At 44.2% G+C, this 144,179-nt stretch overlaps 3 protein-coding genes across 3 annotated transcripts in view; all 3 read left to right on the top strand.

Annotated features, from left to right (window-relative positions):
* Nucleotides 1-366, top strand: part of JMJD7 (jumonji domain containing 7) — a 9,571-nt gene extending 9,205 nt beyond the window's left edge. The window contains exon 8 of the mRNA XM_077264077.1: nucleotides 1-366. This exon is cut by the window's left edge and continues 258 nt beyond it. The gene's annotated coding sequence lies outside the window, so the exon portion shown is untranslated.
* A 26,022-nt stretch (nucleotides 367-26,388) lies between these two features.
* LOC143775658 (acyl-coenzyme A thioesterase 1-like) lies at nucleotides 26,389-44,407 on the top strand. Its single transcript, XM_077264051.1, has 3 exons — nucleotides 26,389-27,050; nucleotides 33,078-33,280; nucleotides 43,595-44,407. The coding sequence occupies exons 1-3, from the start codon at nucleotides 26,519-26,521 to the stop codon at nucleotides 44,192-44,194; spliced, it is 1,335 nt and encodes a 444-aa protein (XP_077120166.1). The 5' UTR covers nucleotides 26,389-26,518; the 3' UTR covers nucleotides 44,195-44,407.
* Nucleotides 44,408-70,983: 26,576 nt separating this feature from the next.
* LOC143775664 (cytosolic phospholipase A2 delta-like) lies at nucleotides 70,984-129,219 on the top strand. Its single transcript, XM_077264063.1, has 21 exons — nucleotides 70,984-71,254; nucleotides 79,508-79,577; nucleotides 80,040-80,176; nucleotides 80,903-81,034; nucleotides 81,264-81,304; nucleotides 81,415-81,457; nucleotides 82,000-82,063; nucleotides 85,180-85,328; nucleotides 87,602-87,688; nucleotides 94,710-94,763; nucleotides 102,036-102,073; nucleotides 103,863-103,998; nucleotides 104,684-104,820; nucleotides 104,900-105,122; nucleotides 105,404-105,521; nucleotides 106,784-106,921; nucleotides 109,181-109,288; nucleotides 115,850-116,056; nucleotides 124,780-124,946; nucleotides 127,197-127,383; nucleotides 128,374-129,219. The coding sequence occupies exons 1-21, from the start codon at nucleotides 71,222-71,224 to the stop codon at nucleotides 128,586-128,588; spliced, it is 2,484 nt and encodes an 827-aa protein (XP_077120178.1). The 5' UTR covers nucleotides 70,984-71,221; the 3' UTR covers nucleotides 128,589-129,219.
* The last annotated feature ends 14,960 nt before the right edge of the window (nucleotides 129,220-144,179 follow it).

Genomic DNA, 144,179 nt, shown 5'->3' with positions numbered 1-144,179 from the left:
TCTAATAAGGGAGCAGAACATCACACTTCAAGTGATGCCTAGCGATCTTTCACAAAGGGACTAATCCATGTGCACCACCTTTCATAATTTGCGTGTCCTGATTGCGGAGATTGTCTCTCCCTATTTGTGTATAAGGAGCGCTGAACAGGCAGAAACCAAAATTAGTCGCCCTGCAGACACGTCAGAAATTCGGAGCTTTTTAAAATTTGGGACCCGTTGTGTATTTCATGCTGCTAGCTTCCCCTTAACACACCCCATTGGGGGACATTGGAAAAGAAATGCCTTGGGGGTCTATTCACACATTGCAGTGAAATCACTTCTTTTTTTTTTTTTTTTTTTTTTTTAAAGACCGTGGCTAAAAAAAAAAAAAAACACACAATTTTACGGATTTAACCTAAAATTTATCACTTTTTCAAAAGCGAATCTACCTCTTAAAGACCAATTCATACACAGCAGCAGATATGTTGCAGAAATGTCAGCCACGGTCCCATACTTCTGACAGTTTCAGAAATCTGTGCGCATACTGCAGAAGAAACTCAATTGCGGGCAGTGCGGCCACCCTGTTGTGAATACAGCAAGCCTCTGCCGTCTGTTCTGCACCAGCTGCAGGAAAACTACATTTCCCAGCGTCCCCCGATAGACCTGGCAGTCAGGGCATGCTGGGAGTTGTAGTTTTCCAGCTGCTGGAGCGCAGTGACGTCCATGGAGCCTGTACAGCGCTGGATAACACCGCACCGTGCCCGGAGGAGCCTGAAGACAGCGGCCACCACTGGGGTAACAGCTCCGCCGCCGCCGCTGTCAGGAGCCCGAGCGCAGAGCGGTGACGTCACTCATTGAGAAGCCTGCAGGAAAAACTACGTAAAGTGCGCAGAGTGCTGCTGTGAATACCAACTGACAATAGGGAATGCCGCGATGACAGGCGGTGCCGGCACATCTTACCGGCCTACGAAGTTTTCCAGCACGGAACTCTTGCCGGCGCTCTGCCCTCCAACCACTGCTATCTGGGGCTGGGGTTCAGACGCTCCCCCACCTTCCAGCATTGTCATTTGCGGCTGCTTCATTCCAAACGCTGGCAAGGAAACCTGTATATTCCGGCAACGCTGGAAGGCGGGGGACCGGGGGAGAGTCTGAACAGCGCAGTGTGCATGCCCAGGAACCCCAGCCCCGCACTGTGCATAATGAATAACACAGTGCGGGGCGGGGATTCAGCAACAGGGTGGCCGCACTGCCCGCACAGGCGCAGTCAGGCACCCTGGATCTGCGCTATGACCGACAATGAAGACTGCGCCTGCCCCAGGCAGGCACGCACAGCGCAGGCGCCGGATTTAAGAAGAAACAGCGCTCAGGGGGCGGCGACCACATCCCCAGAAGAGAAGAGTGACGGCCGTTGGGAGATTCACAGAGGAGGCTTCGGACCGCCTCCAGGTCTAAGGACAGGTTATTTTGTACAAATTTTAAAACGCTTTATTTAGGGAATAACTGAATCAAAAACTAAAAGAGCCACCTTGTTAGACTGCAGCATTACTGCTGCACAAGGTGGCTCTTTTAGTTTATAACGGCTGGAGGGGGTGACAGTGGCCCTTTAATGTATTTGGCACCCTCTTATTTAATAAACTGCAAGGTTCAAAATGTAAAACTCACGGCTGTGTCACAGGGCGGCCTGGGACCTCGGATTAGTCATCTGAGATGCATATAATGGGGGCCGCAGTAAGGCGGTCAGGGTCTGATTCATGCCGCCTGCCAGTCATGCAGCATGAATCCATGGTCAGGTTCACTTTATAACCCCGATTTTATAAAGGTGTTTTCCTCCATAATATATATCTTCAAAAATGTCAGGTTTATGCACAACTTGGAAGTTGCCTGAAAAATTTGGCGACTTGGAACTTAGTGTTTTAATGCCAGTCCCCGTCATATTCACCAAAATGGGCGAGACAGGGCATGGCGAAACCCGCCAGGCAAATTCTTCAACCAGTCTAGAATGTGGCATACCCAACCGAAGACATGTATTACGGTCCCTGATAGTTATGAGCGAGTGTACTCGTTGCTTGGGTTTTCCAGAGCACGCTCAGGTGGTCTCTGAGTATTTATGACTGCTCGGAGATTACGTTTTCTTCGCTTCAGCAGCATGATTTACAGCTATTAGCCAGCTTGATTACATGTGGGGATTCCCTAGCAACCAGGCAACCCCCACATGTACTCAGCCTGGCTAAAAGCGGTAAATCAGCAGCCGCGATGAAAACTAAATTTCCGAGCACTAAGAAATACTCGGAGGTCACCCAAGCGTGCTCGGGAAAACCTGAGCAACGAGTACATTCGCTCATCACTAGTCCCTGATTAAAGTAACATTTCTAGTGAAGGTGCGCGGCATTCTAAGATGTGCCCAACTCATTCATTGCTGTGCTCCTCTTATAAATATGGAGCAGCTTTTTGTTATTTATTCTGAGAGCAGCATACTGTAGGGTCAGAGAGTCTGAATCCAGGGATGTGTCACTTATTAGACTGCGGGCAGTTACAATATAAACAGTGTTTTATCAGCAGGAGATTATCACTACAAGACTAGGTCCCACATGCCAGGCAGTTCAGCTAATCTGTCTAACCCCACCCCCACCACTGATTGGCAGCTGTTGACAGTGTACACAGGAAGCTGCCAATCAGGGGTGTGGTTATACACAGCTCTGCGTTCCAAGCTCGCCTACATCTACAGCAGAGAAAACAGAGATTCTATCAAAACTACAGCAAGCAGCCTAGTAAGTGACACATCATTGGAATCAGGCTCTCTGCCCCTGCATCATGCTTCTTTGATTACAGATGGCAAACACCTGCTGACAGAGTCCGTTAAATGAAGTAGGTGCAGCTTACTGCAGTGGGACCCTGTAAATTAAAAGCGGCATCTACAATGGCAGTCTAAATGACTCAGAGCCTATATGCAGACAGCTGTAAGGACCGGCAGGCAGTAATCATGTGCTCTGTAGCACTTTACACTGGTAGCCCTGCATTCTACAAGCCCTGGCGGCATAAAAACCACTGCGCTGCACAGAACGATGCAATATAGTAATAGCTACTTCTCTGATGGGTTGTGGTCATGTGTTGAGCACAGCTACATGGCCACTATTCTGCTGTATATCTTTTATATATCTAAATTTGAAACTCCACTTTTGTAAGCAATTTTCTGTTTACAGAAAAATGGGACAATGGTGTAGCTTTCAGTTAAAGGGGGCACGTGAGAGGTGTTCTTAAATCTTCCTATTGCCAAATCTTATTTTTTTGCCACAAAGAACAAAATCGCGTCAAACCGGCCATCATCTGGAAGCTATTTTGCAGTAAAAAAAAAAAATTATCTTGATTAGACCACCTTGACCTTCCAGATGTTTGTTCTCCATGTACATGTTTTGGCTGGGTTTTTACAGATAGAACAGCACCCATTAGACTCTATGGGGTTGTTCATTTATTCATGTTATTAACGGAGCTGGACAATGGAGTCACCCATATATGTATCCTCGTGCTGTCTGTTTTTAGCTTTGCAATTTCTGTATCTCCCCCCCCCCCGACCAGATACTGATGAAAATCTGATCCAGAACATTAACCCCTTTCCCCCAAGGGTGGTTTGCACGTTAATGACCAGGCCAATTTTTACAATTCTGCCCACTGTCCCTTTATGAGGTAATAACTCTAGAACACTTCTATGGATCCCGGTGATTCTGACACTGTGACATATTGTACTTTATGATAGTGGTAAAATTTCTTTGATATTACTTGCGTTTATTTGTGAAAAAAAACAAAAAACGGAAATTTGGCAAAAATGTTCAAAATTTCGTAGTTTTCCAACTTTGAATTTTCATGCCCTTAAATCACAGAGATATGCACACAAAATACTTAATAAGTAACATTTCCCTCATGTCTACTTTACATCTGCACAGTTTTGGAAACAATTTTTTTTTTGTTAGGAAGTTATGCTTCACAGGAATTTTGGGAATGTTTAAAAAAAATGAACATTCAACTTTTTTTCACAAAAAAATTTACTTCAGATCCAATTTTTTTTAATTTCCCAATGTTAACAGGAGAAATTGGACATCAAAAGTTGTTGTGCAATTTGTCCTGAATACGCCGATACTCCATATGTGGGGGTAAACCACTGTTTGGGCGCACGGCAGAGCTTGGAAGGGAAGGAGCGCCGTTTTACTTTTTCAACGCAAAATTGGCCGGAATTGAGATTGGGCGCCATGGCACGTTTGGAGAGCCCCTGATGTGCCTAAACAGGGAAACCCCCCACAAGTGACCCCATTTTGGAAACTAGACCTCCCCTCAAGGAACTTACCTGGATGTGTGGTGAGAACTTTGAACCTCCAGATGTTTCACTAAAGTTTATAGCGCCCGGGCGTGAAAATAAAAAAAGCATATTTTTTCCACAAACATAATCTTTTTGTCCCCAATTTTTTATTTTCCCAATGGTAACAGGAGACATTGGACCTCAAAAGTTGTTGTCCAATTTGTCCTGAGTACGCTGATATCCCATATGTGGGAGAAAACTACTGTATGGTCACACGTCGGGGCTCGGAATGCAGATTTTGATGGACTGGTCTGCGGGCGTCATGTCGCGTTTGGAGAGCCTCTGATGTGCCTAAACGGTGGAAACCCCCCCCCACAAGTGACCCCATTTTGGAAAATAGACCCCCCAACGAACTTATCTAGATGTGTGGTGAGCTCTTTGAACCCCCAAGTGCTTCACAGAAGTTTATAATGTAGAGCCGTAAAAATAAAAAATCATATTTTTTCCACAAAAATTATCTTTTCGCCCCCCCCAATTTTTTATTTTCCCAAGGGTAACAGGAGAAATTGGACCCCAAGAGTTATTGTGCAATTTGTCCTGAGCACACTGATACCCAGTATGTGGGGGTAAACCACTGTTTGGGTGTATGGCAGAGCTCAGAAGGGAAGGAGCGCCAGATTTTATTGTTATGGTTTGCAGGTGCCATGACTCACTGGGAGAGCCCATGAGGCACCAAAACAGCACCCCCCATAAGTGACCCCATTTTACGAATTACACCTCTCAATGAATTCATCTAGGGGTGTCGTGATCATATTGACACCATGGGTGTGTCACAGAATTTTATACCATTTATACCATTGGGCAGCCAAGCGGAGAGACTCGGGAGGAATAGAGCGCTATTTGCCTATTCAAGTGAATGGTTCTGTGCACGTCAGTGTGTTTCCACGGACCGTGTGGCCGTGGGCAAAACACGCTGACATGTCCATTTTTTAATGTCAGCACGGGCCACAAAACATCCAGAAACATGGATATCATCCATGTGACACGCTTCGGCGCTGAGGAAGAAGCGTTACAGTAAAGCGTTACAGTAAGCGCTGTCCCCAGCACCGGTTGGTGAACACGGCTCTCATCATTCTCCCCTGCTCTGCCTGCGATCGGCACAATCAGGGGAGAATGATGAGAGCTGTGTTCACCACCCGGCGCCGGGGACAGCACTTACTGTAACACTTCTTCCCTGGCGCCCGTCCATGTAGGACTGATGCGGCACACGCATGCCACACTTGTGCCACAAGTATTACACACACGGACACTGACATCTCCGGTACCGGAAATATCAGGACGTGTGAAAGAGGCGATGTAGCGGGTTTTTATGATTGGCAGCTGTCACACACTAAAAGACGCTTTTTATGGCAAAAAATAGTTTCTGCATCACATTTTGAGAGCCACAATTTTTCCATATTTTGGTCCACAGAGTCATGTGAGGGCTTGTTTTCTGCCGGACAAGTTGGCGTTTTTATTGGTACCATGTTCGGGTGTACGTAACATTTTTTGATCGCTTTTTATTCTGATTTTTGGAAGGCAGAATGAACAAAAACCAGCTATTCATTAATTTCTTTGGGGGGGGGGGGGTTTATACCATTCTGTGTGTGGTGAAATTGATAAGGCAGTTTTATTCTTCGGGTCAGTACGATTACAGTGATACCTCATTTATATCTTTTTTTATGTTTTGGCGCTTTTATACAATAAAAACTATTTTATATAAATATTTTTGCATCGCTTTATTCTGAGAGCTATAACTTTATTTTTCTGATGATGGAGCTGTATGGCAGCTTGTTTTTTGCAGGACAAGATGACGTTTTCAGCGGTACCATGGTTATTTATATCAGTCATTTTGATCACGTGTTATTCCACTTATTGTTCGGAGGTATGATGATAAAAGCGTTGTTTTTTGCCTTTTTTATGGTGTTCACTAAATAGTGGGGCAGTTTTACAGGGCGGGTCATTACAGATGAGGGGATACCAAATGTGTACTTTTATTTTTATTGTTTAGATTTTTTTTCATTCAAATATGTATTTAGTGATAGAATAAATATTGGGGTTTTTTACTTTTTTTTTTTTTTTTTTAAATATTCATTTTTTTTTTATTCATTCTGACTGTTAGGCTGCCGTCACACTAGCAATATTTGGTCAGTATTTTACATCAGTATGTGTAAGCCAAAACCAGGAGTGGGTGATAAATACAGAAGTGGTGCATATGTTTCTGTTATACTTTTCCTCTATTTGTTCCCACTCCTGGTTTTGGCTTACAAATACTGATGTAAAATACTGACCAAATACTGCTAGTGTGACGGCAGCCTTACACTTTTTCCCACTATGGGGACAATCATTTTGTTCAGGCTGATCGGTTCTATAGCATGCAGATGAAGCAGATCTGCATGCTTTAGAAGCGGTCAGCGCTCCAGTTTCTGTGCACTAACCTTAGAGACTTCCTAACACGCACCGCGCATGACAGGAAGTTTCTCCGCTCATGACGACATCGAGTCTCCATGGCAGCGATCGGGACCCTGTGTCACGCCGTGGGGTCTCCGATCCAAAGGCAGACTGGCTGTCAACCCCTGTGCTGGCTCTGGAATGCTGCGATCGTGTTCGATCGCAGCATTTCGGGGGTTAAAGTGCCGGGAGGGGTCTGTGACCGCTCCTGGCACTTAATGCCGGGTGTCAGCTATGAGAATCAGCTGACACCCAGCCGCAATTGGCCGCACACGACCCGTGTGCGTGGCTGATCGCTATGATGTACTATCCCGTCCATGGTCACACGGGCCCAGGGCACATGGACGGGATAGTACTTCAAATGTCAGAAAGGGGATAGTGGAAATCTGCGTGGTTTTTTTGTTGTTTTTTTTTTTACATACTACAGGCCTAACGGTGATCCAAACAGAGCAGCTGCTGAAGAAAAAGGACGGTCAGCACAGAATGACTGCTCAAACCAAGCACAGGCTGTCGTAAAATCTAAAGGGGTTGTTGTCTAAGACTATTTTTTTGTACTATGGGTCTAAAAACTATCAGGGAGATAATTGTTACTTGCCTGCTCTATCCAGCGCCGCCGATTCAACTGCTCCATGTCATCAGAGCAGCTCATCTTCTGGGCTGTTTTGTCAACGGTGGGCCCCCTCTTTTCTGCTCACCAGTCCCCAGCGGCAAGATTCTGCCAGCTTAGTAAGGGTATGGGGCCTGAAATTCCTAGTGGCAGCCCTGGTGCCAGCAGAGAATGGGGCTGGGCACAACAGGCACGGAGTTAGTGACTATCTGTTAGTGCTGAGGCCCATAGTACAACAATACCATCCTCGATTAACCCTTTATAAGTGCACCTTCTCACCTACTTGTTTTCCAGCTTAAAGGGAATCTTGTCACCCCATTTTAGGCCTATAAGCTTCGGCCACCGCCATCAGGGGCTTATCTCCAGCATTCTGTAATGCTGTAGACAAGCCCCGAGGTAACCTGAAAGGTAAGAAAAACAAGTTAGATTATACTCACCCAGGGGCGGTCCGATGGGTGTCGTGGTCCGGCGCCTTCCATCTTCATGCCATGATGTCGTCTTCCATGCTTCCTGTCGCGGCGCAGGCGTACTGATTTGCCCTGTTGAGAGTAGAGCAACGTACTGCAGTGCCAGGCACCGGGAAAGGTGCAAAAGGCCCAGCGCTTGCACTGCAGTACTTTACGCTGCCCTCAACAGGGCAAATCAGTACGCCTGCACAGGAGCTGCGACAGGAAGCAAAGAGGATGACATCGTATGAAGATAGGAGGCGCCGGACCCGGACCGCCCAAGGGTGAGTATAATATAACTTGCTTTTCTTATCTTTCAGGATACATTGGGGCCTTATCTACAGCATTACAGAATGCTGGAAATAAGCCCCTGATGCTGGTGGCCACAGTTTATATATGAAAAATGAGGTGACAGATTCCCTTTAAACATTAATTTTCAGAAACCTGCAGAAATTTCAGAAAAACAACAACCTGCAGGTGGCACCACAACCTCAAGACATTTTTTTAACCTCTACTTATCAAACCAATTTATTGTATTACCAATCTACATACACAAATACCTGTGTTCATCATCTCATTAACTACATTAACATTTGACTAGCTTGATTTTCCTGAAATTGACTGCGCCCCCAATAACCAATGCGCATCAATTTCGCATGGGCGTGTGTGTGTGTATACTTGGTTGCACAGCCTTTAGCCTAAATAACTGCGACCAACCACTTCCGGCAACCATCAATGAGTTTCTTACAATGCTCTGCTGGAATTTTAGACCATTCTTCTTTGGCAAACTGCTCCAGGTCCCTGATATTTGAAGGGTGCCTTCTCCAAACTGCCATTTTTTAGATCTCTCCACAGGTGTTCTATGGCATTCAGGTCTGGACTCATTGCTGGCCACCTTAGAAGTCTCCAGTGCTTTCTCTCAAACCATTTTCTAGTGCTTTTTGAAGTGTGTTTTGGGTCATTGTCCTGCTGGAAGACCCATGACCTCTGAGGGAGACCCAGCTTTCTCACACTGGGCCCTACATTATGCTTGCAAAATTTGTTGGTATTCTTCAGACTTTATAATGCCATGTACATGGTCAAGCAGTCCAGTGCCAGAGGCAGCAAAGCAACCCCAAAACATCAGGTAACTTCCTCCATGTTTGACTGTAGGGATCGTGTTCTTTTCTTTGAATGCCTCTTTTTTTCTCCTGTAAACTCTGTTGATGCCTTTGCCCAAAAAGCTCTACTTTTGTCTCATCTGACCAGAGAACATTCTTCCAAAACGTTTTAGGCTTTTTCAGGTAAGTTTTGGCAAACTCCAGCCTGGCTTTTTTATGCCTCGGGGTAAGAAGTGGGGTCTTCCTGGGTCTCCTACCATACAGTCCCTTTTTATTCAGACGTCGACAGATAGTACGGGTTGACACTGTTGTACCCTCGGACTGCATGGCAGCTTGAACTTGTTTGGATGTTAGTCGAGGTTCTTTATCCAACATCCGCACAATCTTGTGTTGAAATCTCTTGTCAATTTTTATTTTCCGTCCACATCTAGGGAGGTTAGCCACAGTGCCATGGGCTTTAAACTTCTTGATGACACTGCGCACGGTAGACACATGAACATTCAGGTCTTTGGAGATGGACTTGTAGCCTTGAGATTGCTCATGCTTCCACACAATTTGGTTTCTCAAGTCCTCAGACAGTTCTTTGGTCTTCTTTCTTTTCTCCATGCTCAATGTGGTCCACACAAGGACATAGGTTGAGTCAACTTTAACCCCTTAACGACCGCCGATACGCCTTTTAACGGCGGCCGCTAAGGGGAATTAAACCACAGCACTGTTAATTAACGGCGCTGTGGAAAAAGTGAATAGCGCCCCCCAGAGTCGGATTTTCTCTGGGGTCTCGGTTGCCGGGGGTAGCCGAGACCCCAGAGAACATGATTCGGGGGGTTTTTACCGACCCCCGAGTTGCGATCGCCGGTAATTAACCGTTTACCGGCGGTCGCAACAAAAAAAAAAAAAAAAAACGCGATTTGCCATTTAATTTCTCTGTCCTCCGATGTGATCGCACATCGGAGGACAGAGAAATGTGGTCCCCGATAGCCCCCCAATACTCACCTACCTCCCCCGATGCTCCTCGTGGCTCCCGATGGGCGCCGCCATCTTTTTCTGGGGAAATAATGGCGGGCGCATGCGCAGTGTGCCCGGCACCCGGATGTTCTTTGGGGTCTCGGCTGCCGGGGGTAGCCGAAACCCCAAAGAACATGATCAGGGTCGGTTTTTACCGACCCCTGTTTTGCGATCGCCGGTAATTAACTGTTTACCGGCGATCGCAAAAAAAAAAAAAAAAGCGATGTCATTCTCTGTCCTCTGATGTGATCGCACATCAGAGGACAGAGAAATAGGGGGATTCGGGGACCCTGTTATACTTACCGGTGTCCCTGGGTCCTCCTTCTTCTGCTGGCCGCCGGCTTCTTGCTCCGGTAAGAAAATGGCGGGCGCATTCGCAGTGCGCCCGCCATGATCTGCCGGCCGGCAGAAGAAAATTCTTCCTCTTTTTTTTATTTTGGTCACTGTGAGATCCTATCACAGTGATCAAAATAAAAAAAATAGTAAATAAACCCCCCTTTATCACCCCCTTAGTAAGAAAAAAATAAAAAAAATGTATGAATTTCTATTTTCCAAATAGGGTTAGGGGTAGGGTTAGGATATGTGCACACATAGAATGGTTCTCTGCGGATTTTTCCGCAGCGGATTTGATAAATCCGCAGGACCAAAACGCGTTTTTCCTGCGGATTTATCGCGGATGTACCGCGGTTTTTGTGCGGATTCCACTGCGGTTTTACACCTGCGGTTTTCTATTATGGAGCAGGTGTAAAACCGCTGCGGAATCAGCAGAAAGAATTGACATGCTGCGGAATGTAAACCGCTGCGTTTCCGTGTGTTTTTTTCCGCAGCATGGGCACAGCGTTTTATGTTTCCCATAGGTTTACATTATACTGTAAACTCATGGGAAACTGCTGCGGACCCACAGCTGCGGAAACGCTGCGGATCCGCAGCAAAATCTGCAACATGTGCACATAGCCTTAGGGATAGGGCTTGGGTTAGGGTTAGAGCTAGGATTAGGGTTAGGGCTAGGGTTGGGGCTAAAGTTAGGGTTAGGGTTGGGGCTAGGGTTGGGGCTAAAGTTAGGGTTAGAGTTGGGATTAGGATTTGGATTAGGGTTGGCATTAGGGTTACATTTGGGATTAGGGTTAGGTTTGGGATTAGGGTTAAGGCTAGGGTTTGAGATTAAGGATAGGGGTGTATTGGGATTAGGGTTAGGTTTTGAGGTTAGGGTTGAGATTGGATTAGAGGGGTGTAGGGTTTAGGGTTTTTATTAGGGTTATGGTTAGCTTTGGGATTAGGGTTAGGGGTGTTTTGGGGGTTAGGGTTGTGATTAGGATTATGGATCGGGTTGGGATTAGGGTTAGGGGTGTGTTGGGGTTAGGGTTGGAGTTAGAATTGGGGGGTTTCCACTGTTTAAGTACATCAGGGGGTCTCTAAACGCCACAGCCAATTTTGTGCTCAAAAAGTAAAATGGTGCTCCCTACCTTCTGAGCTCTGCCGTGCGCCCAAACAGTGGTTTACCCACACATATGGGGCATCAGCGTACTCGGGATAAATTGGACAACAACTTTTGGGGTCCAATTTCTCCTGATACCCTTGTGAAAATAAAAACTTGGGGGCTAAAAAATCTTTTTTGTGGAAAAAAAATATATTTTTTATTTTCACGACTCTGCATTATAAACTTCTGTGAAGCACTTGGGCATTCAAAGTTCTCACCACACATCTAGATAAGTTCCTTGGGGGGTCTAGTTTCCAAAATGGGGTCACTTCTGGGGGGTCTCTACTGTTTAGGTATATCTGGGGCTCTGCAAATGCAACATAACGCCCGCAGACCATTCTATCAAAGTCTGCATTCCAAAACGGCACTCCTTCCCTTCCGAGCTCAGCCATGCACCTAAACAGTGGTCCCCCCCACACATGGGGTATCAGTGTACTCAGGACAAATTGGACAACAACTTTTGGGGTCCAATTTCTCTTGTTACCTTTGTGAAAATAAAAATTGGGGGGCTAAAAAAATCTTTTTTGTGAAAAAAATATTTTTTTTTGTTTTCACAACTCTGCATTATAAACTTCTGTGAAGCACTTGGGCATTCAAAGTTCTCACAACACATCTAGATAAGTTCCTTGGGGGGTCTAGTTTCCAAAATGAGGTCACTTGTGGGGGGTTTCTACTGTTTAGGTACATCGGGGGCTCTGCAAACGCAACATAATGCCTGCAGACCATTCTATCAAAGTCTGCATTCCAAAACGGCGCTCCTTCCCTTCCAAGCTCTGCCATGCACCCAAACAGTGGTTTATCCCCCACATATGGGGTATGAGCCTACTCAGCATAAATTGCACAATAAATTTTGGGGTCCAATTTCTCCTGTTACCCTTGTGAAAGTAAAAATTTGGTGGTGAAAAGATCATTTTTGTGGAAAAAATATGATTTTTTTTATTTTCATGGCTCTACATTATAAACTTCTGTGAAGCAGTTGGGGGTTCCTAGTGCTCACCACACATCTAGATAAGCTCTTTGGGGGGTCTAGTTTCCAAAATGGAGTCACTTGTGGGGGGTTTCTACTGTTTAGGTACATCAGGATCTCTGCAAATGCAACATGACACCTGCAGACCATCCCATCAAAGTCTGCATTCCAAGCGGCGCTCCTTCCCTTCCGAGCCCTGATGGGTGCCCAAACAGTGCCCTCCCCCCACATATGGGGTATCAGCGTACTCAGGACAAACTGGTCAATAGATTTTGTGGTCCAATGTCTCCTGTTACCCTTGATAAAATAAAAAATTGCAGGCTAAAAAATCATTTTTGAGTGAAAAAAAAGGATTTTTTATTTTCACGGCTCTACGTTATAAACTTCCGTGAAGCACCTGGGGGGGGGGTGGCACTCCTTCTCTTCCAAGCTCTGCAGTGTGCCCAAACAGTGGTTTACCCCCACATATGGGGTATCGACGTACTCAGGAGAGGTTGCACAACAACACTTGTTGTCTAATTTCTCCTGTTACCCTTGTGAAAAAAAAAATTGGGGGGCAAAAAGATCATTTTTGTAGAAAAAATGCAACTTTTTTATTTTCACGGCTCTACGTTATAAACTTCCGGGAAGCACCTGGGGGTTTAAAGTGCTCACCACACATCTAGTTAAGTTCCTTATGGGGTCTAGTTTCCAAAATGGTGTCACTTGTGGGGGGTTTCCACTGTTTAGGCACATCAGGGGCTCTCCAAACGCGACATGGCGTCCGATCTCAATTCCAGCCAATTCTACATTGAAAAAGTAAAACGGCACTCCTTCTCTTCCAAGCTCTGCGGTGCGCCCAAACAGTGGTTTACCCCCACATATGGGGTATCGACGTACTCAGGAGAAATTGCACAACAACTTTTGTGGTCTAATTTCTCCTGTTACCCTTGTGAAAATAAGAATTTGTGGGCGAAAATATCATTTTTGTGTAAACAAATGCGATTTTTTATTTTCACGGCTCTACGTTATAAACTTCTGTGAAGCACTTGGGGGCTCAAAGTTCTCACCACACATCTAGTTAAGTTCCTTATGGGGTCTAGTTTCCAAAATGGTGTCACTTGTGGGGGGTTTCCACTGTTTAGGCACATCAGGGGCTCTCCAAACGCGACATGGCGTCCGATCTCAATTCCAGCCAATTCTGCATTGAAAAAGTCAAACGGCGCTCCTTCTCTTCCAAGCTCTGCGGTGCGCCCAAACAGTGGTTTACCCCCACATATGGGGTATCAGCGTATTTAGGAGAAATTGCACAACAAAATGTATGGTTAAATTTCTGTTTTTACACTTGTGAAAATAAAAAAATATGGTTCTGAATTAGTGTTTGCAAAAAAAGTTAAATGTTCATTTTTTCCTTCCACATTGTTTGAGTTCCTGTGAAGCACGTAAAGGGTTAATAAACTTCTTGAATGTGGTTTTAAGTACCTTGAGGGGTGCAGTTTTTAGAATGGTGTCACACTTGGTTATTTTCTATCATATAGACCCCTCAAAATGACTTCAAATGAGATGTGGTCCCTAAAAAAAAAAAATGGTGTTGTAAAAATGAGAAATTGCTGGTCAAATTTTAACCCTTATAACTCCCTAACAAAAAAAAATGTTGTTTCCAAAATTGTGCTGATGTAAAGTAGACATGTCGGAAATGTTATTTATTAACTATTTTGTGTGACATATCTCTCTGATTTAAGGGCATAAAAATACAAAATTTGAAAATTGCTAAATTTTAAAAATTTTCACCATATTTCCATTTTTTTCATAAATAATCGCAAGTAATATCGAAGAAATGTTACCACTAACATGAAGTACAACGTCACGAAAAAACAATCTCAGAATCAGCAGGATCCGTTAAAGCGTTCCAGATAACCTCATAAAGTGACACTGGTCAGAATTGTAAAAATTGGCTCGATCATTAAGTACCAAATTGGCTCTGTCACTAAGGGGTTAATCCATGTCAACTGGCTGCAAGTGTGATTTAGTTATTACCAACACCTGTTAGGTGCTACAGGTAAGTTACAGGTGCTGTTAATTACACAAATTAGAGAAGCATCACATGATTTTTCGAACAGTGCCAATACTTTTGTCCACCCCCTTTTTATGTTTGGTGTGGAATTATATCCAATTTGGCTTTAGGACAATTTTTTTGTGTTTTTTCATTTAAGACAAATTAAATGAAGATAATAACAAAGAATTTGTGTTTGCAATCATTTTCAGGAAGAAACTGAGTATTATCTGACAGAATTGCAGGGGTGTCAATATTTTTGGCCACAAATATAAATATAAATATATATATATATATATATATATATATATATATATATATATATATATATATATATATATATATATATATAGACCAAATGATGTTTGGACACACCTTCTCATTTAAAGATTTTTCTGTATTTTCATGACTATGAAAATTGTACATTCACACTGAAGGCATCAAAACTATGAATTAACACATGTGGAATTATGTACTACACAAAAGTGTGAAACAACTGAAATTATGTCTTACATTCTAGGTTCTTCAAAGTAGCCACCTTTTGCTTTGATGACTGCATTGCACACTCTTGGCATTCTCTTGATGAGCTTCAAGAGGTAGTCACCGGGAATGGTTTTCACTTCACAGGTGTGCCCTGTCAGGTTTAATAAGTGGGATTTCTTGCCTTATAAATGGGGTTGGGACCATCAGTTGTGTTGTGCAGAAGTCTGGTGGATACACAGCTGATAGTCCTACTGAACAGACTGTTAGCTGCTTTTTTCTTGCCATAATATAAATTCTAAGTAAAGAAAAACGAGTGGCCATCATTACTTTAAGAAATGAAGGTCAGTCAGTCCAAAAAATTGGGCAAACTTTGAAAGTGTCCCCAAGTGCAGTGGCAAAAAACAACAAGCGCTACAAAGAAACTGGCTCGCATGAGGACCGCCCCAGGAAAGGAAGACCAAGAGTCACCTCTGCTTCTGAGGATAAGTTTATCCGAGTCACTAGTCTCAGAAATCTCAGGTTAACAGCAGCTCAGATTAGAGACCAGGTCACTGCCACACAGAGTTCTAGCAGCAGACACATCTCTACAACAACTGTTAAGAGGAGACTTTGTGCAGCAGGCCTTCATGGTAAAATAGCTGCTAGGAAACCACTGCTAAGGACAGGCAACAAGCAGAAGAGACTTGTTTGGGCTAAAGAACACAAGGAATGGACATTAGACCAGTGGAAATCTGTGCTTTGGTCTGATGAGTCCAAATTTGAGATCTTTGGTTCCAACCACCATGTCTTTGTGCGATGCAGAAAAGGTGAACGGATGGACTCTACATGCCTGTTTCCCACCGTGAAGCATGGAGGAGGAGGTGTGATTGTGTGGGGGTGCTTTGCTGGTGACAGTGTTTGGGATTTAGTCAAAATTGAAGGCATACTGACCCAGCATGGCTACCACAGCATCTTGCAGCGGCATGCTATTCCATCCGGCTTGCGTTTAGTTGGACCATCATTTATTTTTAAACAGGACAATGACCCTAAACACACCTCCAGGCTGTGTAAGGGCTATCTGACCAATAAGGAGAGTGATGGGGTGCTACGCCAGATGACCTGGCCTCCCCAGTAACCAGACCTGAACCCAATCGAGATGGTTTGGGGCCGGTGCCAGTAGTGGGCCGCTGCACTGTTCCCCCCCGCCCCCCGCCAGTGCCGCCGCATTTAACTATACCGGCATCTATGACACCGGTATAGTTCAATGCAATGATAGAGGAGAGAGCGTCTGCTGACGCCCCCTCTCCCATCATTCCCCGCTCTGCCTCTGACAGTACACTGCGGGTGCGCGATGACGTCATATCATCGCGCACCTGCAGTGTCCTGGGCAGACTGCAGCCGCCGGGAGCAGCGCGGGCAAAAGGAAAGGTGAGGAGTTTTTTTTTTTTTTCTTTTTAACTGGACTGTGGGGCCATTATCGGGGGGGGGATGAGATGTGCGGGCTCTGCTGTATATATCCCAGTGCGGGCTCTGCTGTATATATCCCTGTGCGGGCTGTGCTCTATATACCCCTGTGCGGGCTCTGCTGTATATATCTCTGTGCGGGCTGTGCTCTATATACCCCTGTGCGGGCTGTGCTGTATATACCCCTGTGCGGGCTCTGCTGTATATATCCCTGTGCCGGCTGTGCTGTATATATCCCTGTGCCGGCTGTGCTGTATATATCTCTGCGGGCTGTGCTCTATATACCCCTGTGCGGGCTGTGCTCTATATACCCCTGTGCGGGCTCTGCTGTATATATCCCTGTGCGGGCTGTGCTCTATATACCCCTGTGCGGGCTGTGCTGTATATACCCCTGTGCCGGCTCTGCTGTATATATCCCTGTGCGGGCTCTGCTGTATATATCCCTGTGCTGGATATACCACTGTGCGGGCTGTGCTGGATATACCACTGTGCGGGCTGTGCTGGATATACCACTGTGCGGGCTGTGCTGGATATACCACTGTGCGGGCTGTGCTGGATATACCACTGTGCGGGCTGTGCTGGATATACCACTGTGCGGGCTGTGCTGGATATACCACTGTGCGGGCTGTGCTGGATATACCACTGTGCGGGCTGTGCTGGATATACCACTGTGCTGGATATACCACTGTGCGGGCTGTGTTCGATATACCGCTGTGCTTGATATACCACTGTGCGGGCTCTGCTGGATATACCACTGTGCGGGCTCTGCTGGATATACCACTGTGCGGGCTGTGCTGTATATATCCCTGTGTGGGCTGTGCTGTATATATCCCTGTGCGGGCTGTGCTGGATATACCCCTGTGCGGGCTGTGCTCTATATACCCCTGTGCGCAGGGGCGGACTGGGCCAGGTGGCAGGAGTGCATATGCCCCCCGGGCCGGTGCCTGAGCAGCTGCACAGGGCCGCTGGAGGACCGGCAGCGATTTTAATACATAGCGCGCCGCATCCCTCCAGCCGGCCCTTTAAATCTAAGCCAGGTCCTGTGTGCGCGCGTTGCCAGCGCTGATAAGTGCCGCGGCGGCCCACGCTAGTGCGCGAGCACGGCCGCGGTCCTAGTTCCTGCGCGTGCTCGTCTGCTGCCCGTGTCAGCGCGGGCAAGCAGGAGACCACGCGCGCACATTTGAAAAGGCCGGCGCGCATAGGACGCCTCCACCTGACCTGACTGTGTCTGACGCTGGCCGGCCTGTACCAGCGTCAGAGAAGACTGCTCACCAATGCCTGGGATCCTCTTCACTGCCGACGCTGGAGAGGACCCAACACATCACAGCCCTTCATCCTCCCGACCTCCCCCCCCCCCCAATCTCAGGGACCTGGGTGAGTCCCAAGATGATTTTTTAATGTATATACAGCAGTTGCACCTATATAATGTGTATAGACTGCTATATATACGTTATATAGGTGATACTGCTGTATATAATCACTATACCACTAAAATGTATGTATAGCAGCCTATATCTTATATAGGTGACACTGCTACTGATGCATATATACCTTATATAGGTGACACTGCAGTGTGTGTGTATACATACTGTATATACAGTATACTGTAGTGTACACACACATGTATGTATACACATATATGTACATGTATACACAGCAGTACCACCTATATAATGTATATACACATCAGTAGCAGTGTTACCTATATAAGATGTAGACTGCTATACATACATTATATAGGTAGTATAGTGATTATATACATCAGTATCACCTATATAATGTATATTTAGTAGTCTATACACATTATATAGGCAATACCGCTACTGATGTGTATATAGGTGATACTGCTGTGTATATATGTCGTTATATAGGCTATACTGGTGTGTGTATACACACACACACGTACATATATACACAACAGTATCACCTATATATAACATATATACACATCAGTAGCAGTATTGCCTATATAATGTATATAGACTGCTGTATACATGATATATAGGTGATACTATCATTATATACAGCAGTAGCAGTATCGCCTATATATCGTGTATCCAACATTTGCAGTATCACCTGTATAATGTATATACTACTGCATATACGTTGTATAGGTGATACTGCTGTGTATAGCAGCACTATCTATCTGTGTCTAATATATATATATATATATATATATATATATATATATATAATTTTATTTTATCAGTTTCATCTATATAATGTGTGTACACCAGTCACAGTATCACATACAATATATAGGTGATACTACAACTATACACATCAGTCGCAGTGTCAACTATATATTGTATATACAGTAGCTTCAATGTGATATATATTCAGCAGTCGCGGTGTCTCCTATGTACATCAGCCTCTGTGTCTCCTACGTGATGTATGCATCATAACATAGTATAATTCTGTCCTAATTACCGTATATTGTAGAGATGTGTGTGTGTATATATTTTTTGAATATATATATATATATACAGTATATATATATATATATATATTACATAGAGAGAGAGAGAGTGTAGAGATGTTTGTATAGTATGGCGCTATGTATATATATATATACAATATATAGTTGACACTGCGACTGATGTGTATAGTTGTAGTATCACCTATATATTGTATGTGATACTGTGACTGGTGTACACACACTATATATACACTGCTGCCACATCTCTACACTATCTACTATATAATTGTCTAAGGGTCACTTCCGTCTGTCTGTCACGGATATTCATTGGTTGCGGCCTCTGTCTGTCATGGAATCCAAGTCGCTGATTGGTCTCGCCAGCTGCCTGTCATGGCTGCCGCGACCAATCAGCGACGGGCACAGTCCGATTAGTCCATCCCTACTCCCCTGCAGTCAATGCCCGGCGCCCGCTCCATATTCCCCGCAGTCACCGCACACAGGGTTAATGCCAGCGGTAACGGAGCGCGTTATGCCGCGGGTAACTCACTCCGCTACCGCCGCTATTAACCCTGTGTGACCAACTTTTTACTATTGATGCTGCCTATGCAGCGTCAATAGTAGAAAGATCTAATGTTAAAAATAATTTAAAAAAAATAAAAAATCATTATATACTCACCTTCTGCCGCCTTTCCCACTCCTCGCAACGCTCCGGTGACCGGTCCATGCAAGCGGCAGGTTCCGTTGGCAAGGATGGTCTGCGAGAAGGACCTGCCGTGATGTCACGGTCATGTGACCACGACGTCATCACGGGTCCTGAGTGCCTGCGCGAGAAAGACCTGCGATGATGTCACGGTCAAGTGACTGCGACGTCATCACACCCTGGGACCGGAAGCTGCCGCCTGCACGGCACACAGGCGACAGAACTACAAGGGACCCCTCGGAAGGTGAGTATATGTTTATTTTTTATTTTTTAACCTGTGACATACATGGCTGGGCAATATACTACGTAGCTGGGCAATATACTACATGGCTCTGTGGTGTATACTACGTCGCTGTGCAATATACTACGTGGCTCTGTGCTGAATACTACGTCACTGGGCAATATACTACGTCACTGGGCAATATACTACGTGGCTGGGCAATATACTACGTGGCTGGGCAATATACTACGTGGCTGGGCAATATACTACGTGGCTGGGCAATATACTACGTGGCTGGGCAATATACTACGCGGCTGGGCAATATACTACGCGGCTGGGCAATATACTACGTTGCTGGGCAATATACTACGTAGCCGGGCAATATACTACGTGACTGGCCAATATACTACGTGGCTGGGCAATATACTGCGTGGCTCTGTGCTGTATACTACATTGCTGTGCAATATACTACGTGGCTCTGTGCTGTATACTACATCGCTGTGCAATATACTACGTGGCTCTGTGCTGTATACTACATCGCTGTGCAATATACTACGTGGCTCTGTGCTGTATACTACATCGCTGTGCAATATACTACGTGGCTCTGTGCTGTATACTACGTCACTGGGCAATATACTACGTGGCTGGGCAATATACTACGTGGCTGGGCAATATACTACGTGGACATGCATATTCTAGAATACCCGATGCGTTAGAATCGGGTCACCATCTAATATAATATATACACCGCTCTATATTCCTTAACACGGTATATAATATGCCTCTGTGTATATAATAGATTGTAGTATACCGTATAAACTCATGTATAAGCCGAGTTTTTCAGCATATTTTTTTTTGTCCTGAAAACACCCCCCTCAGCTTATACACGAGTCATTGTCCCAGAAAAACGGAGGGGGAGCAGCGAGTCACAGAATATTCCAGTGCCGTGAATATTCATTTCTCTTATAGGGTTCACAGCCACAGCTGCTGGCTTCCAGCACACATCCTACTTACCTTCCCTGCGCTCCCTCGCTGCATCTTGTTCTGGCGCCAACAGCTCTTCAGACCGAGCGATCATGTGTCTGCCTCTCATTAAGGTAATGAGTATTCACCCCTCTCCACTCCCATAGGCATGGGTAAAGGCCGGAGACACACTGGTGCGAGATACGGCCGAGTCTCGCTGGTTAAAAGCAAGCTGTGGCACCTGCACTCCGGAGCGGAGCGTGCGGCTCCATGTATTGCTATGCAGCTGCACGCTCCGCTCCGGAGTGCAGGTGCCACAGCTTGCTTTTAACCAGCGAGACTCGGCCGTATCTCGCAGCAGTGTGTCTCCGGCCTAATTATTCATTATCTTAATGAGTGGGGGACACGTGATCACCCAGCCACAGGAGCTGCTGGCACCAAAATGAGATGCTGCGAGGGCATGCAGGGAAGGTAAGTAGGATGTGTTTGTTTTTTTTTATCGGAACCATGCATACATGAACAAGGACGGAGCCATGCATAAAAGGACGAGGATAAGGAGCCATGCATACAAAAATGGGAATAAGAGGCCCATGCATACAAGGACGGGGATAAGGAGTCATGCATACAAGGATGGGGATAAGGAGCTAAGGAGCCCATGCAGACAAGGATGGGGATAAGGAGCCATGCATACAAAGACGGGGATGAGGAGCCATGCATACAAGGACGGGGATGAGGAGCCATGCATACAAGGACGGGGATAAGGAGCCATGCATACAAGGACTGGGATAAGGAGCTCATGCAGACAAGGATGGGGATAAGGAGCCATGCATACAAAGACGGGGATGAGGAGCCATGCGGACGGGGACGGGGGAGCCATGCAGACAAGGATGGGGATGAGGAGCCATGCATACAAGGACTGGGATAAGGAGCAATGCATACAAGGACAGGGATGGGGGGACCATGCATACAAGGACAGGGATGAGGAGCTATGCATACAAGGACGGGGATAAGGAGCCATGCATACAGGGACAGGGGAGCCATGCATACAAGGACGGGGATGTGGGGACAATGCATACCTGGCTTATACTCGACTCAATAAGCTTTCCCAGTTTTTTTCTGGCAAAATTATGTGCCTCGGCATATACTTGGGTCGACTTATACTCAAGTATGTACGGTATATTGTGGAGCTGTGTATACTTCTACTGTCCTGCATAAATGGTGTAATTCTCAGTATCTATTCTTATTATGTATGTGTGTGTATCTGTCTATCTATCACTCTGATTAATTGTGAGAAAAGTAGCGTACTCCTTATTGGCCCATGTGGCAACGTTTCGGATCCGTAACTGCACATTTCTCTGATATGGAAGTGAAATGTTGCCACATGGACTAATATAGTGTATAAAAAAAATCGGTTCCATTTTCTTCCACAAAAGTAGTATGATTCTCTTCTCACTTGCTGTCCGTGTGCAGTCGTTTTTTTTTTTCCTCAGCAGATGTTGCAGTCTGATACACGGCGAGTCAGACCATTGAGAAGATGGAGAAATTAATTTCTCCGTCTCCTCCACACTTGTGCTGCGAGAGCATTGGAGCACGGACACTCGGATCATGCTCACAGCAGAGCAGGAGCCAAGTAGCATTGGCAGATCACTTCCAATGCCATATGCTAGTGTTATTCCACCCTAATGAGCACCTGTATTAAAGGGAACCTCAACCCCCCCCCCAGCGTTTTTAACTAAAAAAGCCATCTTGTGCAGCTGTAATGCTGCATTCTGTGAAGGTGGCTCTTTTAGTTCTGGTCCCTTCCAACGCTGAAGTAATCGTTTTTAGAATTTGCCTGTCATACCTGTAGTTTGTCAGGGGGGCATGTCTTTTCCCCCCTGACACAAACGCCTCCCTCAGTACTCTGTGTGCCAGGCGCCACCTCCTCTTCCTTCATTAGCGTCTCCAGCGCCTGCGCTGTAAGGTTTTTTTCGGGCATGCGCAGCTTGCGCTGCCCTTCCAACTTACAACGCAGGCGCCGGGGGCACTAATGAAGGAGAGGAGGAGGCGCCTGGCTCCGGAGCAGATACTGCTGGGCGGCAGGAGGAGCGCTGGTCCCCTGTGAGGGAGATGGCACCTCTGCTGTGAGTCCTCTGCAGAGCGGTCACTGGGCGCTGTCCTCCTCAGTCCTCTGCCATCCTCTGGGCTCTCCTCATCCCCAGGGTGTCCCTGATGCCTGCCTGCAGTGTAAAGAGCACCATGTAAATGGACCTGTGTTCGATCATGTGCACTGCGGCGCCATTCACATGTGGCTCTTCAAATAACGCCTTTAAGAGAAGTGTTGAAGGGCAGGACAAAGTATAGCAAAATTCACTGATCAGGATGGGGAGTGTTATAGTATGTGGGCTGGTGGGGTTTGTGTGGCAGGGCTGTTTTTTTTTGTCCCAGTCCGGCCCTGTGTGTGTGATTATTCAGTGTGTGCGTGAGATTATACAGTGAGGCTGTGTGTGAGATTATACAGTGAGGCTGTGCGTGTCATTATACATTGGGGCTGTGCGTGTCATTATACAGTGGGGCTGTGCGTGCGTGTGTGTCACTATACAGTGGGGCTGTGCGTGTGTCATTAATTATACAGTAGGGTTGTGCGTGTGTGTGTCATTATACAGTGAGGCTGTGCCTGTCATTATACAGTGGGGTTGTGTGTGTGACTGTCACTGTATACAGTAGGACTGTGTGTTATATATATATATATATATATATATATATATATATATATATATATATATACTCACTGGCCACTTTATTAGGTACACCTGTCCAACTTCTTGTTAACACTTAATTTCTAATCAGCCAATCACATGGCGGCAACTCAGTGCATTTAGGCATGTAGACATGGTCAAGACAATCTCCTGCAGTTCAAACCGAGCATCAGTATGGGGAAGAAAGGTGATTTGAGTGCCTTTGAACGTGGCATGGTTGTTGGTGCCAGAAGGGCTGGTCTGAGTATTTCAGAAACTGCTGATCTACTGGGATTTTCACGCACAACCATCTCTAGGGTTTACAGAGAATGGTCCGAAAAAGAAAAAAAATCCAGTGAGCGGCAGTTCTGTGGGCGGAAATGCCTTGTTGATGCCAGAGGTCAGAGGAGAATGGGCAGACTGGTTCGAGCTGATAGAAAGGCAACAGTGACTCAAATCGCCACCCGTTACAACCAAGGTAGGCCTAAGAGCATCTCTGAACGCACAGTGCGTCGAACTTTGAGGCAGATGGGCTACAGCAGCAGAAGACCACACCGGGTACCACTCCTTTCAGCTAAGAACAGGAAACTGAGGCTACAATTTGTACAAGCTCATCGAAATTGGACAGTAGAAGATTGGAAAAACGTTGCTTGGTCTGATGAGTCTCGATTTCTGCTGCGACATTCGGATGGTAGGGTCAGAATTTGGCGTAAACAACATGAAAGCATGGATCCATCCTGCCTTGTATGGAGCATCTTTGGGATGTGCAGCCGACAAATCTGCGGCAACTGTGTGATGCCATCATGTCAATATGGACCAAAATCTCTGAGGAATGCTTCCAGCACCTTGTTGAATCTATGCCACGAAGAATTGAGGCAGTTCTGAAGGCAAAAGGGGGTCCAACCCGTTACTAGCATGGTGTACCTAATAAAGTGGCCGGTGAGTGTATATATATATATAATATATATTCATTCGCATGCTTGCAGTCACAAGACCACCTGTTCCCGGCACCAGAGAATCCTCACAGTGTGCACGATATGGGGATTCACACACAGTGACTTTAGACATGTAGCTTAAGATCCGACAACCCCTTTAAGGATGGGCCGCGACTCATGGGCCACTGCTGTGTGGTTGCCCCCCAGGCTAAAATTTGCCAGCCAGCCCCTGCCTGTGCGGGCTCTGCTGGATATACCACTGTGCGGGCTGTGCTGGATATACCACTGTTCGGGCTGTGCTGTATATATCCCTGTGCGGGCTGTGCTGTATATACCCCTGTGCGGGCTGTGCTGTATATACCCCTTTGCGGGCTGTGCTGTATATACCCCTGTGCGGGCTGTGCTGTATATACCCCTGTGCGGGCTGTGCTGTATATACCCCTGTGCGGGCTCTGCTGTATATACCCCTGTGCGGGCTCTGCTGTATATACCCCTGTGCGGGCTGTGCTCTATATACCCCTGTGCGGGCTGTGCTCTATATACCCCTGTGCGGGCTGTGCTGTATATACCCCTGTGCGGGCTCTGCTGTATATACCCCTGTGCGGGCTGTGCTCTATATACCCCTGTGCGGGCTCTGCTGTATATATCCCTGTGCGGGCTCTGCTGTATATATCCCTGTGCGGGCTCTGCTGTATATATCCCTGTGCGGGCTGTGCTGTATATATTCCTGTGCGGGCTGTGCTGTATATATCCCTGTGCGGGCTGTGCTGTATATATCCCTGTGCGGGCTGTGCTGTATATATCCCTGTGCGGGCTGTGCTGTATATATCCCTGTGCGGGCTGTGCGGGCTGTGCTGTATATATCCCTGTGCGGGCTGTGCTGTATATATCCCTGTGCGGGCTGTGCGGGCTGTGCTGTATATATCCCTGTGCGGGCTGTGCTGTATATATCCCTGTGCGGGCTGTGCTGTATATACCCCTGTGCGGGCTGTGCTCTATATACCCCTGTGCGGGCTGTGCTCTATATACCCCTGTGCGGGCTCTGCTGTATATACCCCTGTGCGGGCTGTGCTGTATATACCCCTGTGCGGGCTGTGCTGTATATACCCCTGTGCGGGCTGTGCTGTATATACCCCTGTGCGGGCTCTGCTGTATATATCCCTGTGCGGGCTCTGCTGTATATATCCCTGTGCTGGATATACCACTGTGCGGGCTCTGCTGTATATACCACTGTGCGGGCTGTGCTGTATATACCACTGTGCGGGCTGTGCTCTATGTACCACTGTGCGGGCTGTGCTGGATATACCACTGTGCGGGCTGTGCTGTATATAACCCCTGTGCGGGCTGTGCTGTATATACCCCTGTGCGGGCTGTGCTGTATATACCCCTGTGCGGGCTGTGCTGGATATACCACTGTGCGGGCTGTGCTGGATATACCCCTGTGCGGGCTGTGCTGGATATACCCCTGTGCGGGCTGTGCTGTATATACCCCTGTGCGGGCTGTGCTGGATATACCACTGTGCGGGCTGTGCTGGATATACCACTGTGCGGGCTGTGCTGGATATACCACTGTGCGGGCTGTGCTGGATATACCACTGTGCGGGCTCTGCTGGATATACCACTGTGCGGGCTGTGCTGGATATACCACTGTGCGGGCTCTGCTGGATATACCACTGTGCGGGCTCTGCTGGATATACCACTGTGCGGGCTGTGCTGTATATATCCCTGTGTGGGCTGTGCTGGATATACCACTGTGCGGGCTGTGCTGGCACCCAACACCATGTTGCAGTGCAGGAGATTCCTGCGACAGTCCAAGGCGTATCTAGGGGAAGGTGGGGGGGGGGCGGGGTTGAGGTGGGGGCCCCATTTGGAAGTTCGCACCGGGGCCCATAACTTTGTAGTTACGCCACTGTATATATGTATGTATGTATGTATATATATATATATATTCCTATTTTTACACTTTTCTGATTGAAAAACAAGCTTCATGATTGACCACCGAATTGTCAGAAGCAGGAGGAAAATGCCTCAGTCAATGCTTCAATGTAAACTCAGTGCGAGTTTCCTTTGCGTTTTCCCTGTGCAATCAATAGGAGGGGACTTGTGACCCGGAGAAGACTCTGCTAGTGCTCCGGCCGTGGTGCAGCCTGTTCCCAGTGTGCGCCGGGGTCGCTGCTGCTCCTGGGGCGGGAGATCTCGCACTCTCACCCTTGGACTCTGAGCGCTGATCTCCCGTCGCCCCTCACCATGTTCTCGATCTCTGCCCCAGTCTACCGGCTCCACAGGACCTTGCTCTCGGTCCCCCGGTGCAGCCGCGCCATGTCCGCCGTGTCGCTGCTCGTGTCCCCGGGCCGCTGCCTCTATGACCGGCCTCTGCAGCTCCGGGTCCGCGGGCTGAGCCCCGGGCAGGACGTGACTCTCCGCACCGCTCTGAGCGATGACGGCGGGGAGCTGTTCACCTCCGCGGCTCACTACCGAGCGGACAGCGGCGGGGAGCTGGATGTGAGCCGGAGCCCGGCGCTGGACGGCGGCAGCTACACCGGAGTGGAGCCGGAGGGGCCGCTGTGGTCGCTGCAGCCCCGGACTCCTTTCCGGAGGCTGGTGAAGAAGGACGTGCGGAGCCCGCTGCGGCTGCGCTTCTCCCTGCACCCGGGACACGGCGCCCCCGGGGCTCTGCTGCTGGCGGAGGCCGCTCAGGAGAGGAGCTTCCTGGGGGAAGGGGTGAGGCGGGAGCCGCTGCGGGAGGGCCGTGTGCGGGGGAGCCTCTTCCTGCCGACCGGTGAGTGACCGCTGCGGACAGGAGTAGACTCTCTCCGCCTGTTCTTCCTCTGAGGAGGGGTTTTCTTTATAGGGTATGGGCGTTCTATGAGGTGTGAAATGTGAGGGATTTCCAGCAGGATTCCGCCTCTAAGGCGATGTTCTCGGAGAGTTTTTCAAGCAGAAAGCCCTTCAGGAAACGCTTCTTCTGAAGGCCGAGTGCACATGATGCTTTTCAGACCCTGGAGCACAAAACTGTTGTATTTTTCCTGAATTTTTTTTAACCCACGCCATTGTATAATTCACAATACAGCGAGTAATTTCCCAGCAGAGGCCGCCTGACGAACGAGTGCTCAACTCCGAAAACGGAGCATGTGCGCGGGGATGTCTCTACTACCATGTGCCCGCAGCAATGTCCCTATTACCATGTGCCCGCAGCAATGTCCCTATTACCGTGTGCCCGCAGCAATGTCCCTATTACCGTGTGCCCGCAGCGATGTCCCTATTACCATGCGCACCCAGCGATGTCCCTATTACCATGTACACGCAGCGATGTCCCTATTACCGTGTGCCCGCAGCGATGTCCCTATTACCGTGTGTACACAGCGATGTCCCTATTACCGTGTGCCCGCAGCGATGTCCCTATATCCCATGTGCCCGTAGCGATGTCCCTATTACCATGTGCCCGCAGCGATGTCCCTATTACCGTGTGCCCGCAGCGATGTCCCTATTACCGTGTGCATGCAGCGATGTCCCTCTTACCATGTGTACGCAGCGATGTCCCTATTACCATGTGCCCACAGCGATGTCCCTATATCCCATGTGCCCGTAGCGATGTCCCTATTACCGTGTGCCCGAAGCGATGTCCCTATTACCGTGTGCCCGCAGCGATGTCCCTATTACCATGTGTACGCAGCGATGTCCCTATTACCATGTGCCCGCAGCGATGTCCCTATTACCATGCGCACCCAGCGATGTCCCTCTTACCATGCGCATGCAGCGATGTCCCTATTACCATGTGCCCGCAGCGATGTCCCTATTACCATGCGCACCCAGCGATGTCCCTCTTACCATGCGCATGCAGCGATGTCCCTATTACCATGTGCCCGCAGCGATGTCCCTATTACCATGCGCACCCAGCGATGTCCCTCTTACCATGCGCATGCAGCGATGTCCCTATTACCATGTGCCCGCAGCGATGTCCCTATTACCATGCGCACCCAGCGATGTCCCTCTTACCATGCGCATGCAGCGATGTCCCTATTACCATGTGCCCGCAGCGATGTCCCTATTACCATGCGCACCCAGCGATGTCCCTCTTACCATGCGCATGCAGCGATGTCCCTATTACCATGTGCCCGCAGCGATGTCCCTATTACCATGCGCACCCAGCGATGTCCCTCTTACCATGCGCACCCAGCGATGTCCCTCTTACCATGCGCACCCAGCGATGTCCCTCTTACCATGCGCATGCAGCGATGTCCCTATTACCATGTGCCCGCAGGGATGTCCCTATTACCATGTGCCCGCAGCGATGTCCCTATTACCATGCGCATGCAGCGATGTCCCTATTACCATGTGCCCGCAGCGATGTCCCTATTACCATGTGCCCGCAGCGATGTCCCTATTACCATGCGCATGCAGCGATGTCCCTCTTACCATGTGCCCGCAGCGATGTCCCTATTACCATGTGCACCCAGCGATGTCCCTCTTACCATGCGCATGCAACGATGTCCCTATTACCATGCGCATGCAGCGATGTCCCTATTACCATGCGCATGCAGCGATGTCCCTATTACCATGTGCCCGCAGCGATGTCCCTATTACCATGTGCCCGCAGCGATGTCCCTCTTACCATGCGCACCCAGCGATGTCCCTCTTACCATGCGCATGCAGCGATGTCCCTATTACCATGTGCCCGCAGGGATGTCCCTATTACCATGTGCCCGCAGCGATGTCCCTATTACCATGCGCACCCAGCGATGTCCCTCTTACCATGCGCATGCAGCGATGTCCCTTTTACCATGTGCCCGCAGGGATGTCCCTATTACCATGCGCATGCAGCGATGTCCCTCTTACCATGCGCACCCAGCGATGTCCCTCTTACCATGCGCACCCAGCGATGTCCCTATTACCATGCGCATGCAGCGATGTCCCTATTACCATGTGCCCGCAGCGATGTCCCTCTTACCATGTGCCCGCAGCGATGTCCCTCTTACCATGCGCACCCAGCGATGTCCCTCTTACCATGCGCATGCAGCGATGTCCCTCTTACCATGCGCACCCAGCGATGTCCCTATTACCATGCGCACCCAGCGATGTCCCTCTTACCATGCGCATGCAGCGATGTCCCTCTTACCATGTGCCCGCAGGGATGTCCCTATTACCATGTGCACCCAGCGATGTCCCTATTACCATGTGCATGCAGCGATGTCCCTATTACCATGCGCACGCAGCGATGTCCCTATTACCATGCGCACGCAGCGATGTCCCTATTACCATGCGCACCCAGCGATGTCCCTATTACCATGTGCACCCAGCGATGTCCCTATTACCATGTGCACCCAGCGATGTCCCTATTACCATGTGCATGCAGCGATGTCCCTATTACCATGCGCACGCAGCGATGTCCCTATTACCATGCGCACGCAGCGATGTCCCTATTACCATGCGCACCCAGCGATGTCCCTATTACCATGCGCACCCAGCGATGTCCCTATTACCATGTGCACCCAGCGATGTCCCTATTACCATGTGCACCCAGCGATGTCCCTATTACCATGTGCATGCAGCGATGTCCGTATTACCATGCGCACGCAGCGATGTCCCTCTTACCATGCGCACGCAGCGATGTCCCTCTTACCATGCGCACGCAGCGATGTCCCTCTTACCATGCGCACGCAGCGATGTCCCTCTTACCATGTGCACGCAGCGATGTCCCTCTTACCATGTGCACCCAGCGATGTCCCTCTTACCATGCGCACGCAGCGATGTCCCTCTTACCATGCGCACGCAGCGATGTCCCTCTTACCATGCGCACGCAGCGATGTCCCTCTTACCATGCGCACGCAGCGATGTCCCTCTTACCATGTGCACGCAGCGATGTCCCTCTTACCATGCGCACCCAGCGATGTCCCTCTTACCATGCGCACGCAGCGATGTCCCTCTTACCATGCGCACCCAGCGATGTCCCTATTACCATGTGCCCGCAGCGATGTCCCTCTTACCATGCGAACCCAGCGATGTCCCTATTACCATGCGCACCCAGCGATGTCCCTATTACCGCGCATTAGCAGCGATGTCTCTGTTCCATGGTTATGTCCATTGTTTTGCTGATATTTTGTGGTGCTTTTTCATGTGGGATACTTCTGATAAAGATAATGCTTACACATGCCCTTAGGGGATTTTTGCAGGAGGTTTTTTTTTCTTAAGAGGTTTTGCAACCGTTTGTTTTTTTTTATTTCCTAAAACTTTTTTACATCCTTTTTGCTACATTCACAGTGTTCTATATACTGTATACAGTGGGTACAAAAAGTATTCAGACCCCTTTAAATTTTTCAGTTTTATTGCAGCCATTTGGTAAATTCAAAAAAGTTCATTTTTTTTTCACATTATTGTACACTCTGCACCTCATCTTGACTGAAAAAACAGAAATGTAGAATTTTTTGCAAATTTATGAAAAAAGAAAAACTGAAATATCACATCGTCATAAGTATTCAGACCCTTTGCTCAGACACTCATATTTATGTCACATGCTGTCCATTTCCATGTCATCCTCCTTGAGATGGTTCTAGTCCTTCATTGGAGTCCAGCTGTGTTTAATTAAACTTTTGGGAAATGATTTGGAAAGGCACACACCTGTCTATATAAGACCTCACAGCTCACAGTGCATGTCAGACCAAAAGAGAATCATGAGGATCTGGCCAAGGAGCTCAGAGACAGAATTGTGGCAAGGCACAGATCTGGCCAAGGTTGCAAATGAATTTCTGCAGTACTCAAGGTTCCTAAGAGCACAGTGGCCTCCATAATCCTTAATTGGAAGAAGTTTGGGACCACCAGAAGTCTTCCTAGAACTGGCTGTTCAGCCAAACTGAGGAATCGTGGGAGAAGAGCCTTGGTGAGAGAGGTAAAGAAGAGCCCCAAGATCACTGTGGCTGAGCTCCAGAGATGCAGTAGGGAGGTGGGAGAAAGTTCCACAAAGTCAACTATCACTGCAGCCCTCCACCAGTCGGGCAGAGTTGTCCGACAGCAGCCTCTCCTCAGTGCAAGACATGTGAAAGCCCGCATAGATTTTGCTGAAAAACACAAAGGACTCCCAGACTATGAGAAATAAGATTCTCTGGCCTGATGAGACGAAGATAGACCTTTTTGGTGATAATTCTAAGCGGTATGTGTGGAGAAAACCAGGCACTGCTCATCACCTGCCCAATACAATCCCAACAGTGAAACATGGTGGTGACAACATCATGCTATGGGGGTGTTTTTTAGCTGCAGGGACAGGAGGACTGGTTGTCATTGAAGGGAACATGAATGCGGCCAAGTACAGAGATATCCTGGATGAAAACCTCTTCCAGAGTGCTCTGGACCTCAGACAAGGCCAAAGATTCACCTTCCAACAAGACAATGACCCTAAGCACACAGCTAAAATGACAAAGGAGTGGCTTCAGAACAACTCTGTGACCATTCGTGACTGGCCCAGCCAGAGCCCTGACCTAAACCCAATTGAGCATCTCTGGAGAGACGTGAAAATGGCTGTCCACCAACGTTCACCATCCAACCTGACAGAACTGGAGAGGATCTGCAAGGAAGAATGGCAGAGGATCCCCAAATCCAGGTGTGAAAAACTTGTTGCATCATTCCCAAGAAGACTCATGGCTGTACTAGCTCAAAAGGTGCTTCTACTCAATACTGAGCCAAGGGTCTGAATACTTATGGCCATGTGATATTTCAGTTTTTCTTTTTTAATAAATTTTCAAAACTTTCCACATTTGTTTTTTTCCAGTCAAGATGGGATGCAGAGTGTAATAAGGAAAATGAACTTTTTTGAATTTACCAAATGGCCGCGATGAAACAGATTGAAAAATTTAAAGGGGTCTGAACAATTTTCGTACCCACTGATATGTATATCTATCTATAAATCTATCTGTCTATCTATCTGTGTGTGTATATATATATATATATATATATATATATATATATATATATATATATATATATATATATATATATATATATAAAGAATTTTCTGAATTTTGTTATATATAATTTCAGGAGATTTTGGAGCAGCAATTCTCCATATGCTCCTCAAAAACTTGGAGTGTCCGTTCAGTGTTGTCTTTTCAATAATTCAGCAGAAAGACTCAGGAAAAACAGCACTCAAAAAACTGAACGTGAGCAGCAAAATGGAATAACAATTAATGGGAAGAGTCTTTCAGGACGTCTTGAAGCTTTTTTTTTTTTTTTTTTTTTTAAGAGGGAACATCTTTTGGCTATGTGCAAAGTTTTTTTGGAGGAGAAATTGAGAGGAAACTCTACAAATCCTCCTCAAAAACTTAGAGCTTCTGCCCAGTTTCCACTCCAAAAACTCAGCATAAAGACTCATGTACACATAACTAATATCAAAAAATGACCGATTGTTTAAATCAGGTTGTTTTGTTTAATGTATTTTTTTCACATTTTTGGCAATTTTTTTGCACATCAAAATCTATATGAAAACTGAAAAATAGAAATCTTGCAATTTTCCCACTGGTCACTAGGGCTTTTTGACTCCTATTGTTTCAGCAAAAGCAAATGTACATAGCGGCCAAAATCTTGTGACAACCTTTTTTTTATTGAGGCTTCCAATATGAGCGTGTGCTCAAATGTCATTGAGCAGAGAAGGGGAGCTGTGACATTACCTATTCTGATTGGTAGATCCTGTGTTAGCTGTGTACAGAGGTGTCACCTGTCATTGTGATCCTGCCTCTCTGCATATGGAGCCTGCTGAAAACTGTTTAAATATATGAGTTATCGTTTATGTCATCATTCTGACTTATTTCATCTCTTCTAGGACGCGGCCTGTTCCCTGCCCTCATTGATCTCTATGGCACAGGCGGCGGTCTCATGGAGCACAGAGCCAGTCTCCTGTCCAGCCATGGCTTCTGCACTATGGCGCTGGCCTATTTTGATTATGAGGACCTTCCAAAAAACCTCGGGGGGCTTCATTTGGATTACTTTAGAAATGCATTGGAATTTCTTAGGTGCCACCCAAAGGTATTTTTTTTTAATTTTGTCATGACATTAATTTTCTCAAGTACTGCTACTTTTCTTTTATAAACATCTTTTTCCAAATATCCAGCATCTGTGCTTTCAAAAAATGTATTTAAGCACTAGAGACCTCATCACATAGTTTGAAAAGGTGTTTTAATAAAAAAAAGCCAATCCCCAAATACAGGTGCTTCTCACAAAATTAGATTATCATCAAAAAGTTAATTTATTTCAGTTCTTCAATACAAAACGTGAAACTCGTACAGTGGGGCAAAAAAGTATTTAGTCAGTCAGCAATAGTGCAAGTTCCACCACTTAAAAAGATGAGAGGCGTCTGTAATTTACATCATAGGTAGACCTCAACTATGGGAGACAAACTGAGAAAAAAAAATCCAGAAAATCACATTGTCTGTTTTTTTATCATTTTATTTGCATATTATGGTGGAAAATAAGTATTTGGTCAGAAACAAACAATCAAGATTTCTGGCTCTCACAGACCTGTAACTTCTTCTTTAAGAGTCTCCTCCTTCCTCCACTCATTACCTGTAGTAATGGCACCTGTTTAAACTTATCAGTATAAAAAGACACCTGTGCACACCCTCAAACAGTCTGACTCCAAACTCCACTATGGTGAAGACCAAAGAGCTGTCAAAGGACACCAGAAACAATATTGTAGCCCTGCACCAGGCTGGGAAGACTGAATCTGCAATAGCCAACCAGCTTGGAGTGAAGAAATCAACAGTGGGAGCAATAATTAGAAAATGGAAGACATTCAAGACCACTGATAATCTCCCTCGATCTGGGGCTCCACGCAAAATCCCACCCCGTGGGGTCAGAATGATCAAAAGAACGGTGAGCAAAAATCCCAGAACCACGCGGGGGGACCTAGTGAATGAACTGCAGAGAGCTGGGACCAATGTAACAAGGCCTACCATAAGTAACACACTACGCCACCATGGACTCAGATCCTGCAGTGCCAGACGTGTCCCACTGCTTAAGCCAGTACATGTCCGGGCCCGTCTGAAGTTTGCTAGAGAGCATTTGGATGATCCAGAGGAGTTTTTGGAGAATGTCCTATGGTCTGATGAAACCAAACTGGAACTGTTTGGTAGAAACACAACTTGTGTTTGGAGGAAAAAGAATACTGAGTTGCATCCATCAAACACTGTTGTGAAATTGGATTCTGGGCTCCCCCGGTGGCCACTTGTGGAATTGTACTTGTGTGCATCATCCCCTCTGTTCACCTGCTCCTATCAGGATGTGGGAGTCGCTATATAACCTTGCTCCTCTGTCAGTTTCATGCCGGTCAACAATGTAATCAGAAGCCTTCTGTGCATGTTCCTGCTACTAGACAACTCCTAGCTAAGTTGGACTTTTGTCCTTGTGTGTTTTTGCATTTTGTTCCTGTTCACAGCTGCTGTTTCGTTACTGTGTCTGGAAAGCTCTTGTGAGCGGAAATTGCCACTCTGGTGTTATGAGTTAATGCTAGAGTCTTAAAGTAATTTCTGGATGGTGTTTTGATAGGGTTTTCTGCTGACCATGAAAGTGCCCTTTCTGTCTTCATGCTATCTAGTAAGCGGACCTCGATTTTGCTAAACCTATTTTCATACTACGTTTGTCATTTCATCTAAAATCACCGCCAATATATGTGGGGGCCTCTGTCTGCCTTTTGGGAAAATTTCTCTAGAGGTGAGCCAGGACTGTCTTTTCCTCTGCTAGGATTAGGTAGTTCTCCGGCTGGCGCTGGGCATCTAGGGATAAAAAACGTAGGCATGCTACCCGGCCACTTCTAGTTGTGCGGCAGGTTTAGTTCATGGTCAGTATAGTTTCCATCTTCCAAGAGCTAGTTCTCATATATGCTGGGCTATGTTCTCTCGCCATTGAGAATCATGACAGTTTGACCGGCCCAAAAAAGGGTTAAATTACTGGCTGAGAAAGGAGAGAAAAAAGAAGTCTGCTACAATTTTTTTTTTTTTTTTCCCTCTAGTTCTGAGTGTGCTCTTAATTGAATCACTTGCTAGTTTGCCTATGCTGCAGCCTTCCTCTCTTTCTCTCCTTCTAATCCTTGAATGGCTCTGTGTTCACCTGTTTCAAATGGATCTTCAGAGTGTAGCTACAGGTTTGAATAATCTCGCCACAAAGGTACAAAATTTGCAAGATTTTGTTGTTCATGCACCTATGTCTGAGCCTAGAATTCCTTTGCCTGAATTCTTCTCGGGGAATAGATCTCACTTTCAAAATTTTAAAAATAATTGCAAATTGTTTTTGTCCCTGAAGTCTCGCTCTGCCGGAGACCCTGCACAGCAGGTCAGGATTGTAATTTCCTTGCTCCGGGGCGACCCTCAGGACTGGGCTTTTGCATTGGCACCAGGGGATCCTGCGTTGCTCAATGTGGATGCGTTTTTTTCTGGCCTTGGGGTTGCTTTATGAGGAACCTCATTTAGAGCTTCAGGCGGAAAAGGCCTTGATGTCCTTGTCTCAGGGGCAAGATGAAGCTGAAATATACTGCCAAAAATTCCGCAAATGGTCTGTGCTTACTCAGTGGAATGAGTGCGCCCTGGCGGCGATTTTCAGAGAAGGTCTCTCTGATGCCATTAAGGATGTTATGGTGGGGTTCCCTGTGCCTGCGAGTCTGAATGAGTCCATGACGATGGCTATTCAGATCGATAGGCGTCTGCGGGAGCGCAAACCTGTGCACCATTTGGCGGTGTCTACTGAGAAAACGCCAGAAAATATGCAATGTGATAGAATTCTGTCCAGAAGCGAGCGGCAGAATTTTAGACGAAAAAATGGGTTGTGCTTCTATTGTGGTGATTCAACTCATGTTATATCAGCATGCTTTAAGCGTACTAAGAAGCCTGACAAGTCTGTTTCAATTAGCACTTTACAGTCTAAGTTTATTCTATCTGTGACCCTGATTTGTTCTTTGTCATCTATTACCGCGGACGCCTATGTCGACTCTGGCGCTGCTTTGAGTCTTATGGATTGGTCCTTTGCCAAACGCTGTGGGTATGATTTGGAGCCATTGGAGGCTCCGATACCTCTGAAAGGGATTGACTCCACCCCATTGGCTAGTAATAAACCACAATACTGGACACAAGTGACTATGCGTGTTAATCCGGATCACCAGGAGGTTATTCGCTTTCTGGTGCTGTATAATCTACATGATGTTTTGGTGCTGGGATTGCCATGGCTGCAATCTCATAACCCAGTCCTCGACTGGAGAGCTATGTCTGTGTTAAGCTGGGGATGTAAAGGAACTCATGGGGACGTACCTTTGGTTTCCATTTCATCATCTATTCCCTCTGAGATTCCTGAATTCTTGTCTGACTTTCGTGACGTTTTTGAAGAACCCAAGGTTGGTTCGCTACCTCCGCACCGGGAGTGCGATTGTGCCATAGACTTGATCCCGGGTAGTAAATACCCTAAGGGTCGTTTATTTAATCTGTCTGTGCCTGAACACGCGGCTATGCGAGAATATATAAAGGAGTCCTTGGAAAAGGGACATATTCGTCCTTCGTCATCTCCCTTAGGAGCCGGTTTTTTCTTTGTGTCTAAGAAAGACGGCTCTTTGAGGCCGTGTATTGATTATCGACTTTTGAATAAAATCACGGTTAAATATCAATATCCGTTACCACTGCTTACTGATTTGTTTGCTCGTATAAAGGGGGCCAAGTGGTTCTCTAAGATTGATCTCCGTGGGGCGTATAATTTGGTGCGAATCAAGCAGGGGGATGAGTGGAAAACCGCATTTAATACGCCCGAGGGCCATTTTGAGTATTTGGTGATGCCTTTTGGTCTTTCAAATGCCCCTTCAGTCTTCCAGTCCTTTATGCATGACATTTTCCGCGATTATTTGGATAAATTTATGATTGTGTATCTGGATGATATTCTGATTTTTTCGGATGACTGGGACTCTCATGTCCAGCAGGTCAGGAGGGTTTTTCAGGTTTTGCGGTCTAATTCCTTGTGTGTGAAGGGTTCTAAGTGTGTTTTTGGGGTTCAAAAGATTTCCTTCTTGGGATACATTTTTTCCCCCTCTTCCATCGAGATGGATCCTGTCAAGGTTCAGGCTATTGGTGATTGGACGCAACCCTCTTCTCTTAAGAGTCTTCAGAAATTTTTGGGCTTTGCTAACTTTTATCGTCGATTTATTGCTGGTTTTTCTGATGTTGTAAAACCATTGACTGATTTGACTAAGAAGGGTGCTGATGTTGCTGATTGGTCCCCTGATGCTGTGGAGGCCTTTCGGGAGCTCAAGCGCCGCTTTTCTTCCGCCCCAGTGTTGCGTCAGCCTGATGTTGCTCTTCCTTTTCAGGTTGAGGTCGACGCTTCTGAAATCGGAGCTGGGGCGGTGTTGTCGCAGAGAAGTTCCGACTGCTCCGTGATGAGACCTTGTGCCTTTTTTTCCCGTAAATTTTCGCCCGCCGAGCGGAATTATGATATTGGGAATCGGGAGCTTTTGGCCATGAAGTGGGCTTTTGAGGAGTGGCGTCACTGGCTTGAGGGGGCCAGACATCAGGTGGTGGTATTGACTGACCACAAAAATTTAATTTACCTTGAGTCTGCCAGGCGCCTGAATCCTAGACAGGCGCGCTGGTCGTTGTTTTTCTCTCGGTTTAATTTTGTGGTGTCTTACCTACCGGGTTCTAAGAATGTTAAGGCGGATGCCCTTTCTAGGAGTTTTGAGCCTGACTCCCCTGGTAATTCTGAGCCCACAGGTATCCTTAAAGATGGAGTGATATTGTCTGCCGTTTCTCCAGACCTGCGGCGGGCCTTGCAGGAGTTTCAGGCGGATAGACCTGATCGTTGCCCACCTGGTAGACTGTTTGTTCCTGATGATTGGACCAGTAGAGTCATCTCTGAGGTTCATTCTTCTGCGTTGGCAGGTCATCCTGGAATCTTTGGTACCAGGGATTTGGTGGCAAGGTCCTTCTGGTGGCCTTCCCTGTCACGAGATGTGCGAGGCTTTGTGCAGTCTTGTGACGTTTGTGCTCGGGCCAAGCCTTGTTGTTCTCGGGCTAGTGGATTGTTGTTACCCTTGCCTATCCCGAAGAGGCCTTGGACGCACATCTCGATGGATTTTATTTCGGATCTGCCTGTTTCTCAGAAGATGTCTGTCATCTGGGTGGTGTGTGACCGTTTCTCTAAGATGGTCCATCTGGTTCCCTTGCCTAAGTTGCCTTCTTCTTCCGAGTTGGTTCCTCTGTTTTTTCAAAATGTTGTTCGTTTGCATGGTATTCCGGAGAATATCGTTTCTGACAGAGGGACCCAATTCGTGTCTAGATTTTGGCGGGCATTCTGTGCTAGGATGGGCATAGATTTGTCTTTTTCGTCTGCTTTCCATCCTCAGACTAATGGCCAGACCGAGCGGACTAATCAGACCTTGGAGACATATTTGAGGTGTTTTGTGTCTGCGGATCAGGATGATTGGGTTGCTTTTTTGCCTTTGGCGGAGTTCGCCCTCAATAATCGGGCCAGCTCTGCCACCTTGGTGTCCCCGTTTTTCTGTAATTCGGGGTTTCATCCTCGATTTTCCTCCGGTCAAGTGGAATCTTCGGATTGTCCTGGAGTGGATGCTGTGGTGGAGAGGTTGCATCAGATTTGGGGGCAGGTGGTGGACAATTTGAAGTTGTCCCAGGAGAAGACTCAGCTTTTTGCCAACCGCCGTCGTCGTGTTGGTCCTCGGCTTTGTGTTGGGGACTTGGTGTGGTTGTCTTCTCGTTTTGTCCCTATGAGGGTTTCTTCTCCTAAGTTTAAGCCTCGGTTCATCGGCCCGTACAAGATATTGGAGATTCTTAACCCTGTGTCCTTCCGTTTGGACCTCCCTGCATCCTTTTCGATTCATAATGTTTTTCATCGGTCATTGTTGCGCAGGTATGAGGTACCGGCTGTGCCTTCCGTTGAGCCTCCTGCTCCGGTGTTGGTTGAGGGTGAGTTGGAGTACGTTGTGGAAAAGATCTTAGACTCTCGTGTTTCCAGACGGAAACTCCAGTATCTGGTCAAATGGAAGGGATACGGTCAGGAGGATAATTCTTGGGTCACTGCCTCTGATGTTCATGCCTCCGATCTTGTCCGTGCCTTTCATAGGGCTCATCCTGATCGCCCTGGTGGTTCTGGTGAGGGTTCGGTGCCCCCTCCTTGAGGGGGGGGTACTGTTGTGAAATTGGATTCTGGGCTCCCCCGGTGGCTACTTGTGGAATTGTACTTGTGTGCATCATCCCCTCTGTTCACCTGCTCCTATCAGGATGTGGGAGTCGCTATATAACCTTGCTCCTCTGTCAGTTTCATGCCGGTCAACAATGTAATCAGAAGCCTTCTGTGCATGTTCCTGCTACTAGACAACTCCTAGCTAAGTTGGACTTTTGTCCTTGTGTGTTTTTGCATTTTGTTCCTGTTCACAGCTGCTGTTTCGTTACTGTGTCTGGAAAGCTCTTGTGAGCGGAAATTGCCACTCTGGTGTTATGAGTTAATGCTAGAGTCTTAAAGTAATTTCTGGATGGTGTTTTGATAGGGTTTTCTGCTGACCATGAAAGTGCCCTTTCTGTCTTCATGCTATCTAGTAAGCGGACCTCGATTTTGCTAAACCTATTTTCATACTACGTTTGTCATTTCATCTAAAATCACCGCCAATATATGTGGGGGCCTCTGTCTGCCTTTTGGGAAAATTTCTCTAGAGGTGAGCCAGGACTGTCTTTTCCTCTGCTAGGATTAGGTAGTTCTCCGGCTGGCGCTGGGCATCTAGGGATAAAAAACGTAGGCATGCTACCCGGCCACTTCTAGTTGTGCGGCAGGTTTAGTTCATGGTCAGTATAGTTTCCATCTTCCAAGAGCTAGTTCTCATATATGCTGGGCTATGTTCTCTCGCCATTGAGAATCATGACAAAACACCATACCTACTGTAAAGCATGGTGGTGGAAACATCATGCTTTGGGGCTGTTTCTCTGCAAAGGGGCCAGGACGACTGATCCGGGTACATGAAAGAATGAATGGGGCCATGTATCGTGAGATTTTGAGTGCAAACCTCCTTCCATCAGCAAGGGCAGTGAAGATGAAACGTGGCTGGGTCTTTCAACATGACAATGATCCAAAGCACACCGCCAGGGCAACGAAGGAGTGGCTTCGTAAGAAGCATTTCAAGATCCTGGAGTGGCCTAGCCAGTCTCCAGATCTCAACCCTATAGAAAACCTTTGGAGGGAGTTGAAAGTCCGTGTTGCCAAGCGAAAAGCCAAAAACATCACTGCTCTAGAGGAGATCTGCATGGAGGAATGGGCCAACATACCAACAACAGTGTGTGGCAACCTTGTGAAGACTTACAGAAAACGTTTGACCTCTGTCATTGCCAACAAAGGATATATTACAAAGTATTGAGATGAAATTTTGTTTCTGACCAAATACTTATTTTCCACCATAATATGCAAATAAAATGATAAAAAAACAGACAATGTGATTTTCTGGATTTTTTTTTCTCAGTTTGTCTCCCATAGTTGAGGTCTACCTATGATGTAAATTACAGACGCCTCTCATCTTTTTAAGTGGTGGAACTTGCACTATTGCTGACTGACTAAATACTTTTTTGCCCCACTGTATATGATATAGCGTCATTACAAACAGAGTGATCTATTTAAAGTGTTTATTTCTGTTAATGTTGATGATTATGGCTTACAGCCAATGAAAACCCTAAAATCATTATCTCAGTAAATTAGAATAATTAACAAAACACACCTGTAAAGACTAAGAGATAAAAAAGGTCTCTTAGTCTATTTTAGTAGGCTCCACAATCATGGGGAAGACTGCTGACTTGACAGATGTCCAGAAGGCAGTCATTGACACACTCCACAAGGAGGATAAGCCACAAAAGGTCATTTCGAAAGAAGCTGGCTGTTCAGAGTGCTGTATCCATGCATATCAATGGAAAGTTGAGTGAAAGGAAAAAGTGTGGTAGAAAAAGTTGCTCAAGCAACCAGAATAACCAAAGCCATGAAAGGATTGTTAAGAAAAGGCCATTCAAAAAATTTGGGGGAGATTCACAAGGAGTGGACTGCTGCTAGAGTCATTGCTTCAAGAGCCACCACACACAGACGTATCCAGGACATGGGCTACAAGTGTCTCATTCCTTGTGTCAAGCCAATCATGACCGATAGACAACGCCAGAAGCGTCTTACCTGGGCCAAGAAGAAAAAGAACTGGACTGTTGCTCAGTGGTCCAAGGTGTTGTTTTCAGATGAAAGTCAATTTTTGCATTTCATTTGGAAATCAAGGTCCCAGAGTCTGGAGGAAGAGTGGAGAGGCCACAATCCAAGGTGCTTGAGTTCTAGTGTGAAGTTTCCACAATCAGTGATGGTTTGGGGAGCCATGTCATCTGCTGGTGTAGGTCCACTGTTTTATCAAGACCAACGTCAGCGCAGCCGTCTACCAGGAAATTTTAGAGCACTTCATGCTTCCCTTTGCCGACAAGCTTTTTGGAGATAGAAATTTTATTCTCCAGCAAGACTTGGCACCTGTCCACACTACCAAAAGTACCAATACCTGTCTTAAAAACCACTGTATCACTCTGCTTGATTGGCCAGCAAACTCTCCTGACCTTAACCCCATAGAGAATGTATGGGGTATTGCCAAGCGGAAGATGAGAGACACCAGACGCAACAATACAGACGAGCTGAAGGCTGCTATCAAAGCAACCTGAGCTTCCATAACACCTCAGCAGTGCCACAGGCTGATCGCCTCCATACCATGATGCAGTAATTGATGCAAAAGGAGCCCCAACCAAGTATTGAGTGTATTTACTGAACATACATTTCAGTAGGCCAACATTTCGGATTTTAAAATCATTTTTCTAGCTGGTGTTATAAAGTATTCTAATTTACTGATATAATGACTTTTGGGTTTTCTTTGGCTGTACACCATAATTATCAACATTAACAGAAATAAACACTTAAAATAGATCACACTATTTGTAATAATTCTATATAATATACGATTTTAACTTTTTTTATTGAAGAACTGAAATAAATTAACTTTTTGATTATATTCTAATTTACTGAGAAGCACTTGTATATGAAAAAGAATTGTCAGCATTCCAGTTGTTGTGAAACTACGATTCTCTGCATTCTTTGGGCTCATTTAGACGTCCGATTTTTCCATGTAAGATCTTCTGATATTCTGATCTTGCCGGTAACTCGCAAGTCTTAGTGGCGTCCTACTCACTATGTTCACCAACCTGCTCCTCCCAGTGTCAGACCATCGCGCTGAACTGCCTCTTGAAGCACTGCTGCATCCTCATTTGGCAAGACAGCCTTCACCTGGCTATAGGGAGCCACTGCCAGACTCAGCAGGAATTTAACTCGCCCTGTCCTATAGAGTTTTGTTTCCTGGCCTATCCCTTGTCAGCAGGGAAAATATTATGCAGCTTCTCCCTCCATACCTTGTCTCTAGTTACCAGTCAGTCTAGGTGCATTCTTGTTTTGTTTTTCCTGTTACTGACCCGGCTTGTTTACTTGTTTTGTCTGATCTCTCCTCTCCTTATCCCGGCTTTTTATGATGAAACTGTGCTGTGCCCTGACCTGGGACTGTCTGACCTCATCTCTGTCCTCACCCTCTGTGCCTTGTATTTCTGCTTTGACCTTTAGGTTAGCTGCTGCAGGTCCAGGCACTGCTTTGGAGTGGCACCTGGTGACCATCAGGGGATCTAGTGAAGGTCAGGTAGTCACTTAGTTACGTCTCTCCAGGATAACCCCGGCCAGTGGTGCAGTGGGTCCATCACAGTTTGATTAGAGTGTGGTCCAAGTGTGTGGAGAAATTAAAAAAAAAAATGACACCTCCATTCTGTAAGTCCTTGAAAATGGACTGCACTCAAATGTTATCTGAGTGCATGCTGATTTTTTTCACTGACTAATTAACTTGCAATGCTGATTTGTATCCGATCCTCGGATCAAAATCAGACATGTCTCCACGATCTTCTACGGACCTCTCGGTCTGAGGAAAATTTTTGACATGTGACTGTCCCCATAGACTATCTTGGGTTCCAGCGTTATCTGTGAAAACCACGGATAGCTCTCATACACAAAAATCAGACATCTGAATGAGCCAGGTTACATAGGTTGAAAAAAGGCCTAGGTCAAACAAATTCAACCTTGCCAAGGCCATTGTCCGGGTATGTTGAAAGTTGTAGTTTCACAACATCGGGGGCTTGCTGATCCTGCAGAACGGCTCTATAATGGGAATAGAAGTGCAGAGCAGAGCTTGGTCCGTACACATATTTTATAGAAGGTTTTCTGATTACACAAGACCTCTGATATTCTGCTCTTAAACTGTTGTAGGTTGACAAAGAAAGAATTGGAGTCATTGGTATCTCGAAAGGTGGGGATTTGGCTCTGAGCATGGCAACTTTCCTACCTGGGATTAAAGCAGCTGTCAGCATCTCTGGTTGTGGCGCCAACACATTTACACCTTTACCGTGTGGTAAGTTTGTCATCCCAAGCATTGGATTCAGTGCTGAGAAGATTAAGTTCACAGAGACTGGTGAGTTGGACTTTTCAGAATCCATGGATGATCCATTGGATCCAGCAAATTCAGAGTGTCTTATTCCAGTAGAACGGTCCCCGGCTGCTTTTCTCGTTTTGAGCGGATTAGATGACAAAAACTGGCCAAGTGCCGCATATGCTGATCAATTGGTCGCCCGTCTGGAAGCTCATCAGAAGGATGTGGAGTTTCAGTGCTATCCTGGCGCCGGCCACCTACTCGAGCCCCCTTATTCACCATTGTGCAGTGCTTCCCACCACAAACTGCTGGGTATGCCAGTGTTGTGGGGAGGACAAATGAAAGAACATGCCAAAGCACAGGAAGACGCCTGGAAAAAAATCCTAACTTTTTTCTCAAAGCACCTTAAAGGGACAAATTCCATGACGAGTCACCTCTAAGTCACATCCAAAATTAGTGCAGCACACGATACAATGCTGAGACTGATCAATTGCTGTGCTGTTAGCTCGCCGACCTTAAATTATGTATGTTGATGTCAGGAGTGTGTTGTTAATGAAGGCATAGTAAATGGTCAGCTGTAGAGTGAAATTACTTTTCCAGAAACCTGATTTATCAATTAAAGCGTTAATAAATTATTCGATTGGGCTACTAAAGATTGTTCATGTAACTACACAGTAAACTACAATTCATCTACACTGCTTAGGAATTCGTCAAGCATATCCATAGGCCTTCGTTCACCCAGCAGAGGCAAAAGTATATCCTTTTAGCCTCTATGGGCATTTTATATGTTGGTATACACCATGTTCCAAATTATTATGCAAATTGGATTTAAGTGTCATAAAGATTTAATTGTTTTGTTTTTCAAATGTGATAATTAGTGAGAATTAGTTTTCCAGGTGATTCTAATTAAAGGAAAACTACTTAAAAATGATGTTCCACATTATTAAGCAGGCCACAGGTTTCAAGCAATATGGGAAATAAAAAGGATCTCTCTGCTGCTGAAAACCGTTAAATAGTGCAGTGCCTTGGAAAAGGTATGAAAACATTAGATATTTCACAAAAACTTAAGAGTGATCATCATACTGTGAAGAGATTTGTGACTGAAACAGAGCACAGACAGAGTTCATGCAGATAAAGGCATAATGAGGAAGGTTTCTGCCAGACAAATTCATTGGATTAAGAGGGCAGCTGCCAAAATACCATTACAAAGCAGCAAACAGTTATTTGAAGCTGCTGGTGCCTCAAGGTGTAGAATCCTTCAAAGTCTTGCTGTGGTGCATAAACCTAATATTCGGCCACCCCTAAACAGTGTTCACAAGCAGAAATGGTTGCAGTGGGCCAGACATACATGAAGACTAATTTTCAAACAGTCTTGTTTACTGATGAGTGTCGAACATCCCTGGATGGTCCATATGGATGGAGTAGTGGATGGCCACCATGTCCCAACAAGGCTGCGACGTCAGCAAGGAGGTGGAGGAGTCATATTTTGGGCTGGAATCATGTGGAAACAGATGGTAGGGCTCTTTAAGGTTCCTGAAGGTGTGAAAATGACCTCTGCAAAGTACCGTATATACAATTTCTGACTGACAACTTTCTTCCATGGTATAAAAAGCAGAAACATGCCTTCAGGAGCAAAATCAACTTCATGCATGACAATGCACCATCTCATGCTGCAAAGAATACCTCTGAGTCATTGGCTGCTATGGGCATAAAAGGAGATAAACTCATGGTGTGGCCACCATCTTCCCCTGACCTCAACCCTATAGAGAACCTTTGGAGTATCATCAAGCAAAAGATCTATGAGGGTGGGAGGCATTTCACATCAAAACAGCAGCTCTGGGAGGCTATTCTGACTTCATGCAAAGAAATACAAACAGAAACTCTCCAAAAACTCACAAGTTCAATGGATGCAAGAATTGTGAAGGTGATATCAAAGACGGGTTCCTATGTTAACATGTAACTTGGCCTGTTAGGATGTTTTGGAGTTAAATAGCTTTTTTGTTCAGTGAATGTGACCTCCTAATGCTGCAAATTCCACAAATGATCATTTTCAGTTCTTTAAAACATATCAAATGTTTAGAAATTCTACTGTGCCTAATAATTTGGAACAGTGCATTTTGAGTTTTTATTCATTTTGGAGATTATACAGTTATCATTGGGAGGTTTCTTCAATAAAATTCGATGTATAATCTAACGGGTGATGACTTTTATTAGACTGACTGTCATTTGCACCGACCATTTAGGAAAATCCAAGAAAAATATAATTTGCATAATAATTTGGAACATGGTGTACAATTTTTTGCTGCATGAAATAGCACAGGTGTTTGTACCATAAGAAAGTCATCCAGTAAAAAATGGATACTGTGTAATGGCATCGACTTTTGATGTGCGCTATGTGTGTCAGATGAAATCTGCCGTACATGCCCTATGTACAGCTTCTTTCTAACTATTAATTTCCACATGATGTCGCAAGTTGGGCTCTGTTCACACTTTTTTTTTGTTGCACAATCTAAAACTGATAGGATGCCGCCCTGTACTTTACAATAAAAGCAACAAAAACCTGATGGACCTATTATAGGTCAGTGATATTTTAAGACCCATTAGTAATGGAGCCCGTAAAAATGGAAGACATGATGTCCGTGTAAACATTACTTAAGCTGCATTCACACATCCATTGTGCACTTTCTTTTTTTAAGTTGAATCATTTATATTGAAACAATTTTTTATCATTTAGTTTTGTTACAAACATCATTAGCAGCCTTCACATAAAGAATCACATACAAACATGATAACCTAAGGGTAACAAACATACATTATTTCAGTATAGCTAACAATCTAGCTCAACGCTGTCCAGTAATTCATATTCATTATACCTTACAATCAAAATAGTTTGATCTTAACTTCCTGTAGAAGACAGAATTCTTATCTAAAACATTTCTATTATAGGCCTAAATATATAACATCACCCAAAACACCTGATAAAAAATAATTCACATATTATAGTGAGGTATTAGGCCCAGCCTCGCCCTCCTCCCCCAGTAGGTCATCTTGCCTCTCCATCAACAATCCTCTTGATGGCATTCCAGAAGTATCCAGCCATGGACCACATATTCTAACAAATTTATTCATTATGTTTTGCTTTTTGTATATACCCTTTTCCAGTCTAATAATATTATTTATCCTATTTTTCAAATCCCTAATCAATGGAGGTAAGGCATTAATCCATTTGGATGCAAATCCATTGTGCACTTTCAATTTTTTTAAACAGACCGCACACGGCCTTTCGTTGATCCATACACACATCAGTTCTGTGGGTGATACAATGACACAAGCGAAAAACTGGGGGCGATACAATGACAAGCGAAAAACTGGGGGCGATACAATGACACAAGAGAAAAACTGGGGGCGATACAATGACATGAGAAAAACTGGGGGCGATACAATGACACAAGAGAAAAACTGGAGGTGATACAACGGCACGAGAGAAAAACTAGAGGCAGTACAATGACAGGAGAGAAAAACTGGAGGTTTTACACATGTAAAACTAGACAAAATAGTACCGTATTTTCTGGCGTATAAGACGACTTTTTAACCCCTGAAAATCTTCTTAAAAATCGGGGGTCGTCTTATACGCCGGGTATCGTCTTGTACGCCGGGTGTATATGGTGGGTGAGGTGGGGGGACAACGACGAGGGGGCGTCTCACAGGAAAGTGCGTGGAGTATCCCCCATTACCTCATCGTAGCGCTGCAGCGTGGGGTCTCTGTGCTGGGAGCAGCGGCTGCTGCTCCTCTTTGTGCCGCGTGGGTGCTGTGCTGTGGGGCGGCGGCTCCTCTTCTGCAGTGTGGGGCCTCTGTGCTGTGGGGCGGCGGCGGCGGCGTATTTTCATGCAGTCAGTCGGGGCTCCTCCGGCATCTCCTTAAAGCCCGGAGGCCCCGCTGGCAGCTCCATTGCTATGATGCGGTGGCCTCCGGGAAAATGGCCGCTGCTCAGATTCAGATCTCGTCTCCCGAGATCTCGGGACGAGATCTGAATCTGAGCATGCGCCGCCCCCAGCGGCCATTTTCCCGGAGGCCACCGCATCGCAGCAATGGAGCTGCCTCCGGGAAAATGGCCGCTGCTCAGATTCAGATCTCGTCTCCCGAGATCTCGGGACGAGATCTGAATCTGAGCATGCGCCGCCCCTAGCGGCCATTTTCCCGGAGGCCACCACATCGTACCAATGGAGCTGCCGGCGGGGCCTCCGGGCTTTAAGAAGATGCCGGAGGAGCCCCGACTGACCGCATGAAAATACGCCGCCACCGCCGCCCCACAGCACAGAGGCCCCACACTGCAGAAGAGGAGCCGCCGCCCCACAGCACCCACGCGGCACAAAGAGGAGCCGCCGCTCCCAGCAGAGACCCCACGCTTCAGCGCTACGATGAGGTAATGGGGGATAGTCCACTCACACTTTCCTGTGAGACGCCCCCTCGTCGTCATCGGGACCACTCCCACCCAAAAGGCACATTAGTCACCGGCCCTATAAGACGACATACGGCGTATAAGAAGACCCCCGATTTTTAAGAAGATTTTATATTTTAACTGGAAAAGTTGGGGGGTCGTCTTATACGCCCAGTCGTCTTATATGCCGGAAAATACGGTAATTAAAAAAAAAAGCTCCAAATTCTCTTTTTCGCCATACAGTTAGATTATTCTTTTGTAGCACCAAGAGAGGGAGCTGTGTACAAACTGTTTATATATTTTACTCCATAGTAAAACTATACAGTAAGCTTCCCATAGGGGTGATATTTTATTCCCATTATCATAGGGTTTTTTTGGTATTCGGCTATTTGTGAGCTTTTAATTTGGTGTAATAATCCAAAAAAGCTGTTTATGTCCGAAAAAAATGGAATCTTGAAACTTGTGGTTAGTTTGACACTTTGTAGCAAAGTAATGTTCTTGATACGACCTAACAGTTTCCGGGATTTTGTTTTGGCATAGATTCACACGGATTTCCCCACAAACGGACTGATTATTCTTATTAGAATTTGGTCCAAGTCTCATCATTTTTTCTTGGATGAGGAAAGAAAAAAAAACCACTTTTCTCCACCTTCTCCGTTCTTACAGTCCGTGAAAATTGGTTCACACTCGGATGTCATATGAGGTGTAGTCTCATCGTTTGTGATCAGACTCTCGTGTTTTCTTCTAACCCACTTATTCCTGAAAAAATAAAAAATGTTACTCCTTTGCTCATAATGACTGCTTTATAGATCCTCAAAATCATGATGAAAATGATATGGGCAGAGAGCTGCTGAGTCACAGGCGGGCTATAATATACACGATCATCCGCCTGTGACTGCTCCGATCAGGCATGACAGCGGAGGAATAATCTCACGCTTCCAATGATGGATTTAGCAGTGCATGGCCATGTATGTCTCCGTGCACTTGAGCTATTTGTCCTTGTCCTGTGCCAGCTACATAACCTTGGAATTTCACGTGTATCATGACCGGGTAATTGAGTTAGATGATTTTCTCTGCTTGCTGTGGTTAGTTTACTAATATTTGGCACTACATGATGGAAACAGTCCAGAGATATTTGTGAAGTGGTCAGACCGGTTCCTGCCCAAATCCTGTACCTACACAACTTGTCTCATTGTGCCAGGATGAGGTTTACCGATCTCTTTGACTATATTTGTGCAGCAGTGTAAAATCTTTTTTGTGTTTTACAGGACACGTTATTTATCGTGTGGTTGCAGTTTGCAGTTATGGAATAGAAAAGTTCAGCATGCTCATGAGACACATGTAGCATGACAAAAACGTCCAAAAAAGTAGCAACAATCAAAACCTGCTTTTTTGAGGCTAGTGTCTTACTGCGAAAAGAGCAGGTTTTGCGGGAGAATAAAAAAGAAGAGTATAATGTGAACATAAACGTATAGTAAGATTAAGAACCTTAGATGAGAAGCACCACTCCAGCTCTGTATTGAAAAAAAAAAATGCTGGGGTGGTGCTTTAAGGGAGTCATAATTGCGGATTTACTATGTAAGCGTTGCTTTAGCTAATACAGTATTTTGTATTGCAATTACATCCCTGTTTTTTGTTTTTTTTTATTGAGAAAATGTCTCCTTTCTGCATTGTCAGAGATGCCATTGCAAGCAGGTGTGGTTTGGGAACCTGCTCTCACCCGTGCTGCCTGGTTTCACCCTTGGGCAATCATTGAATCAGTTTGCCTTGTGTGTGAGCGAGCTCTGATCTGTGTCATTTAGTGATACACTGAGATAAGGGTTCTGTTAAGGCCACGTTCACACATCAGTAGTTGTAAGCCAAAACCAGGAGTGGAAAAATCAGAGGAAAAGAGTAAGGGTATGTGCACAGTAAGGCCAGGTTCACATTCATTACGTTTTAAAAGTCCGTTAGATGGACTGCGTTAGACGGCGGCATAACGTGGTGTAACGCAGGCCGTTAATGCTGCCATTAATCCCTATGTCGGACGCATCGCTAGCGCACGCCTACAATGGCTGTGCGCTAGCGATGTGCCGTGATTGAGTGACGGACCCTGGGACGCGGCGGGCTGCAGTGTTTCCGGGTCCGTCACTGCTAGCGCAGATAGAGCATCTGCTCGCTCTATCTGCGCTAGCGCGATGTCATGTTGGCACTTGCGTCAGCGCAGCCCTTTTAACGCATGTGTTGAAAGGGCTGCTTTAACCCCTTTACCCCCAAGGGTGGTATGCACGTTAATGAGCAGGCCAATTTTTACAATTCTGACCACTGTCCCCTTATGAGGTTATAACTCTGGAACGCTTCAACGGATCCCAGTGATTCTGACATTGTTTTCTCGTGACATATTGTACTTCATGATAGTGGTAAAATTTCTTTGATATTACCTGCGTTTATTTGTGAAAAAAATGGAAATTTGGCGAAAAGTTTGAAAATTTCTCAATTTTCCAACTTTGAATTTTTATGCAATTAAATCACAGAGATATGTCACACAAAATACTTAATAAGTAACATTTCCCACATGTCTACTTTACATCAGCACAATTTGGAACCAAAATTTTTTTTTGTTAGGGAGTTATAAGGGTTAAAAGTTGACCAGCAATTTCTCATTTTTACAACACCATTTTTTTAGGGACCACATCTCATTTGAAGTCATTTTGAGGGGTCTATATGATAGAAAATAACCAAGTGTGACACCATTCTAAAAACTGCACCCCTCAAGGTGCTCAAAACCAGATTCAAGAAGTTTATTAACCCTTCAGGTGTTTCACAGGAATTTTTGGAATGTTTAAATAAAAATGAACATTTTAACTTTTTTTCACAAAAAATTTACTTCAGCTCCAATTTGTTTTATTTTCCCAAGGGTAAGAGAAGAAATTGGACCCCAAAAGTTGTTGTCCAATTTGTCCTGAGTATGCTAATACTCCATATGTGGGGGTAAACCACTGTTTGGGCGCATGGGAGAGCTCGGAAGGGAAGGAGCGCCGTTTGACTTTTCAATGCAAAATTGACAGGAATTGAGATGGGACGCCATGTTGCGTTTGGAGAGCCACTGATGTGCCTAAACATTGAAACCCCCAACAAGTGACACCATTTTGGAAAGTAGACCCCCTAAGGAACTTATCTAGATGTGTGGTGAGCACTTTGACCCATTAAGTGCTTCACAGAAGTTTATAATGCAGAGCCGTAAAAATAAAACATCATATTTTTCACAAAAATGATCTTTTCGCCCCCAATTTTTTATTTTCCCAAGGGTTAGAGAAGAAATTGGACCCCAAAAGTTGTTGTACAATTTGTCCTGAGTACGCTGATACCCCATATGTGGGGGTAAACCACCGTTTGGGCGCATGGGAATTTGGAATGCAGACTTAGATGGATAAGTCTGCAGGTGTCACATTGCGTTTGCAGAGCCCCTAATGTACCTAAACAGTAGAAACCCCCCACAAGTGACCCCATATTGGAAACTAGACCCCCCAAGGAACTTATCTAGATGTGTTGTGAGAACTTTGAACCCCCAAGTGTTTCACTACAGTTTATAACGCAGAGCCGTGAAAATATTTTTTTTTTCCACAAAAATTATTTTTTAGCCCCTAGTTTTGCATTTTCTCAAGGGTAACAGGAGAAGTTGGACCCCAAAAGTTGTTGTCCAATGTGTCCTCAGTACGCTGATACCCCATATGTTGGGGTAAACCCCTGTTTGGGTGCACAGGAGAGCTCGGAAGGGAAGGAGCACTATTTTACTTTTTCAACGCAGAATTGGCTGGAATTGAGATCGGACGCCATGTCGCGTTTGGAGAGCCCCTGATCTGCTTAAACAGTGGAAACCCCCCAATTATAACTGAAACCCTAATCCAAACACATCACTAACCCTAATCCAAACGGTAACCCTAACCACACCCCTAACCCTGACACACCCCTAACTCTAATCCCAACCCTATTCCCAACCGTAAATGTAATCCTAACTTTAGCCCCAACCCTAACCCTAACATTAGCCCCAACCCTAACTGTAGCCTTAACCCTAACCCTAGCCCTAACCCTTGCCCTAGCCCTAACCCTAATGGGAAAATGGAAATAAATACATTTTTTTAATTTTTCGTTAACTAAGGGGGTGATGAAGGGGGGTTTGATTTACTTTTATAGCGGGTTTTTTAGCGGATTTTTATGATTGGCAGCCGTCACACACTGACTTTATTGCAAAAAATATATTTTGCGTTACCACATTTTGAGAGTTATAATTTTTCCATATTTTGGTCCACAGAGTCAAGTGAGGTCTTGTTTTTTGCAGGACGAGTTGACGTTTTTATTGGTAACATTTTCGGGCACGTGACATTTTTTTATCGCTTTTTATTCCGATTTTTGTGAGGCAGAATGACCAAAAACCAGCTATTCATGAATTTCTTTTGGGGGAGGCGTTTATACCGTTCTGCGTTTGGTAAAATGGATAAAGCAGTTTTATTCTACGGGTCAGTACGATTACAGCGATACCTCATTTATATCATTTTTTTATGTTTTGGCGCTTTTATACGATAAAAACTATTTTATAGAAAAAAATTTTTTAATTTTTTCTTTGATGACGCTGTATGGTGGCTCGTTTTTTGCGGGACAAGATGACGTTTTCAGCGGTACCATGGTTATTTATATCTGTCTTTTTGATCGCGGGTTATTCCACTTTTTGTTTGGCTGTATGATAATAAAGCTTTGTTTTTTGCCTCTTTTTTTTTTTTTTATGGTGTTCACTGAAGGGGCTAACTGGTGGGACAGTTTTATAGGTCGGGTCGTTACGGACGCAGCGATACTAAATACGTGTACTTTTATTGTTTTTTTTATTTAGATAAAGAAATGTATTTATAGGAACAATATATATATATATATATATATATATATATATATATATATATATATATATATATATATATATTTTTTATTATTTTTTTTTTGGGGGGGGGGATTTTTTTAAAATTCTTTTTACACATGTGAATATTTTTTTTTATACACTATAACATTGCCCCAGGGGGGGCATCATGTTATAGTGTAAGATCGCTGATCTGACACTTTGCTGTGCACTGTGTCAGATCGGCGATCTGACGTGCACAGCTCCAGGCTTCCCGCCGCCTGCTTTGAGCAGGCGCTGTGAAGCCACCTCCCTGCAGGACCCGGATGCCGCTGCCATTTTGGATCCGGGCCTGCTGCAGGGAGGAGGAGGTAAGAGACCCTCGGAGCAACGCGATCACATCGCGTTGCTCTGGGGGTTTCAGGGAAGCACGCAGGGAGCCCCCTCCCTGCGCGATGCTTCCCTATACCGCCGGAACACTGCGATCATGTTTGATCGCAGTGTGCCGGGGGTTAATATGCCGGGGGCGGTCCGTGACCGCTCCTGGCACATAGTGCCGGATGTCAGCTGCGATAGTCAGCTGACACCCGGCCGCGCTCCCCCCGTGAGCACGGCCAATCACATATGACGTACTATCCCGTCGGTGGTCATATGGGCCCACCCCACCTCGTCAGGATAGTACGTCTAATGTCAGAAAGGGGTTAACGCAATGTGAACCCAGCCTAATAGAAACTCGTCACCACTTCTGTATTTATCACCCACTCCTGGTTTTGGCATACAGATACTGATGTAAAATACTGACCAAATACTGATCTTGTGAACATGGGCTAAATCGGACTATCACGCTGGCTTTGCAAGGAAGGTGAAATCTGTTTAATTGCTGTGGATGAGTAATGAAACCACTGGATTTTATCTTATATTAAGGCCTATTTAGACAATCTGAAGGCTGAAGTCAAACCGTTCCACTACATGCAAGCGAATCGACAGTCTTTTTGTGACCTGTGTAGCTGGCGGACCTCTCTGCCATGCGCACAGAACGTTTGTTGATACAATCGTTCTGTGCACATACAATATGTTTATTATCAGCAGCACATCATTCACTGGGACTTTTTTTTAATACTGCATGTAATGTTTGTGACAAGCCCTCCCTCCCAAAAGTGTTCACGGAGCATTGTAAAATATTACTCCAGACATGTTCGGCTTCCGTCAGTGTCCATGCCACCTGGACTCTGAACAGACTATTCGGGTGGCAAGTATGGACTAGACTGGAGACACTGCCCTAATGTGCTCTGTATAGTAGACGTTGTCAGGAGGGGGGGCATTTCTTTTTACAAGCCTTTTTATTAAACAGCCCTCTTATTCTTTTAAAATGAGAGTTTTATAACACAAACAGCCCAAAGAACCACCTTATGTTGGCTTATAACACCCTGAGGTCAAACTGATCAGCAGTGCCATAAGGTACCTGTATAGATGATGTTTTTTTCTGTACACCCAGGGGACGAATAATTTATATTGTTAAGGGTAGAGGTGTGCTAATTTTTTTGGCCTTAAAAGGGTTGTGCCACGTACAAGAGTATATTTTAATCAATGGATCTTGAAATAATAAGTTCCACAATTGGATGTGTGACACAGTCACTGGCAAAGTAATGGAGGAGCGATATGTTTCACTTAGGGTGTTAGCTTCAGTGATATCAACCTAGGAAAATGCGCAAGCACTCTAAGTGCTGAAAGGGGTTAATCAGCCATGTTTAGTGCTAGGTTGATTGTACAGCAGTAGAGTGGGAGGAGTCCAGGCGATAGATACTCAATCTTCCAGAGCAGGGGTGGGCAATTAATTTTCCCGAGAGGCCACATGAGAGATCGTGACCATTGTGGAGGGCCGAACCAATAGGCCAAAATTAATTGCTGCTCAATATTAATATCGATATATTATAATTATTATTAGTACTAATAATTTTATTAATATTAGTTGCATAACTTAATATTGAGCAGAATTAAGAATGCTGACATCCCCCTATATAGCATTTGAACCCGAGCACAGCCTCTTCTGTATATCGTATGAGCTTTAAGAAATCTGTTACAACCTAATCTCAGAACAACTTTAATGTAGGGGCAGAGACCCTGATTCCAGGTAATGTCACTTACTGGTCTGCTTTCTGTAGTTTTGATAAAATCACAGTTTTATTAGCAGGAGGTTATTACTAAAAGACTAGTAAACCTGCTGCCATGAAACAGCAACACACAGCCCAAATAAGTGACACATCTCTGGAATCAGGATCTCGACCCCTACATCATGCTGCTCTCAGATTACATAGCAAAAGCACGATGATAGGTTCCCTTTAACAGCAAAGATAAGAAATTAACTAGAGTTTGTGAAGATGAAAGTTTTAGGTCGTCTGCCGTGATCAGAAATGTGGAAACATCTAAATATATGGCAGCTACATGATATAATTTCTTTTAAAATACTAATGATATATTATGTATGGTTTGCATTATATCATTACTGAATGCAGGTTGACCATTTAATTGCTGCGATAGATCTCATTGTTCTTTAACTACCAGTTTTGATCAGTTTATTGCTTTCTGGCGCAGGCCCAATATGTTTTTAGGTTTCTCAATGTCTGATAAGTATAGGGAGGACCCTTCAGATTTTGCAGAAAGGTTTAGTTATCTTATAAATTAGTATGAAAGCATATATTTATGAAGAGATGAGAAGAGTATGTAGAAATCTGTGTGTCTGGCCCATCCGCTGACAGCTTCTTATTAACACATCTTAACTATTGAAATCTGATGAATAAGTGGGGTTGTGCCAGCTGATCGCAGCCTAGTAATTTGATCCATGAAGTGATACATGGCCTGAACGAACCTGCCAGAAAGGAAGCTGCTGTTATTTATTCCACAGGGACCAATATCCATCTTCAGAAATGAAGAGGACATCTATTGGAAGTAGCTGTCCTAAAAGTCAGTATAAGCCCGTTAACGAGCCATGGCACATGACTTAGTATCAAAGCGAAACCAGACACTCTATTCTCAGACACTTGTTTCTGGCTGTTTTCCCCCTCATCAGTGCAAAACAAGAGGTCTGATTTTGCTAGATGAGAAGCCTCTGACAGGGATGTAATGGAAAATGTTTCTTCTTGTGATGAGTGACAGGTATGTTAGGCATGTTACTCTCCACAAGGAGAGACGTTACCCCTCAGAGCTCCCTATATATGCACATAAGAGAGATGTCAATCAACTAGATGAGTGGAGGGAGAAGCCAGCTGTGGATGGCACGCGACTTGTCCAATCTCTCCCTATAGTCCACTGCTGGCTTTTCAAACTATGTTTCCTCGGAAACGCCAGAGCTTTTTTATTCGTGCAGCCACGCTCTGATACATGCTGCCATCGTATGGACATCATGAGTTGATTGACAGATTCTTCTTAAGAACATCATTAGGTGGACAACTAACACCCCCTATTGTATACGCCTTACTTTTTCATGATCTAAAATTGTCGATTTTCCCATTTGGCAGTTCTTCTACAGTGACATGTAAAAGTTTGGGCACCCCTGGTCAGTATTACTGTTATTGTGAACAGTTAGGCAAGTTGAAGATGAAATGATCTCTAAAAGTCCTAAAGTTAATGACAACAGTTTTACTTTGTACGTTAGGCACACACAAAAAGTCGTATTTTACATTTTGTAAATTTCAAAAAGGAAAATGGGTCAATGAAAAAGTTTGGGCACCCTGTATGGTTAATACCTAGTAGCACCGCTTTTGCAAGTATCACAGCTTGTAAACGCTTTTTGTAGCCAGCCAAGAGTCTATCAATTCTTGTTTGAGGGATTTTCATCAATTCTTCCTTGGAAAATTCCTCCAGTTCTGTGAGATTCCTGGGTCTTCTTGCACGCACTGCTATTTTGAGGTCTAGCCACAGATTTTTCAATGATGTTCAGAATACGGGACTGTGAGGGCCATTGTAAAACCTTCATCTTGCGCCTTTTGAGGTCATCTATTGTGTGTGTTTAGGATCATTATCCATTTGTAGAAGCCATCCTCTTTTCAACTTTAGCTTTTTTACAGATGGTGTTATGTTTGTAGCAAGAATTTGTTGAAATTTCATTGAATCCATTCTTCCCTCTACCCGTGAAATGTTTCCCGTGCCACTGGCTGCAACACAGCCCCAAAGCACGATTGATTCAACAACATGCTTAATGGTAGGCGAGATGTTCTTTTCCTGAAATTCTGTGCCTTTTTTTTCTCCACACATACCATTGATCATTGTGGCCAAACTGTTGTATTTTAACCTCACCGGTCCCCAGGAGTTGTTCCCAAAATGCATCAGGCTTGTTTAGATGTTCTTTTGCATACTTCTGGAGCTGAATTTTATGGTGAGGATGCAGGAGAGCTTTTCTTCTGATGACTCTTCTATGAAGGCCATACTTGTGCATGTGTCTCTGAAGAGTAGAACAATGTACCACAACTCCAGAGTCTGCTAAATCTTTCTGAAGGTCTTTTACATTCAAGTGGGGGTTTTGATTTGCCTCTCTAGCAATCCAACGAGCAGCTCACTGAAATTTTGCTTGCTCTTTCAGGCCTTATCTTGACCTCCACTGTTCCTGTTAACTGTTATTTATTAATTACATTTCGAACTGAGGAAAGAGCAACTTGAAAATGCTTTGCTATTTTCTTAATAGCCTTCTCCTGCTTTGTGGGCCTATACCATTGTCATTTTCACAGCAGTGCTATGCATCTGTTTAGAAGAACCCATGGCTGCTGTATTTTTCACAAGGTTAGAGGAGGCTGGGTTTTTATAAAGCTGGGAAATTTGTATCACCTGGCCTTTCCTAACGATAAGATTGAACGAGCCATAACCCTAACAGGCTAATTAAAGGGAACCTGTCACCCCGTTTTTTCCGTATGAGATAAAAATACTGTTAAATACGGCCTGAGCTGTGCATTACAATAGTGTATTTTGTGGACCCCGATTCCCCACCTATGCTGCCTTAATACGTTACCAAAGTAGCCGTTTTCGCCTGTCAATCAGGCTGGTCTGGTCAGATGGGTGTGGTGTCTTCCCCCAGATCTTGCTTATTTTTCCGTTGGTGGCGTAGTGGTTTGCGCATGCCCAAGTCCAGAATCCACTGCACAGGGGAGGGAAAAGAGCGCGATCTGCGCTATTCCCCTGGTGATCGGTGGGGGCGGCCATCTTCCTGTGGCCGCGCGTGCGCAGATGGAGCGCTCTGCTGCCCGGGGCTTCAGGAAAATGGCCGAGGGATACCGTGCGCATCCCGCGGCCATTTTCCTGAAGCCCCGGGCAGCAGAGCGCTCCATCTGCGCACGCGCGGCCACAGGAAGATGGTGTGGAGGCAGTGGAGAAATCTGATGCAGCTAATGCAGCATACACTAAGCAGCTTGAAAATGCTGCTAAACTTGAAAGATTTGCGTGGGTGGACGGAGCGGCGCAGAAGATGGCCGAAGGGGGTGAGGAGGAGACTGGGGAGAAACTGGATGGAGAAGATCTGGAGGACTATACAGCACAGGAGGGACCAGAGGGAGAGGAGAGAAGATAGGAGCAGGAAGGCATGATGCAGGAGACTTCTGAAAATCCTGTAGTAGGGGAGCCCACAATGAGAGACATATACGATCTGGTTTAGGTTTGCAAAACTGCACTAACTACCCTTACAAAGAGAGTGGACAGTATAAAGGAGGAAATGATCAATATGCAGGCAGCCATTAACAAGGCTGATACCAGAGTGGGGGTGGTGGAAGAAAGAGTGAGCACACTGGAGGACCAACTCTCTAAGGCTACGTTCACATTTGCGTTGTGCGCCGCAGCGTCGGCGCCGCAGCGCACAACGCAAACAAAAACGCGGCAAAACGCACGCTAAAACGCTGCGTTTTGCGCCGCATGCGTCCTTTTTGGCCGAAAGTTGGACGCAAAAAAAATGCAACTTGAAGCGTTTCTTGCGTCCAACGCTTGCGGCCATGCGGCGCAAAACGCAGCACAACGCATGTCCATGCGCCCCCATGTTAAATATAGGGGCGCATGACGCATGCGGCGCCGCTGCGGCGCCCGACGCTGCGGCGCTGACCGCAAATGTGAACGTAGCCTAAGCTGTGGAAGTCCCACACTCAATGCCTGCAGCAGTGTACCATTCTGGCTGATAAAACTGAATATCTAGAAAACCAATCTAGGTGGAACAATGTGCGGTTGGTGGGCATCCCTGAAAAAGCAGAAGGGACTGATCCTACAGCATTTGTTGAGGACTGGCTTCGCAATAAAATTGGCGCTAACAATCTGACCAAGCTGTTTCCCAGGTGTTGTACGTGCTGCACAATGCCCCATATGGTTACCTAAACAGTGGTTCCTTACAATCAATTCTATATTTAGGGATCTTGTGTGGGGGGAAAAAAACGAGGATTAGACTGGAAATATTACAGAGGCTCAAGGATGAGGGGGGCTGGCACTCCCAAGTCCATGGATTTATTATCTAGCAGCTCAGGGCCAACAGCTGAGGGGATGGAGAGAGACAGAAGGGTTCAGTGTGGCGGATATTGACTCGGTTACTGGGGAGAGACTCATTTGCTTAGGACTGGAGGCAGGTAGTTTTAGAAAACTGGGACGGTCATGCCCCACTTTGGCCCTGGTACACAAGGTGTGGGAGGAGATTAAAAGGATTAGGGGAGTGGAGGCCCTGGCCAATTACTCCCTTATGTCAAAATGAAAAACTGCCAGAATTTGACAAAATGGGGGAATTTAAAAACTGGACGAGGGTAGGAATTCAATACATGGCCCAATTACAGAACTCACGGGGACTAGTGACTTTTGAGAAACTACAGGAGGAATATGAGTTATCTGAGACCTGTAGATTCTAGTATAGACAGCTCTGTCACACTTACATAGCACAGAGTAAGACGGTTTCTATGAGGGTCCAGAAAGACATTGGTGGACTATGTGTGTAGTGATGGGGGAACAAAAGGAGTTATGTCAGGTATTTATGAGGACTTAATACACACCTTTTTAAACAATTACCCGATTAAGGCTAAAGAGAAGTGAGAAGACGAATTGGGACCGAGAGAAGAGGATAAGTGGGAGGCGATTATGGAATACATACCCCAATTGTCACTGAGTGAGCCAGGTAGACTCTCACAAATATATGTGTTCCATAGAGTGTACAGGACCTCTGAAAGACTATATAGGGCTGGACTGAGACAGACTTCTGAATGCCCTCGTTGTCAGGCTGATGGGGCCGCGATCTTACATATGTTGTGGCAGTGCTCCAGACTGAACTCATACTGGACAGCGGTTATTAACACTATAGAGGGAGTGTATGACTGTTGAAGTGAGAGGGAACCTGTGGTTTGTATTTTAGGTTATGTAGAGGAGATTCAGATAGCTAGCGATAGCTAGGTTGTTATACATTGCACGTAAATTAATAACTAGGCATTGGATAAATGAAGAACCGCCGATGATACAAGAATTTTTTAGACAATAAGACTTTATTGTAAATATGGAAAAAGGTATTTGTGCTAAAAGAAAAAGGGGAAAAAAACGTTCAATGCATTGTGGATACCGTGGGGGGAGAGAAGATGATCCCGAAAGAAGGATGTACTTCTGAGTATTTGTTGCTGATGTTTCTATAAGAGGGGGGAGGGGATGCGCTGTAATTGAAAAGGTGACCTTGTTGGACATTGTAATGTCAGGACCCTGTTTCTTTGTTTGAATTTCATTAATAAAAATCTATCTGATTTAAAAAAAAAAAAAAAATTGTGGCCGAGGTATGATATGTCTAGGAAAGCTGGTCGAAAAGTCTTCTCTCCCCCACGTTCATCTACATTGATAGGTCTCTCCTTATACACAGAGTGAGAGATTTGGCAGTCTGAGTGGGGTGAGAATACAATGCCTGGGACCGGCCTCTTGGGCTAGTCATTCTTGTTGCATTGTCCTCTGCCCCTGTTTTCAAGTATGTTTTCATTGAAAACACCGCATGGTTTTGAGAGTGAAACATACATGGCTGGTCAGTATCTAATTCACACTTTGGGGCTGAACTGAAATACAAATTGAGATGACCAACTTCTCAAAAAAGATGGATTCTCAGACTCTTGTCAAAATATACCTGAACCATTTTAGCTACAAAATCCACAGCTGTAGTGCATTGAGCTCACAACAACCCTAAGGCCTCATTCAGATGTCCTATTTTCACATACGAGTGCCATCTATGGTTTTCACGGCTAGCCCTGGTACCTTTGATAGTCTGGGGTCGTTAATCTGTCCATGATTTTTCACGGACCATGCAGAAAAAAATCGGGAGACATCCAATTTTGATTCAAAGGTCGGATCAAAATTGGTAATTCAAGTCTATGAGTCTGTGAAAAAAAATGGATGCAAGGTGTGATCCAATTTTCACATTTTTACATAGGAGAAGGTGGAGAAAAACAGACGTCTGAATGATGCCTTAGGGATATGCCACCAATGTTACAACTTAGAATTTGTATAAAGGTGTCAGTGTGATTCATGGATTCACCAAAGTCTTTAGGGTTATTTTCAGCATGCAGTCCGAGGATGGCAATCAGTAAATCATGCCAAATTTTTTTTTTCATTTGACATAATTTTTCATTCACCTTTTGGTTTCACCTCTCGCTCTGTCCTCTGCTCATAAATAGTTTGTACCTGTTACACATATTTATTGGGCATGTAGTGCAATGTGCCGCGTGGCCTCGTGCCATTCATTATCCCGATAAATATGCATTGTATGTTGATTCATCACAGATTCTTGCTGCGGTGAGTCAGCAGGTTTAGCACGCTGTGTATTCAGCGAGGAAGGTTTTCATACAGCATGGGAGCTGTGTACACTTGTCTCACTTCACAATGCAGTGTTTCATAGGATAAATCTAGTCTCATTTGTCGTTTAGATTAGGCCCCTTATAGCGCACAATGCAATATGTAACGGATGGTGCCCAAGTGCTCTCAGCCCCATTTATCAGAAATCATGAGTTTGATTTGCAAATTGGACCAAATTGGAACATGTCTCCGTGGACAAAGCCATAAAATATAACATGTATGCATTGTCAAAAATGGAAAGCACATATACAACATGCTTCTCACAAAATTAGAATATCATCAAAAAGTTAATTTATTTCAGTTCTTCAATACAAAAAGTGAAACTCGTATATTATCTAGAGTCATTACAAACAGAGTGATCTATTTCAAGTGTTTATTTCTGTTAATGTTGATGATTATGGCTTACAGCCAATGAAAATCCAAAAGTCATTATCTCTGTAAATCAGAATAATTAACAAAAAACACCTGCAAAGGTTTCCTAAGCATTTAAAATGGTCCCTTAGTCTGTTTCAGTAGGCTCCACAATCATGGGGAAGACTTCTGACTTGACAGATGTCCAGAAGGCAGTCATTGACACACTCCACAATGAGGGTAAGCCACAAAAGGTCATTGCTAATGAAGCTGGCTGTTCACAGAGTGCTGTATCCAAGCATATTAATGGAAAGTTGAGTGGATGGAAAAAGTGTGGTAGAAAAAGGTGCACAAGTAACCAGGATAACCACAGCCTTGAAAGGATTGTTAAAAGGCCATTCAAAAATTTGGGGGAGATTCACAAGGAGTGGCCTGAAGCACCTTACCTAGGCTAAGGATAAAAAGAACGGGACAGTTAGTCAGTGGCCAAGGTGTTGTTTTCAGATGAAAGTCAATTTTGCATTTGATTTGGAAATCAAGATCCCAGAGCCTGGAGGAAGAGTGGAGAAGCACACAATCCAAGCTGCTTTAGGTCTAGTGTGAAGTTTCCACAATCATTGATAGTTTGGGGAGCGTTGTCATCTGCTGGTGTAGGTCCACAGTGTTTTATCAAGACCAATGTCAGCGCATCTGTCAACCAGCAAATTTTAGAGCACGTCATGCTTTTCTCTTCCCACAAGCGTTTTGGAGATGGAAATTTCATTCTCCAGCAGGACTTGGCACCTGTCCACACTGCCAAAAGTACCAATACCTGGTTTACAAACAACAGTATCACTGTGCTTGATTGGCCAGCAAACTCTCCTGACCTTATCCTCATAGAGAATCTATGGGGTGTTGCCAAGAGGAAGATGAGAGACACCAGACCCAACAATGCAGATGAGCTGAAGGCTGTTATCAAAGCAACCTGAGCTTCCATAACACCTCAGAAGTGCCACAGGCTGATCGGCTCCATGCCATGCCGCATTGATGCAGTAATTGATGAAAAAGGAGCCCTGGCCAAGTATTGAGTGCATTTACTGAATATACATTGGTCATGAGTGGCTTGACACAAAGAATGTGACACTTGTAGCCCATGTCCTGGATATGTCTGTGTGTGGTGGCTCTTGAAGCAATGACTTCAGTAGCAGTCCACACTTTGTGAATTTCCCCCAAATTTTTCAATGGCCTTTTCTTAACAGTCCTCTCAAGGCTGCGGTTATCCCAGGTGCTTGTGCACCTTTTTCTACCACACTTTTTCCTTCCACTTAATTTTCCAACTCAACATTTCCTTTGAATGAAAATGTAATCGAATTAGCAAAATGACATTTTTTTTTTAAGAATCATTAGTACGTACTCCTTCCAATGTCTTGACTGCTATTTAAAGCTTTATTATCTTGGAACACCATCTACCCTATTTAGGACTTCTCCTTTTTGCTGAATGAGCTTCCAATCTTGATATACAGTTCACAGTTTTCGAAAGTTGAACTCGCATTAATGTGTTCATGCTCGATGGACAAGCATTTTTGGACACCTCGTTGCTCAACCCATTTACACTGCACAATTATTGAGAATGATGGGTTGTTACCGTTTGGAATCTGAAGGATAAGTATAAGTGCGCCTTATCGGCCATTTGGCTAGGAGGAGTGATCAGCGATTACACACATTTAAGATAATTTTCCCAATAAAAGGAAGTTTAAAGAAGTTGCGAATGAGACATCACTGACTGCCATACACATTAGACGATGCTTTGGACACCAGCCAGCTCTGTCGACTCGCCCTAACACAGGAGCATTCGTTTGTCTGAGCGCTTTTGTGTTCTCTATGGGAAAGCCGCTGACTGTCACATCGGCCGGCAACTTACCTCCAGGAGATCGGCAGTCCGAAATCGAACATGCGCGATTGACATCTCTCCCGACCTTCAGTCGGCCGGTCTCCCATCCGGCTGGTCATATGCATTAGACTGTTGGCCTAATTCGTCGATATCGGCCAACACCAGTCTAATGTGTATGGGGGCCTGTAGAATTGCTATAAAGGAGGCTAATGCTTATCTAAGAATAATAACTAATGTGACATTAGCTAAGTATTTAAGGATTAAGGGTGACTCAGACCTGCTTATCATAAAATATTTGAGAATTTTAAACACATCATAGAATTGTCTCTGTAATTCCATCATCTATTCCTGTAATCTCTGACAGCAATTCCTAAATATGACGGTAAACATCCCTTCACCTGTAGTCCTGTAGTCTTAAGTAAAGGTGGATATCCGTCTTTCCGCCATGTATATAATGGTATTGTGTGATTTTATTATTTTTTTGTTTTGTCTACAGCTAATCAGTATGAGTGAAAAGCAATCAACCAACAGGTTTTTGCTATGTAATCTCGGAGAATCGTGATGTAGGGGCTGAGATCCTGATTACAGCGATGTGTCACTTGCTGGTCTACATGCTGTCATTTTGATAAAATCACAGTTTTCTCTGCAACAGATCTAGCAGTCCACTGAATGCTGAGCTGTATATAACTCCACCCCCACCACTGATTGGCAGCTTTCTGTGCACATTTATTGACAAAAGCTACTAATCAGTGGGGGTGGGGTTCTGTGAGCAGTTGAATAGAAGGTACAAAACACCTAGTCCTTTAGTGATAATCTGCTGAAAAAAACACTGATTTTATTCAAACAGCAACACACAGGCATTTAATTGACACATCGCTGGAATCAAGGTCTTAGCCCATACATCATGCTGAACTCAGGTTACATAACAACAACTGCAGACAGATGCCCTTTAAGGTTTTATATGCTTGCCAACCCGCACCATGTAGTTGGAGCGCCCCCACACCGCCGCAGGGCCTAGGGGTACCCGGAGCCGGGCCGCTGGGTCTCAGTCCTGGGGTTGTCACAGTGGCTAGACCCGGTCCGTGGCCCTGTCTGTCAGTGGGGAACGTCCGGTAGAATAAGTGATGATGATGGTGCAGTAACGGTGGTGTAGCGGTGCAGTTGTGGGGTGCAGGTCGCGGTAAATAACGAGGACACCAGGTTGCAGTCTCTTTACCTCTTTACTGGAGATCTCTCAGTCCGCAGTCCAGAATACGGTTCACCAGGCTGCGCAAGTCCGGTCGGTCCGATGGCACTTCCAGAGTTCTCCTCACAGGTGGAAATCAGTGCCCTCCTTCTTAGCGCTATGTGTTGTAGTCCTTCCCTGCTGTGCTCACGGAAAGTACCCCACAACTGTTGTGTCTGTTTCTTAAGTTCCCTCACAACTCGATTCACTGATGTTCTTCTCGTATTCCATCCCTCCCTGTTATTCAGGTTGGAACGGCACCCGTTTGTCAGGTAGGCCTGGAGTTCTTCCGGGACCCTAGAGACGCCCCTCTCCCGCAATTGCCCCCCAAGACTTCATAGGTGATATGTGGTAGACAGCCCGCCTTAAACTGACTGCCCTGCCGCTGTTTGGAGTATGGCTTGAAGCTGTATGCTATTCCACTCCCTCGGCGTTCCGGCCACCGGTAATGCGCCTCAGTAGGATGTTGCTCCGGTCCTACAGCATGACCCCTACTGGTATTCTCCTTTTTGCTTGATCTCGTTTCTCACTCAGCACAATCTATCTCGCTTCTAGTCCTTTCTTGGGCACCGCCGCTATGCTGAGCAGGCACGGTCCCGTTACGTTCTTTCCAATGCCAAGCCTCTGTCAGGATCCCACCCCTGACAGAGACCCTACTGTCTCTTCCTCCACAACACCCTCTGCCACAAGGTGTTGCTTCGTTCAATCCAGTCAGCTTTCTCCTCTAACTTCCTGCCTGACCCCCAGTTTACCCACTATGGTGGGGAGTGGCCTAATGAATAGAACCCTTAGCTCCCCCCGGAGGCCCTGCTGTGAAACATATTGGTGTCTGTGATACCTGGTCAGATGAACTCCTTCAGTGCCATCGAACGCACCATGGCTCCCCGTAGTGGCGGATCCACAGTACTGCAACGACCAGGACTCCGGGACTGGGAAGAAAACAACAATACAGGTTAGCAAAAAGACATACAATTTTGTTGAGTGCAAAACAATAAGTATACTTGAACAGGCTTCCCTTTATGGGAGGTGAGGACACTTTAACGTTACAAACATAATTAAATATCATAGCAACAGGCTACAATTAACTCTCATTACCCAACCGGGTATTCTACTAGGTGCAAACATTATTGACCAATAATTTAACTTTGCCTTTAAGGATATACACTCTTAATCCGCTAAAGACCTTCCTATAATCACATTATAAGGTATTTTAACTTTGCATTCGCCTTCTTTGGAATCTGCAGGACCGCCTGTCCTAACGGCACCAGACCTACTGCCTCTCCTTTCTATTACAGGACCGCCCCGTTCAGCCAGGGCCTACTGCCTTTTCAACTACTATACACAGTATAGAACATAACTTTTCTTTCAGTTTGAGAACACTGAGCCGGCTCTACTTGGCTCCTATAAGGACTCACTCACTAACCCCTACGGGTTCACTTACTGTCCTTAGTAACACATTATTAACTTTCTATGGGGACTCAGGGTTTACCTTCTATCCTCACCTTTGTTATTACTTCCTTTCTTTCAACTATGCAGGACTCTAATTCCTCCCCTACGGGCTCTCTGCATCTTTCTTTTTAAAGAACATTATCTAGGTTTCACATTTCAAACAGATTAAACACACATAACTTTTCTTTATGCAAAAACAGTTACATTTCTTCCAGAGCATCATCATATTACTGTTCTAAAACAGTATCACTTTTCAAGTTCAGGTCAAACATCCCCTTTAAGAGGGGATCAAGTCTTTCTGAGGTAGCTCGTCTTCTCAGCCTACCAGTCCCCGCTCAGCAAAGGTTCCAGAACGGTATCTTCGCAAAGAGTCTTTAAGTAAAACCAGGAGAAAGCGCCTTTAAGAAGGTGCAAACTATTTACAAGAAAGTTTGGATCATGCACTGTTCATGATTTCTCAGTTTGTAAAACTTGTGCAAAACTGGTAGGAAAAGCAAACAATAGGGATCCCGGGTCAACTAAGGGATCCATAAAGAGTTAACCCTGAGCGGGTTTAGCAGCAAACAGTACACAAACAGTTAACTGGAAAACTATTTACATTTTCGGGTTTCCGAGGTTTACTCTTGTTCAGGTGGCCGGGGGTCCGGGCCTCCGGCTGCCGTGGCGCCGGTGCCCGTGGCCCGAACGTGAAGGTGAACTCGGCTGGCCAACTCGGTGGCTGCTACTAGGCGCACCGTTGCAATGGTGACAAGGTCGGGTGCTCCTGGGACCAGGTCCGGAGTAGTGAGTGTCGCGGCTCCAGACATACACCGCCGAACGTTCCGTGCATACCACCCGAGCGGGTTCTGGTGGCGGTTGTAGGTCACCTGATCCCCCTTTTGCAACGGTTCTCCGCCTCGGCCACAGCAGGGAGTCCTTACGTTACAGTGCGCAACAAAAACATCAGTATCCAATCCCGGCTCATGTATGAGGCCCCATCCCCTTTTTACATGGTAGGCCAACACAGTTCCCCGCCTGACCGCGTCTCGGTCATCCCATGCCGGAGGGGATTGTTGTACTTTCAATGGACCCATCAACTCGACCTCTTTCCGTCCTTCCCAATGTAGGATCAAGCACTGTCTATATTGTTCCCACGTAAGCACCGCAAGAGTGAATCCGTTCTCCCGGGATCCATCTGTCCCAACCCAGGGGTTGTCCCACCGAAGAACTACCCCGTCTGGGCTCACATCCACAGGTTCCCCCACTCTAGTCGGCAGCGGTGGCACCATCCTTCCCAGGGCATCGGGGGGTAATACCATTAACCCCGCCGAGAAGCGTCGACCCTCACTGAGATGGGGGCCGATCGTGGAAGCGGGCTCGTGGGGGGCGCAGGGGCGCTTTCCGTACCTGCGCCTGATGTGGTTCCATCGATGCCGATCTGGTCCATTAACAAGGGTGCTGGAATCGGCCGCAGCCCGGACCGCGGCTCCTCCGATGCGGTCCCCGAACGCTGTTTCGCTCGCTGTGGTTCCTCCTCCGCTGACTCCGAGGCCAGGATTGGGGGACTCGGCTCCGCTATCTGTTCCAAAGGCTTCGGATCCGCCGGCTGTAGAGGACACGGGTCCACCTCTAGTGAACGAGGGTAAGCCGGGACTGCTCCTTCCCCGTTCCGGCACTCGCTGTTCTTCATCATGATCTGCTGATCGGTGGCAATGCATGCATCTGACTCCGCCATTTCTCCGAGGTCGGGCTTCTTCATCACCCGCTTCCCGCCGTTGCAAATCAGGAGGTTGTCCTCTGCTTTGAGGCAGGTCATCTCCTTGCAGCCAGAAGCGCAGGGGGCGGTATCCATTTCTCGCGCCATTCTGGTAGTCTCCTCCCATAGCACGCCCTCCTTCTTCTCCGAAGTAGCAATGGCGGCGGCTTTTGGCGGGAACTTCTCTTGGTCAATGGTAGCACACAGTCTTTGCAATAAAGTACAGTTCAAGCACAACAAATCACAGTTCCAAGACACACATGACCTGATTCTTCAGGCTTAAGTAGATCCTGTTCGTGACGCCAAGTTGGAGCGCCCCCACACCGCCGCAGGGCCTAGGGGTACCCGGAGCCGGGCCGCTGGGTCTCAGTCCTGGGGTTGTCACAGTGGCTAGACCCGGTCCGTGGCCCTGTCTGTCAGTGGGGAACGTCCGGTAGAATAAGTGATGATGATGGTGCAGTAACGGTGGTGTAGCGGTGCAGTTGTGGGGTGCAGGTCGCGGTAAATAACGAGGACACCAGGTTGCAGTCTCTTTACCTCTTTACTGGAGATCTCTCAGTCCGCAGTCCAGAATACGGTTCACCAGGCTGCGCAAGTCCGGTCGGTCCGATGGCACTTCCAGAGTTCTCCTCACAGGTGGAAATCAGTGCCCTCCTTCTTAGCGCTATGTGTTGTAGTCCTTCCCTGCTGTGCTCACGGAAAGTACCCCACAACTGTTGTGTCTGTTTCTTAAGTTCCCTCACAACTCGATTCACTGATGTTCTTCTCGTATTCCATCCCTCCCTGTTATTCAGGTTGGAACGGCACCCGTTTGTCAGGTAGGCCTGGAGTTCTTCCGGGACCCTAGAGACGCCCCTCTCCCGCAATTGCCCCCCAAGACTTCATAGGTGATATGTGGTAGACAGCCCGCCTTAAACTGACTGCCCTGCCGCTGTTTGGAGTATGGCTTGAAGCTGTATGCTATTCCACTCCCTCGGCGTTCCGGCCACCGGTAATGCGCCTCAGTAGGATGTTGCTCCGGTCCTACAGCATGACCCCTACTGGTATTCTCCTTTTTGCTTGATCTCGTTTCTCACTCAGCACAATCTATCTCGCTTCTAGTCCTTTCTTGGGCACCGCCGCTATGCTGAGCAGGCACGGTCCCGTTACGTTCTTTCCAATGCCAAGCCTCTGTCAGGATCCCACCCCTGACAGAGACCCTACTGTCTCTTCCTCCACAACACCCTCTGCCACAAGGTGTTGCTTCGTTCAATCCAGTCAGCTTTCTCCTCTAACTTCCTGCCTGACCCCCAGTTTACCCACTATGGTGGGGAGTGGCCTAATGAATAGAACCCTTAGCTCCCCCCGGAGGCCCTGCTGTGAAACATATTGGTGTCTGTGATACCTGGTCAGATGAACTCCTTCAGTGCCATCGAACGCACCATGGCTCCCTGTAGTGGCGGATCCACAGTACTGCAACGACCAGGACTCTGGGGCGCTGCATTATGTTCCATGTTAATAAAAAAAAATCGTGGCAATGCTAAATTATAGTCACTCCAGTGCACGACTTGTGTATGTTATTAAGGTATCTTCACACTGGGGTTCGTGACCAGGATTGTTTAGCACATTCTGCTCCAAAACCACATAAAATACTCTTTGAATGATGTTACTGTTGATTTAAGTGCAAAAACATGTACCGTACATGGTGCACACGATGCTGTTTTTCAGCGTGAGAAAAAAATCTGCAATCAAAGCGTTTCTATTTCAATTAAAACAGCTATAAAAGTGGCCAGTGAGTGAATTAGAAGCAGAGAAAAAAAAACATTCACAAAAATCTCATTAAAAGAATCTGCTTCAAATATAATTTAAATAACCTTCCTTGCATTAAAATGGGAAAACGTATCTGTATTGCACGCAAATGCAGCTTTTGTTCTGCCACTCCTCCAAGTGTAAAAGAAACGGCAACTGATTTCGTGAAGCCTTTTACGCCTGATAAAAAGCTCCATATGTGGCCACAAACAAATTAGAATTAAGGAAAAAAGCCTCAGCTATAAACAGTGTAGAGTCAAAATCTGCAATAAAAATTGCACAAAAACCTCAGGCTTTTTTTTTTTTTATCGTGTTAGAACTGTCAATTTAAGAGTTTTTTTAGCGATTTTTCAGGCTTTTTCATTTTTTTCAGGCTCCAAAAACCTCCTTAAAAACTATGTTTATATACCCTCAAGTTATTTCGAGGAGCTTTTTGAGCAGAAACTGATACCGATAAACTGATAAATAAACGAGAAGACTTTGTGTGCACATGCCCTTTCTCCAGGCGGAAAGGACACGTTGCTTTTTCTTTTGTTGCAGTTTTCACTGTTAGTCTTTCTTGAATTGTGTCAGAAAGCCACATAAATAATGCTATAATTTCCTTTCTGCAAGTAGGTGTCAGAGTTCATTGCTCATTGGCTTGCCGTTAATATGAATTATATAGATGGCCCGTGCGCCTCCTCCCAGCCATACCTTGCTGATGATCTTTGATGTGTAGAATGAAGGAGGTGTTTGCATGTAATGGTGCCTATAATTTAGAGGCAGGCGTGGTGAGCAATGTATATTTACATCTTCTCTAATCTTTCTACAATGCTCACTCTGGAGTTTCATCTTTTATTGTCAGCGAGTGACATTTGGTAATATTCCCATATTCATTCACCTGACTCCAATGGAATAAACACGGTGCTCCCACTACAAGGATGGCTCGGAGACCTTCTGCTATCTCCTATCGCGTGAGTCTTGAGTTATTTATTCTTATATCTTCTGGAAATTATATTTCATTACCATGAATATTCTGCTTCACATAATTTGACTTTCATTTGTGATATAGTAGTTACTTCATGGATTATAGTAAAGTTATGTAAATCTACGTAGATACATTTTATTTTGATCTATCATATGAGGATCAGAGAATAATGGACTCAATGTCTTTGGATCATGCAACACTGACGTTTCTGGTCTCAGTGCAGTGGCCACCAGAATTTCTGGTCTCGGGGCAGTGGTTACCAACATGTCTGGTCTCAGGTCAGTGGCCTTTGATGTTTCTGGCTTAGGGGACAGTTGCCTCTGTTGTTTTTGGTCTAGAGTGCAGTGGCCTCTCACATTTATGATCTGGGGCAGTGGCTTATGACATTTCTCGTCTGAGGGGCAGTAGCCTCTGATGTTTCTTTTCTTGGGGTAGTGTCCGCTGACATTTGTTCTGGCCTCGGGGCAGTGTCCGCTGATGTTTGTTCTTGTCTCGGGGCAGTGGCCACTGACGTTTATGTTCTGGTATCAGGGGCAGTGGCCTCTGACGTTTCTGGTCTTGTGGCAGTGACCTCTAATGTTTCTGGTGTTGGGGCAATTGCCAGTGACGGTTCTGTTCTCGGGGCAGTTGCCAGTGACGCTTCTTGTCTCGGGGTAGTGGCCTATGACATTTTTCGTCTCAGGGCAGCGGCCTCTGACATTTCTGGTGTGGAGGCAGTGGCCAATAGCATTTCTTTTCTCGGTTCAGTGGCATCTGATGTTTCTGGTCTCGGGGCATTGATGTCTGACGGTTCTGGTCTCAGGCAGTTGCCAGTGACGGTTCTGGTCTTGGGGCAGTTGCCAGTGACGCTTCTGGTCCCTGGGCAGTGGCCTTTGTCATTTCTGGTCTGGAGACAGTGGCCAATGAGATTTCCTTTCTTGGGGCAGTGGCCTCTGATGTTTCTGGTCTTGGGGCTTTGATGTCTGACATTTTTGTCTAGGGGCAGTGGCCATTTACGTTTCTTTTCTCGAGGCATGTTTCTGGTCTGGCAGTGGCTTCTGATGTCTCTGGTAGAGTTTGCAGTGACATTTGATGATTCTGGTATGGGGCAGTGGCCTCTGATGTTTCTGAGGTATAAGGCAGTGGGTCTCTGACATTTCGATTCTATGGCTATTGGCCTCTGACGCTTCTGGTTTCGAGGCAGTGGCCGCTGACGTTTCTGTTCTCTGAACAGTGGCCTCTGACATTTCTGGTTTTGGGGCAGTGACCTCTGACGTTTCTGGTCTCTGGGCAGTGGCCTTTGACGTTTCTGGTATAGGCGACAGTTGCCTCTGATGTTTCTGGTCTAGTGTGCAGTGACCTATGACATTTCTGGTTTATTTTTAGGACAGTGGCCATTGACATTTATTTTCTCATGGCAGTGACCTCTGACGATTATGGTACTAGGATCATCTATGTTTGTGATTCTTTATAGCAATATGTCTTCTCTATGCCAAAATAAGATCTGAATGTCCACCTAATTTAGCAGAATCCATATCTATTGTGAAACAATGCGGGAATTAATCACAGTGATGGCTAGTAAATAATCCCAGCTTTTGTTGAACCTGTCCATACACTAGACTTTTATATACAGCTGTGGCAAAAATTAAGAGACCACTGCAAAATTTTCAGTTTGTCTGACTTTTCTCTTTATAGGTATATTTTTGAGTAAAATGTAAATTGTTCTTTTATTCTATAAACTTCTGACAACATGTCTCTGAATTTCCAAGCAATACATTTTTTATTTTTTTTCTGAAAAGGAGAAATGGTCAAACTTACAAAAAAAACCCTGTGCTTTCAGACCTCAAATAATGCAAATAAAACAAGTTCATAATCATTTAGAAACAATAATCAATAGTTTGTGGAATAACCATGATTTTTAATCACAGCTTTCATGTGTCTTGGCATGCTTTCCACCAGTCTTTCACACTGCTCCTGGTGCAAAAATGTAAGCAGTTCTTCTTTGTTTGATGGCTTGTGACTATCCATCATCCTCTTGATTACATTCCAGAGGTTTTCAATGGGGTTCAGGGCTGGAGATTGGGCTGCCCATGACAGGGCTTTGATGTGGTGGTTTCTTAATTTTTGACAGAGCTGTAGATGCAACCTATGCCATGAATGTGTCCTTTTTGCTTATGTATGTGTTTTCTTTAACTGTATTAATACATTTGCTATTTACTATTGACTACATACAATGAATGTAAATTGCAAAGAGCCTTGGAGGCTTAAAGAAAAAGTTGTACGTGGTGTAGTTCCCACTAGCTGTCACTTTTAGGCTCAAATTCATCAGTTTTACGCACAAAAATTCTGGCGTGAAACGGTTTGCAACATCTCTTCCTTTTTTTCAACTCCTAGCTGCAGAAGAATGTTGCCCCTTTTGACATTTTAACTCCAAGTTCCACCAATTCCACCAACTTTTTAGAAAGTGGATGGAGCTTAGAAGGTAGGGATATGGCCAAGCACCGCCGAAAAAAGCGGCGTAAATTGCAACGGAAATATATTCTAATTCATAACTGTGGTGTACATTTCTTACATTGGCACCAAATGAAATAAGAGGAGCACACTGTGTAATGGATTTGGTGCATCTTGCTCCAGGTGCATAAAACGCCAGTTCTTGATGAATCGGCTTTAAGTATCCCAGTCTTCAGGACCAGGAGACCTCCCTCTAGTAATAACCTGTAACTAGTTGTCATACTTAATAACCACCTATAACTAGTCATTAGTCATTGCTAACCACAGGCCATCATTCGGTCATGTATTGATGTGTGCACATCTTTATTATGGGTTTTATTTATGGCTTTCTTTAATGTATGAGGAGGAGAGGTTTATTGCCTGCAGTCTTTTCGTTATACATTTCTTTATTCTGTAGTTATACTTGAATAATATGGCTCGCTTTATGCTCGCGTTTCCATCTTTGACATTTATGGCATGCATACGCAATATGTTCTAAATGTCTAATAGATGCAGGAACCACCTCTGGGACCTGCGCCCACCCCAATGCTGTGCCTCCATTTCTGGTGGCTGCCTCATCAGGTGCGATGGTGGTTGGAGGAGCCCATGTCATGGCGATAGATGCATGTCTTAAATACACCAGACATTTAAGGCACCATACAGATTAGAGTAAAAGAAAACATAAAGAGAACATAAAAATTCCTTGCAGATGTTGTTCTTGGTGGGATTTGAACCCAGGACCCCAGTGCCGCTGGGCTAACCACTGAGCAACCCATTAATACTCACCTACTGTCACCCACCTGAATCCACCACAGGCCAGTGGTTTGCCCAGGGACTGAAAAAAGACACATCACTGTTCAACCAGCCGTCGGACTACTCCTTGGGATTGCCTGCAGTGGTCAGGTGACTACAAGCAGCACAACATTGGATGTTTTATGATGACATGCTGCTCAGTCATCAGGCCATCGTGGTCTTGGCTGCTGGTTGAAAAGTAATTTCTCCACTCCCTGTCCATATGCTGGATCCAGGTGGATGCCAGTAGGTGAGTTTTACAGAGTTTATTAATTTTTACATATCCAGTCCCCTTGCGCAAGGTTTTATTTGAAAATATTTGATAGATGATAACATATCATGATTTTACTAAAATATTTTTTAAATGCTTTATTACATCGCCTATATTTATGTCAACAGATTTCTGCTGCCCCATCTGAGAGCAACATAATTCAGAGTCAGAGAACCTGATTCCAGCTATGTCACTTATTGCTGTAGTTTTGATAAAAGTTTTGTTTTATCGGCTGCAGATCTGGCAGTCCTCTGAATGCTTTGCCCTGTGTAACCTCACCCCCACTACTGATTGGCAGATTGCTGACAGTGTACACAGGAAGCTGCCAATCAGGGGTTTGGGAGGGGTTATACACAGCTCAGCATTTTGAGCTCTGCATGCATCCACTGCAGAAAAAATAGGGATTCTAACAAAACTGCACCAAACCACCCAGTATGTGATACATCGCTGGAATCAGGGTCTCTGCCTCTGCATCATGCTGCTCTCAGATTACATACAGTGGGGGAAATAATTATTTGATCCCTTGCTGATTTTGTAAGTTTGCCCACTGACATATACGTGAACAGTCTATAATTTTAAGGGTAGGTTAATTTTAAGATTGAGAGATAGAATATCCAAAATAAAATCCAGAAAATCACATTGTATAAATTATATACATTTATTTGCATTTTGCAGTGAGAAATAAGTATTTGATCCTGCTGGAAAACAAGACTTAAGGTACCGTCACACATTGAAATTTCCATCGCTACGACGTTACGATTCGTGACGTTCTAGCGATATCGTTACGATATCGCTGTGTCTGACACGCTACTGCGATCAGACACCCTGCTGAGAATCGTACGTCGTAGCAGATCGTTTGGAACTTTCTTTCGTCGCTTGATCACCCGCTGACATCGCTGGATCGTTGTGTGTGACAGCGATCCAGCGATGTCTTCGCTTGTAACCAGGGTAAACATCGGGTAACTAAGCGCAGGGCCGCGCTTAGTAACCCGATGTTTACCCTGGTTACAAGCGTAAACGTAAAAAAACAAACCGTACATACTCACCCGTCGGTGTCCTTCAGGTCCCTTGCCGTTTGCTTCCTGCTCTGAGTGCCGGCCGGAAAGTGAGAGCAGAGCGCAGCGGTGCTGCGATCTGCTCTCACTGTACGGCTGCACTCAGAGCAGGAAGCAAACGGCAAGGGACCTGAAGGACACCGACGGGTAAGTATGTACTGTTTGTTTTTTTACGTTTACGCTGGTAACCAGGGTAAACATCGGGTTACTAAGCGTGGCCCTGCGCTTAGTTACCCGATGTTTACCCTGGTTACCCGGGGACTTCGGCATCGCTCCAGCGCCGTGATTGCAACGTGTGACCGCAGTCTACGACGCTGGAGCGATGATTATACGACGCTGCGACGTCACGAATCGTGCCGTCGCAGCGATGAAAATTTCAATGTGTGACGGTACCCTTAATGCTTGGTGGCAAGCACAGCAGACAGACATTTTTTGTAGTTGATGATGAGGTTTGCGCACATGTCAGGAGGAATTTTGCTCCTCTCCTCTTTGCAGATCATCTCTAAATCATTAAGATTTTGAGGCTGTTGCTTGGCAACTCGGAGCTTCAACTACCTCCATAAGTTTTCTATGGGATTAAAGGGACTCTGTCACCCCCTTCAGCCGTTAGAAACTACAAGAGCCACCTTGTGCAGCAGAAATGCTGCATTCTGACAAGGTGGCTCTTTTAGTTATTGGTGCAGTCAAAGCAGAAATAAAGCGTTTTATAATTTCGCAAAAATACCTGTCTTTAGTCCTGGAGGCAGATCTTAACCCCCCTGCTGCACACGCCACACTGCCGTCACTCAAGGCTTCTTCGGTGCCGGGTGCCGTCCTCTCCCCGCTGTTTTCAAATCAAATCTGGCACCTGCGCTATTTTGTTCTGCCTGGGGCAGGCGCAGTGAGCGCTGCCCGTCTGACCTCAGATGCAGTCTCGCAGACTGCGCCTGTGCGGCCACCCAGCTTGTGAATCCCAGCCCCGCAGTGTGTTATGCATTATGCACACTTCAAAACTTGGCAAACTTCAGACGGGCCTGCCCATGTGCCGTCTTGAGCAGGGGGACCTTGCGGTCACTGCAGGACTTTAAACCTTTACAGCGTAATGTCTTACCAATGGTTTTCTTGGTGACTGTGGTCCCAGCTGCCTTGAGATCATTAACAAGTTCCTCCCGTGTAGTTTTAGGCAGATCTCTCACCTTCCTCATGATCAAGGATACCCCACGAGTGAGATTTTGCATGGTCCCCCAGATCGATGTCGATTGACAGTCATTTTGTATTTCATCCATTTTCCTACTATTGCACCAACAGTTGTCTCCTTCTCACCCAGCGTCTTACTTATGGTTTTGTTGCCTATTCCAGCTTTGTGCAGGTCTATGATCTTGTCCCTGATATCCTTATAAAGCTCTTTGGTCTTGTCCATGTTGTAGAGGTTAGAGTCTGACTGATTAATTGAGTCTGTGACTATGTAAGATAGCTGTCTTTAATGCAGGTAGTGAGTTGATTAGGAGCGTCTAACTGGTTTTTAGGAGCCAGAACTCTTAGGCTATGTGCACACGATGCAGATTTTGCTGCTGATCCGCAGCAGATCCGCAGCTGCGGGTCCGCAGCAGTTTCCTATGAGTTTACAGTACAGTGTAAACCTATGGGAAACCGAAAACGCTGTGCCCATGCTGCGGAAAAAAACGCGTGGAAACGCAGCGGTTTACATTCCGCAGCATGTCAATTCTTTGTGCGGAATCCGCAGCGGTTTTACACCTGCTCCATAATAGAAAACCGCAGGTGTAAAACCGCAGTGGAATCCGCACAAAAACCGCGGTAAATCCGTAATAAATCCGCAGGAAAAATGCGGTGTTTTTGCCCTGCGGATTTATCAAATCCGCTGTGGAAAAATCCACAGAGGATCATTCTACGTGTGCACATACCCAAATGGTTGTTAGGGGATTAAATGCTTATTTCTCACTGCAAAATGCAAATAAATTTATATAATTTATACACAGTGATTTTCTGGATTTTATTTTTGATATTCTATCTCTCAATGTTAGAAATAACCTACCCTTATAGACTGTTCATGTCTTTGTCAGTGGGTAAACTTACAAAATGAGCAAGGGATCAAATACTTATTTCCCCCACTGTTGAAAAACCCGCTGATGGATTACTTCTAAAGTGTGTACAGTTTAGATAATGCAATATGTATACTTTTCAATGTTGGATTATTCATCTATTGATTAGCTGAATACTAGAAATCTTTTATTGTCACGTTGGCACCTCGCCTTTAGTTGATGAGCATTCATGGACCGTTTTCATTATGCCAGTATTTCTGAGCTAGTCATATACATGTTTAAACTCATGAACCCAATCACCATTCGTCTAAAAAGCCGGTTGTTGGTTAAATGATGGCCTCTAGAGGTCTTAATTTTTTGCTGTAAGTGACCTCATGAGTGGTGATTAAATTATTAAAAACCATGTTAATCATAAATGCTGTTGGCTGGGATTTGCGGTGCTATGCAACATTACACAGCAAGCCGACACACTTCACTTAATTGTTGAATAAAGATTATACGCCTGGAGATAGAAGGAGGAGCAGCCTGATTTGGGAAAGTATTGCGCCCACATTATGGCACAATACATGTATACAGTACCTGGGCACATTTCTGGAAAGACTGGTTAGTCGGCCCATCCCGACACTGTTTCTTTGTTTCGAGACACAAAAATTGTAAAATAATGTTTATTTTTCAGCAGATTAGAAAGTCATAGACGCTATTAGTAGGACGGTACTTTCAGATTCCATGTCTATAACAATATTTGTACATATACAGTAGATGTTGTTTGGAAGGAGTAGCGTTGGGATGAGTCACATCATCTCTAATGGAACGGATTATCATTTTTTATTGCTGTTCTTCCACATTGTCTATACAGCTGTCATCAAGGCTTGTGCCTGGAGCTTCTTTGGTTACAAAGAGAGCAAACCTAAAGGGACAGTCCACCCTTTTTTTTTTTCCTTCCGTTAACTTAAAAAAAGCCAAAAAACATGGACTCGCCTACTGATCACCCAGCTGCACCTCTGCTCCTCATCACGCTGGGGGGCAGGATCACCAATGGTCATCCTGTCTGAAAAAGGGAGCAAGGAAACTGGCTGGGGGACCTGGTCAGTAATACTGAGGTGCAGTTTGGCATCAGTAGAGGAGAATGGACCCATTTTTAAGAGAAAAAAAGGAGTAGACAACCCCTTTAAATAGTAACGTCTGACCCCAAAAAGTGTCCACATGTAGATATAACACCATAGGCTTTGAGTTGCAAGTCGATCTTCTTCCTCTTGGTAAGTCGGGAAAACTGCGATTTGGATGGCTCTGTATTCTCCTCTCTAGTTTTATTATGGGTAGTATTGGACGGGTTGCAATGGAGGCTGCATGATGGAGGAAGGGGCATAAATTTATTTAATACTGATCTTCTGGTGAGGGGTATTGTCTGGCGCCATAGCCAAGAATTATCCAATGTGATGCATTAGCCGCTAGAGGTAATTTATAAGTATTTCATCCATTACTGCCAACAATGGCTTGTACAATTGTATACAATTTCTGCACAATTTTGATAAATGTAATAATCAGTTTTGATTAATATAATATGGTGTTCATATACTGTTGATTATTGTACTGATACATCTCTCTCATTACAGGAGGACAGTGCACTCAGCTTGTTAACAGTGAAGGTTGTGCAGGCCGCACATATTCCATGGGCTGACCTGAGTACGTATGAGAGGTTGCAAGGTGTCTGCTACATGCTGGTATAATAGTATGATGGAGTATTTGTATGAATGAGTATTGGTATAATTATAGAGTATTGATTGGTTGGGGTTCGACCACTGCAACGATCTGCACAATTGCAAACTTTCATTCCTGTTAGAATGGGGCGGCGGTGCGCCAGTTCGGACCACAGCTCCATTCATTCCCTATGGGTCTGCCGAGCGCTGTGCCCGGCTTTTCCCGGTAAAGAGAATGACTAGACTGGTGAATTGGGCATCTGACCTGCTGCTTCGTTTTAGATTAGCGATATAAGTTCCCTCATGTGGTTGTATGTTCTGGCTGTGCTGATTGGTGCGCCTCCTAGCGGTCAGCCATCACTGGTCCATAGGATAGGTGACAACTTGTTTTAACCAAAGAACTTCATTAATTATGATATCTAATCAGATGGCTGCTTTTCCATTGCAGTGAGCAGTGCTGATTGCTACGTATGCCTGTGGCTGCCGACCTGCACCAATAGGACCTTACAGACAAGGACATTATCAAACACCAGTGACCCTGTGTGGAATGAGACGTTTGAGTTTACCCTCTGCAATAATGTGAAGGTAAGAGGCAGAGGCAAGCTTTCTGTAGTGGTTATAATTCTTTACAGACTATTAGTAAATGCAAATATCCCCAAAAATAAGAGGGACATCAGCCAGATGTCACACAGATTTCATAACACTCTGACCAGGAAATCTGCCCAGTTATGGAGAAGTCTGGAGATCTGCAATTCAAAAGTATGGAGGCCACGTGACGCCCAAGGGTGAGCTGCAATAATTACAGTAATCTCTTACCATTACAAGATTTCCTAATTTGCTTTCCTATAATCTACTCATAAAACAGCCAACTCCAAAATTTCCCCCATAATTATGCTAATAGCAGTCCAATGTTTTACGCGGACTCATTGACCTGCATGGACTTTCTGAGGGCCTCCTGACCCAAGCTTGATAGCCTCATATGTGCCTATGAGGCTGTCTCATTCAGGTTATCTAACACAAGTTACACGGACGTCTACGTGAGCCCTTATTTCGCAGGCAAGGTTCTGTTTCTCGTTTATTTATGGTGGATCTAGACTTTGTAATTCCAGCCCATCAATCCACCACTATCGAGTGCCCATAAGTCTTTTGTGCCTTTTTACTGGTCTATTTATACAGGGTGATGAATGGCAATGGGGACAGAGCGATCACTATTCTGGGGTATTTGCAGACATTTGGCATCAGCACTTTCTTCTACAGTCCTGTCGCTGAGATGAGATATATATTTATATCTGCAAATGACTTCTGTTTCAGAACATGTTGCATCTGACGCTTCATGACGAGGACGTGATCACAAAAAATGACCTGCTCTATACACTGACGTTTGACGTGGGAAAAATCCATATTGGAGAGACTAAACTGGAAACGTTCTGTCTCAACCCTAATGTAAGTCACATGCTTTCTTATCCCATTGGTGCTGTTATTTTATTCTTAAATTAGCCATGTCCTGATGCACTTCCCATAACTTGAATGTTTTCAAAAGTATATTCCGTGATTTCTAACACCAAATCTCCTATAATGACCAAGGGGAACGGGGCACCGGCTCAAATGTGCAGGATTATGTTCTGAAAATAGGAAAAAAATGTGAATTAAATTTGGGGTCTTTATTTTTTAGGGGCCGGAAACTCTGCAAGTGCAATTTACAGTGCAAGAATTGTAAGTTCCTCGTACCTACAATCAGAGTAAACGTTATATAAATAATATACACACATACATACGCATACTTTTACAATCTGTCCCTAATTTTCCTTATTTTTATATTTCAGCAAAGGTTACCGTGAGAAGATACTCACGAATGGAGTGATTGTGGTAAGCACACACATATATCTGGGTATAATTCTGTAAATGTGTTCTCTTAGGTTTACCAAGCGGTTTTGTTATTATGTGATTGAAAATGTACACTATTTTATGTAAGGCACGTATTCTCAGAAATGTCTGCATTTGTTACTTAGCCCACTACCAAATCAAATCCCTCCGTGCCTCTCAGTTTCCTGCTTGCCGGGTGGGTTACTACACTAATCTGATTCACAGTTCTGACCAGCAGAACCGTTGTGCTGCTGACCCAAACTGTGTGGTCCCTGCTGCTGCAATTTTTTAGAATAAACCTCATCTTTATCTCAATGCTTATGTCATATGACCTTTACAACTTGTGGGCACTTGCTAACATACCTCTTCACTCACGACCCCATTTTATTTGTGTCGATACATGCTTCCAATCACCATGCACATTTTGTATATTTTGGACTGTGACTGTCCAATTGAACAGTGTATGCTGCATGATTTATCCTCTATGGTACAGCACTTGCATTTAACCCTCACATATTGTGTGACTCTGCTTCTCTGGATTGCAGGCTAGAGAGATGACCTGCCTGGACATCTGTGTCGACAAGCATAGGATCCCAGAAAACCTGAAAGGTGGGCTGCTGTGAGAGTAGCTTCTGTCATCTCGTTTGTATCTGCTGAGGCATGTCTATCAAAGTGTCTAAAATATTCAAGGGGTAACGTTTCTCCTTATGGAGAGTGACATACCAGCTCTGTCTTGTCAACCCTATATTGAACGACTCGTTAAAGGGTTGATTGTGACTTGTAGGATCGCTACTTTTAACAGGTGGCGCCAGAGGCGTAGCTAGGGTTTTGGTTCAGGGGGGCGAAGCTTCTGAGTGGGCCTCTAACCAGGTAACCTTGATTACAATTCGGTGACGCCCCCTAATAGTGGAGAGAACCTCAGCAGATGACAGCGCTGTTACTGAAAATAATCTCTATACAAAGACCAACATTGATATTACCGCCATATGGTCAGTGGTAGATACCAGTCCTACAGAACATATAACAGATCACAGCACAGTTACAGATAATGACTTACCGCTGACAATCTTTATGATTGAGTCGTCACTTTTCCCGTCTTTTCCATCTGGCCCAGACCGACATGACAACTTCTTCCAGCCAGGACTCGTCTGCAGAGAATACAACAAATACACGTTTCACTTCTCATATTCCAGCCCCATCACCATCTATTCCCAACCTGCACAAACTCCTCATCCTGCTAATACCCCAAATACTGAGCCGCTGCTGCCGTATGTGTCCCTGTTACTGCACCTGATACCCCAATACTGAGCCGCTGCTGCTGTATGTGTCCCTATTACTGCCCCTGATACCCCAATACTGAGCCGCTGCTGCTGTATGTGTCCCTATTACTGCACCTGCTGTGTGGTTCTGTGTGCCCTCTAAATTCTAAGGCACCCCTCTCATTATAGTAATGCCGGGTGCAAGTGCCCTAGAAAACAGTGCCCATATTTTGCCCCCTAGAAAGTAATATTGCCCTGTGTGCCCCTTTGATAGTCACTGTAACCTGAGTTCCCCTATACCGATAAGTGCCCACTTTACATTTAATAATGTCCCGAGTCTCTCCCCTGTACAGCTCCACTATACACAGTATGATGCTCTTTTATACACAGTATACCGATCCCTTAGTAGCCTCCAAACTGTTTGATGGCTCCAACACTGTAATCCCCCCTCGTATGATGCCCCTCTAGATGGCCTCCATTTAGTATAATGCACCAGATCGTCCTCAATATAGTATAATGCACCAGATAGTCTCAATATAGTATAATGTACTAGATAGTCTTCAATATAGTATAATGCACCCCCCATAGGCCTACTCTATATTGTATAATGCACCCCCCATAGGCAGACTCTATAGCACAAGGCAGCACCCCATAGGCAGACCCTGTACTATAAGGCAGCACCCCCATAGGCAGACCCTGTACTATAAGGCAGCACCCCCATAGGCAGACCCTGTACTATAAGGCAGCACCCCCATAGGCAGACCCTGTACTATAAGGCAGCACCCCCATAGGCAGACCCTGAAGTATAAGACAGCACCCCCATAGGCAGACCCTGTACTATAAGGCAGCACCCCTATAGGCAGACTCTGTACTATAAGGCAGCACCTCCATAGGCAGGCCCTGTAGTATAATGCAGACCCCCACATAGGCAGACCCTGTAGTATAAGGCAGACCCCCCATAGGCAGACCCTGTAGCATTAGGCAGACCCTGTAGTATTAGGCAGACCCCCCATAGGCAGACCCTGTAGTATTAGGCAGACCCCCATAGGTAGATCCTGTAGTATAAGGCAGACCCTCATAGGCAGACCCTGTAGTATAAGGCAGACCCCCCATAGGCGGACCCTGTAGTATTAGGCAGACCCCCCCATAGGCAGACCCTGTAGTATTAGGCAGACCCCCCCATAGGCAGACCCATTAGTATTAGGCAGTATAAGGCAGCACCTCTTAAAAAAAAATATTCACCTCTCTTCTTCTTGGTTCCAGCGCTGCTCTGAGCTCCTGCTTGTCTCCTGACAGTGGGTGCCGGGCAGTGACTCATCGCGGCTGCTGTCAGCGTCACCGACATCAGACGCTGACAGGGGGATGATGGGGGAAGGAGTGCAGCGCTCCTTCTCCCATCAATGCGATCAGCTGTATCGGCTAAATGCCGGTACAGCTGACCCTGTGATGACAGGTGGGGGCCCACTGCTGGCATCGGGCCCCCCCCCGCCTGCTCAGGGGCCCCATAGCGGCCGGCGGCAGAGCAGGGAGATCGATTCTCCCTGCTCTGCCACAGAAGGTAACTGTTACAGTAGCGTAGCTCCGGGTGGGCCCCCTCTGAGCACCGGGCCCGGGGCGCCCGCACCCTCTGGCCCCCCGGTAGCTACACTACTGGGTGGCACTATAGAGTTTAAGTCCTCTTTTTCTCTGAAGAGGCAATTTGCATATTATATTTCCCAGAGCATTGCATGGCGAATAAGCCTCCTTACCTTGACAAGCCAGAGCTGGTATGTCACTCTCCATAAGGAGAAACGTTACCCCTTAGACCCCAGTCCAGAGCCTCTAACCTAGCCAAATCAGTTCTCATGCTTCGCACTGACGAGGGCCAACAGCCCGAAACACCGAACTGCGAATTGAGATACTGGTTTGGCTTTTATCCTAAGTCATATTGCACGACTCGTTAAAGGGTTGATTGTGACTTGTAGGATCGCTGCTTCCAACAGGTGGCGCTATAGAGTTTAAATCTTCTTTTTCTCTGAAGAGGCAATTTGCATAAAATATTCAAAGAAGTGCAGATCTTACCAGCCTCCTGCTAACATTTCTCTGGTCCCCAGTAGGGTCATACCTCCAGTGATGACATGTTATCTTCATGTGTGACTTCTGCAGCCGATCATAGGCTGCAATGGTGGTGCCCGATCAGCATGCCAGTAACTAACTTTTTCAATCACGTGTATAAAAATTATATGCCACTAGTGCATAATAATTGGTGCCCACGTATGAATGTTGGTGGTTGTAAAGCCAAGACGCTGTGACTAAGCACTTGGGTGGGGATCTCTGGCATGTGGTCATCTCTTTTGTCTTGGTCTTTACACAAGCTACTCTTGTTTAACTTTACATCCATGTTGTCCTATTCAGACACCAGAGACAAATACACATAATTATTGTTTCCGAAAATATGGTGAAATTATCTCTTTCCTATTAATCTAGGCAAAGAACTAACCTTGTTAGTGAAAGACTCTTGTGAAAAGAAATCCAAACTGGAGCTGAATCCCTGCACAGGTGGTGCCGATCACATGCTAACCTGCCGATTCTATTACGTTACAAGATGGGACCCAAACTTGACAGCTTATTTGGAGGTAAACTACTGAAGTGTTCACTATTATTCTGTTTACTAAATTATTGGTCAACCTGTACCAGAAGGGCAGACGCTGATAACATACAGGTGTTTCTCACAAAATTAGAATAACATCAAAAAGTTAATTTATTTCAGTTCTTCAATACAAATAGTGAAACGCATATATTATATAGTCATTACAAACAGAGTGATCTGTTGCAAGTGTTTATTTCTATTAATGTTGATGATTATGGCGTACAGCCAATGAAAACCCAAAAGTCGTTTTCTCAGTAAATTAGAATACTTTATAACACCAGCTAGAAAAATGATTTTAAAATCCGAAATGTATATTCAGTAAATGCACTCAATACTTGGTCGGGCTCCTTTTGCATCAATTACTGCATCAGTGCGGCGTGGCATGGAGACGATCAGCCTGTGGCTGAGATGTTATGGAAGCCCAGGTTGCTTTGATAGCAGCCTTCAGCTCGTCTGCATTGTTGGGTCTGGTGTCTCTCATCTTCCTCTTGACAATACCCCATAGATTCTCTATGGGGTTAAGGTCAGGCGAGTTTGCTGGCCATTCAAGCAAAGTGATACTGTTGTTTTTAAACCAGGTATTGGTACTTTTGGCAGTGTGGGCAGGTGTCAAGTCCTGCTGGAGAACTAAATTTACGTCTCCACAAAGCTTATTGGCAGAGGAAGCATAAAGTGCTCTAAAATTTCCTGGTAGATGGCTGCGCTAACGTTGGTCTTGATAAAGCACAGTGGACCTACACCAGCAGATGGCATGGCTCCCCAAACCATCACTGATTGTGGAAACTTCACACTAGACCTCAAGCAGCTTGGATTGTGGCCTCTCCACTCTTCCTCCAGACTCTGGGACCTTGATTTCCAAATGAAATGCAAAATTTACTTTCATCTGAAAACAACACCTTGGCCCACTGAGCAACAGTCCAGTTCTTTTCTCCTTGGCCCAGGTAAGACGCTTCTGCCGTTGTCTATTGGTCATGAGTGGCTTGACACAAGGAATGCGACACTTGTAGCCCATGTCCTGGATAGTCTGTGTGTGGTGGCTCTTGAAGCAATGACTCCAGCAGCAGTCCACTCCTTGTGAATCTCCCCCCCAAATTTTTTTTTCATTCCAATAAATTTTTAAAATTCAATACAAACTACCACCTGTCAACATGGCTGGCGGAACCACATAACTAATAGAGGATATCTGTGCAATATATCATTAACCCTGTGATCTCAGCTTTTCCATCAAGTAATCATGTATTGTATATTAACTTTTGAATATTAAGCAATAAACATAATGTAGTGGACAAGGAGGCTCCCCTACATTTTTAAATGGCCTTTTCTTAACAATCCTTTCAAGGCTGTGGTCATCCCGGTTGCTTGTGCACCTTTTTCTACCACACTTATGCCTTCCACTCAACTTTCCATTAATATGCTTGGATACAGCTTCTGTGAGCAGCCAGCTTCTTTAGCAATTACCTTTTGTGGCTTACCTTCCTTGTGGAGTGTGTCAATGACTGCCTTCTGGACATCTGTCAAGTCAGCAGTCTTCCCCATGATTGTGGAGCCTACTGAAACAGACTAAGGGAAATTTTTAAACACTTCAAAAGCCTTTGCAGGTGTTTTTGTTAATTATTCTAATTTTCTGAGATAATGGCGTTTGGGTTTTCATTGGCTGTAAGCCATACTCATCTACATAAACAGAAATTAACACTTGAAATACATCACTCTGTTTGTAATGACTCTATATAATATATGGTTTTAACTTTTTGCATTGAAGAACTGAAATAAATTAACTTTTTGATATTCTTATTTTGTGAGAAGCACCTGTACATTGCACGACTAGCGTGCTCACCTCTGGACACTCGGCTTAGTTGATAGCAAGGGTCCTTGATAATCGTCTGAGTAATTATTCATCCGATCTCAGTCTGCGAAAGGCGATCACACAAATAATTGCAGAAACGAGGAAACCTACGATTACTATATCATGTGAAGGGAAGTCTTTGGAGCCTTGAATTGATAAAATTCATGTATGGTTTACCAGTATGTTGTACCGTACAAAAAAAATATCCTAAGGGTATGTTTACACATATCCTTATTACAGTGTGCAGGAGAGAACGTCAGACTGTTCTTTCCCATGTGTTAAAGGAAGAAGTGGTAAGTGACCAGGCACAGGCAATCGGTGGTAATTATCATCGTTAGAAGCTTATAGTCTAGACTTAAGATTGTTAAGACTTGTAGTTTCTTCTATATACAACAATTAACCTTTTTGCACTTTAGGGACAAGAGAACCAGAACATTCACATTATTCCAGTAAAGTCACTGCACAAGGGACAAGAACAGAAGATCCTTCTCTCCACCGTTCCCGTAAGTGTCCCACTTATGTAATTCTCTGCCAGTAACTCTACTAGAGGACCAGGTGTTTTCTTAAATTTTATTTTTTGCAGGGTACATTGCAAATTTTTTGATCTCTTTACACCCCTGGTATAGTTACTACTATAATGATGTCTACCTTGGATGCTGCTGGCTGGACCCAGCCACATCTTATAGGACAGATTACAGATAGTGAACTGGTATGGCCAGGCTTGGACTGGCCCACCGGAGAGCAGGTTAATTTCCAGGTGGGCCCCTGTAAAAGGAGTGAAAATAAGCAAGTACTAATAAACTTGATATAATATTTACAGAGAAATGAATCATCTATCCTTCAGCAGTGGACGCTTACATGTGCTACTGGTGGGCCCTTGCCAGCCCAGTCCGACACTGGGTATGGCCTTTGCACCAGTACAGGTAGCGCCAAAATACTCTAATATTCTTAAACTTTACATTCTTTTACCTGGATGCATTAACGCCTTAGCAACAACTGCCATACATCACAGCGGCTGTACGCTATCACTGTATGGAGTGGGCTCAGTAGTTGAGCCCGCTCAATACAGCACTGGTACAGGCAGAGTTACACATTCAGTACCTGACAATAACTTATGAGATCTGAACTAACGCTGACTACATCAGTTTAACTTCTTATATGCTGCTGTTAGCATTGACAGCGGAATTCAAAACTTTTCTGGCAGTCACTGGCACCTTGTGCAATGTGATCACAGGGTGCCGATTATTTACCATGTCAGCTGGTCTGCCATGTGAAGCCTGTGGCTAGTCTTCATATAAGATCATTTATTTCACAATACACTGCAATACTGTGATATGAATTTTCTTTAAAATTGTTATAGAGTGTGCAGGGTACATTGCAATTTTCTACATATCTAGCTAATTGTCTATACAAATGCTAGGATGTAGTAAGGCATTAAAGTGTAGTGCTCAAGAGATCATAGGTTCAAGCCCCCTAAGGGGATTAATGAAAAAATATATACAGTGGGAAAAATAATTATTTGATACACTGCCGATTTTGCAAGTTTTCCCACCTACAAAGAATGGAGAGGTCTGTAATTTTATCGTAGATACACTTCAACTGTGAGAGACAGAATCTTAAAAGAATTCACAAAATCACACTGCATGATTTTTACGTAATTAGTTTGCATTTTATTACATAAAATACTGTAAGTATTTGATACAATAGAAAAACAGAACTTAATACTGTATTTGATACACAAATCTCTGTTTGCAATTACAGAGGTCAGACGTTTCCTGTAGTTCTTGACCAAGTTTGCACACACTGCAGCAGGGATGTTGACCCACTCCACCATACAGATTTTCTCCAGATCTTTCAAATTTCGGGGCTGTTGCTGGACAACATTGAGTTCCAGCTCCCTCCAAAATTTTCAATTAGGTTCAGGTCTGGAGACTGGCTAGGCCACTCCAGGACCTTGAAATGCTTCTTATCAAGCCAATCCTGGCTATTTGTTTTAGGTCATTTTCATGCTGGAAGACCCAGCCGTGACCTATCTTCAATGCTCTTACTGAAGGAAGGAGGTTGCCAAAATCTTGCGATACATGACCCCATTCATCCTCCTTTTAATAGAGTGCAGTCTTCCTGTCCCCTTTGCAGAAAAGCACCACCAAAGTATGATGTTTCCCCCACCATGCTTCACAGTTGGATGGTGTTCTTGGGATAGTACTCATCCTTTTTCTACCAAACACGGTGAGTGGAGTTGATACCAAAAAGTTCTATTTTGGTCTCATCTAACCATATGACCATCTCCCATGCCTCCTCTGGATCATCCAGATGGTTATTGGCAAACAGGCCTGGGCATGTGCCGTCGTGAGCAGTGGGACCTTGCATGCCCTGCTGGATTGTAATCCATGATGGCGTAGTGTGTTACTAACAGTAATGTTTGAGACTGCGATTCCATCTCTCTTCAGGTCGTTGACCAGGTCCTCCTGTGTAGTTCTAGACTGACTCTTGACCTTTCTCAAATCATCCTTACCCCATGAGGCAAGATCTTGCCTGGAGCCCCAGATCGAGGAAGAATGACAGTCATTTTGTTTTTCTTTCATTTTCCACAGTTGTTGCCTTCTCACCAAGCTGCTTGTCTATTGTCCTGTAGCCCTTCCCAGGCTTGTGCAGGTCTACAATTTTGTTCCTGGTGTCCTTAGCTCTTTGGTCTCTGCCATGGTGGAGAGGTTGGAGTGTGATTGATTGTGTGGACAGGTGTCTTTTACACAGGTAACGAGTTCAAACAGGTGCAATTAATACAGGTAATGAGTGCAGAGGAGGGCTTCTTAAAGAAAAAATAACAGGTCTTTGAGAACCAGAATTCTTGCTTGTTGGTAGGTGATCAAATACTTCATGCAATAAAATACAGATTAATTATGTAAAAATCATACAATGTGAGTTTCTGGTTTTTATTGTTAGATTCTGTATCTCACAGTTGAAGTGTACCTGGGATAAAAATTACAGACCTCTCCTTTCTTTGTAGGGGGGAAAATGTGCAAAATCAGCAGTGTATCAAATACTTATTTTCCCCTCTGTATATTTGTTTAAAACATCGAAAAAAAAATGAAAGTTTAAATTACACTCCATTTTCCCCAAATGTAGTTAGTGAAATGTAAAAAATTATATGTAGTGTCATAGCTGTGTGGTGTAATTGACCTGGAAAAAAACATTTTTTCTGGTCATTTTTAAAGCGCAATGAATGCCATATAAACAGAAAAAAAACAGTTGCGAGATTGCTTTCTTTTCATTTTTTTTTAAACCATTTCTCAGAACCTCAAATTTTTTTCATTGTTATTCAGTACATTAAATGGAAACATTAACGGTGTAATTTAAAACTGCAATTCGTTCCGCAAAAATCAAGCCCTCATACAGCTAAGTGAATGGGAAAAAAGGCCCATGGTTCTTGGAACAATGGGAGAAAAAAATGAAATCGCAAAAATGAAAAATCTCCTGGTCCTTGAGGTGTTAAAAAGAAACTCCACTAGCCGCACCCATCATCAGGACTCCATATCTAGGTAATTAATGCATTGATATCACCCTCTATATGAATCCCTTATACCGTAAATTTTAGGGGTGCAAGGCTGATTGACCAGATATAAGGAGAACTGATGGTCCTGGATTTGGCTAGTGGGCTCTTTGTGGTCTTTTTATGTATCCAGGAATAAAAATGAAGTGTACAAGCTGAGTACTTTGGTGCTAAGGAGTAATATTCTGTGATGTCTGTGTTTTGACGTCTCCTTAAATGATATATTGAGTGTTTCCATGTCTTGTTATTCTTCATTTCACAAGATGATAAAGCTTGCGTGCGGCCATCCTCCATACAATGAAGGATCCGTGTGTACTGACACTGTATGGAGGCACTCAGAGTCCATTCTACATAGTCCTCGGGGGGGCTACCGTAAGGTGCAGCACCATATAAAAGAAATATTTTTCATTCAATGCTTATAGGGAAGAATGCTTCCATTATAGGACATCCAATGGAGCATGCCATCAATTTTTTTTTTTGCAAAATTTGAGTCGCAGGACCAAAATCATTGACCACATTTACACATATGTTAATTTTATTTGATGCTTGGAGTCACATGATCCTTGAAATTCTATATACTATTAATCATTTCTGTTTGTTTGGAAATGAAAAAAATATGTTATAATATTAATTAATTTATTTATTTATTTAAAAATATGCAATTGAAGACCTCCCCCAGTCTCTGCTTCTCGTGGTACTGGTTTGCTGCACCTAATGATTATGTCCACCCTTTACAATTTTTCTACCATTGATCAATAGCATAATCAAGCTGATAACATTTTTTTGCAAGTTATATGATTATTTGTCATGTTGACGAATGTTTAAAGGGTTTTTCCACTGCTGGACACCCCCGACTTAATCACTTTAGGGCCCCATAAAAAATGAAAACAATATATACGCACCCACCTCCCGCAGGGGCGCCGTTCCGGCGATGTTGGCGCTGCTTATCTCGACTGGTGCTGTGAATGCCTGAAGTTGGTGGATTACCAGATTAAATCCTGCTGTCCTGTTCTATTTAAAAAGAAATGTTAATATGACAGTGTGTATCATATTTTTATGGTTACATTCCTCTTGATATCAATATAAATGGGTGTATATACAGTAAAATTTCTGTAATCCAGAATTAAGGACAATTGATGAGCGAACGTGCTCAGATATCGTGTTATCTGAGCATGCTCGGGTGTTATCCGAGTGTCTTCGGCGTTCTCGAACAATATATTCGAATCCCTGCAGCTGCATGATTCTCGGCTGTTAGACAGAAGCAGCTTAATATATTCGAATCCCCGCAGCTGCATGATTCGCGGCTGTTTGACAGCTGCAGCTTAATATGTTCGAGTCCCCACGGCTCTTTGACAGCCGCAGCTTAATATGTTCGAGTCCCCACGTCTCCATGATTCATATCAGCATGTTTCGCAGCTGTTAGACAGCCGCAGCTTAATATATTCAAGTTCCCGCAGTTGCGTGGTTCGTGCCTGACAGACAGCCACAGCTTAGTATGTTCCCCGCGGCTGCATGAGTCATGGCTGTTAGACAGCCGCAACAGGTGGCGGGATTGCCTGTTTGTTAGACAGCCACAACAAATGCAGGGATTTCCTAAAGGTTGCAAAACATGCTGTCACGAAGACTCGAACATATTAATTGAGCACGCCCAAGATACTTGCATAACACCCGAGCATGCTCAGATGACACGATGTCTAAGCATGCTCGCTCATCACTTTTAAGGACCTCAACTGGTGCTGTACGATCAGATCATCTGGATTCATACTGTCATAAAAAGTATATATCCCAAAGGGTTCTTTATGGTCAGCCTTTTTGTTTTCTATCTAATTAATATCCACATTATGTTTCAGTTTCGTGCTGGAAACAAGTGAACCATTGTCTTGTTTTCTAGATTCTTGGATGCCGGAAAGAAATGTTACCAATGTTGAAATTCACAACATAAATTGACAGAAAGTTGAATCCGCGGCTCTGCTCAATTTATCTTGTGGATTTTCTCCATGTTGGTGCAGTAAAATGCAGAGGGTTTTCCTTCTGTACACGACCCAATGTGAACACTACCTTATACAATGCGGATCCCAGGATTTCTTTATAGTTTTGTCATTTGTTTTTACCGGCTTGAATGTAACAATTTGTTGCTGTGCTTCACTCATACTGATTTCCTACAAATATAGTGCATCAAATAAACAGCATAATACTGTCTAGAAATCGACTTTTATGTGATGTGTTGTTACTAAACTTGCATAAAATATATTTTTTTCCATCTTTAGCTTTGTATTAATCCTGTAGGCAAAGCAGCCACTTGCCAGGGGCAGCAGAGAATTGGGACTGTGCTTCTTTTATTTGCATTTTCATTTTTACTCTTATTTCCTCTGTTCTTAACATGTTTCTTTGTTCTTTACTGTTTGACTTTCTGTACTCAAAATAGAAATCGATCTAAGATTCTAATCTTCTGATGTAAAATTTCAATAGCGCCCTTTTATTATGTAGATTCATGGAACCATTCTTCACCAAAGTGACCATCTGGAATGGTTCCATGAATTTACATTATAAAAGGCCGCTATTGAAATTTTTTATTAATTCTGCCCTGATGTAAAATATGAACAAGGCCCCACGCCCCAACACTCATTATAAATTGTATTTTTGGTCTGATTATGGTTGCAAAATGACCTTTTAGCCCCGTGTGTGCAACTCCAACATCTTATAGTCGCCAGTGTACCCGTAGAGTTTATGAAGCAGGAGACACTTCAGAAAAACGTCAGAGTTTTTTCCTTTTTTTTTGTCCTGAGGCGCTTTGGCGTCTTTAGGCTATGTGCACACGTTGCGGATTCATGTGCTGATTTTTCCGCACTGTTTTTGCAAAATCCGCAGGTAAAACGCACTGCGGATTTACCACGGATTTCCTGTGGTTTTTGTGCGGATTCCATCTGCGGTTTTACACCTGCAGATTCCTATTATGGAGCATGTGTAAACTGCTGCGGAATCCACACAAAGAATTGACATACTGCGGAAAATACAAGGCAGCGTTTCCGCGTGTTTTTTTCCTTAGCATGTGCACTGCGGATTTTGTTTTCCATACGTTTACATGGTACTGTACAACGCATGGAAAACTGCTGCGAATCCGCAGCGGCCAATCCGCTTTGGATCCGCAGCAAAATCCGCAACGTGTGCACATAGCTTTACTGAGCCACAAGACCAGAAGATTGGCCTGGTACGTTTTAGACGCCTTATGGCTTTGTAAGCCTGAAACTGTTGTAAAAAAAAAAAAGCTCAAAAAGGCGGAACAGATACATATGTTCGTTATTTGTGGTGGTTTTCTATCATCATTTCAGGCATTTTAAACAAACAAACTGGCTTTACTCACCCTTTCTGGGTCCGATGCGGAGTCTCCACCGCTGCTCCCGCTGTCTGTTAACATCTGCAGGTGGTAAGTGAGTTTAGTGGCTCTACCCGAGTTGACTGTATGAGCTGCTGTGTTCACTGATTATTGTCTGCAGCCCTATCATCATGACATGAAAGCTGCAGACAGTAACACACACACTGAGAGCAGCGGCAGAGACTCCGTTCTGTACCGGGGGAAACTGATGAAAGCACTTTTCCCCAAAACAATCAAAGCAGTTTTTGGAGGACGGATTTTTCTAAACCTAAAGACCTCTTTAATAATAGTATACATTATGCAAATCACCACTAAATGAGAGATAATATGTAATTTAAAGGAGTTGAACACTTTTTAGGGCTTGTTTTAGATGATGACAAAACATTAGACCAGCAGATTTACATGGCAGATTGTCTCTCTTCTCAACAAGTTATTTTCCATCAGTAGAGGCCGGTGTAGTTGGCAGACATACCTTGTTACTGTTATGAAAGAATAACTCTAAATTTCTGCTTCTTTTTTGTAATCCTTTTATCTGTTAATCTCTGTTGTATGTTTATGTCAGTTTCTAGACAGTATTTAATTTTTCAAAAAATTTAACTAGGTTCATACATATTGGTGTGGCTTCCGCTGCTTCCATCCACTGCGCTGGATCCAGGTACAATTTCCTATTTCTTAATAATTATATGTGCAATTTTCATCTGACAAAATAAAGAGTCCTACTAAAAAGTTTCTTACATAGCTGAATGTTTATTACTTTTTTATAATAAGCTTGATATAATACAGATTTATTTGTAATAGTGTGAAGCTGGGTTCACGCAACTTTTGAGCTTCGTTCCTGACTTTCATCTGATGACCCCAAATAACAGGATTCAGACATGTTCACGATGAAGCCATACACTTCAATTAAGTAGACGGATTCCAAAGCACTAATTTATATAACTCTAATGCTGTAGATAAGCCCCTGATCCGACCTGCAAGTGAAGAAAAATAAGTTATATTATAGTCACCCGGGGGCATGGCGGTCCTGTGTGGTACGATGGGTGTCGCAGGTCCGGGTCCAGCACCTCCCATCTTCTTACGACACCACCCTCCTGCTTCCTCATCGCTCCCTGGCATTGGCGCTCCTGTGTAGGCGTACTTCTGTGTCCTGTTGAGGGCAGAGTAAAGTGCGCAGGCGATAGGCCTCTCTGGCCTTTCCCAGCGCCTGCGCACTGCTTTACTCTGCCCTCATCAGGACACAGAAGTAGGCCTACGCAGGAGCGCCGATGCCGGGGAGCGATGAAGAAGCAGGAGGGCGTCGTCGCAAGAAGATGGGAGGCGTCAGATCCGAGCCTACGGCGCCCATCGGACTGGACCGGACCGCACAGGACCGCCCCCCTCCCCCCACCCCCGGGGGAGTATAATATAACTTATTTTTCTTCACTTGCAAGTGGGACCGGGGGCTTAGCTACAGCATTATAGAATGCTGTAGATAAGCCCCCCTGAAAGGCGGTGGCCGCATCTTATAGCGGCAAAATCTGCTGACATGTTCCCTTTAAAGAGGTTTTCCACAAATTTAATATTGATGACCTATCCACAGGATAGGTCATCAATGTCTGATCGGTGGAGTGAGAAACCTGGCACCGCCACTGACCAGTCGTCCCTGTGCCGGCGGCGGTCAGAAGTGCTCAGTTAAGGAACTGCTCCATCTACTAATAGTGGTTACTGTTGGGTACTGCATATCTGCTCTCTATTCAAATCAATAGGGGGGCAGATTTGCAGTACTTGGCTATGGCCACTATTAGTAGATGGAGCAGCTCCATAACTGAGCACTTCCCGCAGCCCTCGGCATCGAGAACAGCTGATCAGCGGGGGTGCTGGCTGTCGCACCCTCACCGATCAGATATTGCTGGCCTATCCTAAGGATTGGCCATCAATGTTAAAGTAGTGGACCACTGCTTTGACTTCCATAGAAGTGAAAGGAGAGAGCTGTGCACATGCATTGCTATCTCTCCAGCCAGTCTCAATGATAGGTGGGGTCTCTAATGCCTCATATCGAAGGTAGTTTTCCTAGAAGTCAAAATCTTACACTTTTTCGAGTCTTACCTGACTTGGGATATGAAGCCAAGTAAGTATCTTCTCTGAAATGGAAAGACCTCCATTTGCCGACAGCTTTTCATTTTTTTTTTTATTGAAAGCCCAAGATCATGATGTCTTCATCCAGGTGACCTGAAAAATGTTGCGGTGCCACCGTAAAAAACAGTGTGCAAGGATGCAGCCTATTCAGCTCACTACGAAAGGAGGAAAGCCTCCAACTAACCATTCTCTATCCCTCCGAGCCTGAAGACCACAGTGAGAGACTGCTACAAATGGCTCCCATTTGCCAAAACTCAGGGAAAGCTCAAATCGTGCTCCCACGATGAGCCTACCTCCCTGGGTTGCCACCCAAGTGTTGAGGAGGTAACTTATAAGGGAACCCCATACCAAGAAGCCCTTGAAGCAGGACTCACAGTAAAAAAAAAAAAATTGTGGAAGATGTTTTCAGTGTAAAACTGACCGGAACCCCAGTGAGTTTAGGCACCCGAGGGTCACCACTCCTGGGTCATTGTGCACCTTAGCCTTTCAAACTTATCTGACCTAATGGCTTCGATCCTGGGGGGGCCAGGTTTTCTACCGGATGGCTAACCAGAGAACCAAAACCCAGTATGCATTATGAATCAATCTACTAAGGCGGCCCAGGCCAAAGCCATCTTTTCAAAATATACTACACTTGATCTTAGCCAAAAGGCATTTGCAGACATCTGCTTTGATGTATCGGACCCTCATCAGTGCAAAGTAGGAGATTTACTGTTTGGGTGAAAAGAATATGATGGAGGTTTTTAGAGGTAAAGTTTCTTGGTAAGTAGATCAACAAGCTGGCTACAAAGAAGTGATGTGGTAAGGGTCAATATTGGCTCCTAGGATCTCTACCTCCAATAAGTAACAGTGAAGACCCTTTTTCATTCCCTATTCGAAGAGGCTATTTGCATTTTTCCCTATAAATCTCCTCAAGAAGAAGTTATCTCTTTCACATCCTTTTGTTATTTTATACAATTGTTCGTTTGTTTGTTTTTTTTTATAAATGATTTGGCAGAATATCCTTTTAACTATAGTGTGATCTTTATATACTATCTATCTATCTATCTATCTATCTATCATCTACGGTATCTATCTATCTATTTATTATCTACGGTATCTATCTATCTATCTATCTATCTATCTATCTATCTATCTATCTATCTATCTATCTATCATCTATTATCGATCTCTTTTCATAGGATGACACTGAAGATGTGACACTTTGATACAATGCAAAGTAGTCAGTGCACAGCTTGTCTAACAGTCTAAATTTGGTGTGTCCTCTAAATAACTCAACACATATCCATTAATGTCTAAACTGCTGGCAACAAAAGTGAGTACACCTGCAAGTGAATCTTTGTGTCATTGCTGCAGTGTTGTCCCATGAAAGATATAGTAAATTATAGAGATGTGATATTCTCTCTCTCTCTCTCTCTCTCTCTATAGTATATGTGGGTGTGTTTGTCTTAAACATCCATAAAACACAGCGTACACATGCTCTGAGCACCTCTGATCTGGCCTTTTATCCTTCTAGTTAGATTCTAAGAAGTTTACTTTGTTGTACTTAGTTATTCCTATAACCTTCACCTGGATTTGTCTCCATTTCTTATCAATGACTGTAGTTTGTCTTAGACAATCCGTTCGCAGTCACGCAGCACTTAAACACTTCCTTAATATTTAATAGCTGCAATTATCTGTGTTATCGTGCACCCGTCACGTGTCTCTGGGACACTTGCCACCAACTCTCTTCTCGGGAAGAGATGAATCATTGCCTGGAGCGACTGCAGCATGGTAGAGCTATTACTAACACTACTCTGACCATTGATTAGGATCTGAGTAATTACTGAAATTCTCTTTCATGACTTTCTATTTAACAATGCTTAATACTGACAGTTTTATGGAGCCTCCTGGCCATTAGCCATTAGGAGGCACATTCAAACACTCATTCATCAAGTTCTTCTGCAGATGCTGATTCATCAAGACCTGCTGACAAATAGACGAAGCTCAAAGATGCAATGTTCTGGTTCTCTGTGCCCACAGGTTGCATGTGTTCCTTTCTGAAACCAGTTTGTTTGTCTGGTTGGGTCAAAAGTGCACAATAGGGTAGTACCACCAGAGAAATAACAGAAGGTGAGAGTGATGGTAGTGCTCTGCTAGCGGCATTGTGAAGGAACACAACACCTATAAGAGCCTTAAGGTACCTTCACACTCAGCAACTTTACAACGAGAACGACAACGATCCGTGACGTTGCAGCGTCCTGGATAGCGATCTCGTTGTGTTTGACACGCAGCAGCGATCTGGATCCCGCTGTGACATCGCTGGTCGGAGCTAGAAGTCCAGAACTTTATTTGGTCGTCAGATCGGCGTCTATCGTCGTGTTTGACAGCAAAAGCAACGATGTCAGCAATGTTTTACATGGAGCTAACGACCTGTGAGAACGATAAGTGAGTCACCGCTACGTCACAGGATCGCTCCTGCATCGTTCTGGAGCTGCTGTGTTTGACATCTCTACAGCGACCTAAACAGCGACGCTGCAGCGATCTAGTTTAGGTCGGCTCGTTGTCTATATCGCTGCAGCGTCGCTGAGTGTGACGGTACCTTTAGAATCTGTAGCCGCAGTCTGAAAATCTTCCAGATAGACTTTAGAAGTTCCATGTTTTCCAGGACTTTTTTATTGATCGTATGAGTATAACATTATGGTGGAAGTTGTAGTAAGTCCAATGATAATGGAAACCTATATAGACATAAATGTGCCTATGATATATGTTGAGTACATGTCAGAGGATCACCGTAGACGAATACCTAAACTCTGAGCACAATCAGGTCCAACACGAAGGACTTTCCCTGCTCTGTAGTGTGTTTGGTCCCTATAGCATCTCTCCGAGGTTTGGTTTTCTAGGTATCTCAGATACATCTGGCACAGCACGGTATATGCCTTTGTTATGACAAGGCAAGTCGAGTATAAAGCGAACTTCATTTTATAAGAAGCTTAAACCTCCTCTACTGTACAGAAATGAGACATTTTAGGGATTGGCAATTTGTTAAAAGCACAATGTTTATAAGTTTGCCCTCTAATAGAATAATAAATCTTCTAAGCCAGTATGTATTCAATGTAGACTCCGTCCTCAGTCAGTAAAATTCCCTTCTTTCCAATCTCATCATTACCCTGTTTCTTTGGACCCAGCAGCACCCACAAACACCGCATTTTCCATTTTTTTCCTGAAAGTTCCGTGCCTCGTTTGGTCAGGTTTAGAAGGTGGAGCTGCCAGGTCTACTATTCCTCAAGCCCTATGCAGTGTTCTTGCAATTTGCATAACCTTACCAGATGAGCGGCTGTCTAGGGTCTCTTTCTCAGTTTCATCCCACCGATTTCACACATGGAGCGCCCTTGCTTCTTATTCTTTTATTAGTAGTGTATGTTAAGCTACCTTTGTGGTTATTGTCGAGTGCATACGCTCAGGAGATGTGCGCCCAACACTGGCCACAGTCAGGATGGCTTCCAAACAACCTGTCCACCATAGGAACCTATTAGAAATAATGGTATATAGCATGACACTCAGTCTGCATGACAGCCAGACAGAGGGTAAAAAAACAAACTGCATCTTGTGAATGGGAGCCTATGGGCACGCTACTGTATATGTCATGAAAAGCTCCCGTATATTGAGGCTAAGTGCATAGACGCAGTGTGCTCCTGGCTTCGTATTGTCTATAATGGAGCAAATCTAGTAATGATAAATCCCAAACCCCTTTTGAGCCAATGTATCAAGCAATTTATCAAGATGCCTTTTAAAGCGGCTATTCTCAAATATGGAAGTTATCCCCAAACCATGGGATAGGGCATAACTTTCTGTACACTGTTGGTCCAACCACTAAGACCCCTGCTATCCAGAGAACCAGGGCATTGGAAAGCCCCATATGATTGGAGCAGTTGTTGATCATATGCACTGCCGCTCCATTAATTTTAATTGGAGTGCTGACAACCAGGCGAGCGCTGCTCTTGACTTTCCACGGCGGTTTCATTCAGAATGAATGGAGCGGAAGTATATATGATTGATCAGCGCCCTGCTAGCACATGGATTTTCAGGATTGGGGGGTCCCAGCAGTTTATGAATTTATCCCCGTTACCACGGATAGAGGATACATTTCAAACTTTGAGAATACACGGTTAATGAATTTTGTGCATCTTGCTTCCCAGGGCTGTGGATCAAGACATACATACAAAACATCAGTCTGAATTATGCTAATTCCTTCCTTTGTTTCTGCATTAAAAGTCCGGTAATCTGGCACACTCAAGGCCACCGAAGTGCAGGGCAGTCAGAATTGGTTAGAAGTTTCTATATAGGGATGGCTGTTGAGCTCGGGATGTCACAACTAAGAGCATTTAGGACAAGGAAAAAGAACTGTAATTATGTGGTTTACACTACATGGCATAGGTAGAATGTAAGGAATAGCTAGAGATAGGGGCTTATTATTTAACTAAAAATTAATGTAATATGTAGAGGAACATTTCGTCTGAAGAAAAAGTAAAACAATCGTGAATCGGAGTATCCGGATGTCCAGGTTTAGTGATTCATGAACATTTATGTGTAATGTTAGCAGAATGGAAATTATTGTTATCTAACGACCGTTTAGATAGGGTGATAATTAGGAAGGTTTTTTCCCATTTATCGTTATGTCCAAATGTACCGGCAATCGCCCATCAATCAAGCAAAATACTCATTTTTTTGGGTGTGATGAATTTTAACTGGGCTTTAAAATGTTTGTTAGGGCTCAGTCAGTGTATTAAACATCCATGTGCAAAACTTATAACACAGATAGCTTATCCAATGGAAGTCAATGTGATGATGAATATGAATGTTTTTACACACAGACTTATGGTCGCACAGTATGCAATACTTTGATCCATATTCCGGAATAGACCCGCCAAATATACATCAATGGGTGCATACAAAAAAACGGATAACCTACGAGTTACCTTCTGTATGTCAAGCACATTTCACGGATCTGTTAGAATTCGTTAGAAAATGTTAAATTTAAATAGTTCATATCCAAACTGTATGCCATACCGATGTACAAGCCAGACAAACACATGGCACACGAATGTACAAAACGGACATACGAAACACAATATGGATGCAACAACGTCATTTTTTTTCTGGACAATTTTGCGTACATCCATATGATCCTGGCCTTATCTGCAGCACATCGTCCTGTGGGATCGGGTGATAATATCATTCACAGAACAATTGTATTAAAGAAGCACTCCCATCTATATTGTTTTATTTAATACTATGTATACATGCATATAATGTAGTGTGAGTGTAGTAATATACTCACCTACCACTGCTCTCTCCGCTCTCCAGCGCCGCTCTGCTCCTCTTCTCAGTGACATCACCGCTCTTCTCCTCTTCTCAGAGACATCTCCGGGTCATGCTACGCTGTGTGGCTTTTACAATGTAAGTCTATGGAGCGTCAGAACCAGGCACAGTAGGCTTTCATTGTAAAAGCCACTTCTGACTCACGCATAGAATGAGCGGGCTGGTCGTAGTGTCAGGCGGAGAGCAGAACGACGCTACACTCACACTGCATTACATGAATATATACACACATTTAATAAAACAAATATAGATGAGATTGCTTCTTTAGTGATTGTCAGTGCATATAAAACTACTGATGACAATCAGCTAGCTTGTAGCGATCAGTGATTTGTTTAATGCCCCTGATCAGCAGGTATGAAATCACCATTAGTTATATAAAATTCGTGCTCCGCATTTCTCAACGGACTGCTACCCAAGAAATGTGATTTATTTATTTTTTCTTTTGTTTTAGGCAAGTCCCCTGGAGATGAAACTCAAACCTAAAGACTGGTAAATTATCTATATAACCTTAGCATTTTCATAATTGACAATCATCATGTGTATTTTTTTCTTTCTTCTGCACAAGTCGCTCTGTTATAACAACTGTATTACCCTCTAGACACCAGGGATATTAATATAAATCCTACCAAAACCAGAGCTGAACATCACATTTCTATTTATCTCTGAATATCATTGCTATGTTGCAGTGAATCCAGTTCATGTATTTTTTTAATCTCATGTTGATTTGCAATATGAGCTGTACAACTACTATTACTGCTTAATAAAATGTACTTTAAAAATGAACTTGCAAAAATGAAGGTTCTTAGTGCATAAATTGGCAACCAAGAACCTTGCCGTGGTTGATGGGCACACCTGAATTGGCCAATTTATGAAATAAGAACCTTCATTTTTGCAATTCATTTTTTAAGTACATTTTATTTATCAATAATACATTTCAGATCTAATATTTGCTGTGTTTACATATACTTTGGCCCTTATAGAGTGCTGCTGTGCTTTCTATTTGCATATTGTGCAGTCATGACAGCTTGCACCTATTCACACTATATGGGAATACTGCTCAGCTTTTGTTTTCTGCACAACTACTATTTTTACACTGTGCTCCTCACAATAAAGAGACCAGAGAAGCTGTGATCTGTGTGACGCCCTAGAATCTCGCTGGGTGTAACTACTACTAATCTCTTATCCCTTTTTAAATTCTGTTATTATTGTAACTCATTTTATTTAGTCATTTAAATCATTCCCTATATGTTTTCGCTCCTAGTAGAGGCTACTTTGGTACACTCTGGCCATCCTTCTTTTACAAGTACAGCTATTTATCTGAATGGCGGCCATGTAATTCTGCATTTTTACATCAGCGGCTTGCCTCCCAATAGAACGAAGAATTAGATATGTTGGGTTTACCCCGACATCAGGACTGTCAGGTGGCATTCACGCTATTTAGATGGTCCACGGATCTTTTATGATATGAGTAGCTTTAAAGGTTGAGCAAGTACAATGCCTTTATATGCTGCAATATATGGGATAACCCATACTTTTTAATAAGAATATATTGTTTAAGTTAATAAATCAGTCAGTTAACAGAAAAAAAAAGTAGCTGACATACACAATCCTGTGACCGATGTAGTAATTTCAGGCTGTTTTTTTTCAGTCTTTGAAGGTGCTAATATTACACATTTATGTAAAAATAAATAATTTTGGTCCCATGTGTGTCCTTGATTTTGTCTGTAAAAGTATGCCATAAAAGTATGATCCCAGTCTGTTCTCAAAACAGACCGAGCTTCAGATGCACATTGAACGATCTGTAATAAATTGCTCTGTGCGCATAGGCCACCATTGTTCTCCTCCGCACAGGTCCTGTTTACACGGTCTGCACAGTTATCGCGAAACCAGCGTTCCCAGGAAAGGATGCTTGCGATAAACTTACATAGACATTGAGTAGGGTTGTATCTAGTTCCCTGCACTGCAGTACACAGAGAGTGATACTCTGCAGTTAAAAATACTGTAAAAAGACCACAAAAAAAATATAGATTTGCATTAATAAGCCTTGCATACTGCTGATATTGCACAGAAAGTTTTATTTTCCATGTACAGTTGGTGGAGAAATGTTGAACTTGATGGACCTAGGTCTTATTTCAACCTATGTAATCCGAACTAATTAGAATTTCTTGTCAATATGTAATAAATTGTGTGGTGCTTATTTGAGTGAAAGAGGGTCAAGTCATTTTTTTCTTGATTTATTTTATTTTTTTTAACCAGTCCTGTTTGTTTTCTCTCGCAGCACTGAGAAACTGAATGTACGGATGGGATTTAGCCTTTGTGATGATGAGAAACTTTATCTCTCGAAAAGGAAAAGAATTGTCGCAATTAAGTTGAAGAAACTTTTGAACCTTGACCGAGATTTAGAGGATCACGAGGTGTGTGTCTCCGCAGGCGACGGCAGCCTATTGTATCACTGGCTTCATTAATATGATGTTGATTAGGCCAAGTGAAATCTGTCTGATCTGCAGTATTGTGGGCACACTGTAATTCATACATAGCAGATACAAAGGCTGCAGAATGGTAGGCAGATGCCAGGCTAAGGATAAATGGGTGCTGCTTCTAGTTGCAAACCATCAATGCTTTGTGCGTAGAAAAAGATGGCACATCCACATTTCTTGGATAAAAATCTTTACTTTTTTTAAGCACGTTTCTGGCTGTGTTTCCGCCCTTAATCATAAATTATACATAAGCTTTTGAGATTGTGTATGATGCACAATATAGTCCTAAAACTTTCAGCAATCTTTACATACATTTATTGATGACAGATTGCTTTGTCACCTTTTTAGTTTTCTCAGCCACAACAATGAGCTGATTGAGCAAAGTGAAAGTCATCATTCCAAGTCTGTAACCCTCCATAATGGAATAAAAAGATCTTTTATGTTGTGTAATCTTTATTGGAAATTAATGCATTTAGGCATCCAGTATTTCCAGTCTAACTGGAAACCCATAAGTGTCAGCAACTTTTCCAATTTTTGTAGCCGTTGCATCATGAAAGACGTCCAATAATAGTTGTTTGATATCTCATGATGTGCTCTTCCCCGATCTCTTGTACCGCTATAGGTTCCCGTGATTGCCGTCACAACTACCGGCGGTGGTGTTAGAGCAATGACATCTCTCTACGGCACGTTGTCTGGACTGAAGAAGCTGAATCTTTTGGACTGTGTGACCTACATCACAGGCGCTTCAGGGTCCACATGGTGAGGACCCTTCATGTTATTAGACAGTTGGTCGTATTTCTGTGTAGTCTTACTAATGACTGAAATTGTATCTTTTTAGGTCTATGAGTAAACTATACGAGGATCCTAACTGGTCCCAAAAAGATCTTTCTCCACACATACAGGATGCTTGCAGGAACGTGACCAAAAGCAAGACTTGCGCGTTTACCCTTGATCGTCTAAAATTTTATCATGATGAACTATCTACACGATCAAAGATGGGCTACAAGACATCCTTCACAGACCTGTGGGGACTGATTATCGAGTCCATGTTTTATGATGGCGTGAGTCTGGTGTACACCAATAAATAAGCAATATACAGAGTTATTTATAACGGGATACGAAGCATTTAGTTCTCTTAGAGAGATATCTCGACAACGGCTGACTCATAGACAACACAGGAGCGATCGGCAGTGGGATGTATGAGATTGTCAGGCGATCAGCCATACGACAGTCCTCAAAAGTGTATGAGGGGTTTTATTTAGTGCATTAAATCTTAGGTATGATCTTTTTTTAAACACTTTGGTAAAGTACTGACCGTCTTACTAAAATATTAATTTAACAGGTCAATGAGGCAAAACTATCAGATCAAAGGAAAGCATTGGCCCACGGACAAAATCCCCTCCCTCTGTGTTTGGCAATGAATGTGAAACCAAATGAGTGTTCCACACTGGATTATAAAGGTTTGTTACAAACCGCCCTTTAGATATCATTTATTATCAAGATAAGCTGGTTAATGGGAGGAAGCTCGTAAGGTGCATTTACCTTGAAAGTTTATCCTTCATCAGAACAATCAGTTCATGATAATCTGGAAGTGTAAATCACCGCCGATCGTCCAATAAAAATGCTAAAATAATTTTGTTGTGCTGTAAAAAAAGATCATTGCTCTCGGCGGCACATCGTCCAGTGTAAACAAGAGTCGTGCTGCTGAGAACAATGGCGGCCCATGCACGCTGATCGATCTAATACCGATTGTTCCTTACCATTGTTTACCACTGTCTGCCTGTGTAAACAGGATATTAGATGATCACCGATTGTTAAGTACTTGTCAGTGTCATTTAGTGCTGCTTGGTCAGCTGATAATTGTAGGTCTATGAGGACCTCTTCACCTATCCTGATAGCAGATGTCTACAACATACTAGACTCCTGATCTTTAATGATGGAGGGGGTCAATATGTCTCTATCCTTTTGAATTGGAAGTGAGTAGGTCTGTAATGGAGTCATGGAAATTGGTTGTTGGCCATCTCATATGTATGCTCAGTTTTATATGTAAAAATGCATTTCCAGCTGCCCAAAGAGGATCTCTCTTCCACCCCCTTATTGTAGACATAAAAAAAAATGAAATGTACTCTCTTTATAAAGCTATGTTCAGTGGGATTGCCTATTTCATAGTTTGAAAGATGCCTAATAATAACAAGGATTTTATTTATATAACACCGACATATTTTGCTGCAATTTTGCAGACCAGATTCTGGGGAACCTGTAGGAAGGAAGAACAAAGAACAATTGAATTAATGAGATGAGGTGCTAGGGCAGTCTTTAAAGATGCGTTTTTAGAGCATGCTTAAAATTGTGGATAACTAGATTGTCTGGGATAGTGCATTCACAAATAGTGGCACAGCACGAGAAAAGTCCTGGAGACGGGAGTGGGAAATTTGGAGTATGGTGGATGTTAATCTTAGATAACTAGCAGAATGGAGAGCACAGGTAGGGTGGTAGACAGGTATGATTGAGGAGATGTAGGATGGTGCAGCATTATTGAGAGCATTGTGGGCGAGAGAGATAAGTTATATTTTATTCTATAGTAGATGGGTAACCAGTGCAATGACTGGCATCAGTGTAGCTTCTGGACACAATCTCCCCTTCAAGTCAAGCATAATAGTATTTGAATATTAGTTATGACATAAATTCACTGCATATCCGTCATCTTATGTACTGTTCACAGAGTGGTGTGAGTTCTCACCCTACGAAGTAGGACTGCTCAAGTATGGAGCCTTCATCCGATCAGAAGATTTTGGCAGTGAGTTCTTTATGGGAAGGCGGACAAAGGCACTTCCAGAGTCTAGAATCTGTTACATGCAGGGTAAGACATCTTTTGAAATGTGTTATATGCACAAACATTGCATTACACTTATTAGTAAATATGTATTTATGTATTAAAGCAGCACTGTGATAATGCTGCCTGGCTCATTGTCACTGTGGTAGGTAGCAAAATGGAACTGCATATGTTGTATAATAATTGGTCAAAGAAAAGCATACTCACTATAATGTATTCACCATAGTGTGCAACATTGCCAGTGCTTAAATAATTGTCAGGACTTATTACAAACACGGATAATGACAAAATTATGATGATTTTAAAATCCTATTCATTTCCATCACTCTGTACATACTGTATTTTCAGACTATAAGACGCACCGGGACCATAAGACGCACCTAGGTTTTAGAGGTGGGAAATATAAAAAAAATTGAAGCAAAAAATGTGGTCATAGCGCACTGTTATGGGGGTGGGGTGTCTTTGTCTGACTTCGTTATAAAGGTAATATCGCCCAATTCTGTACTAATATCCCCCACCCTGGTATATGCCCCCATCCTGGTATAAACCCTACATCCTGCCTGTTATACATGGCCCCCTCTCCCAATCCTGCTATACATGGCCCCCATCCAGCTGCCCACATAAAAAATAAACAATTCTACTCTACCAGTTCCTATGATTTCATGCATATTTGAGTCACTTGGTCTTGTTTCCATGTAAAAGGTTTGGTTTTTGGTCAATTCCTCCATGAAGACCACTTCTGGCCAGACTTCTCTGTACACTAGATGGATTTAGCTGGGTACAACTGGTATCTTCCAATTCTGAGTTGATGGCACTGCTTGACAGCTTTTGATTTCAAAGGAAAGTAAGGATGCATCTTTCATCTAATGCACTAAGTTTCCTTGGCCAATCACTGCCTCTATGGTCCTAATCATTGCCCATTTCTTAGTATTACATGATACTATTCTACAAGCTGAACCCCAACCCCAAACATACAGCTAATGTCATTAAGAACAGTCTTCAGTGTAAAACAAGAAGTCCTGTAAGTGATGTTAATTGATAAACACTTCTGTTTTTCAAAGCACTTTTACTTTGCAGGATTTTTTTCACACCTGCCTAAAATTTTTGCACAGTTACTATACGCAGTAGCAGTTATGACTAATGCTTGCCTTTATTGCAGTGCAGCTTATATACTATGTACAACTCATTCCGCTGATATATATATACAAGCTGCATCAGCTTTTATTGTAACCATTTGTACTTTTATAGTTCTTGTATAACTCTTTTAATAAAAAGTTCCATAAAAAAATACATAATATAAAAGAACAATAAAAAGTACAATCAACTTAAGGGCTAAAATGGTACAGAGGTGGAGAGGACCCTGCTCAGCAGGACTCTGTTATCATCTCTTCCCGCTTTCCATGTAGACTGAGGATCAAATCTGCTTATTGAGTTGTGTAGTTGAGGCTGGATGGAAGAGTTTGTTTTTCTAGTTGCTTTTTACAAATTTATATGGTGGCGGAAAATCTGACATGTTAGGGTAGTGAACCCCAGAAAGGTCAGAGATGCACAAGAGAAATCCTTACGACCATGGTGGGAGATGACAAGCGAAGATCAATGATCTTTCATGGATTGAAGATTACTGGTGAGTAGGTTTTGGGAATAATCAAGAATCAAGGTGACAACCCCATATCAGTGGTCCCAGGTTGCTGCATAAAGGACAACAAAAGGTTTACTGATTTCCCAGACGATAAGCAAATCCTCCACTCTCAGCCCTGTGTTCTCCACCGGTCTGATACATTATCAAGAGACAGCTGCAGCTAATCAGTGGCCGCTGATCGTCTGCAGCCTTCACGGGATTGTACATACAACATAATTTTATCAGTGTGCTGGCTCTGATTCTCATCCCTTTTGGGTCATTGAATCTATTTTAATCATTTCTGGGTTTTTTCTCGTTTGCGAAAAACATGACTGAAGTTTTCCAAGCACCACTCAGGATTAGTCTGTGAAAAATGACTGCACACTATTGTATATCAGATGGCATACATGTGAAGGTCCACACAAAAAAAAAATTTGCTTGAATGGCCAAAGTTGATCCATAAATTGGAGAACAGTCAGACGTGGCTTTTTTGTTGCAGACCTGTAATCCACAAAGAGAAGAGAAAACAAACAAAAAATAGGCATTTTAAAAAGCTTGTAGGGTATAATAATAATTAAAAAGTGTAGAACATGTATATGACACATGTAAATATAGCCTTAGTTGATGTGCACTGCTGTAATGCTTTGTTTGTTCCTCTCTTTGGTCAGGATTATGGAGTAACATCTTTTCAATAAACCTGATGGACGCGTGGTATGCCGCTGTGAGCTCTGAAAGTTTCTGGCACACATTTACTAGGGATGCTGTGCACGAGCTGGGTGAGTATGCGCTTTCTTAGAAAATAAGCATTCAAATTGTTTACCGATCACACTGAATTAATTGGTTATTATGTAGTCTATGTTTAGCTCTGCCACTGCACTTATGGCCTCACAAAGTATTGCCATAGGGTTCTATGTATGCAACATGTCCATTTTTTTGTTTGTGTGTTTGACCCATTATAAAACCTTGCGACATAACTGGGTATATCTGCCAAACCAGGGGCACCCATCAATACACGGCATTGCTCTGGAGATGCTAATTAGTGAAGTGTAAAGATCTGGTTTTGTGGTAAGATGCCTTATACCCCTCCACAACATCCGCCATATGTTTATGGCAGGCTCATGCACCTACGGTATACAGCGACCTCAGGAGCTGAGGCCGGTCCATGCAGCGCCGCTGCTGGCTGTGTTTTACTGAGAGTAAGGCCGGGGTCACACTATCAGTATTTGGTCAGTATTTTACATCAGTATGTGTAAGCCAAAACCAGGAGTGGGTGATAAATGCAGAAGTGGTGCATATGTTTCTATTATACTTTTCCTCTATTTGTTCCACTCCTGGTTTTGGCTTACACATACTGATGTAAAATACTGACCACATACTGATAGTGTGACCGTAGCCTAACTGCTGAGATTGGTGCTAGCTACAATTACATTTAGGCCGGCATCACACTCAGCGTAGGGAAATACGGTCCGTATTTTACAGGCGTAATACGCAGAAATTATCCCAAAACAGTAATCCGTATGTCATCCGTAGGCAGGGTGTGGCTGCGTATTTTACGTATGTTAAACTCCGTATGTAATCCGTATGGCATCCGTGCTGCTTTTTTTTCTCGCAACCTTGCAAAATGGATATAATGGATCCATGGGCTCAAATATTCGTGTAAACATATATACATTCTATATATATATATATATATATATATATATATATATATATATATATATATATATATATATATATATATATATATATACATATACATATACATATACAGACCAAAAGTTTGGACACACCTTCTCATTTAAAGATTTTTCTGTATTTTCATGACTATGAAAATTGTACATTCACACTGAAGGCATCAAAACTATGAATTAGCACATGTGGAATTATATACTTAACAAAAAAGTGTGAAACAACTGAAATTGTGTCTTATATTCTAGGTTCTTCAAAGTAGACACCTTTTGCTTTGATGACTGCTTTGCACATTCTTGGCATTTTCTTGATGAGCTTCAAGAGTTAGTCACCGGGAATGGTCTTCCAACAATCTTGAAGGAGTTCCCAGAGATGCTTAGCACTTGTTGGCCCTTTTGCCTTCACTCTGCGGTCTAGCTCACCCCAAACCATCTCGATTGGGTTCAGGTCTGGTGACTGTGGAGGCCAGGTCATCTGGCGTAGCACCCCATCACTCTCCTTCTTGGTCAGATAGCCCTTACACAGCCTGGAGGTGTGTTTGGGGTCATTGTCCTGTTGAAAAATAAATGATGGTCCAACTAAACGCAAACCAGCTGGAATAGCATGCCGCTGCAAGATGCTGTGGTAGCCATGCTGATTCAGTATGCCTTCAATTTTCAATAAATCCCCACAGTGTCACCAGCAAAGCACCCCCAAACCATCACACCTCCTCCTCCATGCTTCACGGTGGGAACCAGGCATGTAGAGTCCATCCGTTCACCTTTTCTGTGTCGCACAAAGACACGGTGGTTGGAACCAAAGATCTCAAATTTGGACTCATCAGACAAAAGCACAGATTTCCACTGGTCTAATGTCCATTCCTTGTGTTCTTTAGCCCAAGCAAGTCTCTTCTGCTTGTTGCCTGTCCTTAGCAGTGGTTTCCTAGCAGCTATTTTACCATGAAGGCCTGCTTCACAAAGTCTCCTCTTAACAGTTGTTGTAGAGATGTGTCTGCTGCTAGAACTGTGTGGCATTGACCTGGTTTCTAATCTGAGCTGCTGTTAACCTGCGATTTCTGAGGCTGGTGATTTGGATAAACTTATCCTCAGAAGCAGAGGTGACTCTTGGTCTTTCTTTCCTGGGGCGGTCCTCATGTGAGCCAGTTTCTTTGTGGCACTTGATGGTTTTTGCAACTGCAATTGGGGACACTTTCAAAGTTTTCCCAATTTTTTTGACTGACTGACCTTCATTTCTTAAAGTAATGATGGCCACTTGTTTTTCTTTACTTAGCTGCTTTTTTCTTGCCATAATACAAATTCTAAGTCTATTCAGTAGGACTATCAGCTGTGTATCCACCAGACTTCTGCACAACACAACTGATGGTCCCAACCCCAATTATAAGGCAAGAAATCCCACTTATTAAACCTCACAGGGCACACCTCTGAAGTGAAAAGCAATTCCAGTGACTACCTCTTGAAGCTCATCAAGAGAATGCCAAGAGTGTGCAAAGCAGTCATCAAAGCAAAAAGTGGCTACTTTGCAGAACCTAGAATATAAGACATATTTTCAGTTGTATCACACTTTTTTGTTAAGTATATAATTCCACATGTGTTAATTCATAGATGCCTTCAGTGTGAATGTACAATTTTCATAGTCATGAAAATACAGAAAAATCTTTCAATGAGAAGGTGTGTCCAAACTTTTGGTCTGTACTGTATATAATGTCATTGAGACATATATATATTTCATACAGTGCTAGATAGCAGAAAAGCCGGTAATTCAATTGCCGGCTTTTGCTATCTCATCATCAATCCCGACAGGATATGAGACATGGTTTACATACAGTAAACCATTTTATATCCCTTTTTTTTAACATATTCCTCACTAATAATGTTAGTAGAGTCTGTGTGCAAAATTTGGGGTCTCTAGCTGTTAAAATAAAGGGTTAAATCACAGAAAAAAATGGCGTGGGCTCCCGCACAATTTTCTCCACCAGAGTGGGAAAGCCAGTGACTGAGGGCAGATATTAATAGCCTAGAGAGGGATCGAGGTTATTGGCACCCCCCCAGCTAAAAATATCTGCCCCCAGCCACCCCAGAAAAGTCACATCTGTAAGATGTGGGAATTTTTTCTGACTATTTTCTCATGCTAGAGTTCATATGAGTTTATACCAGCAGGGGGCGCAGCACTGCAAATCTACGATGCTAAGATCCCCTGCTTTCAATTAATTCCCCAGATTTTACAGTCAGGAGTACAGCTGCATTAGCAGAGCTCCTGGTTGTAAAATTATTTAACCCTTTCAGATGGATTTACAGCGTGGTACGTGACTGAGCGCCAGAAAGGTATGGGATATTGTTGCTTTTTTATTTTTGTTCTTTTACAGACCGAGGGTCTGATTAAAGGGAACCTATCACCCCGTTTTTTAAAGATTAGATAAAAATAGTGTGAAATAGGGGCAGAGCTGGGCTTTACATTAGTGCCTTTTTGGTGCCTTTACACCCCCGTTAGGCTGCCGAAATACCTTTGTGAAGTGGCCGTTTTGTCCTGTCACTCAAGTTGGTCAGGTCGGATGGGCGTGGTCACAGCGCTGTTTCTCCCCCAGATCAGGCTCATCATTACGTTGGTGGCGTAGTGGTGTGTGCATGTCCAAAGAGAAGATCCACTGCCCAGGAGATTCAAAACAGCGCGGTCTGCGCTATTCGCCGTTTACCGGTGGGCGCGGCCATCTTTCCTGTGGCCGCGCGTGCGCAGATGGAGCGCTCTGCTGCCTGGGGCTTCAGGAAAATGGCCGCGGGATTCTGCGCGTGCGCAGATGGAGATCGCGGCGGCCATTTTCCTGAAGCCCCGGGCAGCAGAGCGCTCCATCTGCGCACGCGCAGCCACAGGAAAGATGGCCGCGCCCACCGGTAAACGGCGAATAGCGAAGACCGCGCTGTTTTGAATCTCCTGGGCAGTGGATCTTCTCTTTGGACATGCGCACACCACTACGCCACCAACGTAATGATGAGCCTGATCTGGGGGAGAAACAGCGCTGTGACCACGCCCATCCGACCTGACCAACTTGAGTGACTGGACAAAACGACCACTTCACAAAGGTATTTCGGCAGCCTAACGGGGGTGTAAAGGCACCAAAAAGGCACTAATGTAAAGCCCAGCTCTGCCCCTATTTCACACTATTTTTATCTAATCTTTAAAAAATGGGGTGATAGGTTCCCTTTAAGTGTACAATAAAGATTATACAACCCCATGTATGTTTTTATTTCAATAAAATACCGTATTTTTCGGACTATAAGACGCACTGGACTATAAGATGCACCCAGGTTTTAGAGGTGTAAAATAGGGAAAAAAAATATTTGAAGCAAAAAAAAAAAAAAATTGGTAAAATTGAGTAACATACTATTATATGTGGTGTTATTATATAATAGTATGTTATTATGTTGGAAGCTGCGGGTAGAAGATGGTGCTGCGGGACCAGTGTGGTGTCTGTAAAGTACTGTATGAAGACGCTGGAGGGTGAGCATAAGAATGGGGGCACAGGGCTTATATTTAAAGCACCACTCCAGAACTGAAAAATAACACTGGAGTGCTGCTTTAAGATCCCATTGGGAGAACTATAACTCCCAGCATGTCCTGCAGATCCTATGGCATGCTGGGAGTTATAGTTCACAACAGGAGTGGCAGAGTGCTTTATTGTGTGTTGTAAAGACTAACCTTTTAATCGGGGCAGCAAGCCAGCCACATGGAGCATCCCATGACTGCACACACAGAGCTCTCCCTGCCTCTCCACAGCACAGGTCATAAGAGGAAGCCAGCAGATTCTAGTGGGGAGTCTGAAGGACCTGTGATGATATCAGAAGAGGGAGGGCTCTGTGCTGCCATGTGATGCTGGAGCACTCAGCATGTGTGTTTCAATGAAGGACTATTCATGTGCTGCTCCAGCTCACTGCTCAGCGCTGACAGGTGGGCGGGGAAGTGGCTAATGAATATTCACTGCACTTTAACCATGGGGACCATGTGGTTTCCCCAGTGCTGATTCAGGGCAGCTGGGACATTTTTCTGCCACCTGCAAGTGGGATCATAGTGCGATCCCACTCGCCGCTGCCTCCTCCCCTCATGTTACATCCCTACCATAAGACGCACCCACACTTTCCTCCCAAATTTGGAGGAAAAAAGTGCGTCTTATGGTTGGAAAAATACGGTACTTTATTCTTAATGTGTGTGTGTGTATTATTAACCTTTTAATATTATTGTATTACCGTAATAATGGATAGGTGTCTCATTGACACCTCCCCATTATTAACCTGGCTTAATGTCACCTTACAATAGCAAGGTGGCATTAACCCTTTATCACCCCATATCCCACCGCTACACGGGAGTGGGAAGAGAGTGGCTAAGTGCCAGAATAGGCGCATCTTCCAGATGTGCCTTTTCTGGGGTGGCTGGGGGCAGATGTTTTTAGCAAGGGGTGGGCCAATAAACATGGTGCCTATCTAGGCTATTAATATCTGCCCTCAGTCACTGGCTTTCCCACTCTGGCGGAGAAAATTGCGCGGGAGCCCACGCCAGTTTTTTCCGTGAATTAACCCTTTATTTTAACAGCTAGAGCCCCCAAATTTTGCACACAGACACTTCAAACATTAGTAGTGAGGAATATGTAAAAAAAAAGGGATATCAAATGGTTTACTGTATGTGTAGACATTTATTCTATTCTAACCTGTCAGTGTGATTTTACTGTACATCGCACTGAATTACCGGCTTTTCTATAGAACACCGCTGCGTATTTCTCGCAAGTCACACGCATGGTCCGTGTGTAATCCGTATTTTTCTCGCCCCCATAGACTTTCATTGGCGGATTTTTTGCACAATACGCTGACAAACGCAGCATGCTGAGGTTTTCTACACCCGTAAAATACGGCTGAGAAATATACAGCAGATAGGAGCTGCCCCATAGAGAATCATTGGTCCATGTACAATGTGTTGTTTTTGCGCCTCTCATACATCCGTAAAACTCTCTAGTGTGACGCCGGACTTAACAGGGGTATTTAAAGGATTAAACTGTTGTGACAGCAGCATCTAAGAGGTAGTAGTGAGGTCTGTTCTGACATCTATTAGCTCGTGGCAATGCAACCGTGGGGTGCTAAAAGGGTTATCATAGCAGCTAAGAGCTTATTTAAGGCTCCAGTGTCAGCCAGGTAAGGACGTCTATGAAGCCCAGTTCATAGAAACTTGTATTTAGGCTATTGATTCCAATACCCCAGTATTGCTATGTATTGCATCTCTTAGAGGGTTAATAATAAAAAACGTGAGAGATATGTAGAACAATAAAAGTGTATATATTTGAAAAAAATTACAGTTATTAAAAACTGCTGTGTTAAAAAAAAAAATAACAACCTTAATTAATCTTCTGGAGCATAATTTTTAGTAACTGTAATTTATAAAATCATTTATTGTCAGTGTCTCTAAGGGACTAACACAGCTTATTGGAATTAAGTTTCAAAGAAATAAAAGTTGATGTTGAATTGATTCCCTAAGAAGCGACAATCTGCATACTTACCATAATGTATCCATCATACTGACTGTACAATGTGGTTGGGGTCGAGCTCAGTCCATTTGCGGCCATCTCTGGATCGCTCAATGTTTAGGTTTTTTATTTGTTGTTGTCTAAACAGATGACGATGTAGAACAAGATTTGAGGAGGAGGAGGTTATCATCGTCAGGTCTGTCCACACGTCTTGTTGAACCAGCAAATAAATTCAACCGTACAATCAGAGACATTTTAACTAGTCGTCCTCTTGATGGGGAGCATCACAATTTTATGAAAGGATTGCAGATGCATAAAGAGTATTCCACGCATGAAGGATTCTCTACATTTGATGGTAAGTGAAGGATATTTACTTTTACTGAAAATGTATCCAGAAGTTAACGTCTGCATATTGTCCAATCAGAGCCAAATCTTACAAGGGAGCAGGCCTCAGCAGGCTTATCCAATACTTAGCTAGTACCCCCCTTTTTCGTTAGTAATGAAGGAAACAATTCAGAAAACAAGACCACATCAATGTAATTTATTGCGAAGGATAAAAGTCAGATTGAATTCCTGATTCAAAGTCCCCAAAGATGTTGACCCAACTTTCCTATGTCAGTGCAAATATATATTTGTGATGTTCAGACAATTACATACATTTTGTACCACCTTGGGAATGGTGGGTGATTAACGTCCAATATAATAAATACAGCCCCCCCCTTTACTTAGAGTGTTGCCTCTTTTCATTTTCTATGCTTTATTGTTTGGTTTTCTTTGTGTGCTATTTTCACGGAATTAAAATAGTTTTAACGGGTTTAAGACTATTTGATGTGCTCATGACTGATATATACATCATTCATCTAATGTGTTCATATGCGATCAGCCCTTGTAGGACTAGAACATTATATGTATGTTTTTAATTAAAAAAAAAACAAAAAACAACTCTTCCGACATTCCAGTTTTCCCCAATAAAAAAAAATATAGTTTAATCTGGGGAAAATAAAATAACTTAAAAAGACATCTGTAATTTGGCTTTGATTCATCAAGACCGGCAATCTTCGACGTGGCCTTAAGAGGCTTGCACGCTCCACTCCACCACCTCAGTAATGATTTAGCATTAGTTTTATGATGACACAATAAAGACATCATAGCAGAACACAACCTATAAATGTATACTTGGAATATTTTGCTGTATTTGCTTAAACAGTAAGCATTTTTTTTATGAAAAATCTGAATTTTATATAGGCTGGTCTATGAAATGTACCGTAGATTGCTAATTTGACTTTAATGAAGTTTACTCTGCTCTTTAAATAAATTCTACCAAAAAAAGAACTGCATGTACCATAAGTAATATCACATAATCTTCATTAGATAAAAGATTTATTAGACTTATTAGAAGAAACATGATAAAAACATTGAAAAATAGCGAGGATTACGTTTAAAAACGTACTAAAGAAGATACAAAAAGATGTAAATAATACATCCAAAATGGGCAAGAGATGTATATACAAGTTTTATGAGAATGCCGCCAAAAATATACAGTACAGACCAAAAGTTTGAACACACCTTCTCATTTAAAGATTTTTCTGTATTTTCATGACTATGAAAATTGTACATTCACACTGAAGGCATCAAAACTATGAATTAACACATGTGGAATTATACACTTACCAAAAAAGTGTGAAACAACTGAAATTCTGTCTTATATTCTAGGTTCTTCAAAGTAGCCACATTTTGCTTTGATGACTGCTTTGCACACTCTTGGCATTCTCTTGATGAGCTTCAAGAGGAAGTCACCGGGAATGGTTTCCACTTCACAGGTGTGCCCTGTCAGGGTTAATAAGTGGGATTTCTTGCCTTATAAATGGAGTTGGGACCATCAGTTGTGTTGTGCAGAAGTCTGGTGGATACACAGCTGATAGTCCTACTGAATAGACTGTTAGAATTTGAATTATGGCAAGAAAAAAACAGCTAAGTAAAGAAAAACAAGTGGCCATCATTACTTTAGGAAATGAAGGTCAGTCAGTCCGAAAAATTGGGAAAACTTTGAAAGTGTCCCCAAGTGCAGTTGCAAAAACCATCAAGCGCTACAAAAAAATTGGCTCATATGAGGACTGCCCCAGGAAAGGAAGACCGAGAGTCACCTCTGCTTCTGAGGATAAGTTTATCCGAGTCACCAACCTCAAAAATCGCAGGTTAACAGCAGCTCAGACTAGAGACCAGGTCACTGCCACACAGAGTTCTAGCAGCAGACAAATCTCTACAACAACTGTTAAGAGGAGACTTTGTGCAGCAGGCCGTCATGGTAAAATAGCTGCTAGGAAACCACTGCTAAGGACAGGCAACAAAAAGAAGAGACTTGTTTTGGCTAAAGAACACAAGGAATGGACATTAGACCCGTGGAAATCTGTGCTTTGGTCTGATGAGTCCAAATTTGAGATCTTTGTTTCCAACCACCGTGTCTTTGTGCGACGCAGAAAAGGTGAACGGATGGACTCTACATGCCTGGTTCCCTGTTGTGAATTCTGTTGTGGGTTCTGCTCTTGGGCTCCCTCCGGTGGTTATAAGTGGTAGTGCTGCTGTTTATCCTTCACAGCAGTTATCAGGTGCTTCGGACGGGGCTATTTAGTCTGGCTTCACCCTTTAGTGAGTGCCAGTTGTTCATTGTTCTGGAGGATTCACATCCCTTCCTGGTCGCTCCTGCTTGCAGTTCATTTCTTCAAGATAAGTTCTGCTTGTTTTTCTGCCCACATGTTGTGGGCCTCATTGTTCAGTGCATTACATGTTTTTTCTTGTCCAGCTTAATCTGTGTAAGGATTTATGCAGTCAAGCTGGAATCTCTGGAGAGGCAGATTTACCCTCTATGTCTTTCAGGGCCGGCGTTAGGGGCAGGCAGACTAGGCAGCTGCCTGGGGCCCCCGCTGCCCTAGGGGCCCCCAGCAAGGGGCAGACATACTGTTGATGGCACTGCTCCAGGGCCCAGAGGTGGAGGGTGGCCCCTGCAGGCAGGCCCGGTATCATGCAGGGTCGGGCCCCTCTCACTCCCTCCTGTAATCATGGAACACCGAGTGTCGGGGAGAGAGCGGGGCGCGAAGTGCAGGAGATCAAAAAGGGGGCGTGTCATGCAGGGAAAGACGCTGGCCAATGAACGCTTTCCTTACCTCACAGTGACCAGACTGAGGAGAGCGTTCACTGGCTGCCGTCTGTCCCCCTGCATGGAGCGTCCTAATGGTGAGTGCTCGCCTACAGTCAGGGGCCCCGGCTGCACAGCACACAGAGACATCAGTGGAGGAAGAGCAGGACTTACAGGGGGTCTTCTGCTCCCTCCACTGTTCTGTTCAGAGCAGGCTGCACCTCACAGAGAAGAGATGGGGGAGGAGCTCACTGCAGGGGCAGCACGGCAGCAAAATGTATGCTGTGAAGTGACCTGAAAAGTAATGTGCAGTTATAGTGCTCTTTATAACTTATCTCTTTATAATTTTAGTCATGGAACTTTTTGAATTTGAGTCTTTTCCTCCCTTACTGGGAATTTATCATCAGGTGCTGTCTGCTCTGTGCCCCATCCCCCACAGTGGGGTCTGCAGCCTTCTCCAGCTGAACTGACCTGCAGGGCTCATCTGATCACCTATACAAGATTAGTATGTATGTATATGCTTGTATATGTATGTGTGCATCTGTGTGTATCTATGTGTATGTTTCTATCTGTGTGTGTGTATCTGTGTATGTACAGTATATGTGTGTATGTATGGTATAGTTGTATGGCTGTGTGTGTATGCATGTACAGTATGTGTGTATCTGTGTATGTGAAATAAATTTGTATGGATATATGGTATATATGTATGTTTATGTGCATGTACATACAGTATATGTGTATGTATATGTGTGTACGGTATGTGTATATACTGTATGTGTGTATGTACGGTACGTGTATGTGTATCTGTATGTTCGGTATATGTGTGTGTATGCATGTACGGTATATGTATGTATGTACGGTATGTGCATTTGGGTGTATTTTATATGTATGTACGGTATGTGTGTACTATATGTATATAACTGTATCTGTGTATGTACGGTATATGTGTGTATCTGTGTGTATGTACGGTATATGTGTGTACGGCATTTGTGTGAATGTACGGTATATGCATGTGTGCATGTACTGTATGTGTATGTATGATGGTATATGTATGTGTATCTGTTTGTATGTATGATGGTATATGTATGTGTTTGCATATACTGTATTTGTATGTGTATCTGTGTGTACGTACGGTGTATGTATGTGTATTTGTGTGTATGTATGGTATATGTATGTACGGTATGTGTATACTATCTGTGTATATAACTGTATGTGTGTATGCATGTAAGGTGTATGTCTGTGTATGTACGGTATGTATCTGTGTGTATGTACGGTGTATGTATGTGCAGTATATGCCGGAACAAAATCATTGTTCTCATCAGCACATCGCCCAGTTAAAACTGCAGATATTCTGCTAAGATGATACTGTATGGGGACAGATTGATTTACTAGTGATCATTCTGTCCCCAGCCAGTGTAAAGAGGCTGGAAACAAGTGGCGAATGACTTCAATATTGTTGATCACGCTCGTTTAGTGGCCTGAAATCAGCGCATGTAGCTACAACCAAAATGTTTCTGTTGGTGCAATATGTTAGCATTTGGGGCCCCATTTTAAACTTTTGCCTAGGGCCCCACTTTGCCTAAAACAGGCCCTGATGTCTTTAGTTAGATGTGGAGGTTTTTTTTGTATTATCTGTGGTGGACATTTCTTAGTATTTTAATACTGACCGCATAGTTCTCTGTCCTATCTTTTCTATCTAGCTAGATTGACCTCCTTTGCTAAATTCTGTTTTCAGCCTGTGTATGTTTTTTCCTCTCCTCTCATAGTCAATATTTGTGGGGGGCTGCCTATCCTTTGGTAATTTTCTCTGAGGCAAGATAGTTTTCCCTTTTCTATCTATAGGGTTAATTAGTCCGCCGGCTGTGTCGAGGTGTCTAGGATTGGTAGGTACATCCCACGGCTACTTCTAGTTGCGGTGTTAAGTCCAGGGTCTGCGGTCAGTACAGTTACCACATTCTCCAGAGTACGTCTCATGCCGCTCCTAGGCCACCAGTTCATAACAGTTCCCACTGTGAAGCATGGAGGAGGAGGTGTGATGGTGTGGGGGTGCTTTGCTGGTGACACTGTTGGGGATTTATTCAAAATTGAAGGCATACTGAACCAGCATGGCTACCACAGCATCTTGCAGCGGCATGCTATTCCATCCGGTTTGCGTTTAGTTGGACCATCATTTATTTTTCAACAGGACAAGGACCCCAAACACACCTCCAGGCTGTGTGAGGGCTATTTGACCAAGAAGGAGAGTGATGGGTTGCTACGCCAGATGACCTGGCCTCCACAGTCACCAGACCTGAACCCAATCGAGATGGTTTGGGGTGAGCTGGACCGCAGAGTGAAGGCAAAAGGGCCAACAAGTGCTAAGTATCTCTGGGAACTCCTTCAAGATTGTTGGAAGACCATTACCGGTGACTACCTCTTGAAGCTCATCAAGAGAATACCAAGAGTGTGCAAAGCAGTCATCAAAGCAAAAGGTGGCTACTTTGGAGTACCTACAATATAAGACATATTTTCAGTTGTTTCACACTTTTTTGGTAAGTATATCATTCCACATGTGTTAATTCATAGTTTTGATGCCTTCAGTGTGAATGTACAATTTTCATAGTCATGAAAATACTGAAAAATCTTTAAATGAGAAGGTGTGTCCAAACTTTTGGTCTGTACTGTATATTTTTGGCTGCATTCTCATAAAACTTGTATATACATCTCTTGCTCATTTTGGATGTATTATTTACATCTTTTTGTATCTTCTTTAGTACGTTTTTAAACGTAATCCTCACTATTTTTCAATGTTTTTATCATGATTCTTCTAATAAATCTTTTATCTAATGAAGATTATGTGATATTACTTATGGTACATGCAGTTATTTTTTTTTTGTAGAATTTATTTAAAGAGCAGAGTAAACTTCATTAAAATCAAATTAGCAATATACGGTACATTTCATAGACCAGCCTATATAAAATTCAGATTTTTCATAAAAAAAATGCTTACTTTTTAAGCAAATACAGCACAATATTCCAAGTATACATTTATAGGTTGTGTTCTGCTATGATGTCGTTATTGTGTCATCATAAAACTAATGCTAAATCATTACTGAGGTAGTGGAGTGGAGCGTGCAAGCCTCTTAAGGCCACGTCGAAGATTGCCGGTCTTGATGAATCAAAGCCAAATTACAGATGTGACTTTTTAAGTTATTTTATTTTTCGCAGATTAAACTATAAAACTTTTTTTTATTGGGGAAAACTGGAATGTCGGAAGAGTTGTTTTTGTTTTTTTTAATTAAAAACATACATACAATGTTTTAGTCCTACAAGGGCTGATCGCATATGAACACATTAGATGAATGATGTATATAGTCATGAGCACATCAAATAGTCTTAAACCAGTTAAAACTATTTTGATTCCGTGAAAATAGCACACAAAGAAAACCAAACAATAAAAAACATAGAAAATGAAAAGAGGCAACACTCTAAGTAAAGGGGGGGGGGGGCTGTATTTATTATATTGGACGTTAATCACCCACCATTCCCAAGGTGGTACAAAATGTATGCTATTGTCTGAACATCACAAATATTTATTTGCACTGACATAGGAAAGTTGGGTCAATATCTTTGGGGACTTTGAATCAGGAATTCAATTTGACATAGTTTTGATGCCTTCAGGGTGAATGTACAATTTTCATAGTCATGAAAATACAGAAAATTCTTTAAATGAGAAGGTGTGTCCAAACTTTTGGTCTGTACTGTATATCTGAACACAAGACAAAAATATGCCTACTGTATAATAATCAGTTGGTATGGTCACATGATCTATATTAGTTGTCCAAACAAGTCCACCTGCTAGTTATGACTAGAAAATAACATAACCAAGAGCTGCCTGAAGGTAACTGATGTGTCACCCACACGTAAGTGAAAAGTAGACTGTATATCACATGGATGTAAAAAAAAGTATTTCTGGCTCTATACCATAATATATATATTAAGCATATATCCGCTACAGTTGTGCTCAAAAGTTTACACACCCCGGCAGAATTTTTGCTTTCTTGGCCTTTTTTTCAGCGAATATGAATGATATCTCCAAGACCTTTTCTCCACTCATGGTTAGTGGTTGGGTGAAGCCATTTATTGTCAAACTACTTTGTTTTCTCTTTTTAAATCATAATGACAACCCAAAACATCCAAATGACCCTGATCAAAAGTTCACATACCCCATTTCTTAGTACCGTTTATTGCCCCCTCTAACATCAATGACAGCTTTAAGTCTTTCGTGGTAGTTGCGGATAAGGTTCTTTATTTTCTCAGATGGTAAAGCTGCCCACTCTTCTTGGCAAATAGCCTCCAGTTCCTGTAAATTCATGGGCTGTCTAGCATGAACTGCGCTCTTGAGATCTCCCCCGAGAGGCTCAATGATATTGAGGTCAGGAGACTGAGATGGCCACTCCAAAACCTTCACTTTGTTCTGCTGTAGCCAATGACAGGTCAACTTGGCCTTGTGTTTTAGATCATTGTTATGTTGGAATGTCCAAGTACGTCCCATGCGAAGCTGCCGGGCTGACGAGTGCAAATTTGCCTCCAGTATTTGCTGATAACATGCTGCATTCATCTTTCCTTCAACTTTGCCCAAGTTTCCTGTGCCTTTGTAGCTCACACATCCCCAAAACATCAGCGATCCTCCTCCGTGCTTTACAGTAGGAATAGTGTTCCCTTCATCATAGGCCTTATTGACCTCTCTCAAAATGTAACGTTTATGGTTGTGGCCAAAAAGTTCAATTTTGGTCTCATCACTCCAAATTACCTTGTCACAGAAGTTTTGAAGTTTGTCTTTGTGCTGCTTTGCGTATTGTAGGCGCGATGATACTTTGTGGCATTTGCACAGTAATGGCTTACTTCTGGTGACTCCACCATGCAGCCAATTTTTTTTTCAAGTGCCTCCTTATTGTGCATCTTGAAACAGCCACACTGCTAGTTTTCAGAGAGTCCGGTATTTCAGCTGATGTTATTTGTGGGATTTTCTTTGCATCCCAAACAATTTTCCTGGGAGTTGTGGACAACATTTTTGTTGATCTACCTGACCGTGGTTTTGTTTTTATAGAGCCCCTGATTTTCCATTAGTTAATCACAGTTTGAACGCTGCCAACTGGCATTATCAGTTCCTTGGATATCTTTTTGTATACATTTCCTGTTTTATACAGGTCAACTACTTTTTCCCATAGATCTGTTGACAATTCTTTTGCTTTCCCCATGACTCACAATCCAGAAACGTCAGTGGCTGGATGAAAGATGCAAGAGTCTGTCTGGATTCCAGAAACTCACTCAGCTTTCATGCGCCCCCACTGATTACAAGCAAACAGGTCACAGGTGAGGATGTTACCTTTAGTAGCAATTCAAACCCATTTGTGTCAACTTCTGTGCATGTTATCAGACCAAAATCACCAGGGTATGTGAACTTTTGATCAGGGTCATTTGGATGTTTTGGGTTGTCATTATGGTTTAAAAAGAGAAAGCACAGTAGTTTGACAATAAATGGCTTCACCAACCACTAACCATGATTGGAGAAAAAGTTTTGTGCTATCATTCATATGCTCTGAAAAAAAGGCCAAAAAAGCAAAAATTCTGCCAGGGTCTGTAAACTTTTGAGCACCACTGTATATTGGAAAAGTATAAAAATATATATAAATGTGGCTGAGAAGTCTGTAGAACACCTTCAGGCGGTGACCAATAAAAAGACAATGGTAATAATGTATAAGCAGACTGGATCATGCGTGTTATGCACCTCCACATTAACTATATAATAGACTCTAAATATGTATTGTATAATAGCCCATGATGCTGTAGCTTTGCCCCCTACGCGTGTTTCGCCATGGCTTCTTCAAAGGGGCGATGGATAGGCCAGTCTATGAAAAGTGTGTTGCTGATTTGACTTTAATGAAGATTGTTCTGCTATTTAGATACAGAACTGGATAATTCTCCAAACTATCTGACACCATCTGCTGAAGAGCTTTGCCTTGTAGATAGTGCATACTACATTAATGCCAGCTTTCCTCCACTGCTCCGGGAAGACCGCAAAGTTAACGTACTACTGTCATTTGACTATGGATTATCAGACAGGTTTAAGGTAAGTAGAGAAGGGCAAACTTTCAATTACTAGTAAAATACTTATTGTAGATCCGTAGAATCCAGAATGTACCTGTGTCGGACTAATGCTTGACAATCTCACATTAGATAATTCCTATTTAAGGTGTCTCTGTCAAAAGATAAAGGGGTTTTAAACAAGGGTAACTACTAGATGCACATAATGGTAATTGGTACCAGAAAGACTTTACTGGGTCATATGCCGTTTTTGATCTTCATCTGAAAAATCCTTTGTGAGAATTATTCTGAGATGTTATATGTCAGATTTTCCTTGCCAATCATTAGTCATTCAGACTGTTGTAAGCATTGTCGTTTTGGGAGAAAAGCTGCCATCTGCCGACGATATTTTCAGATGCATGCCAGCAGTGTACATCCACCCCTCTTATAAAATCTGGTTGTTATAATTTCCTATTTTAACCATATTGGGCATCATCTAGTACATGACCTATTGGACAATGTCTTCATCTGCAGAGTGGGAGCATTAGGATGCTTTCACATTGCGTTCTTGCTCACATTCATTGGTCCTGTTGGTTGTCACATCCGAACCCTTCCAAAAACAGAATTCATGTATATGCGCCGACGGGGACATAGGCTATAAGGGGGCCAACGGTCTACGTGTGCTCTGACGTGCATTATTGTCGAGCATATATGCCTACATCTGAGTGTTCGTCCGAAAATAATGCATTTCAGAGTGCGTGTAGCTCTGTCAGCACCATCATAGTCTATGGACTGTAAGCAAATACGCCCGAATCCTGTTTTGCGGAGGGGGGGTTTGGATGCAAGTCCTGACAGGACCCACAAATATGAGCAATGTAATAGGGACCTTAGCAATTTCAAGAGGAAATGACCGAAGCGCATAACCGACATAAGTAGAACAGCAAAATATGAATTTTAGGATTTTTTATTTTTATAATTGATGAAGCAGAAATAATAGGGTGAGTTACATCCAAATGAATACAGATAGATATTTCTTGAAAAAGGTCATGATGGGCCGAAACGTCAAACCTATTATGTGTATAGAAAAAACATATTAATTAAAGTACACTGATTAAAAATAATCAAACTGATGTCTATGCATCTAAAGTAATCTCATTCCGCAATTTATATACAACAATGTGAAGGAAAACTAGCTAATTCCAATGCCATATGCGAGAAGAAGGAGAAGGCACTCACCGATCTAAAATTCCCAACTTTATTTCATCTTCATATAAAACTCCTTGGCCGGGGGAGTGAGGAATGGAGCTCTTGTGAGCAGGAGCAGACGATGGCCGTTTCGCGCTGTGCTTGCGCTTCCATGGGTCAGCAAGGGTCTGACCCGTGGAAGCGCAAGCACAGCGCAAAACGGCCGTCGTCTGCTCCAGCTCACAAGAGCTCCATTCCTCACTCCCCCGGCCAAGGAGTTTTATATGAAGATGAAATAAAGTTGGGAATTTAAAGGTACCTTCACACGAAAGGTACCGTCACACTGAGCAACTTTACAACGAGAACGACAACGATCCGTGACGTTGCAGCGTCCTGGATAGCGATCTCGTTGTGTTTGACACGCAGCAGCGATCTGGATCCCGCTGTGATGTCGCTGGTCGGAGCTAGAAGTCCAGACCTTTATTTCGACGCTGATCACCCGCTGTCATCGCTGGATCGGTGTGTGTGACACCGATCCAGCGATGTGTTCACTTGTAACCAGGGTAAATATCGGGTTACTAAGCGCAGGGCCGCGCTTAGTAACCCGATATTTACCCTGGTTACCCGGGTGCTGCAGGGGGACTTCGGCATCGTTGAAGACCGTTTCAACGATGCCGAAGTCGTTCCCCTGATCGTTGGTCGCTGGAGAGAGCTGTCTGTGTGACAGCTCCCCAGCGACCTAAACAGCGACGCTGCAGCGATCGGATCATTGTCTATATCGCTGCAGCGTCGCTAAATGTGACGGTACCTTTAGATCGGTGAGTGCCTTCTCCTTCTCGCATATGGCATTGGAATTACATGTTTTTTTCAGAAGAGCACCCGTGATCACTATGTGTGGCTGGTTCTAAAATGACTATTGAATGACACATGGGTCCAAGTTTGGGACAACCTCGACTTTTCAGACAGTGCTGTTTACTTTTGTTTGTTTTTTGGCATTTGGAAAACTAGGTAATGCAGATCTGCATAAGGTGTCCTATAGATCCATTGGTTTCCATTGTAAAGAGATAGTATGTGATTATTATATAGACTTCTCAAATTCCTTTCATTTCAGTCTGTGCAACGGACCAAGGAGTACTGCATTGATCATAATATCTGCTTTCCTAATGTCGAAGTGTGTGAGGACGACAAAGCAAATCCAAAGGAATGTTACGTCTTCCAAAACTGTGGAAACCCCAAGTGTCCCACTATTGTGCATTTTCCTCTGGTAAATGACACGTTTAAGCTCTTTAAACATCCAGGTAAGTTACTGCGGCTCCATGAATACGTATCAGCGATATTCCTTGAAAAAAATAAGTTTTAGGATCATCAGCTAAATCAGATATAGGAAGGGAAGCCTCATGTCAAACACGTCTCTGGTTAATTGTCTTAGGAAGAATCCTATTCTTTGTATCTGTTAAACTATAATCATCCCAGTATAGTGAAGTGGGCCCAGAGACTGCCTACCTAAATAGTTTAGCTTCACAAGGGTTTTGGCATATTGTATTGATATAGAGAGGGACAAGGTGTTAATGGACAGCCTTTCTTAATGTTGCAAACACATGAAGCGTAAAATAAATCTGTCACTATTGCTATTTGCTATGTAATCTGAGAGTAGCAACATGATGTAGCAGCAGAGTCCTGTAACAATCTCCTGCTAAAAAACCCTGATTCCAGCGATCACTTGTTGCAGTTTCAATAAAATCAGTGTTTTTTTAAGCAGGAGATTGTTACAGGACTAGTTGTCTTGTGCCATGTAGTCCTGCTTCTGTGTAACCTCACCCACACCACTGATTGCACAGTGTACATAGAAAGCTGCCATAGGCAGAAAGCTGTCAATCAGGGGTGGGGGTAGGAGGACTACATGGCACAAGACAATTAAACTTGTAACGATATAGTTTCCTGCTAATAAAACACTGATTTTATTGAAACTGCAGCAAGCATCACAGTAAGTGACACATTGCTGGAATTAGGGTCTACATTATGCTGCTCATTAATTGCCAATATTTGCTGACAGATTCCCTTTAAAGGATTGCTCCACTACTTTTACATTGATCTATCATTTAGATAGGTAATCAGATGAGCCCGGGGTTCGGCACCCCTACTGTACAGCTTTTCTTGGAGCATCCAGCTAGTGCCCATTTGCCACAATTCAAATGAATAGGAGTTGGTCTCCAGTACAGTCAGCCACTCTCCCAGTTGAGGAAATTCCCATAAGTATTAGAATATCTACTTTTATTTTTTTTTCACAGGGGTTGAACGGTTAACTGATCAAGAAAAAGAAGGAGGAATAGTGGAGTTGGATGGCAGGTCGCCTTACAGGCTACTTAACCCAACGTACAGTGAGGAAGAGTTTCACAAGCTGATCAATCTCACAGAGTACAACGTGGAGAATAACGAGAAGATGATCCTGCAAGCATTGCGCGAGGCCATTACATGCAAGCAGACATGCAAGCCCAGAGATTAGGAAATGCAGTAGATGAAAGTTACATGTACTTTTTCCAAGATCCCCAAGTCATCAACCTATCCAGAGAATTGGGTGCCATGTATCCTGTTAGGAATGGACCAGTACAGCTGCCGCTCCATTCCAAGTGCATAGGACTGGTGGAAAACGCCGAGCACCTGGAGATAGGCGATATGTTTGGAATCTGGGCATGTGTCTGTAATGATATATCCATATGGGGGAAAAATTGCTGTGGGTGGTGTCTGCAACAAAATCTACATGAGTTACCCACAGACTTCGCCTTCAGCACTGCAAGGAGTGAAATCGACAGAATAAAATGGCATGCTGCAGATTAAAAAGGAGCCGAACAGTACAATTAACATGAAGAGATTTTTTTTTTTTTTTGTAAAATCCCATTCACTTTGCTTGTAAATACTACATATTTTCTGTTCTAAAACATCTGCAGCTGATCCGCCCCATGTGAACATACACTATAAAGAAATAGTTTTTGTATTTTGTATTGTTGATAAACTCTGCATATGTGCCAGTATGTGTGTTTTTTTAACCAGTAAAATTTGATAAATTAAATAGCTGTTTGTTACAAATGAATCACTCGTCTGAATGTACAATCTTCACTGTCTATTCTGTCAAGGGTTTTTTTTTTTCTTATGTGTCCTAGGTTAAATGTATAGGTGTTGTTATATCCTTTATCAATGTAAGAAAATTCATTGAAAGAATTAAAGGGATTATCCCTTTTCAGAAAATATTAGCTCCAGGGTGCAGTTTTGTGCAAAAAAAAAGAAAAAATAAACACATTACTCCCGGACCGGTCCAGCGTCGAGTCTCTACCACTGCTTCCATTGTCGACAGCCAATTGGGAGATCAGCGGGAGGTGAGCGTGGCAATCCGTCCACACTGGTAGATCCCCTGAAGTCACCGATTTACTCTTGATGTGACATCAGCGCCAACGCCAGACATTGGGAGCAGCGGTGAAGACTCAATGATGGACCCTGACATGTTTTTTTTATACCAAACTGCACCCGGAGATTCTGCAAACATGGCTGTACAATATGTTGTGGCCTTTTACGATTCAAAGTAAAGTCGGTGTCTGTAGTGTTTAGCTGAAAAGGTTTGGTGCTTTTTTTTTTCTTTTTTATACATTTTTAAATATTGTGCTATTTTAATAATGGATGGATGATGCCTCATGTAATTTACATCGACGTACAAGACATTTTCACATAACATACCAGCCTGCTATATAAGTAATGAAGGAATTTTCCTATGGAAAAAGATTCAAGAAATAACTGGACATCGAAGCAGGAGACACCTACATGTTTTATGGATATTGTTGTCGTAACAAGCCATAAAGTACATACATGGATGGACAGGACATCTACTTACTGTGTGTGGGAACTAGTTTTCCTCATTGCTGCTCAATGGCTGGATTAGGTAGGAAATTTGATAGTATACATATATTGCAAAGTTTCGGTTGTAGTCTAAATCAGTCCTGTTGGGTTGGGTTTCACTTATATACTGAATGGTGTGCGCCATAAAATACTGCAAACCACAAAAAGCCAAGCAGAGCTTCATGACATCACAGATTTAAAATAAATTGGCTGTGAGTGATCATTCTTAGCTAGAAAGCCGATGTAAGCAGTAATAATAATGTAATTCTAATACAATCTATATCCTAACAATACGCTAGGATAGTAACTGGACTTGAGTGAAAAGATTCACTCTTCCCCGATCTGACATCTTAGCACCTCTTACTTGGCTTTGTGACGTAGTCACAATTAGTACATGCGAGAGGCACCTAGGATGTTGGCCACAGAAGTGACGACTACTGGTCTGGCTTTAATAAAGGGCCTTGACTAGATCCTGGACACAAAGCAGTGCAATTTTTTTTCACTCAACTCTACCAGCAACAATTGGGCTAGAGCTACGCAGTAACTTAGGTTGTCCGTCTAAAGATGGCAAGGTGTCACTGCTACAAGTGAATGGAGTTTAACTGCAACAAAGTGGTTATTGCACCAAGGTAGTCACAAAAAAATCCTACTGGGTCCTATTTTTTTTCTTTCTGCAACTTGCAACTTGCAACAGTCACAGTCAGTATCGCAGAGACACATAGCGATCTTTGGTCGTGTGAGCTGTGTAGCACCAGCATAGGTGTAAAAGTAAAATAAGCATTACATTTGTATCTTGTAACATTATTTTTCTGTTATTAAAGCACTTCTCTAAATAAACATTTTTAAATATTGGGGTTCTCTTTCCTTGCCAATATACATACATATACACTTGCAGTCAGACATATATACATGCATGTAGCCAGTCATACATACTTGCAGACAGAAATGCACACATATTCATATTTGCCTGTCTTAATGCATGCATCTATATTATACCAAAAAGCTAGCCCAACTGTGACAACACAGCATTTAATCTTAAAGAGAATCTGTCACCCCAAAAATCGTATATGAGCTAAGGCCACCGGCATCAGGGGCTTATCTATAGCATTCTGGAATGCTGTAGATAAGCCCCCGATGTAACCTGAAAGGTAAGAAAAAACAGGTTATATTATACTCACCCAGGGGCGGTCCCGGTCCAGTCCGATGGACGTCGTGGTCCGGGGCCTCCCATCTTCTTACGATGACGTCCTCTTCTTGTAGTCACACTGTGGCTCCGGTGCAGGCGTACTTTGTCTGCCCTGTTGAGGGCAGAGCAAAGTACTGCAGTGCACAGGCGCCAGGCCTCTCTGACCTTTCCCGGTGCCTGTGCACGGCAGTACTTTGCTCTGCCCTCAATAGGGCATACAAAGTACGCCTGCGCAGGAGCCGCGGCAAGAAGACAAGAAGAGGACGTCATCGTATGAAGATAGGAGGCGCCGGACCCGGACCGCAGCGGGACCACCCCTGGGTAAGTATAATATACCCTGCTTTTCTTACCTTTCATGTTACATCGGGGGCTTATCTACAGCATTACAGAATGCTGTAGATAAGCCCCTGTTGCCGGTGGCCTTAGCTCATATCCGATTTTTGGGGTGACAGATTCCCTTTAATTATCCAGTTGTAAATTCAGTAGTCCCACAAGCATACACTTAACTTTATGTTGACTTTTGAATTTGTGTTTTTCTTTGGTTGGTCAAGTAAAATTATAATTACTTACCGGTAGGGTTGAGCGAAACGGGTCGGCCATTTTCAGAAGTCGCCGACTTTTGGCAAAGTCGGGTTTCATGAAACCCGACCCGACCCCTGTGTGGGGTCGGCGATGAGGTCGGCGATCTTCTGAATCTGGTATCGGAATTCCGATACCGAGTTCCGATATGTTTGCGATATCGGAAATCGGTATCGGAATCCACATTTAAGTGTAAAATAAAGAATTAAAATAAAAAATATTGATATACTCACCTCTCCGACGCAGCCTGGACATCGCCGCTGGTAACCGGCATCTTCCGTTCCTAAGAATGGCGCTTGAAAGACCTTTCGATGACGTCACGGCTTGTGATTGTTCGCGGCGGCCCACGTGACCGCTCAGCGACCAATCACAAGTAATTCACAGGTCCTAAATTCCTCATTCTAGGAATTTAGGACATGAGAATTTCTTCACGGCTTGTGATTGGTCGCTGAGCGGTCACGTGGGCCGCCGGACCAATCAGAAGCCGTGACGTCATCGAAAGGTCCTGAACGCGCTCATTCTTAAGAAGGAAGGCTGCCGGAAAGAAGCAGGGCGCGTCCGAGGGTGAGTATATACCTAATAGGAATATACTCACCCTCGGCTTCTTTCCGGCAGCCTTCCTTCTTAAGAATGAGCGCGTGAAGGACCTTTCGATGACGTCACGGCTTGTGATTGGTCGCGGCCGCCCACGTGACCGCTCAGCGACCAATCACAAGCCGTGACGTAATTCTCATGTCCTAAATTCCTAGAATGAGGAATTTAGGACCTGAGAATTACTTGTGATTGGTCGCTGAGCGGTCACGTGGGCCGCCGCGACCAATCACAAGCCGTGACGTCATCGAAAGGTCTTTCAAGCGCCATTCTTAGGAACGGAAGATGCCGGTTACCAGCGGCGATGTCCAGGCTGCGTCGGAGAGGTGTGTATATCAATATTTTTTATTTTAATTCTTTATTTTACACTTAAATATGGATCCCAGGGCCTGAAGGAGAGTTTCCTCTCCTTCAGACCCTGGGAACCATAGTATCCCATTGCACTGCATTGGGTTTCGTGTTTCGTCCGACCCCGACCTTTTTATAGGATCGGCCGATTTCACTCGACCCGACTTTTGAGAAAGTCGGGTTTCGTGAAACCCGACCCGATCCTATAAAAATAAAAGTCGCTCAACCCTACTTACCGGTAATTTGATCTTCCATGACAGCACCTCACATGAGAGATGGTATCCGCCCCCAGGATCAGGAAACCTGTAGCAGAGATAAAAGAAGGGGACGGCACCTCTCTCCTCAGTTTGTTTCAGAGTATGCAAGGTAACCGCCTAATTAGTTCACATGTATGTTTATTTTAACAGTCACTCTTATTCACCTTCTTTTTTGTTTAATAATAAAAAATGTTTGTGCATCACACAACCATCATCAAGATAGGGCGGGAATTAATGCAGTGCTGTCATGGCTCTGGAAAATCAAATTACCAGTAAGTAATTATCATTTTCTCTCTTCCCCATGACAGCACCACACATGAGAGGAAGAAATAGAAGAGACTCCTAGGGTGGGACAACAGCAGATAACACTTTTCTACCAAAGGCCAGACTTGAGAGCCCTAGATCTAGCCTGTAGTGGCAGAAGAAAGTGGAGGGTGAAGACCATACTGCTGCTCTGCATATCTGTTCTACAGATGCATTTGCCCTTTCTGCCCAGGCTGTGGCTATGGCCCTTGTAGAGTGAGCCGTTACACCCAGTGGGGTGTCTGACCTGAGGAAGAGTAAGACAGTGAAATAGCCATACAAAGCCACCGTGCGATAGTTGATTTTGAAGATTTTTTTTCCCTTTTGTCCCCTGAAAGGAGACAAAAAGGGCTGATGACTGCCGCCATGATTTTGAGGTTTCTATATATTAGAGTAGGCAACGTCTGACATCTAGATAATGGAAGGTTTGTTCTTCCTGGGATTTTGGATTGGCACAAAATGAGGGCAAAATTGTTTCCTGGTCCCTGTGAAATTTTGAATTAACCTTTGGAAGGAAGGCCGGGTCAGTTCTTATGATTACTCTGTCCTCCAGAAAGGTAGTATATGGGGGATTTACAGAGATAGCTTGTAGCTCACAAATACTCCGAGCTGATGTCAGGGCAACTAGGAGCACTGTTTTCAATGTTTAGGCCTTTACTGAAATAGAAGTAAGAGGCTCGAAAGGAGGAGAAGTTAAGGCATTTAAAACTAAATTTAGATCCCAGGGAGCTACCTTGGGTAGTGATTTTGAGGGTCTTGCTACAAAGGAGGCTTGGATGAACCTGTAGACCCAAGGGTGATCTGCAAGTTTTTGTTCAAGCAATGCACTCAGGGCCAACACTTGCACTTTTAGGGTGTTAGTAGATAACCCTCTTTCCAGCCCTTTTTGAATAAATTCAAAAATTTCCTTGACTGGGACTTCCTGATTCGTATTTGACAGCTGTCATCCCGAAAATTCCAGGAATTTTTCCCATATTTTTTTGTCCGATGTTATTTTCTTTCTGCTAGCGAGCAAAGTAGTTACTAAAGGGTTTGAAAACCCTTTTGCTAGTAACAGTCCCCTTTCAAGTTCCAGGCGGTGAGATGGAGTCTGTGCACTTGAGGATGTAGCACTGGGCCCTGGTGCAGGAGATTCAGGATATCCGGGAGGATCCATGGGTCCGAGATAGACATGCGTCTGAGCCATGTGAACCATGCCCTCTTTGGCCAAAAGGGCGCGACAAGGATTATCCATGCATTGTCCTCCTGAATCTTCTTTAGGATTACCGGAATCAATGGAATTGGGGGGAAACGCGTACCCCAGGTGAAACTTCCAATGCTGCAGCAGTGCATCCACTCCTTCTGGGTGTTCTTTTGGATTTAAGAAGTAGAATCTGTTTACCTTCTGATTTTTCCTTGTGGCAAATAGATCCACTTCTGGTGTGCCCCAGATGTCACAGACTTTCCCAAATACCTCTTGATTCAGGGACCACTCTCCCTGGCGTAAAACGTGGCAACTTAAAAAATCCACCACCAGATTGTCCGTTCCTCTCACGTGCATACCTGATAGGGACAAAAGGTTGCTTTCCGCCAATTTGCACAGCTCTTTGGCTTCAGCCATCAGGGATGTTGATCTTGTACCTCCTTGTCGTTTTATATAAGCTATGGTGGTGTTGTCGGACAGTATTGTGATGTGTTTCCCTTGGACTTCTTTCTCTGCATGAAGACGTGCTCGCCTTACTGCCGTTGACTTTTAGGTTGGAGGATGCCGCTCTCATTAAGGGTTCCCATGGACCCTGCAGAATTTGGCCTGACAGGTGTACATAATGGACTTGCCTCTGTAGTTAATACTACCGGATTTTGAATTGACTAAGGTACAGCGTTGTTTAAGTTTTCGATGTTCAGCCACCACTTTAATGATTCTTGCACCTCTGGTGATAGGAGAATCTTTTGATTTAAGTTGTATAGATCAGCTGCCTGCTCAGACAGGATCTGACATTGTAAGGCTGCCGTCACACTAGCAGTATTTGGTCAGTATTTTACATCAGTATTTGTAATCCAAAACCAGGAGTGGGTGATAAATGCAGAAGTGGTGCATATTTTTCCATTATACTCTTCCTCTATTTGTTCCACTCCTGGTTTTGGCTTACAAATACTGATGTAAAATGCTGACCAAATGCTGCTAGTGTGACGGCACCCTAATTCTCTTGTATGGGCTTGTGCCCACTGGACTGCTGGGATTGTCGCTGTTAGGACACCCAAGAGTGATATTGCTGATCTTACTGAGTTGCGTTGACCTAACTGTACCTGCCGTATCTTTTGTTGAATGGTCCAGATCTTTCTCTCTGGGAGGACGCATTCTTGCTTGACTGAATCCAGTCGGATCTCCAGGAATTCCTGTATCTGAGTTGGATTTAGTCTTGACATTTTGAAGTTTATTACCCAGCCTAGACTGGTCAGTGCTTCTAGCACTCTTGTGACTGCCTTTGCGCATTTTTGTTTGTTGTCTGCCACGACAAGAAAGTCGTCCAAATAGTGTACCAGTAGTATATCTTCCTTCCTTACTTAGGACGCCATATTGGAGATTATTTTTGTAAATATACGAGGGGCTACTCAAACCCCGAAGAGAAGACACTGATATTGCAGGTGAGTGGGAACTTGCGCAATCTCCACTACCAACCTTAGGTACCACTGGTGTTCTTCGCAGATTGGTACATGGTAATAAGCGTCAGTTAGATCTATTACCACCATGTAGCAGCTTGAATTGAGTAGCTTTACTGCTGATTTTAAAGTTTCCATTTTGAAACTCTACACACGGATATATCGGTTTAACGCTTTTAGATTGAATATTGTCCTCAATGAGCCATCTGGTTTTGGTGTAAGGAAAAGGGTGCTGTAGAACCCCTCTATTTGGTGATATGGTACCTTTATCAATACTTCTTTCTGTAGGAGGATCTGAACTTCTTTTTCTAGCGTGGCTTGTTTTTTCTTGGCCACTCGAGTGATTATCATCCTCCGTGGTGGGGGGCTGAGGAAACTTAGTCGCAGGCCTTCGGATAATAAATTTATTATCCACTGTGAGGCAGGTAATGCTGACCATTGATGAAGAAAATGTTGGAGTCTTCCCCCACCTTTTCTTTGGCGTCATTGAGGTTTGGAGTGTGATCTAGGGGGAGGCTTATTGAAGAGGAATCCTCTATCTTTCCTCCAGGGTTTTCCTCGCATGGACCTATCGTCTGAGCGTCCTCGGCCACCTCTATTCCCTGATCCTCGAAAACACAAGCGAGCCTCACCCCAACGGCGCCTAGAGAAGGGGGGTGGTGGAAACCGTTTCTTCTTATCCGACACTTTCTCCAGAAGTTCATTTAACGCCTTCCCAAAGAGGTACTGACCTTCACAAGGGACTGAAGAGTTTTACTTTTAATGTAATAAATAGTATTATATCTGCGCTAGAATCAATCCTTCACTAACTGTTTAGACCAGCAGTAGAAAGCACCCGCTTTCAAATGAATAAAAGTGACCCAGTTGTATGGCACATAAATAAAAGAGTAAAAAGGCGCTTCATCTATTAGGTTCGCTGCAACTATATTAAAAATTACATAGCCGATGGATAAAAACCTGGAGATGGTAAAGCCCACATCTACTGTATATATATAATTGTCTAAGGGTTTTTCTGTCTGTCTGTCTGTCTGTCCTGGAAATCCCGCGTCTCTGATTGGTCGAGGCCGCCAGGCCTCGACCAATCAGCGACGGGCACAGCATGGCGACGATGATGTCATAAAGGTTGCCTCGACCAATCAGCGACGGGCACAGTCTGCCGCGAATTCGCCTCGACCAATCAGCGACGGGCACAGTATCGACGTAAATGTCATAATGGTTGCCATGGCGACGATTATGTCATAAAGGTTGCCTCGACCAATCAGCGACGGGCACAGTCTGCCGCGAATTCTGGAATCATCATTGTCCATATACTACGGGGACATGCATATTCCAGAATACCCGATGCGTTAGAATCTGGCCACAATCTAGTCTACTATATAATTGTCTAAGGGTCACTTTCGTCTGTCTGTCTGTCCTTCTGTCTGTCTGTCTGTCGCGGATATTCATTGGTCACGGCCTCTGTCTGTCATGGAAATCCAAGTTGCTGATTGGTCGCGGCAAAACGGCCACAACCAATCAGCGACGGGCACAGTCCGGCGGCAAAATGACCGCTCCTTCCTCCCCGCAGTCAGTGCCCACTCCATACTCCCCGCAGTAAGCGCTCACACAGGGTTAATGGCAGCGGTAACGGACCGCATTATGCCACGGTGTAATGCACTCCGTTACCGCTGCTATTAACTCTGTGTGACCAACTTTTTACTATTGATGCTGCCTATGCGGCATCAATAGTAAAAAGCTCTAATGTTAAAAATAATTTAAAAAAAAAAAAATCGTTATATACTCACCGTCCGTTGGCCCCTCGGATCCAGAACCGGCCTTTCCCGCTCCTCGCGACGCTCCGGTGATCACTCCATGCATTGCGGTCTCACGAGATGATGACGTAGCGGTCTCGCGAGACCGCTACGTCATCATCTCGCAAGACCGCAATGTACTCTTGGGACCGGAGCGCGCGAGGAGCGTCAGTAACCGCTTCGCCTGCATCCGGGGGTCAACGGAAGGTGAGTATATAACTATTTTTTATTTTAATTCTTTTTTTTTTTTAACAGGGATATGATGCCCACATTGCTGTATACTGCGTGGGCTACGCTATATACTGCGTGGGCTGTGCAATATACTACGTACGCTGTGCAATATACTACGTGGGCTGTGCAATATACTACGTACGCTGTGCAATATACTACGTGGGCTGTACTATATACTGCGAGGGCTGTGCAATATACTACGTGGTCTGTGCAATATACTACGTGGGCTGTGCAATACTATGTGGGCTGTGCAATATACTACGTGGGCTGTGCAATATACTACGTACGCTGTGCAATATACTACGTGGGCTGTGCAACATACTACGTGGCTGTGCAATATACTACGTGGGCTGTGCAATATACTACTTGGGCTGTGCAATGTACTACGTGGGCTGTGCAATGTACTACGTGGGCTGTGCAATATACTGCGTGGGCTGTGCTATATACTACGTGGGCTGTGCAATATACTACGTGGGCTGTGTTATACACTACGTGGCCTGTGTTATACACTACGTGGGCTGCATTATACACTACATGTGCTGTGTTATACACTACGTGAGCTGTTATATACTGCGTGCGTGGGCTCTTATATACTACATGAGCTGTGTTATATGCTACGTGGGCTGTTATAAACTATGTGGCTGTGTTATATGCTATGTGGGCTGTTATACACTCCGTGGGCTGTGCTATATACTACGTGGCTGTGCTATATACTCCGTGGGCTGTGCTATATTGTTGTGAATTCCGCTCTTGGGCTCCCTCCGGTGGTTGTAAGTTGCACTTTTGTGAGTTCTGCTCTTGGGCTCCCTCCGGTGGTTTTAAGTGGAACGGCTGCTCCTTGGATTTAGCTGTCAGCAGCTGCTTCCACTGATCGTCTATTCTGGCTCGGCTATTTAAGCCTGGCTCTATCCTCAGCCAGGGCCAGTTGTACTAGGAACATCCCACGGCTACTTCTAGTGTTGTCTTAAGCTCAGGAACTGCGGTCAGTACAGGTACCACCTCCTCCAGAGCTCGTCCCATGTTGCTCCTAAACCACCAGTTCATAACAGTACAACTGGCCCTGGCTGAGGATAGAGCCAGGCTTAAATAGCCGAGCCAGAATAGATGATATGTGGGCTGTTATACACTCTGTGGGCTGTGCTATATACTACGTGGCTGTGCTATATACTCCGTGGGCTGTGTTATATACTACGTGGCTGTGCTATATACTCCGTGGGCTGTGCTGTATACTCTGTGGGCTGTGCTATATACTCCGTGGCTGTGCCTCATACTACGTGGCTGTGCTATATACTACGTGACTGTGCAATATACTACGTGGCTGTGCTATTTACTATGTGGCTGGGCTATTTACTACGTGGGCTGTTATATACTACATGGCCGGCCGCGAACAATCAGCGACAGTCGCAGTCCGGCTGCGAATTCGCGCGGGATTTGAACCACACTTCGCTAGTTGGTCACGGCCGGCCAAATCCTGTGTATTCAATGTATTATTCTAAAATCTTCATAAATAAACTACATACATATTCTAGAATACCCGATGCGTTAGAATCGGGCTACCATCTAGTTTAAGAAATAACTGTAGTGAGTTTACCTGGTACACCTGCAGAAGTGGTACGCAGTCGTCCACTTCTCTACTTGTGTTCGATTTAAAGAAGTCCAGCGTATTGTCTTCAGATGAGCGAACTATGGGTGCTGCCCCGGCTGGAAGCAAAACACCCTGAAGTCGTTTCACACGTGGAGTAAATGAGCGCTGCCAACTTAAGGCGCTTGGTTCTCTGTCAATGCAGGACCTTGCGTGACGTCACGGTTACGTGATCACTCACGTGACTGGCTAAGGAAAGCGCGGTGGACCAATTCCTACGCGTTTCGGAATCAACGTATTCCTTCATCAGGGTCACTTTTATTCATTTGAAATCGGGCGCTTTATACTGCTGGTCTAAACAGTTAGTGAAGGATTGATTCTAGTGCAGATATAATACTATTTATTACACTTATAGCCAGTGATACAGAAGAGTGGCACTGTATCATTAACAGCTGCAAGATCGACAGTGTATGAAGCGCCACTAGTGTTTTAGTATCTATTTAGAGTTTTACTTTTGACTGAAAATCTGCAGCCCAGTTTTTTAGCCATAGTGCCCTGCGTCCTGAATTTGATAGGGCACATGAATGGGCGGCACATCGAATGGAGTTAACTGATGCGTCCGCTAGGAATCCTGCCACTTTCTGTAATGAGGGTATTGCCTCCAATACCCTCTCTCTCGGGCATTTATTTTTTAGTTGTTCACTTAATTCTTCAAGCCACTTGACCATAGCACGAGCTATGCAAGTGGCCGTAACCCCAGGCTTAAATGACCACGCTGACGCCTCCCAAGCGGATTTTAAAAAGGCATCGGCTTTTTTTGGTCAAGGGGCACCCATGTCCTCGAATGGTAAGGCTATTCCTCTAGGCGTACTGGCGATAGCCGTATCCAGTCTAGGAGCTTTTTCCCATTTTTCACAGACCTCCTTATCAAATGGGTATTTACATTTAGGTGTCTGAGGCACGGACATCTTTTTGTTAGTTTTTTTCCATTCCCTCTTAATTAAATTTAGCAGGTAGTCATGAAAAGAGAAAACCCTGCGTTTTTTCACCTCTAAGTTGCTAAACATGGAATCTTGTACTGTGCGTTGTTCTCTGGGCGTTTCGACCCCCATGGTGGACCTAACCAACTTAATTAATTCCCTGATATTTTCGGACAAAAAATAAGGACGGCCATACTCCTCATATGACATCTGAGGGGGTTAATTCTCCCGCTTTTTCCTCTGAATCTATATCCGAACTTTGGGGTTTTTTTTAGAAGCATGGGGAGGGGTGTGTTTTTCAGAGGTGAATACTGTTTGCTCCTTTAACTGCTCCCTCACTGTTATCTTCACCTCATCTCGAATGATGGTTTTTATACTTTGGAGCAGGGACGGTGATTCCTCGGCTACTGTTTTATCAATACATATGCGACAGATCCGTTTATCATATGTTTTAGGTAGGGTTTCCCTGCATAAAGCACATGCCCTATTCTTCTGTTTTGATGTGGCTTTTTTAACCTAAAAATACAAAACATGATATAGGGCTATCACTACTAGTGTTTTTTTGCCTTACAAAGGCACTCACCCACTGAACCCCCTGGGTACCACGGTAGGTTGAGGGTCCTCCGGTGTGCGTACTTCTGCAGCGGGGTTTGCCATGTCTCCTGAGGCTGTTTGCTGCTGTGTGTACTACACACTGCCTTTTTATTAGGGTAAGAGCGGTGTGCGCACTCCTGGAACGACTCCCTCCTGGACGCGCGAGCGTCGTGATGGGTACGCCTCCTCCCGGCCCAGCCTCCTGACAGGAGTGGCCGCCGGGGAGTTCAGCAGGGGGATGAGTGAGGCATCTGACAGCTCCTCTCGGCCAGGATTACAGGCGCGCACCACCGCGCCCAGCTGCTTCTCCACCTACTATGGACCTCGGCCTCCGGGCTGGATTCATCAGAGGGAGATCCCCCTGAAAGTATGGATCTTGCTACAGGCATCCACCTGCAGGAACAGGAAACCAAAACTGAGAGGCGCCGCCCCCTTCTTTTATCTCTGCTACAGGTTTCCTGTTCCAGGGGGTGAATACCATCTCTCATGTGCGGTGCTGTCATGGGGAAGAGAAAACACAGACTATTGTTCGTAGAAGCCTGGATGTTGACTTTTGAGTTGGTGTGTTGTAACTTACTGTGTTATCTGTTATATTTGTTAATATGTTGATTACACATTGCACCAGGCTAGCTAGTTTGTTGACCCACAAATCAGAGAAGGATGAAAAATGCAGATTGATTGATTAATTACTTAAACAATGAGAATTAAACTTATCCTACCGTCCCTCAGACCTGTGGATCATGACCTGAGCCACAGATGTGGGTATGAAAAGGGGTTTCTAGCTTTCTGCAAGAAGAAACAAGTGACTTGCCAGAGAAACATCCAGGACACCATGGCTCCAGGGGACCATGGTGCCAGCTTGAAGAACACAGATCTGCTCCACTGACCATCACTGATCCCATGGATACGTTTGGGGAAACCACAATTTGGACTCACTGGTCAAATGACCCCCATTGAGATGTTCGGAGAGTCACAGAATGTTAGAGTTGGAAAGGACCTCAATGGGTCATCATGTCCAACCCCCTATTCAATGCAGGATTCACTAAACCATTTCAGCCAGATGTCTGTCCAGCCTCTGTTTGAAGACTTCCATTGAAGGAGAACTCAACACCTCTCATGGCAGCCTGTTCCACTCATTAATCACCCTCACTGTCAAAAAGATTTTTTCTAAAGCCTAATCTGTTTCTTCTCTGTTTCAGTTTCAAGCCAGAAGCCAATTTGCGACACTCCAGTCACCTGGCCCCATACCTCAATGGACTGTCAGCTTCCTGAGCTTGACGCTACCTACTATCTGTGGGTGACAACCAAAAGTGGGGTGCCACAGGTGGGGGTAGTCGGGCCGGAAAGCTCCAAAGTCACAGCTGCTCTAATCCCAGCGAGCCAGCATCAAGCAATTTTCATCATCTTGAGTATTTTGCTGGCACTGTTCTATATGTTATTGTCTGTTTTGGTGGTTCGATAAAGTATTGCCACACTATTTTACCCTCACAGTGTTGTCAGAGTAGTCTTATGCCAATGGAAAAAGGAGAGAGGGCATTTATTGGGATGAGCCCAAAGCACCCGCTGTCCCCCGTGTCGCCACATTAACCTGTAAGGGGTACAGTGTGGCCCCAGTGAACACAAGAGGGCACAGTGTGGCCTCACTGAACACGAGGGGGCACAGTGTGGCATTATGGTAAGGGGGTACAGTGTCATGAATGAACATAAGGGGCTACAGTGTGGCATCTCTGAACATAAGGGGGTACAGCAGTAGCGAAGCTACCGGGGGGCAGAGGGGGCCATCACCCTGGACCCGGTGGTCAGAGGTGCCCACCTGGAGCTACGCTACTGCGAGCGTCGATACAGATACATTCTGCCGCAGAGCAGGGAGAATTGATCTCCCTGCTCTGCTGCTATGGGGCCCCTTAGCAGGCGGGGGGCGGTGCCAGCAGTGTGCCCCTGCCCGTCATCGCAAGGTCAGCTGTTTCAGCATTTAGTCGATACAGCTGACAGCATTGATGAGGGAAGGAGCGCTGCGCTTCTTCTCTCATCATCCCCCCTGTCAGCGTCTGACGTCACCGACAGTGGGCGCGATGATGTCACTGCCCGGCGCCCGCTGTCAGGAGATGAGTGGGAGCTTGGAGCACCGTGGGAACAAAGAGGAAGAAAGGTGAGTATTTACTGTTTTTTATGGGGTCTGCCTTATACTACAGAGTCTACCTATGGGGAGCTGTCTTATACTACTGGGTCTGCCTATGGGGGTGTTGCTTTATACTACAGGGTCTGCCTATGGGTGCTGTCTTATACTACAGAGTCTGCCTATGGGTTGCTGCCTTATACTACAGGGTCTGCCTATGGGATGCTGCCTTATACTACAGGGTCTGCCTATGGGGGTGTTGCCTTATTCTACAGTATTTGCCTATGGGGGTGTTGCCTGCCTTATACTACATGGTCTGCCTATGGGGTGCTGCCTTATACTACAGGGTATGCCTATGGGGGTGCTGCCTTATACTACAGGGTCTGCCTATGGGGTGCTGCCTTATACTACAGAGTCTGCCTATGGGGGCTGCCTTGTGCTATAAAGTCTGCCTATGGGGGTGCATTATACAATAGAGTCTGCCTATGGGGAGTGCATTATACTATATTTAGGACGATCTGGTGCATTATCATTATGGAGGCTATCTCAGGGGCCATTATACAGTGTGGGGATTACAGTGAAGGGGCCATCATACAGTGTGGCGATTACAGTGAGGGGGGCCATCATACAGTGTTGGAGCCATCAGTTTGGGGGCTACTAAGGGGTCAGTATACTGTGTGGGTGGTACTATACATTGAGGGAGCATTATACTGTGTATAAGAGAGTATCTTATTGTGTATACGGGAGCTGTACAGGGGGGAGACTCGGGACATTATAAAATGTAAAGTGGGCACTTATTGTAATAGGGGAACTCAGGTTACTGTGACTATCAAAGGGGCACACAGGGCATTATTACTTTCTAGGGGGCAAAATGTGGGCACTATTGTCTAGGGCAATTGCACCTGGCATTACTATTTTATAGAGGGGTGCTTTAGAATTTAGAAGGCTCAGAGAACCACAAAGCAGGTGCAGTAATAGGGACACATACGGCAGCAGCGGCTCAGTATTGGGG

This window comes from Ranitomeya variabilis, chromosome 1, assembly GCF_051348905.1.
Source record: "Ranitomeya variabilis isolate aRanVar5 chromosome 1, aRanVar5.hap1, whole genome shotgun sequence".
NCBI lineage: Eukaryota > Metazoa > Chordata > Amphibia > Anura > Dendrobatidae > Ranitomeya > Ranitomeya variabilis.
This window is presented reverse-complemented; position numbering and strand designations above follow the sequence as displayed.

Bases quoted from the DNA above. Each gene is read 5' to 3' on its own strand.
- LOC143775658 (XM_077264051.1), top strand. From the start codon at position 26,519: ATGTTCTCGATCTCTGCCCCAGTCTACCGGCTCCACAGGACCTTGCTC. The intron at 27,051-33,077 runs GTGAGTGACCGC...CATCTCTTCTAG, and splicing joins GAGCCTCTTCCTGCCGACCG to GACGCGGCCTGTTCCCTGCC. The intron at 33,281-43,594 runs GTATTTTTTTTT...AAACTGTTGTAG, and splicing joins TTCTTAGGTGCCACCCAAAG to GTTGACAAAGAAAGAATTGG.
- LOC143775664 (XM_077264063.1), top strand. From the start codon at position 71,222: ATGGCTCGGAGACCTTCTGCTATCTCCTATCGC. The intron at 106,922-109,180 runs GTAAGACATCTT...CTCTTTGGTCAG, and splicing joins TAGAATCTGTTACATGCAGG to GATTATGGAGTAACATCTTT. The intron at 127,384-128,373 runs GTAAGTTACTGC...TTTTTTTCACAG, and splicing joins TAAGCTCTTTAAACATCCAG to GGGTTGAACGGTTAACTGAT.